The sequence below is a fragment of the Equus caballus genome, chromosome 6, assembly GCF_041296265.1.
Source record: "Equus caballus isolate H_3958 breed thoroughbred chromosome 6, TB-T2T, whole genome shotgun sequence".
In the NCBI taxonomy this organism is placed as follows: Eukaryota; Metazoa; Chordata; class Mammalia; order Perissodactyla; family Equidae; genus Equus; species Equus caballus.
Window position 1 is genome coordinate 84,517,088 of NC_091689.1, and position 110,994 is coordinate 84,628,081.

The 110,994-nt window shown below is 41.3% G+C and overlaps 1 protein-coding gene across 4 annotated transcripts; it reads left to right on the top strand.

Moving 5' to 3' along the window:
• The first annotated feature begins 9,482 nt into the window (after window positions 1-9,482).
• Window positions 9,483-65,507, top strand: MUCL1 (mucin like 1). 4 transcript variants are annotated; one of them, XM_070270277.1, is made up of 8 exons: window positions 9,483-9,607; window positions 14,422-14,552; window positions 14,641-14,837; window positions 61,010-61,134; window positions 61,530-61,707; window positions 62,147-62,182; window positions 63,843-63,938; window positions 65,288-65,507. In XM_070270277.1, the coding sequence occupies exons 5-8, from the start codon at window positions 61,650-61,652 to the stop codon at window positions 65,323-65,325; spliced, it is 228 nt and encodes a 75-aa protein (XP_070126378.1). In that variant the 5' UTR covers window positions 9,483-9,607; window positions 14,422-14,552; window positions 14,641-14,837; window positions 61,010-61,134; window positions 61,530-61,649; the 3' UTR covers window positions 65,326-65,507. The 4 variants fall into 4 exon arrangements, with proteins under 4 accessions (XP_070126378.1, XP_070126377.1, XP_070126379.1 ...); XM_070270276.1 differs by lacking the exons at window positions 9,483-9,607; window positions 14,641-14,837 and adding an exon at window positions 18,601-18,663 and having other exon boundaries at window positions 14,433-14,552; XM_070270278.1 differs by lacking the exons at window positions 9,483-9,607; window positions 14,422-14,552; window positions 14,641-14,837 and adding an exon at window positions 47,714-47,858.
• Window positions 65,508-110,994: the final 45,487 nt, after the last annotated feature.

Sequence of the window (110,994 nt, forward strand, 5' to 3'; positions counted from 1 at the left end):
TGTGGAGGCTGCCCTCTGTGTGGACAAGGCTTTATCTATCGAAGCGTGTTGTGGGAGGCATCTCCCAGGCTCTTCCCCCGGGTCCCGTGGAATCAGGAGCTTGGTCTTGGCAGCCACAGCAAATCCGGGACAGCAGAGGGCGCTGTGGGAGCAGCCTGATGGCTCCCAGGGCCCTGCTGTGCTTCCAGAAGTCATCTCGGGTCACCCTAGCCTTTAAACCAGATTCTCCCTCATGCAGCCCAGGGCAGCTCCCGCTCGTTTCATTTTTGCAATTCTACAATGCACTGTACATAGAAAGTACTTGAGGTGTGTTTGTCAAATGTATGAGTGATGGAAAAAAACAGAAATATCTTCTGGGTTCCTGCCTTCTATGGACAAAACAAAGATGCCCTGACCCCGGTAGGTCACCTGTGCCTCTCTAGCCTTGTTGGTGTACTGAGGCCTCACTCTAAGCCCCGTTGCTTCCAAGTGACTAGAGCCACGGCAGGGGGCAGTGTTGAGTCCCGAGCAGCAGTCTGAATCACCACTCCGGTTGTGTGCAGGTTCTATTCTTCACTTGACTGAATCCCGGGAAGTTCCATCCAATTTCAAGAATATCCCTGGGAGGGAGCCCAACAGACAGAGGGTCAATGAGCCTCAGACCAGGACTATCACTGGAGGGAAGGTGGGTGCTGCTTTCCGGCTATCTCTGACGGGAGAATAACCAAGAAACTGAGGTCCTGCAAGACATGGGGACCTGGGGCAGCATGTCCTCCTCCTCCAGGTGGTTCCGGGGCTCAGTGTTGGGGTGAGGCCTGACGTGAAGGAGGCTGGGGTTGTGGCCTGCAGTGTGAGCCTTTGGGCAAAGAGCTTTGGGGGTTTAGGTTGTGTGTTCTTTCCTTTGAGCACCATGGAGGCTTTTTCAGGAACTTGCAGTTAGTGGTGTGGAGAGAAGATGAAATGGAGGACACTTCAGAGGTGATCTGTGATCTATTTAATATAGACTCCAGGTGCGAGAAAGAAAGCTCAGCAGGAGGAGTGAGGAGGCCTCATGACCAGACAGAGGATTGGCTGACTTCAGGAGGAGGAGGCAGGGGACTCCTGTGTTGGGAGTTGAGAGTGGGGTTTAGTCGGGGTTGGCAATGGTGCCCATGGGGAGATATTACCTCAGTCTACAGAAAGGACGTACTGGAGGGCACAGTGGGACTCAGTGGGAGATGAGTCTGGATGGGTAATTGTGGCTGGATTACGCATAAAGGAGTACATTTTTCTTCAATTTAAAAAGTGCGTTTTTTTTTTTATTAGTAGAGGTACCTGAAAATAAAAGAGAATACATTCCCTAATAAGGAAAATGTCCAAGCCACATGCATGTCATGTTTTTAGGGGCACTGACACATCGATTCTCTGAATTCCATGCCTTCCTGTCTACCTTCATTGTCGCTTCCCAAGTCCAGGCTGCTATAACTCTTGTTTGTACTACGACAATAACCTCCTACTGGTATCCTTGCCTCAATCTTTCTGTCCCCCATGGTTTTGCCAGAATGGGCTTTTGAAAAAGCGTATCAAGTCATGCCAGCTTTCACTTTAAAAATCTTTGTCAGCCCATTACCTGCAGGATGAATTCTAAACTCCTTAGGATGGCACTAGTTTTAAAAAACTAGCCCCGTTTTAGAGAATTCTGAGAAAACGAGGCAGTTTTGGCATTGATTTAGAATTTTTCTGAACCCCCACTTAAAGACAGGTAGCTAGATAGCAAAACCCAAACTCATGAACAATATTTACAACAAACTAGGTGACAAGTATCCTCACAAACCCCAGAATACAGGGGGATGAGGGCAAGTCACCTACGACACAGGGGGTGTCATTCCTGTTTAAGGGAGAGAGCGGAGACAAGCCATGGGAAGCTTTGCAAACTCACGAGCAGGAAAGCCTCTAAATACACAACAGGTATTCGCTGGAGGGCACTGCAGACCAATCTGAGGACAGCAGCCAAAAACGAGCAGGTTTTTCTCACTCCATCAGTGGGTGGGTACCAGGCACCTGCGGTAAGTCTGAAGGGGCGGCTGGAGCAGTTGAGCCCCTGGAACTGTTGACATGAAACGGTCAGGGCTCCTGTCCAGGGAGGAGAAAGTGCTGGGAGTGGAATAAAAATTGAGCAGGACAGGGGATGGCAACTGGACTTCTGGTGGTGAACACGATGTAGTGTACATGGAAGTCAGTTTATAATGATGTACACCTGAAATCTATATAACGTTATAAACCAATGTTTTGTTGTTAGTGCCGACAGTCAATTCTGACTCCTGGCGACCCTACAACAGAGCAGAGACCTACCTGGTCTTTTTGCGCCATCCTCTCACCTTTTGGTGCTGTATCAACGCTCTGCTGTTATTCGTACGGTTCGCATGGCCAATTTTTTCAGAAGTGGGTGACCAGGTCCTCCTTCTTAGTCTGTCTTAGTCTAGAAGCTCCACTGAAACCCGTCCACTATGGATGACCCTGCTGATATTTGAAATACCAGTGGCAGAGCTTTCAGCATCACAGTAACACTCAGCCGCCACCGTTTGACAACTGACAGATGGGTGGTGTGGTTCCCTGACCAGGAATCGAACCCAGGCCACCGTGGTGGTGAGAGTGCCAAATCTTAAGCACTAGACCACCAGGGCTGGCTAAACCAATGTTACCTCAATTAAAAAAAAATCTTTAACTTTCAAAATAAGCATAATTTTATACTCGTGGCAGCTCTGTGTCTGTGTCAGTAAGAGAAAAAGTCTACATGATGCCTTTTTAACATGGAAGTACATCACGCTTCAAGAAAAAAAAAATAACATTTCTGAATTCCAGACACATCTGATCTAATTTTCTTTTCAAGTCACGTACTGTTTTTGCCTAGCTGATCAGTTGCTGGCCTACACTACAGTGACATCTACTGGCACAGCTGGGACTGCGCACCCACAGGTAAACTTCAAAAAGACAGAGCGGACTTTAGGCTTTCCTCTATGATGACTGGCCGACAACACGAGTTATAGCAGCCACAGGATTTCTTAAGAACAGATCAGGTGCTTTTGGCCTAAGATCGTGCTTGTCACATTAAAGATGCTCCAAAAATGTGTTGGATGATCATGAACATAACTGCCTACAGTCTAACCTTTTAAAAAGCATGGAATCTGAAAAATACTCTGAGAGTGATTTAAATTAAAAAAAAAAGCTCTAAAGCAGAAAAAAGACTACTGAGCAGGATAGGGACAAATAGACAAAAGATAGGGGAGAAAAAGTGACGGCAGGGGAGGGGACAGAATCAGGAAACCTCACAAAGTTAGCCACCGTATATATTTTTTAACACTATGAAAACAACAGAAGGGGGAGCTCTGTGAAGTTAGAAAAGCTACTCTGAGCCATGTTCCTTCTAAAAGTCGAGGAATACTAATTTCACGTAAAATTGAGCAACAGGAAAGTATTGAGGTCAAAGAAATGTTTTATAAAAAAGTGAAAAAAAAAAAAGAATAACATCCCTACAGACAAGGAAAATACACCAAGAAAACAGACCCACAGGACAGGTCAATCTTGTAATCTTTTATTTCAAAATGAGCTGAAAGGCATTAAGAAAATGATGCAAGACATAAAAGAACCACATAAATCAGAATTATGAACTCAGAAATGAGGTGACCAAACTCAGGAAAGGATGAGAAATGAAAGAAAAAGAAACCCACTTCAGAATGAACTTAACTAGAAGGAATAGGAGTGAATTAACAAAACAGACAATGCCTCAGGAAAATGGCAGCAAAAAGTATGAAAAATCTAAAAATAAAAAGGAAATCAAGAAAGAGATACGATTCAAGGAGAAGTGACAGATCTCGAAGAGGCAAAGGAGATCCACATACACATAACAGAAGTCCCTGAAGAAGAAACCAGAGGGAGTAGAGCAAACAGAAACCCATACTTCAAGAAAACTTCCCGAAATCAGAAAGATTTGAAGCTACTTGAGATTATCAACCCAGAGTGACTAACACCAAGACAACTCGTGGGAAAGTTGTTGGACTTCAAAGTGAGATAAAAAGCCTTTGGGTGTGTAGGCACAAACAGAAAGTGACTTAAAAGGCAAAGAGAATTAGATTATCATCGACTCTGACAGCAATGCTTTGTGCAAGAAAATGAAGTGGTTTGCCCAGGGCTCGCTCATTCCAGCGCTGAGCACTGAAGGAGGAGTGCTCATTTGTACATGAAAAAGAAACACGTCATGCTTTTTCATCTCCCCAGAAATCCACTCCGCCCCCATCCTGCCTGTTTCTATTGCTCCTGTAGTCCTTCTGACCTGTGAGGACAGAGTCCCCCAGCCATCTCTTTTCCAGACCAAATCCTCCTCATTCCTGATTCCTCATTTATTCATTCAACAAGTGATTTCTGAGCACCTGCTATGAGCCAGCCCTGTGCTGAGCTCTGGGGCCAAAAGGACAAAGAAGCCCCAGTCGTCCATCTCATGGAGTCCTCTGTGGGGAAGACCTGGATGAGATGCGCCATGTCCATTCTGGAGGCTGGTATCCCAGTGTTCAAGGGGCAGACTGCAGGCCAAAGGGGCAGGGTTGGAGTGACTCTGCAGCTCCCCAGGCCACTGTAAGCCTCTGCTTCCTTATCTGTGAAATGGGCCAACAACTGAGCCTTTCTCACGCGGACCAGGACCATGTGTCTACTCAGGCCTGCTCTTGGCCATCCAAGGGGCCTGCTGTTGGGGTGGGAGCCCACTGAGGAAAGAGACAGTCCCTCCCCGAACCCCCATGGCACTAAGGACCGTGCCTGGGGGGCATCTGGAAGGCACCATGGAGGAAGCCTCTGGGTTGTGTTGTTGGGGTTCCCCAGGATTCTACTGAGGACACAGGCATCAAAGAAGGCCCAAAGCAAAACCATAGAGATTTACAGAAATTCTCTGTGAGCAGGAGATGAGTAAAGAGCTCGTAGCCTCACGAAGAATGCAAACTGGGGAAGAAATGAAGTGTCGCGACATGTCTTCTGGGAAAAGAAGGTGGTCAGGATGGGCAGTGGGAGCCTCACCTGTTAGTAGGGGGTCAGAGGGCAACATCAGGGACAGTAGGGGAGGGAGTGAGTAAAGAGGTCGGGGCCTGAGGGGCCCCCTTAGGTGCCAGGTGCCTATGCACACGTCCCAACCCCAGAACCTCCAGCAGCCCTGTGGGCAGAGAACTCTCACCTCCACCATTTACAGCCGAGGAGTCTGAGGCCCAGAGGCACGGGGTGCCTGCGACACCCCGGCAGAGGCACCCAGACTGGCACCCTGGACTGTCTGAGTCACCCTCAAAGGAACTCTGTGCGAGAATGTTTTGTTTTCTGATCACACAAATAATACCTGTGCTGTTTATAAAGTTTTACAACAAGAATAAATGCAAAATAAATAACACACGTCTGTTGTAATAACTGAAAAATCAGAAGACCATGAAGGGGGGGGGGGCTCCCCGTGCTACCCGAGAGCCCACACTCGGTCTGTTTGCGAGTTATGCCCTGAGGCATCTCTTTGCCAAGGTCATTTCCAAGGCAGGACTTTCACATTTGGGGTTTGCTCCCTGGTGCCGCATCTGCCTGGGGAAGCCTGGCACTGTGGTCTGGGGGTGGGACATGGGGCGAGAGGCAGTTTACCTTTAACTTCACCGTCATTGACTGAGACAGGACCAGGTCCTCCCGAACCTCATACAGGTGGTGGAGCCACAGCAGGACACAGCAGAGGTCGGCCTTGGCCACTCCTGGATGGCCTTGGGGACAGAAGGAAGGTGGCAGCAGTGAAGACCCCCGTTAGCCTCAACGCCTCTAGTCTGTGCCGGGTACTTCACACACTCCATTTCATATCCTCTACTTCCTGGGAGGCAGCTGGCAGGTACCCCACTTGACGGACAAGGAAACTAAGACTAAGAGAGGAGCAGTCACTTGTCCAAAGCCACACAGCTGGTGTGCAATGGAGGGAAGATTCTAACCCAGGTCCAGCTGACTCGCACCAAACACACAGGGACAGAAACCAACATCTGGAAAGTCTCGGTCCTCATTCAGTGTTGTGGTCATCATTGGGCCCGTCCCTAAATCTTCCAGTTCTCTGGAATGCTCTCTCCTTCTCTGGCCCTGTGAAGTGTGGTGCGGCCACAATCTTGAGGCCAATGCAGAGTGAGCAGAAGTGATGCGTCACGTCCAGCAGGAGCGTTCTCCTGCTTGGTGACGGAGGAAGCCTGTGCTGCTCTACGGCTCCATCTGCCGGGTCCCTGGTGACCACAGTGAGAAGGGCCTTCCTGTTGATCCCCCTGGACCCCCGGCCTGGGGGAGAAGTGAACCTGTGCAGTGTCAGGACAGTGGGGGTTTGGGCTCTCTGCTACTGCAGCATAAGAGGTTTGTGAAATCTCTTCCACGTGTTCCTTGTGTGGCGGTTAAAGATCTCGGCTCTAGAGTCGGGCAAGGCCTCCCGCCTCCTGATGATGATGATGAGAGAGCCTTCTTCATAAGGTGGTTGTAGCATCTGGGGAAGTGGGGGGACCCTCACACCATCTCCTGATGCTCCCCTCGCTCTGCCCCTCACCCACTCCTCTCCAGGGAGGAGGGACTTTCTCATCAGCAGGTCTGGCTGCACGCTTGGCCCAGCCCCTTTCTCCTCCTACCTGGGACAAGCTGCCCGCAGGAGCCGCATTCTCAGTCATGCTTGGCCACACACGCGTGGTAAGGGAAGGCTCTGCCACTGCAGGGGAGGCCTCCCGCCCAGCTTCTTCTGTGACAGGCGGTGGGGGGTTTGTGATGCTGGGGTTCAGGGTTAGGAAGCCACTTGGCTGCAGAAATGAGCCACGGTCTCCAAGATCCACTTTATTAGGTACAAGGGTGTTATTTGGCCTGTTGCCTCTTCCTTTTCCTCCTTATTCTGCAGATTCTACTTTGGGGGGGGGGGTGGTGCCAGGCCCTGGGTGAAGCTCTGAGGACATGAGGGTGGCTGAGGTGCAATCAGCCCTGCCTTTGAGCTGCTCACAGTGCAAAGAGGCAGATGGTGCAGCTGGAGTTTTGGCAACAGGATGAGTCTGTTCCTGGCAGGTGTCACCTCCACCAGGAAGCCCACCCTGATGCCTTGCTGGGGGTTTCCTTCTGATCACTGTCATCACTGTCTGGTGACTTGCTTGCTTCCCCCTCTTGACTGAGAGCTCAGTGAGCCTAGGGACTGTGCCTACCATGGTCACTGCTCATTCCCCAGTGCCTGGACAAAAGACATTTGTTCAATGAATGAATAGATGCCTGCCTGGCCCAGAGGACATGTGGGAACTCAGGTGTTCGAGGGGTCCAGGAGGAGTCCCTGGAGGCAGCAGGACTGGAGTGTAGCCTGAGGGTCAGGCAGGATGTGGATAACGGATTGGGGTTGGGGGTTAGAAGGGATCCATCAGAGAATGGGTTTGGCAGGTACTGGGCTGGGGTCCAGGCCCACTTTGTCACTGGCCTGCTGAGTGGCCCCGGTCACTCACTATCTTCCTGGGGGCTTTAGTCTCCCTGTTTGGCAGATAAGGACCAGGAGACCTCGCAGAGCCATGACAACTCTGAGGAGAACCCCTTCTGTCTGGTGATGGACTGGGGGGCCTGACTGGCATGGAGAGGGACGAGTGTGTCTGGACCCCTTGGCCACCTGCCTCACCTTTCTGGAGATTCTGCAGGTGCTCTGTGAGCTTTGAGCTGCAGTTCCAGCTAGGGATGCTCAGGGTCTGCAGGTGAAGACTCGGATAGGGAGGGGAGGGCAGAAGCGTGACAGCCTCTTCCTGCCAGAAGCCTGGGCAATTCCAGGCCGTCTCTGCAAGGCAGATGGATGGAGCGACGAGAGGGTTAGGTCCGAAATTCCTCCTGCTGGCATCCGGAGCTCTCCGCACTATGTTTCCCATTCAAGCCAATCTCCCCGCTCTTCCCCAACGTAGTCAGCCTGAAGCATCTTCTGGTCCAAATGGCCCAGGCATCCCCTTCCTGCCTTTGCTCTCACAGGTCCTTCCACATGAATGCCCCTCCTCCCTCATGTCCAGCTGCTCAGATGAGCCTAAGAGCTAGAAGGATCCTGAATCTCTAGTCCAGTCATTCTAAACTACAGATGAGGAAACTGAGGCCCAGAGAAGTAGAGTCATCTGCCCAAGGTGACCCAGCTTCTGAGGCCTGGCTCCAAAGCTTTGAGTGCTTCGCATTGTGAGTGACCAGAGAATTCTCTGGCACCTGGAGGGTCAAGTCCAATCTCCTAGCCTGGCATTCGAGGCCCCTGCGTTGTGGACCTGGATTCTCCTTCTGTTCCATGCTCCACCCCATGTGCCATAGCTCTGGCCACATCTGATGACTCCTGGATCCCTGGAAACATCACACACTTTCCAGCCCCTTGTCTCTTCCCAGGCTGTTCCCCACGCCCAGGACGCCTTTTCTGGTCTCCTCCACTTATTCATTGCTTAGGGAGGCTGCCCTTGTAAGCTCATGGGAATGAACTGTCCCACCTGGCAATGAAGTCAGACCCCTGGTTCTAGCTCTTTTCAAGACTGTCTCTCCCACCCCACCCCAGTCCCTGTGGGCAAGGGCCCTGTGTGCTGCACCCCTGGTCCCCAGAGGCCTTCCAGAGTCTGAAGGTTGGATGGGATTGCACAGGGACACAGAGCCAGGGAAGAGCAGGTCAGGCGAGCAGTGAGGCCAGAGTGAGAGGTGCACGGTGACAGAGGGCAGACTGAGTGTGGGGTCTGGGGGAAGGGGTAGCAGGTCTGGGGCACAGTAAAACCTTGTGCACGTGTAGGGAGAGCAACCTGTCCTGGTTTTCCCAGGACTTTCTGGGTTTGAAAGCCCCTCAGTCCCAGGCAAACTGGTGTGACTGTTACTCTATACCTATGAAACCCTCATTAGTCAAAGAGGCTGGTCAAATGCTGCACTGAGGTGGTTGTACCCAAGCTGAGCTCATGGGGAGTACTGGCAGCCCGCCTGGGACCAGGTCCTGAGGACACTTGCATCCTCTCTTCAAAGCAGGGCAGCACAGGGTTCAATCCCTGCTCTGCTCCTTCCTACTTGTGTGACCCTGGGCAAGTCTGCAAACTCTCTGTTGGGTATGTCTTCAGCTATAAAGCAAGGACAATAACAGTTCCTAGCTTCTGGAGAATTTGCAAGGCATTACAGTAAATACTGCATGAAGAGTGTTTAGCAAATGCTCAAACCCTGTTAGCAGTTATTACCCAGCTCTAATTATAAAGTCAACTCTTCCGCCTCTCACAGGAGAGGAAATGGAGGCTCAGAGCTCAGGCCCAGGGTCAGGGCCACACAAAGGATGCAGACTCAGTCTGAAGCTCAAGTGGTCCAGGCCCCCTCCCCTGACTCCCAGGCTCTCTTCTCAGAAAGGGGCCAGAGCCCCCTGCCGGACCCGCAGGGACCCTCACAAGAGCCTTGCTTACCTGAGTGGGCTGGGGTCTTGTCCAGGACGATGGAGGACCCCAAGTCGACTGTAACCCCGCCCACATCAATGTGGCCCCTCCCCACTTGACCAGTAGCCGGCTGGCTACCAACGCGGTCAGAAGGGGAGTGTCCCGACAGCTATGTAGCTCAACCTTGTCACCACACATACGAGAGACCAAGGACCCAAGGGGCAAGATCAACCCTGTCATGAGTGAGTCAGGGCAGCGCTAAGCCGGGAACCAGCTCTGCATCTGGGATCCATCCTGGTGTCTCTTTGGGAGGGAAGAAAATGGGGAGAAGGGAAAGGGACGTTACGCAGCCTACATATGAGTGTCTCCCTAATCCTAGGGTGTCTACGGTGGGACAGGTAGGTGGGGGCAGGGCCCGTCTCTCCCCTAGTGCCCCTCATGAGCCCGAAGAGGTGGGCTGATCAGACACTGACGTGGGCGCCCTCCCTGGCACTAAGTCACCACCGCTCCCAGAGGCTCATACCCGAGGAATAGGGCAGGAAGTTGTGGTGGTCGTGGATGTGCCAGGTGACACTGTGAGCATGCGAGTACGGAAGTAGTCGCCCAGTGTGGCGACCTCCATTGCGACGCCGCGCTGGGATATGTGATTGTTGAAACAGTCCCGCAGAGGGTCCATGATGGCGACCTGCACCAGGAGTGGAAAAACTGCGCGTCACATTCCTGCGGGCTGGGGCGCAGGAGCAACGCCCTGTACTTTTGGGAGGAGAGCTTAGGCCAGGCGGGTGGGCTCGTCATCACCTCCCCGCCACCGCCCTCCACTGTCTATGGCGGCCAACCAAGTGCCTAAATCAGCTCAAATAGCTGAATCCTCTGGGTTTCTTTCTTTTTCTTTTTCCTGCCTCTTTCCCTTCCTTCCTTCCTTCCTGCCTCCCTTCCTCCCTTCCTGCCTCCCTCTCTCCCTTCTCTCTCTCTTCTTTTTAAAATCATGTTGTACTTTACATCTCAGCACTTGTTATCTTATAACTGAAAGTTTGTATATTTGACCACCTGCACCAAATTCCCCCAACCCCCCATCTCCCCACCTCTGACAACACAAATCTGATCTCTTTTTCCATCAGTTTGTTTTTTTTTGATTTCACATGTAAGTGAGATCATGCAATATTTGTCTTTCTCTGTCTGGCTTATTTCACTCCCTGGCCGTTTCTTAATGCCCATTGGTGTTACTATTTATCAATATCATTAATTATAATAATATGATAATTATTAATTACAATGATAATAGCCATGAGTCACATTTGCTGACCTTGAGCTCACCTTCAAAAAGGCAGTCAAAGTAAAAAAATTGATAAATTTCTAGAAACAATCTACCAAGATTGAATCATGAAGAAATAGAAAATCTGAACTGACTGACCACTAGTAAGGAGATTGAATCAGTGATCAACAGTCTCCCAAGAAACTAAAGTTCAGGACCAGACGGCTTCACTAGTGAATTCAAATGTTTAAAGAAGAATTAATACCGATCTTCAAACTCTGCCAAAAAGTAGGTCAGACAAAGAGACAGAGACAGAGACAAACATATAAAAACACAGAGAGAGAGAGAGACAGAGAGACACATACGGACAGAGAGAGAGAGACAGAGAGAGAGAGAGAGAGAGACAGAGACACAGAGAGACACACACACAGAGACACACACAGAGAAAGAGACAGAGACAGAGAGAAAGATAGAGACACAGAGAGACACAGACACACAGAGAGGTATATACATAGAGAAAGAAGTGGAAGGGAGGGAGAAACAGAGACAGAGAGACACACAGAGACACAGAGAGAAATAGAGGCAGAAAGACAGAGAGATGAAGAGGAAGGCTTTGCTTGAAGGAGACTGGGTGCTCATGGAACCCCAGGACCCTGGGGGCAAGAAACCAGGGCCCTCCGTCCAGGATTCCAGCATTAACATGCTCAGCATGATTCTCTCAGCACAATTCTGCAACACGAGCTGGGTGTCCTGCATTCAGTTCTGATACCATCTCCCAGAGTTATTGCACACCCCACAGGTTAAGGGCTGAGTCCCACAAGGCTACCCTCACATTAGTTGCCAGCCGCATAAGGGGTCCCCAGGCTACCCACACTTCTTCCTGGCCAACTACTAATTTGGGGTTCCCATGAACCCCTCTTTCTGTTTGATAATTCACTAGAACTATTCACAGATCTCAGGAAAAGAGTATTCACACTTACCTGATTATTATACTCAGGAACAGACAAATGGAAGAGATGCGTAGGGCAAGGTATGGGAGACAGGGCATGGAGCTTCCATGCCCTCTCTGGCATGACACCCTCCCAGCACCTCAATGTGTTCACCAACCTGATTGCTTTACGAATCTTGTTATTCAAGAGTTTTTATAACCCAATCTCCAGCCCCTGCCCCCTCCCCGCAGGTCAGAGGGTGGGGGCTGAAAGTTCCCACTCTTTGATCATTTGGTCTTTATGGTGACCAGCTCCCGTCCTGCAGCTATGTAGGGACACCTCATTGGCATAAGCTCAGATGTGATCAAAAGGGGCTCGTTAGGAGTAACAGAAGACACTCCTATCACTCAAGAAATTTCAAGGGTCTTAGGAGCTCTGTGCCAGGAACCAGGAACAAAGACCAAATATATTTTTATTATACCACAGCATCCAACAGCTGTCAGGTTCTCTTGATTCAAACCTCCAAAATCTTAGGATCCAAAGTCTGATTGGTCCAACTTGGGTCAGCTGTCAGTCTGCACTGATGGGCTATGCCAGGGAACGGGTTATGGGGCACATATGTGGTTTCTGAGATCCGCTTCTGTGGGTGGGTCACGAGGGTCCAGAGAAGAGGGGCCCGCATCTCTTGTACAGATCACTGGGAGGACATTACCTCTGTTCCAGCTCTGTGGATGAGGATGGGGGAGTGTCACAGGTTATGGGGCCTGTCCAGAGCTGGTGGGTGTCTTCTTTCATCTTAACTGCCCGCAGAACACCTGGTGCTTAAAATAACCCCACTAGGGCTTAGGGAGCTGGCTTTGCCTAGAGCTGCCGACATGGCCGCTTCCTCTTACCTGCCCAGATCAATGTTGTGAACTGGAACTGACCTAAGGTTAATTATTTTGATCTGCACATCTCGTAGGAGGTGGCTAGCACTGTCAAATTCTGTTTAGAAATTGATTCATGAATAAAATATGTACCCCATACTGGATGATGAGACTTTACACATAGTTGACTGGCTTATTGGTAAGGAAATAACATCGTTTGATTTTTCCCTGAAATTATTTGGTAATACAACCTAGAATTAGTTCCTATGATTAGCTGTAGAGATTGAATCCACCCAAGCCGCGTAATTGTTATTTCCACAACATCTGGTTATAAACCCTCCAAGGGAATGGGTTCCGGCTGCCATGAGGCTGGAGGCCAGGCTTGGGGCAGCTGGGCATCTGGGGGCCCTCGCTGGTTCTGAGTGGGGCTCAAACATCTGCTGGCTGGCCCTGCCAGGGCCCAACATTGTGGAACTTCTCTTAAAAAGGCGCAATAGCTCTAAAATAAAAAGGCTGTGGCCCAGGACAAAGTTAAGACAGACCTACCTGGTGTGGCCAGTGTTGCTAGCAGAAGTGCAGCCCTGCGGGGACTCAGGAGCCAAGGAAAGCCACAGTGAGATGTACTGGCCCTGCTGTGGTCCATGTGTTCCTGTAACGCTGACTAAACAAATCAGGTATTTGTATGTGCGCGCGCGTGTGTGTGTGTAAGCGTTCCTTTCCCCCAATTTGGAGCTCACCCGAAAGGATGCAATTGGTGTCATAGGAGAGATTTGTACGAAGACACTCCCATCCGACTGTGGTTTTACTTTGGAAATGGGTATTGGGAAAGAGAAAACTGTGACCAGGGTGGAGAATGAATCCTCTGTGGCATGAGGCTGTTGAGTCATTGTAAAAAGTTTTCTTCTTAGCTGGGGTCACACTAATGGAAATTAATTCACTTTTTCCCTAAGTCTCAACAATTGAGCCCAGCAGATAATTAAAAGGTGCTCACAAAAGAGTCACTAAAATTGTCCATACATTAGGTCACCATGAAAATGTCTGTAGATTGCAAAGAGCAGAAGCAGTACCGATGACATTCTTGAACACATTGTACCCAAACTAGAAGAAAACAAGGCATTTCCACCCAGAAATGGACAAGCTTGTCTCTAGAGTCAGAGGAGATAGAAAGAGAGATTGCAGAATTTCTAGAAAACAGTAATAACAAAACAGTACGTATATAAGAACTAATGGGATATTGCTTACAGCTGTGCTCACAGGAAAATTCATAGCTTTAAGGAGTTGCATTAATTACAAAAGGAAGAAAGAAATAATAATCCGTGCATTCTATTTGAAAAATTTACAGAGATAACAGCAGCACAGAAGGAAGCAGAAATAAGAAATAAAGATAAAATCAGAAATGAAAAGGTTGGAAAGTTTTACAATAGTAGAATCAATATATAAATGCAGAATGTGGTTGTTCAAAAACTAAAATAGATAATCCCAATAGCCGACCTAATTTTTTAAAAAAGCAAGATGTCACAAATATGGAAAAGAAGAAATGACAGAAGGGAAACCACCATAGAAATAAAAGGAATTACAGGAATTACAAGAGATCAGAAGCTACTAGAAATAAGCAAAACCCTGCCTTGCACCCTGGTCAGCATTCTGGGGCCTGGAAAAGCTGTACTGGTGGGTTCTGCATGACCACACCTCACCTCCACCACGTTTCTGAATTATTGGCTGAGTAAGTGAGAGCAGTCACTTCTCAGCAATCTGTAGCCAACCAGAAAGAATGCAACAATCTAATTTATTTCCTATTTTTAAACTCGTTGCTTAAAGCAGTTCAAATAATTATTTTGTTTTTAAATGGGAATATAATTTATATACAGCAAAATACCCAGAGCTTAATGTACTGTGTGATGAGTTTTGACAAGCATATACAATGTTGACATCACTACCATCAACATTTTGAACCCTCACCTCCAAAAGATGTGTGACTTTTCTTTTGTTGTTTTTTGTGGCTTCCTGAGTACCAGCAAGTCTCTGAAGGATCAGGACAGTCCCCATCGGCTCCTGAAATATAAAGGGACCAGAGGACCAGAGCATGGCTTCATTATCAACACTGGCCTTGGAAATGAGAGCACTCGTGTGTTTACATGAGGTTAGTGTACAATGTCCCCTGATGGCTCTGTCCTTCTCCCTGAGTGGATCAGATCACTCAGTTGTGTGTAAAATTGTCCTGACCTCAGTCCATTTGCAGGAAATTCTGATTCCAATGAAATACAGTGGAATGCGAAATTATTCTGATAACGAAAATGCAGCAAGTCCTTTTTCAGCTATTTCATCAGAATGTCCATCTAACAGGAACCCTCAGACATTCAGCAAGGCTGGTAGTTATGCCTTAAGCCTGCAAAACTCAGGCGGACAGCTTCTGCTCCTGAAAATTGTAAGATAAGTTTACATTAATTTTGATAATGTCACTTTAGTTTTGAACTTTAAGTAAAGAATGGCATATCTAGGAATATTTGCATAGTTTATTAGTTAAGTCTAGATTTCTGAAGATGATTGGTATTTAGATTAAATGTTACACTGAACATTTTATTACGCTATTCAAATGTAATTTAGAACCATTTGCCTAAGTGCATGGAAGGATATGTTTTAAGATCATTTTTCTTTTTATTTATTTATTTATTTATCGAGGTAACATTAGTTTATAACATTATATAGATTTCAAATTTCATTATAATTTGACTTCTGTATCCACTATATTATATTCACCATCCAAAGTCTCATTTCCATCCGTCAGTGTACAAATGACCCCTTCACCCTTTTCACCCTCCCCCTACGCCTCTTCCCCTCTGATAACCACCCATCTGTTCTCTGTATCTATATGTTTGTCTGTTTGTTTTTATCTTCCACATATGAGTGAAATTGTATGGTGTCTGTCTTTCTCTGCCTGATTTATTTCACTTAGCATAATACTCTCAAAGTCCATCCCTGTTGTCACAAATGGCAAGATTCCATCTCTTTTTTGGCTGAGTAGTATTGCATTATATATATATATATCTCACTTCTTCTTTATCTGTTCTTCCCTTGATGGGCAGTTAGGTTGTGTTCATGTCTTGGCTATTGTGAATAATGCTGCAGTGAACATAGGGTCCATATATCTTTTTGAATTAGTGTTTTCATATTCTTTGGATAAATACTCAGAGGCGCATGGCTGGATCATATGCTAGCTCTATTCCTAATGTTTTAAGGGATCTTCATACCGTTTTCCACAGAGGTTCCATCAATTTACATTCCCACCAGCAGTGTACAAGGATTCCCTTTTCTCCACGTCCTCCCCAACACTTGTTATTTCTTGTCTTTTTTGGTAAAAGCTATTCTGACAGGCTTGAGGTGACATCTCATTGTGATTTTGATTTGCATTTCCCTAATAATTAGTAATGTTGAATATCTTTTTATGTGCCTATTGGCCATCTATACATATTCTTTTGAATCTTGTCAAATGCTTTCTCTGCATCTGTTGAGATGATTATATGATTTTTATTCTTCATTTTGTTAATGTGGTATATCACACTGATTGATTTGCAGATATTGAACCAGCCTTACATCCCCGGAATAAGTCCTACTTGATCATGGTGTATGATTCTTTTAATGTATTGTTGTACTCGGTTTCTTAATATTTTGTTGAGGATTTTTGCATCTATGTTCATCAGTGATATTGGCCTTTTTCCTTTTTGTGTTGTCCTCATCTAGTTTTGGTATCAGGATAATGTTGGCCTCATAAGAGTTTGAGAAAGGTATTAAACCTTCTTTGAATGTTTGGTAGAATTCACTAGATAAGCTGTCTGGTCCTGGGCTTTTGTTTGGGATGTTTTTGATTACCCTTTCAATCTCCCTACTAGTGATTGTTCTGTTCAGATTCCCCATTTCTTCTTGATTCAATTTTGGAAAGTTGTATGATTCTAAGAATTTATCCATTTTTTCTAGGTTATCCAATTTGTTGGCATATAGTTTCTCATAGTAGTTTTTAAATAATCTTTTGTATTTCTGTGGTATCCATTGTAATTTCTCCTCATATATTTCTGATTTTATTTGTTTAAGCCTTCTCTCTTTTTTTCTTAGTGAGTCTCACCGAGGGGTTGTCAATTTTGTTTATCTTTTCAAAGAACCAGCTCTTAGTTTCATTGATTATTTTTGTTGTCTTTTTAGTCTCTATTTCATTTATTTCCACTTTGATTTTTATTATTTCCTTCCTTCTACTGACGTTGGGCTTCTTTTTTTCTTTTTCTAGTTCCTTTAGGTGTAAAGCTGGATTGAGGTTTTTCTTGTTTCTTGAAGTAGGCCTGTATTGCTATAAACTCCCCCTCAGTATCACTGTTGCTGTATCCCATAGATTTTGGTATGTTGTATTTTCATTTTCATTTGTCTCCAGGTATTTTTTTACTTCTCTTTTGATTTCTTCATTGATCCAATAGTTGTTCAGTAGCATATTGTTTAGTCTCCACATATTTGTGATTTTTTTCAACTTTCTTCTTGTAGTTGATTTCTAGTTTCCTACTATTGTGGTCAGAAAAGATGCTTGACATGATTTTGATCTTCTTAAATTTATTGAGACTTGTTTTGTTTCCCAATGGATGTTTTATCCTTGAGAATGAGAAAAATGTGTATTCTGCTGCTTTTGGATGGATTCTGAGCTCTGCCTCTCCTGTTCCCTTGTTTAGCTTCCTTTGTGTGCTCCATTCTACCCACCTTTGATATGCCAATGTGTGGATTTCTCTGGCGTCCTGGTGTGTTGGGTAATGTAGCCTTTGTTGGGTTATGGATGCTTTACTTGCTGTAAATTGAAGGGGAGAGACAAAGGTATCCTTTCATGATGCCACAATGATGACATCCCTGTCTTTGACTTGTGATAATTTGGTTATAATGTGTCTTGGTGAAGATCTCTTGATGTTCAGCCTATTTGGGATTCTTTTGGCTTCCTGGATCTGAATGTCCATTTCTTTCCCCAGATTTGGGAAGTTTTTGGCTATTATTTCTTTGAGTAAATGTACTGTTCCTTTCTCTCTTTCTCCTCCTTCTGGCACTCCTATAATACACATGTTATTCCACCTGATGGTGTCTCATAAGTCCATTAAGCTTTTTTCATTCTTTTCTTTCTTTTTTCTTTTTTCTCCTCTCTGTCTTTAAGTTCACTGAATCTTTCTTCTGCTTGATCTAGTTTGTTATCGAATCTCTCTATTAAATTTTTCAGTTCAGTTATTGTATTATTCAGCTACAAAGTTTCTGTTTGGTTCTTTGTATATTTTATATCTCTTCATTGAAATTCTCTCTTTTCCATGCATTTTTTTCCTGAGCGTGTTGATCATCTATATGATGGTTACTTTGAGTTCTCTCTCAGGTAATTCATATGACTCCATTTTATTAGGGTTGGTTTCTTGAGCTTTATCTTATTACTTTGTTTGGGTCATGTTTCCCTGTTTCTTCATTTTCCTTGACTCTATGTGTTGGTATCTGAGCATTAGAAAAAGCAGCCTTGGGGCTGGCCCGGTGGTGCAGCGGTTAAGTTCGCACATTCCACTTCAGTGGCCTGGAGTTCGCTGGTTCGGATCCCAGGTGTGGACATGGCACTGCTTGGCAAGCCATGCTGTGGCAGGCATCCCACATATAAAGTAGAGGAAGATGGGCATGGTTGTTAGCTCAAGGCCAGTGTTCCTCAGCAAAAAGAGGAGGATTGGCAGCAGATGTTAGCTCAGGGCTAATCTTCCTCAAAAAAAAAAAAAAAAAAGAAAAGAAAAAGGAAAAGAAAAAGCAGCCTTCTCTCCCACGAGGTCTGGCCTCGTATAGGAGAAGACCCTCATTAATCAGCCTAGTCAGAGATTCTTGGGGGCCTCTCAAATCTTTTCTGTATCTGCATGTTTTATGACGTGTGTGTAAATTCCCAATTAGAGGGATTTGCTAGTTTCTTTTTTTTTGAAGTTCATAATCTCTTGCTCCTTCTGGTGTTTGTCTGCTGTACAATGGGTCTTCTGGAGCACTGGCAGGCTCCATGCTCTTTTTTTGTTCTCAGCAGCACCCAGACATCTAATGTGTGCTGGATACTGTTTGCCCTCCAAGGCTGGAAAGATTGAAGACAGTCCTTTGGGCAGCCTCCTGAAAAGTGTGAACATTGAATGTATGTCCCATTCTTTTCTTTCTTGCCCCAGGAATAAGCCAGAGGCTGGGAGTCTTTCTGATCATACTGCATTGAGCAAGTGGGAGGAGTTCTGGTGAGTGACTGCATTTGTTTAACTGTGTGAATAGTACCAACTTTACCACCTCTCCATTCTTCTCACAATTTTTGAGTAACAAAAGGAATCTCAATTGTTTTAGAAGTTGATATATATAGCACTGGAAGGAAGGAGATACCATTACTTGTTCTAAGACACATGTTCTTAATCTTTGTTTTCTTTCCATCTAGAATTCCTCCCTGATATCATATATTCTTCATAGAATGTATTATATAAGGATTTTGGTGGACTAGGTTGCAGCTACTTTTGTTTGATGAAAAGCTTCAAAAGTCTCTTCCTGATATTTTCATTTAATTTCAGCAGTCTCTGTAAACGTCTCCATTGCTGCTGAAACTTCCACAATGGCACTTGCTAACATAGGCTGTCTGGGTGGATTTCTTTATGTGGCTTCTGGATCGTCTAGGTTTCTCCATTTCACAGTAGACTATGTCTGTTGAAGCAGGAGAAGGCATGAAAAATGCCCTGTGTTCTCCTTGCTTTCTACTTCCATTTGGTTTTCCATAGCAAGTAGACAGAAAGTAGAGGGACCAAATGGTGTGCGCTTCTTGGCTACCACCTTGACTGACTTTTTCCTTTAGTGTGCTATCTGTCCAACTTCTTCTTTAGTAGGAGTTATACTGCAAAGATTAAAAAAATGCAACCTTTGGCCATGCACCTATTTGGGGTAGCCATAGTCAGTGAATTTACCTCTCCTTTGGAGAATTTCCTAAGAAATGGAAAATGACCTTACAGTGAGTATTCTTTTGGGAATAAGTATAAACTGGATAATTTTGAGGGTGTTTCAGGGGATATTGGGAATATTTTATTGAGGGTCAAGATTCAGGCCTGCCTTGCAGGTTTACTTATCTCTTCCCTTCTTTCCTCCATATTGATTTATTACAAACATTTGTTAATCTAAGACTATCCCAGGCACAATGTTAAATATTGCACATGTTTTTAATCTCACACCAACTTTTTGAAGTAGTAAATTTTGAAGAAGAAATGGATGTACAGAGATAGTATGTATCTGTTTTGGATACATGGTGTATATGACCAAGACCTGTTTTGTATTCAAGCAATCTAAGTTCTGAGGAGGCTTTTTACCAACATTGCTTTATATCATTTCAGTGTCTAGTTGTGGTTTGGCACATGATCCAGTATTGAACTGCCTGTGGCTGAAAATTTGGCCGCCTTCTTTTTTCACAGGAAGACTGTCTTATCTGGTTGCGTGTTTTTGGAACACTATTTAATAAATCTTGGGATCCTTATCATTCTAAAACTTTTAGCTCATCATAGGTTCCCATTCTGCGTTGTATAGACCATGTTGTCTTGGAGTGGAGCTGATCTTCTCACAGGTACCAGGCTGTAGGAGTTCTAACCCCAGATCACTTTGACTCCTATGACTTCACGGGCATTTGGAACTCTTGTTCCCCTGGCAGATAGTAAATAGGGAAGCTATGTTCTGTAAACGTCTATGGAACTCTGTCAGCAATATCCTTCTTTTCTTGTGTGTATTGCAGGTTTATTTGCATGAATTGCTTTACTACTGGAGGATATTTGGTGAAGTTGCTGAGCTGGAATCAGTCATATGAACACATTGGCCTTTCTGCCTTTGGCTCTGCTGGGCTTGAATGTCCCTGCATTTTATCTCACCTGATTGCCTACCTTCTCTTCTTCTCTACGATTCCCAGGAAGTTTATCTGAATTCAAATAAAGCCGCATCAAAATTAGAGTTTGTTTCTTCTTATAAAACTACCCAGGTGGGAATGGAGAAATCTCAGGCAACAACCAGAGTTAGGATTACATTTTGGAAACTTAAAGTAACAAATATGGAGCCTATGCATTAAATAATATAACCTAAGATATAAAATGTGTGCTGAAAGTGCAAAAGACATTAGGAAGCTAGGCTACAGGTGGTTTCATTCTGGCAGAAATTACATTTTCCTTTCTGGCTGCTTAATTATTTAATCAATTCAACAAAACTAAGTTGGCCAATTACTCTTTTTCTTAAAGACAAATCATCAGGAAGTAAAAGAATGCTGGTGATCCAGTGGAATCACATTTTCAGCTTGATGTTGGGCAAGTAGAGTAATATTTATTACTGAGAGGCAGAGACCTCATGTACAGAATGGCTTTAGCTGGGTATCCAGATTTGGGATTAATTATATTAAATAAACCCAGAATCTATAGATTTATGAGCAAAGATTTCTGGTTTGTCAATTTTATTTATCTTCTCAAAAAACCAGCTCTTTGTCTCATTGATCCTTTCTACTGCCTTTTTCGTTTCAATAGTATTTATTTCTGCTCTGATTTTTATTATTTCTCTCCTTCTGCTGACTCTGGGCTTCATTTGTTCTTTTTTCTCTAGTTCAGTTAGGTGTGCTTTAAGGTTGCTTATTTGGGATTTTTCTTGTCTGTTAAGATGTGCCTGTATTGCGATGAATTTTCCTCTTAATACAGCTTTTGCTGTATCCCATATGAGTTGGTATGGCATGCTATCATTTTCATTTGTTTCCAGGTATTTTTTTATTTCTTCTTTAATTTCTTCAATGATCCATTGCTTGTTCAGTAGTGTGTTGTTTAGTCTCCACATCTTTGTGCCTTTCTCAGCTTTTTTCTTGTAATTAATTTCTAGCCTTATAGCACTATGATCTGAGAAGATGCTTGTTATTATTTCAATTTTTTTAAATTTGTAGAGGCTTGCCTTGTTTCCCAACATATGGTCTATCCTAGAGAATGTTCCATGTGCACTTGAGAAGAATGTGTATTCAGCTCCTTCAGGGTGGAGTGATCTATATATGTCTATTAAGTCCAATTGTTTTTCATTCAGCTCCACTATTTCCTTGTTGATTTTCTGTCTGGATGATCTGTCCATTGATGTGAGTGGGGTGTTGAGGTCCCCTACTATTATTGTGTTGTTTTTAACATCTTCCTTCAGGTCTGTTAATAGTTGCTTTATGAATCTTGGTGCTCCTGTGTTGGGTGCATAGATATTTATAAGCGTTATTTCTTCTTGATGAAGTGTCCCTTTGATCATTATATATTGTCCCTCTGTGTCTCTCTTTACCTGTCTTATTTTGAAATCCACTTGGTCTGATATGAGAATTGCAACACCTGCCTTTTTTTCCTTGCTATTTGCTTGAAGTATTGTCCTCCACCCCTTCACCCTGAGTCTGTGTTTGTCCTTGGGGCTGAGGTGTGTTTCCTGGAGGCAACAAATTGTTGGATCTTGTTCTTTAATCCATTTTGCCACTCTGTGTCTTTTTATTGGAGAGTTCAATCCGTTCACATTGAGAGTGATTATTGATGCATGTGGACTTAATGCTGTCAATCTGTCGCTCATTATCTTGTTTTCCTGTGTTTCTTTTCCTGTGAGCTTTAGACTACCCATTTAATACTGCAATTTCTTATGCTGGGTTTCTTAGATTTTTCCTTATCTATGATTTGTGACTCTGTTCTGTACTTTATTTTAGTGTCTACCTTGAAGTTTGTATTTAGAATCTCGTGTATAATATAATCTATTCTCTGGTGGTCTCTTACTTACTCGACCAATACTGATTTAGACCCTTTGCTCTTCCTCTTCTAAATAATTATTTTCATTTTTTATTCCAACTCGTCTTATTAATTTGTAGTTAGAGTGCTAAGATCGTCCTTGTTTTGGTAGTTTCCTTATTTTTACCCTAATGCTATAGTTGAATATTTGCTATCCTGTTCTGGTTCTATCCATAGGTCTCCCTAGTCTGTGGCTTGTGTCCCCTTTCTCCCTTTTTTCTTTTTTCAAGTATGAGAGCCTTCTTGAGGATTTCTTGTAATGGAGGGCTGTTAGTTACAAATTCCCTTAACTTTTGTTTGTCTGGAAAAGATTTAATTTCTCCCTCATATCTGAAGGAAATTCTTGCTGGATAGAGTATTCTTGGCTGAAGGTTTTTATCCTTTAAAGCTTTGAATATATCACTCCATTCTCTCCTAGCTTGTAGGGTTTCTGTAGAGAAATCCGCTGACAGTCTGATAGGGGCTCCTTTATAGGTTATTCTCTTTTTTTTTCTTACTTCCCTGAGTATTCTTTCCTTATCATTCCTATTTGCCAACTTTACTATTATGTGCTGTGCGGTGGGTCTTTTTACATTGACAAATCTAGGAGATCTAAAACCCTCCTCTACACACATTTCTCCGTTGATCCCTAGATTTGGGAAATTCTCTTCAATAATTTCATTAAGCACACTTTCTGCTCCATTTTCCTTTTCCATATTCTCAGGAATTCCTATGATCCTTATGTTCTTACTCCTCATTGAATCCATTATCTCTTGGAGATTTTCCTCATTTTTTTAAATTCTTAGTTCTCTTTCTTCCTCTGTCTGGCGCCATTCAGCCTGTCTGTCCTCGATTATGCTGATTTGCTCCTCTAGGTTGTCTACACGGGCATTCAGGGAATCCGTATTCTGTTTTATCTGGTCCATTGTGTTTTTCATCTCAAGTAATTCTGTTTGATTCTTCTTTATGATTTCAATCTCTTTTGTGAAGTAACTCCAGAACTCGGCTTGTTTCTCTATCTTTCTCTCTACCTCATTGAGTTTTTTGATTATAGCTGCTCTGAATTCATTATCACTTAGTTTACCTAATTCCAAGTCCCCAGGACTTAATTCTGTGTTTTTATTGTTTTCCTTCTGGTCTGGGGCTTTTATAAATTGCTGGATGGTAGAGGAGCGGTTTTTTCTCATGGTGGTAGAATTCAGTTGCAGTTACAGCCTGTCGCCACTAGATGGGGGTCGAGAGCGGCGTGTTAGCTCTCCGCCTTGGGGCAAGATGGCTGCGCCCACTGGCTTTGCTGCGGGGGAGGGGCTGTTACTCACACACGCCAGTCTGGGTTCAGATCAGTTCTGTTCTCTGGTCTCCCAAGGCCCTTGATTTATAGGGTCCCTGCGGACGGAAGCTTCCCCCCGTCAGCGGGTCTCCACTGAATCAGCGGCAGGAGTCCTGGATGATCCCCCCGTCGCGTGGCCCCTCCCCCGCTCCCTCCCGACCCGCGCCGCAGCGATCCAGACTCTAGGGGAGGGAGCGATGTCCTCTCCTACCGTTCCAGCGCCTCCGAAGGGGTAAAGCTAGGTTTATGATCTCCGCCTTCTTGGTATTGTAGGTCTCTAACAAGCTGGCATTATGTTTATTCTCTGAAATTCAGTTCTTCCAATCTTTTGTTGTATTTTGGAGGGGAGAGAATCCCGGGTCAGCTCACCCCGCCATTTTGCTCCGCCCCTCTTCAAAGATTTCTGGAAATGGCTACATAAGTTATACATTTTATTTAATCATTTCACACATAAAATTTCATTTTAATCTTATACCAAATTTAGGAAGTAGTAAATTTTTAAAATGAGAAAATGCAAGTATAAAGACAGTGACTAAATGCACATATGGGAGTAAAGGTGCTAAGGTCTAAATGTTTGTGTCCCCACCCCCCCGCAAATTCGTATGTTGAACATAAACCCCAAGGTGAGGGTTGATTTTAGGAGGTGGGGCTTTTGGAGGTGATTAGGCCATGAAGGCAGAGCCCTCATGAATGGAATCAGTGCTTTTATAAAAGAGACCCCAGAGAGATCCCTCACAGCTTCCGCCATATGAGGACACAGCAAGAAGTCAGAAGTCTGCAACCCAGAAGAGGGTCTGCCCCAGAACCTGATCATACCGACATCCTGGTCTTGGACTTCCAGGCTCCAGAACCATGAGAAATAAATGTTTGTTCATAAGCTACCCAGTCTGTGGCATTTTGTTATGGCAGCCTGAATGGACTAAGATAAAAGGCAAAAGACTGTATTTGAATTAAAGCGATCTATATCTATGAAGAAATTTGCCAGTGTTGTTTTATACAATTTTAGTGTTTGAATGTATCTTGACATCTTTATCAAGAATTTATATTGGACAGACTAAGGTTGAAAAATTGATTCTCTTCCTTTTTTCAGAGGAAGGCTGTCTTACCTTGTTGCATATTTCAGGAAAACTTAATATATCCCGGGATCCTTCCCATTTTAAGTTCCATCTTAGGCTTCCATCCAGAGTTGTGTAGACCAAATCCTTTGGACAGGAGTTGATCTGCAGATGGTACTTAACTCCAGGAACTTGACCCCCAGATCCTTTTGCCATCTCTGAGCTCAGCTGCGTTGGAAACTTGTTGCTCCCACCGCATATCAAATAGGGAAGCCACATTCTGCAATCTGGTATGGAACTCTGCAAACATTATCATTTTTTTTCTTATATATTTATTGGGATGGAGAGACCAAATACTCATTTATATTTGGACATGTAATTGACCTTGAATCATTCAGAGGCACAGACTGGCCCTCATGCCTTTGGTCCTGCTTGACTGCCACGGGCCCTACTTCAACCCATGGATTGCCTCCGTTTCCCCTTATGTTTCCTATTGCCAACAGTTTATCTGCTTTTACATAAAGAACAATAACTAGCAACATGAAAGTTGGAGTTTGTTTTTTTCCTTATAAAGCTCCACATATATAGGCCTGGAGAAAAACCAGATTTAAGGCTGCACTTTGGAAACTTACAATAATAAACATGGAATCTATGTTTATTCCATGTACATGTATATGAATCCCAAATGATCGAATTTTGGATATAAAATGATGAAATGAGTGCTAAGGATATAGAAGACCTGGTCCACAGGCTATAGATTTGATTCTCCGACAAATTTTTTTCTGACTGCTCTTGTATGTAATCCATCAACAGTACTAAATTGGTCTATTATAATACACCTTCTACTGTGGTAAATGCTGTTCAGTTACACGATACACAAATTCTGTGATGCTGTGTTCCAGATGTGGGATTTATCCTCCACACGTTCTAAATTAAACAGGATTACATTTCCTCTCTGTGTTGAGTGCTGAACTCATCCTTGGCTACTTTATACTCAGGTGTATTTTAGAAAATTATTGCCTTAGTATCTGCTGTCGAAATTGGCTGTAGTTGAGTGAGCACAAATGGAAACAAGAAGAATAATAGCCTTGGAGAAAATTTTTAAGGAAAAAGAATGCAAACTACTTCTAGGAGCAGATGATGGGAGAGAACGATTACCTGTTAGAAGTGAAGGTGGATTGTAAATGGTTAGGAAGGAGTTAAAGCAGCTGGCTTGCAGTTTATTTACTTTTTTCTTTTTCCCTGTGGAGACATCCATTGGGAAGGAGAAGGCATTGTACTTGGTATATTTCATTGTCTAGTGGACAAATCGACTAAGAATATTTCCTAGGAGGAAGAGCCTGTTGAATGACCTTGGCTGGCTGTTCCGGATTGAGGCTTATTCAGAGTAAATAAACCCAGAATCTACAGATTTGTGAGGAATGGATCCCTGGGAAATGCCACGCAAACTATACTTGTCTCTGGAGTATAAAACAGAGATATTTCAAAACTTCAATAACCCTCACTCTGTGGGGTAACACCACTAAACCCCTCTACGAGACTGATTCATTATTCTGGGCCAAAGACTATGCTTCCTTTGTGGGATTCCAAGATATTTTTCTACTCGTCTGGGTCTCTGTTGATTGCCTATATCTGCTAAAATATTACTGCAGTTTAATACTGGGCAATATCTCTGAATTAGGAGAGAGTCTGATTGGCTGTCTGAACACATGTGCTAGCTCCGGTTGGTGTAATTGGCAGGATTTACTTTCAGACCCATGAATCATATTTTATTGGCTAGCAGCTTTTTAGCAGTTTTTAAATTGGGAATTGGAAAGTATGTGATTAGTATATGATTCCAGAATGTTTACTTATCCACTTTTAGCACAAAGTGGTAAAAGCTTTGAGGAAAATTAATGATGCTAAAGCTTACCAGTGATATTTGAAGAAATGGTTTTAATTCTCAGAGAATTGGCTAAGTGAATTGACATGAATTGTTAGGCAGAAGGATAGAAAGTCCCAAATTCTGTCAATAGCCATGAGATTCGAAGTAGACACTGAACTCTAGGTGGAAACTGTAGCTCTGGCTGACATCTTGATTTCAGCCCAATCAGACCTTGAGTAGAGACTATTCATGCCAAGCCTAGACTTCTGACATATGGAAACTGTGAGATGATAAATTTATGGTGTTGTAACTAAGTTTGTTACCCAGCCATAGAAAACAAATGTATCCTCTGAAGACAGTAGTTCTCAACTGACGGCAATTTCTCTTCCCGTGCGACATTTGGCTGCATCGAAGTAGTTTTTGGCTGTCACAGCTGGGAAGGTGCTACTAGCATCTATCGATTAGAGGCCAGTGGTGAACTAAGCACCTTGCAATGCACAAGATAGCCTCACGTGACAAAGAATGATCTAAGTCAAAATTTCAACATGTCAAGGTTGAGAAACCCTGCTATAGGTTATCTGAATAAATGTCTTAAGTTTCCCCAAAAGTCACAAAATTAAGGCCATTGATTATGCAAAAGACTATACAGCTAGTTGGAGGGTGAGATCAGGTGATTACTGAGCCTGGAGGGTATACTTTTAAAGAATTTGATATTTTACAAAGAAAAGGCAGCAGAGAACTGGTGATTTGTTTTTGGCATGGATTTTAGAATTTACAGTCGTTTTGTTAATAGCTAATTTTAGATGCTGCTGAGCGGAAGAGATTATTGGATTGACGACTGATGACCAAGGGGCTGCTTACTTTTGACCCCTAACCTGATGTGGTGGGGGCAAACGGGAGCTCGGTAAATGTATCCTGAGAGGGTTACTTGCCTTCCCCGATCCTCCATCCAAAAATGAAATTTTCCTTCAGAAGCGATTGGTTTATTAGGTCCAAGAGTCTTTATTGTGGCTTGATGCGAATCATAGGGACACAGCTAATTTAATGTCATTAACACAGAACATAAAGATAAAGGCAGTGATTCAGGGGCTCCTCAACCTTGGGTACGTCATGCAATCTTGCAGTGTGGAATCTAATAGAATATCCAGGAAGCTGTGACAGACCCTATGGCTCAGTTAACATGCGTGAGATCCAATGATGAGAAAAAGAGCCATACTATTCAAAAGCATGGGGCTTTAAGGGGATATATTGAAAGATAGGGGGAACAAATAATAACTGACTCAACCAGCTATTTCTTCAAGATAGCTTCTGCAAAGCAGTGTAAAAAAGCAATCAATAGAATTTCTGCCAAAGAGTTAATAGAGTATTATCAATTTGGGGGATGGAGTGGCTGGAGCTGCTCTGGACCCACCCCACCTCTTAAAGCCATGGCAACTCTTTCTCTCTATCTCAGTCTGGAGGAATTCAAATCCTCAAATTGTCAAGTCAGAAGAGATGCTTAGCCTTTCTGATGTTAAATTTGTGTAGGTGAACTGTTCTAAATTTTTCAGAATGTTATAGGCTTTACAGGGACTCTGGAGATTTGTCAACGCTCTCACATATCATTATTTCCCATTAATTTGCTTTCACCTTCAGGGAAAACACTCAACAAAACTATTATGAAATAGTTATGTACTGTACCACAGTAGAGAATTTCCCTCTTCTCTATTCTGATTTTATTGGCTATAGTAATAAATTAACCATAGCCATAAGATATTTGTTTTTTTGAACTCTGATGTTTAACTACAGGTTCTGCTAGACACTGCAGACCAGAGTTGTGTCTCCAACAAAGGTGGACAGTCTCGGAGCCTCATGGAAAAGCACCCCAGCAGGCACTTCAAACTTTTGACATTTCCCGGAATAGACTTTGGTGAATAGATCTCCGAGCTGACTTCACTTAGGTGACTTGTAGGCCATACCATGGTACTGAGATAGATTTTCCAGGACTCATTTAATTATAGAAGAAGCTGGCTTCCTACAAGCAGGCTGCTAAGCCAGGATCCAGTGAAATAAGAACTAATGACTTAGGACTGAATGGACTAATGAATGAAGTGCTGTTTATATATCCTGAGATTTCTTATGAAAACATTCAAGGAAAGGCTAATTTTGTGCCCATAGATATTGTTTAGTACTGTATGGATTTAGTTGTACAAAACAAATTCAAGGAACCTTATGTGGTTAAATACCACATTTGGGACACCTATGAAAATGACCAGGTGAGCCTTTTTTTTTTTTTGTAAATAATCTTTGATTGCGAGATGGGGGATACTGTTAGAAGAAAATGTTAATGATGTAAAACTGGCCTGAAATAATTTTAATATTTTTTCTCCCAGCTTTATTGAGGTACAATTGACAAATAAAATTGCAAGATATTTAAAGTGTACTATGTCATGATTTGATATTTGTATACATTGTTAAAAGACCCTTGCCATCAAGTTAATTAACACATTTGTCTTATAATTGAAAGTTTGTACCCTTTTGCTAACCTCGCCCCACTTCTCTGACCATCCTAACCTCTGGCAATCACCACTCTACTCTTTGTTTCTATGAGTTTGACATTTTTTCCCCCCCTGATTCCCCATATGAGTGATACTGTGCAGTATTTGTCTTTGTCTGGCTTATTTCACTTAGCATAATGCCTCCAGGTTCATCCATGTTGTTGCAAATGGCAGGATTTTCTTCTTTTTTAAAGGCTGAATAATATTCCATTGTGTGCATTTACCACATTCTCTTTATCCATTTCTCAGTTGATGGGCACTCATGTTGTTTCCATATCTTGACCATTGTGAATAATGCTGCAATGAACACAGGAGTAAAGATATCTCTTGAGATAATGATTTTGTTTCCTTTGGATATACACCCGGAGCGAGATTGCTGAATCATATGGTAGTTCTATGTTTAATTTCTTGAGGAAACTCCATACTGTTTTCCATAGTGGATGTACCAATTTTCACTCCCACCAACAGTGCACAAGTGTTCCCTTTCTTCCACAGCCTCACTAGCATTCGTTATTGCTTGTCTTTTTGATAACAGTGTGAGGTGATATGCCGTGGTGGCTTTGATTTGCATATCCCTGATGATTGGTGACATTGAGCATCTTTTCACAGACCTATTGACCACTTGTTTGTCTTCTTTGGAAAAATGTCTGTTCAGGTATTTTGTACATTTTTAACATGATTACGTTATTTTAACATATAAAATTCAATCAACGTAGGTCACTACATCAACATATTGAGGAGGAAGAATCATATAATTATTTCAATGCATGCAGTGAATATGATTTACCAAAATACAACAAATATTTATGACAACCTTTCAGCAAACTAAGAATAGAAGGGAATTCTTGAAATAATAATGGGTATCTTTGAAAAACCTAAAGCCGAATATAAAACTCAATGGCAAAATATTGAATGTTTTCTACCTATGTTCAGAAGCAAGTTGAGGATATCTAAGCTCACCACTTCTAATCAATACTGGAATGGAGGTCCCAGCCACCGCAATGAGAGAAGTAAAATGAATAAAAGACATAGAGTCTCATTTATTTTTATTTGCAGATGACATGATTGTGTCTGTAGCAAATCCTGTGGAAACCACAGACAACTACTAAAAGTAATAAAGTGATTTAGCAAGGCCTCAGACAAAATTAGTATAAAAATTTTATTCCTATATCCCAGCAATGAATAAGTAGAGAGTAAAATAAAAAAATGCCATTCACAATAGGATCAAAACACATCAAATATTTGATATAAGTTTAACAAAAGTTATGCAAATTTATACTCTGAAAAGTATGAAACATTACTAACAGAAATTCAAGAAGATATAATTAAATGGAGATATCGTGTTCAGGGATTGTATGACTCATTGGTAAGATATCAATTTTACCCAAATTCATCTGTAAATTCAATGCAATACCAATAAAAATCCCTGGAATTTTTCTCCCCTAAAAACTGATAAGATGTTTTACAATGTATTTGGAATGCTAAAGGACTTAGAATAGGCAAAGAAATCTTGAAGAAGGTTAATAAAACTGGGACAGATACTGTATCTCATTCCTGACTTACTACAATGATACAGCAATCAGTGCAATGTGGTTTTGGCACAAAGATGGAAAGCTGAGTAATGGAAAAGAACAGAGTTCAGAAATAGAGCTACACACATGGGCTCAAAGAATTTTTGAAAAGTTAGCCAAACAATTCAATGAGGGAATAAAAAATTGCTTCAACAAATGGTGCTTGATAAATATCAATATTATGAAAGAGAAGCTCAACCACACATCCACTAGAGCGATTAAAATGAAAAAGTGTGACAACAAATGTTGGCAAGGATGTGGATCAGCCACAATTCTCATACATTGCTGGTGGGAGTGTAAAATGGAACAACCACTTTGGAAAAGTGCTTGGCAGTATTTTAAGAATATCTATATTTATCCTCTAACCTGGCAATTCTATTTCTGGGTGTTTATTAAAGGAAACTGAAAACATGTCCCAAATGTCTTCCTAAATGGTAGTTCACAGAGACTGTATTCACAATTGTCAATAGTTGGGGAATCTTTCTAATTTTTCTCAAATTTAATAGATGTATAGTGGTAACTCTTGTTGGACTTAATCAGCATTTGTTAGTACTTTCAAGCATCTTGTCATTTGCTGATTAGTTTTTTTGGTTCCTTTTTTTGTGAGTTGCCTGTTCGTATCCTTTGCCCATTTTTTTCTATTAAAAAAAAGGGTTTTATTTTACTTTTTTTTCATGAGGAATATTTGCCCTGAGCTAACATCTGTTGCCAAACTTCCTCTTTTTTATTTTTATTTTTTTTTGCTTGGGGAAAATTAGCCCTGAGCTAACATCTGTGCCAATCTTCCTCTATTTTGTACGTGGGATGCCTCCACAGCATGGCTGATGAGTAGAGTAGGTCCATGCCCGAGATTTGAACCCATGAACCTGGGCTGCAGAAGCAGAACATGTGGAACTTTACCACTCGGCCATGGGGCCAGCCCCTAAAAGTATTTATTTTGTTGATTTTATGCAATTCCTTGATTATTTTAAATATTGGACATTTGTTGGCCTTAGAAATTAAAAATATCTTCTCTTTTTTGTCAACTCTGTATTAACTTTGCCTGTCATAGACCAAGAAGAGTATTGAAGAAAGAAATAGGTAAAATTAGGAAAAACAAGGGAATATTCTGGCATTACCTGATAGTAGAGTTTTAGCAATTACAGATAGAAATCTTGACTAGGATAAGTGTATTATACTCTGGATCTTTTGTAGCAAATCCCTTTATTTATTTGTATTATTCTCTGAAAAATCCTTAACCAGTGTGGTCTGTCTTCGTGTATTCTGTTAAAATGAGGAAAGGGGAATGGTTTGGGAAATTAAGCCCCACTTTCCAGCTTACATTGTGCTGAAAAGAGCTCATGGTACAAGATATATTAGTTTTTCTTTTTGAGACAATTTTATTCACTGAAACAATCCCAACCTGGCACAAGAAAGAGTCTTAAAGCCCTGCTTATATGGTTTTTCTTTAAGTTCCTGTGTACCTCTCTCATCTAAACAACATTCCAGACTCAGGACTTGAAGCAGTGAAGACTATCTATGGATGAGGCATGATGTTGAGGCCCCATGTGATGACTTGGTAGAAATTATTATTTGCTCCAGAATCCACTCCCCTCAGCCACGGCTGTCCTCCTTTTGTTGCCAAGTGTGCTGAACAGTTCAACAACAATGCCAGAGGAAAAATGCCAGAATAGCCAACTGGTGCTTGAGCAGGTTCCTGAAGGGAAACTTGGCAGTGTGCAAAGTAAACCTCAGTAGTCTTCACGTGTGACAATCAAAGGTTGACATGGCAAGTACAAGGAGAGGAAAAGTTGAGAAGGAGGCAGGAGTCTCCCTTAAGTTTTTTAGTTTGAGCCTTGCCCTCTTTCCTGAAGCTTGTTTCTCCAAGGTGTTAGGAAGCAGACTCTTGAATTTTTCATGTGTCCTGAGAAAGTTGCGCTGAATGCAGAAAATATCTAAATAAACAAATGAAAATGAGTTAGTAAACCCTGGGATGGGGTAAGTGATGAGAGTTATATATGAAAGACAGAGCAATGTGTAGACAGAAACAGGAATAGTTTGACATTCCAAAAAAGAGAAATGGTACAGTGGAGAGAACTAGAGGAATATTCCAAGAGAGATAGAAGAAAAAGAGAAAACTGAGCAAGATTCCTAGTCTTAGAGTTTGACTTCATTGGAGATAATTTTGTTGTTTTGTTGAGTCTTTTGCAGCTTTGCTTGGCTGCTTAAACTTTTTGGGAACAGGGCCATCTCTGAACAATGAGAGAGAAAGGGTGGAAGACGGTTGGATGAGCTTGGCTAGGGAGAAAGATGTGTAACAGCAAAGAAGTATTAGAGGTCATCTTTGGCTCATCATATACACAGTTGCTTCTTCTAGACCAGCATTAGAGTGTCTACGAGCTCAAGGAAGATCTAAGACTTTTTTTAAACAACTTTGAGCTGAGTAAGTCATGTCCACCCAGGATATTCTCCTCTTTGACTAACACAAATTCAACTGATTTGGGACCTTAATTACACGTGTAAAAACCCTTCACCCTTGCCACACAGTGTAACCTTTCAAGGCTATGTTGTCCATTGTATTTGCCATATGACATAACCTAATCATAGGCATAACCCCATGTGGTGGAGATCATGGAGGCCATCTTAGAATTCTGCCTACCGCCATCATGTTTAATGATGGGGGTCTTTGTTCACTGAATGTTCTGGATTCTTGGTGGTTGTTTTTTATTTGGTCATTCATGTCTTCTTCTGGGGGATTGCCTTGTACTACACCTTTGATAAATTTTCTCCCTTCATTTTTCTCAGAAATATTTTATATTAGGATGTTGGATAACTTAAACTATTCTTCTAATTTTCTTCCATTTTCCATTTGTTTGTCTTTTTATTTAATCTGGGGTGGGACATTGCATCCCTTCCCTCGAGTCTTTTATTTCCGTCATCATTGTTGAAATTCTTGTGTTCTCTTTTAATCTTCTTTCAGAAGTTTAATATAGTCCTTTGTCTTCTGACTATAAGTTGGAACTTTATGGACATTTTATTCTGATATATACAATATCTATATCTTATAAGTTTTCCAAATTATATTTAGTTTTTTTGTGTCTGCCTTATATTATAGAGGATTTTGCCCTCCAAACATTAGACATGCCTTGAATGACTTGAAAGAAGTGTTAAAATATTTTTTGGAATTACTGTGTGTATGGGCAGGCTCTGTCTAATGGAGGGCTTTACAGTAGAATGAGTAATTGGGGGCCTGATTATGTTATTGGGTGTACCAACTGTCAGTATCTGTAAATCACTATACTGGGCATATATGTTTTTTCCCAGAGAGGAATTCTTCTCTTCTTGGCTTGGGGAATATACACAATATTGCTTTTGTTCTGTGAGTTGAGACACAAAAAAGATATAGGTGTCTCATTGTTCTACGTGTAGATGTTCAGTTACACTCACGTATGCAGGGATTCCTGCTCTCAGCAGTGACTAGTGGCTCTGAGCCTTTTGAGTTTTTTTGTGCTTTATAGGGTGACATGGAAATGGGACAATAGTGAGTGGGAGCTTTAATTGCTAAGGATTTTTCTCAAAGATGTATGATACTAAGACATGATCATAGGAGTAATATACTAGAGATGAATATTCTCATGGATCTCTATATGCCTGAAGAACTATTACGTGTAAGCTTTGTTCTATAGGCTTTCTTTCTTGAAGCCATTATCCTTACCTATCCTTACCTGTTCTTCCCTTTTATTTGTTAACCAGATGATTCACACTTAAAAACTCATGGACACTGATGTTCACTTTTTTTCTCTGTTCACTGATGTCTGCCCTTATACCTCATGGCTTTGCAGGTTAATGCTCAATGGTGATGGACTCTTCCTAATGTTAAAATAGCAGGTCCTTCCACTCAAGTCCCCTCAGCCATGCATTCCCAGAAAAATACACTAAACTACCAAATCATTTATTTCCTACATTATTCCACCTATGAATTCCACTTGCTAATTTTAAGACCTTTCCTTTCCATATTGGTTAATCTTTCTATGAGAGGAGCAGTGCAGACAGGAGTAAACCAGGAAGGCTGGTTCAGGCAGCATCTCCAGCTGATCAGATAGCAGGATATTACAGTTCACTCACTGTAAACAGGCAGAGAAACCCTGGAAGAGAAATTGAGAATGGAAAATATTTTAATTGGAATAATTTTGAATTGAAACCTGTCTCAGATTCTAGGCCGGGTTGATATCGAACCTGAAGTGAGTTCACTCACCCGTTTCACAGTAAGCCAATCTCTGACACTGGAGGTAGTGGAAGAAAGTAGAAATTTTATTATTGCACAGTGCTGAGCAAGAAGAGAGGGCAGCTGATGCTGAAGTCCCAAACTCTCCGAAAAGCTAAAAGGAAGGGTTTTTATTTGGGGTCTTAGGTAGGGGAGGGGGAGCATATGGCCTTGCTGGTCGGAGCTTTCCCACCAGCCTGTCTTTGGCCTTGAGACTACTTGCAGAGAGGAGGGAGCCCATGACATTGCTGGTCAGCAGCTTTCCCACCAGCCTGTATCTCCTTGGCAGGGAGGAGATAGTGAATGCAGGTGCTTGTCCTTGGCGGTGTCTGTCTCCATGGAGGATAGTGGATTCTGGAAGCCAGAGAGTAAGCAGGGACTGAGCGTTTTGCTTTTAACCCCATATATGCTGGGTTTAATGTATGGAAACTGATATCAGGGTTGGTATCATTGTGACTTTTGACTTTTCCAAATGGCCTCTGTCTGAGTTGAGGATTCTTCTGTGTTTATTTTGGGCACTAACAGTTCATGCCCTAACCAAGCTGGATTGCAATCTGGTACCTCCCAATTGGTGCGCTCTTTCTATATAGTGTCAGGATCTTGTCCTGAGTCAGCACTTGACCTCTTGCTGAGCACTGAAGCTCTGTTTTCCTTTGCCACATGTCCTCCTCCCTGTCCTGTCACTCACCATCATGAAGCTCTTGGTACTCCTGGTTCTGGTGGGTGTTACCGCCTTCCTGGTCTTTGCTCATAAGTAAAGGTTCTTTCCTGGTAAAAACATCTTTGGAGGAACAGAAGATAGAGATGTCCTTCTGGGTGGATAGGTCTTCAGAACACATGTAATTTTGGGGTTTAGCTTCATTATTTCTGGTCCAGTCTTTTTAGCTAACAATTCACTGGGGTTGACTAAATCCTTAGAGATTTTCTTGCTTTTCTGAAATCCTTGTTTTCCTCAAAGCTCTGTCTTATCCACTGCAACCCAGGGAAGCTGGCCAGAAACATTGTTTTCTGTCTCAATAAAATCCTGTTTAGGAATGTAATCAGTTTTATTTTCAGGATAAAATATATGATTAAGTATAAAGTATTTGCTGTAATTTGGGGGGGGGGGTTGAGGGTTTCTATTCTCTGTAATCTTGTTTTCCTTCAACTCCTGCACTGAATACCAAGAGTTCCCTGTTAAATCCTCAAATCCTTTCCTCCCTGCGTCTCTAAGTTGGCCTTTACTTCACCTTCTGCTTGTTGTCCTTACTTGTTTGGAGGATGCAAGCACAGCTGCCCCGTCTGACCCATCTACTACTGGTGAGTCTGAACACGCACTTCACACCCTTTCCGTAAGGAACCTTTGCCACCTCCACTTTCCTCTAGAACAGTCAGCTTCATATGGCTACAATTGGCTAGGGTTTGATTATGAATGGGGGTGATTCAGTATGTAGGGTATGTGGTGTTGCTCATTCCACATCATCTTCTCACCTGCAAAGATTTATGGAATCAAGCCTTTTTAATATTTCCTTTCTCTGTGGGACAAGTCCGTGATTTAATGAAACTCCAAGAAAAATTCACGGCAAGGGGTGTTCCTGATTCTAAAAAACATAACTGAACATTGATAACCTGTTTATGTAGTTATACATTATTATAGAATATGAAGCTGTTGAAATGAAGTTATATAAAAAGTGAGCTAATAACTAATTGTTATCAGCAGGAGGACTGGGGGATGCTGACCAATATTGTGGTTTGAAAGTTTTAGTGAAAGATATGTAAGACTTTTCTGTTTACCTTATTTGAAAGGCTGACCAAATAGCTGTTGAGTGAATTGACAGCAGTTGGTCCCAGAGTGAAGGACAGGATATAATTCTGAAGGTGATATAGGGAGGAAGGTCAGTTACATGAGCATTAGGACCACTTGGCAGGGTGGGATGGTAGACAGAGATCAGGTGTAACAAGGCTTCTATTTTTGTGTTTCTTATAATGATATACAACCCTGATTCTAAGGCTGATGTTTCTTTCCCACTCTGACATGGAGAGTTGCTTTGGGATTCATGACTGTTGGCAGAGGCCCCAATGAATCCTGAATTTCTCTCACTGCATTGTGAACTTTCCTTGGTGTGTGTGCTCTGCTGGGACAAATATTATGAGGATCTCTCTTCCTCCCTTTGCAACATGGACAATTTTGACGCAGATTTAAAAGACATTAGCTCTAGTCATAGACCTCAGGCACTGTGTCAAAATCTCACCTGGCAGATGGGCTCCAATTTTTAAAATCTTCTCTTTCCTGAGGAAGAACTTATGAGTGGGATGTGGAGTTATCTAGTAGTTGCGTCATATTTCTAGCAAGGGGTGTATTGAATCATTTTTGTCAGCAGCTCAGGTTTGAGACCCAGGGCTTTATAATTGTCATCAGTCTCTGATATTGTCCCAATGAACATGGAATGATTGTTGGGAGATTTTTTCTCATTTGTTTCACTCAAGGATGGTATCAATTTCTCCATCTTGTTTGAATGGGTTTCACAATTTCTGAGGAATCAGGGGACTCAGTTGTTTCACAAGTTGTGACAAACATGGCAGTAGAAGGCTTTATCTTGATCTGGGTCATATCATCTTAATCTTTTCTTCCTTTCTAGAATTTCTCTCTATACCACTCTCATACATGCTTGAATAGAACGTATTCATTCTATCTATGAAGGCAGAGATGAGAGAGATGAATATGTATTGAGGGATGTATGGTCTAGAATGGGTGGGACTAATTTCTGTTCCATGAGGAGTCAAATGTCTCATCTTGAGCTTCTCCTTTTATTTTTTTTCATTTTGGAATTTTGAATTTCTTTCTTTTTTTAATTTATTTTTTTTAAATTGAGGTTCATAATAGTTTACATTATTGTGAAATTTCAGTTGTACGTTATTTCTTGTCTGTCACCACATAAGTGCTCCCCTTCGCCCCCTGTGCCCACCCTCCACCCCCCTTCCCTTGGTAACCACTGAACTATTTTCTTTGTCCATGTGTTTTTCTGGCTTATTTCACTTAGCATAATACCCTCCAGGTCCATTCACGTTGTTACAAATGGGATGATTTTGTCTTTTTTGTGGCTGAGTAGTATTACATTGTATATACATACCACATTTTCTTTATCCAATGATTAGTCAATGGACACTTGGGTTGCTTCCATGTCTTGGCTACTGTGAATTTTGCTGCAATGAACATAGGGGTGCATAAGTCTCTTTGAACTGTTGATTTCAAGTTCTTTGGATAAATACCCAGTAGTGGGATAGCTGGGTCATATGGTACTTCTATTTTCAGTTTTTTGAGAAATCGCCATACCGCTTTCCATAGTGGCCACACCAGTTTGCATTCCCACCAGTAGTGTATGAGGGTTCCATATTGTTCTTGATGCCAATTGACATAATTTTGTTAAATTAACATTTGTTAAGTAGAGCCCCCCCTGGGTGTTGGATAGTGAGCTTTAGCTCAACAAGAGACCAGAAAGGAAATGGAATAGAGACATTTATTACTCATATATTCTAGGGGAGGTACACTGCACGCCACCTCAAGGGGCCACATGGGGGGCTCAAAACATGGTGCAGTCTGAGAGTGTGGATGGGACCTGGGACACATGCCATTATTAGAGTCCATGGGTGGAGTGCTTTGGGTTCACAAGCTAAGAGAGGGTGTTGGCAAACAGCACAGAGGTCTTATGTGAGGGGCACATGAGGGGGAGGCCCTGGGAGGCGATGGAGACTGTTTATCACAAAGTTCATATCAGGAACTTACATTTGCTGTGACTCTTTGACAAAGGCAGGCCCTTGCACGAGAGGGCTGGTGTCAGTTCAAGGTCCCTGCAGGCTGCTTGGCCACACAAAATGGATTCAGAGGCAGCAACATCATAGATTAACTTAGCTAAACTCTTAACAGCCTATATGTGAAATGTCAGTCACGTAGCCTGGAAATCAGTCCTCAATTCTTGGATCTCCAGATTCATGCTTTCGCAAGATGTAAAATAACACTGAATAAAGTTTTAGGGGGAAAGTAAGACAAGTGGTTGGATATTAATAGAATGGCAGTGAAGTCGAGGGAAATGATCTAAGATCTTTTATCTAAGATTGGAATCCCTTAGGCCACTATCACCCATTGAGCCTGGCAACTGTGTAGGAAGTAAAAATTCTGGTATAAACTATAGAAAATAATACACCTTATCTACACCAATAGATGTCAGTTAGGACTTAAGTTAGATGGAATAGCCTTATGAAGAAGGTGGTATTTAAATGATTAAGTCAGGGAGAGACTTCTTTTTTCTTTTTTTTTTTTATAAATGAATAAAATTTACCAAGACAAGCGACAGAGGAGTCCTAATTTTAGACTGATTCTTTCTTCCTCATTTGCCACATAGACCCATTTATACCAAAATTGCCTTCACCAATTCATAGTGAAATTGAAGGCGTCATCCTGGTTTTCTTGGCTGGCCCTGAAGGAGGCCTCAGCCAGGTAGCCAAATGTAAATGCTCTCCTTTGTTGTGGCCACTGCTCTTATTGTTGACAGTCTGGATAATAGCGTTGCTACTAGACCCCTGGGCCTAATCCTGTCCCAGGAGATGTGCTGGAACAAAATCAGCCTTGGGGCAAACTGCTCCACCGGACGGCTGGGCGCCAGGTGCAGGCAGGTCCTGTTAGAAGGGCCTTGGCTGGCATGCCATGAGGCATGGGTTCTGACCTGGAGCTCACCTCCCTCTACATTAAATGGGCCCATTGGAAGCAATGCTTAAAGGGGTCACTCCCTCCTTACACCATGCCTTAAATAATATCCCAGGCAGAATGGCCCTCCCAGAGTCAGCAAATCAGGCCCATCTGGCTGGCTGGTTGGTGCTCTGATGATCCTACTATACTCTTAATGGGGCCGTCTCTGGGTTGTAAAGCTGCCATCCACAAAATGTCCCTACGTTAGCCCATCAATGTGCCCTGAATCTATATGTGTTATGGATGGAGTACCCACACAGCTTAGTCACAGGCCTCACACGTTCCTTTGCGAGGTGCACCCCTGATGACGGAGCTCACTGAGATCTGCTCAACCAGCAGTGGAGCCCATGCTTGTGGCTCCATCCTGAGCCAGGCCTCTAGCGCACAGACTCAGAACTTAAGACCAGCCAGCTCCTCCTACCCTACGTGGATCTCCACCTGGGAAAGCCACCCTCCTCCAGGCTGGCCTCCCTCATTCCCAAGTATACCAATGCCTCAGAGGATGTCACCCCAGCCCAAGATCTTACTGATAGAGATGAGGTGCCTCACACAGTGATGCCACAACCCAAGAGAACAATGAGGGAGACAATGTGCCCCAGCCTCTCTGGGCACTGGGATTTCCCACCCTTCTTACCTCCCAGATCACCTCCCCCCCAGGAGGAAATGACCAGTGACTGTCAACCTAGAGGCTGAGTTGCAAAAATACCTCCAGTCAATCGATCCCGAGGATCCTATAGAATACTATTTTTCTGAAATAGCGAACTGCTTGCCTCATGAACTTTGATGCTTGAACTAAAACGCAGAAAATGTGGAAAAATGTAAGTCAAAAAGTGGATGAAAAATGGGGAAAAAGCTAAATAGGAATTTCTCCAAGAAGAGATCCCAATGGCTGATAAAGCACATGAGAAAAAGCTTCACCTCATTAGTCGTTTGGGACATGCAAATCAAAACCACAGTGAAACAGCACTGCAAAAACATGTTTTTCTTGCTCTTGGGTATACACCCAGGAATGAAGTTATGGGATATTATGGTACCTCCATGGTAATGGCAAAACCGTTGGTAGATCCCTGCCAACTGCCTGGCAGCACGAGGCATCATTTCGTCTTATGGCAAGCCAAACAGTATGTCCTAAACCACACTAGGCACAATAAGGCACTTCTTCGCAACACCCCTGGCTTGACCTGCTTAGACATCATGAGTAGGGACCTCTTCCTGCTGTGTTCACTGTTCATTGTATGAGACTACAGCTTTTGCCCCCACTGGACACATCGACGACAGACTCTACTCCCCTTGTTATTCCCACCACCACCTCTGGCACCTCCTCCATGCCCAAAATTGCCTCCTCCACTCCTCTCTACATCTTATCCATTAGCCCTTCTCTGTTGTACACCAAGACCCTGCCCCATACCACAACCAAGTGGGCCAGATGCCACATGACAAATATATGCATACAAGCCTCCAAGATGGTAACCCAGGCCTTGCAAATAAAACAATGTAGGATCTGTCACCACACAGAGACAGACCTATAGCCACATGTCACTGTCTACTTGAAGCTCTTCCTAGTGTCAGCCCCTTGTATTAATTCCCTCCAAAACACCTTGAGCCTCATCTGACTTAAACCAAACTCCTAATTTAGACTCCAAACAGGGCATCCTGTGAGTAGGCATCAAAATAATTAACCCTCCTCGGCAGCACTTTCTAAAGGCTACCAACTGTCCTCAGGCTAGTCCTCAGCTTGCATACTGACTGCCTCTGACGGTAAATACTGCATCGCTCAGATTCTACTGTGGAGCTGACTCAAGGGGCCAGGAGCAAGTCCTTTGATGCTGCCCCATCCACAAGCTATCTGGGGACATGACCCCTATTATTGCAACATTGTCACTTTTAATATTCCAAGTACGCTTTACTCTCCTGACAACTCTCCAAATGAGCCATTCTTATCCGTATCCTTCTGAGACTGGCTATCACCCCTGGTCTGGCAGGCATTGCAGCAGGTGCTAAAGCCCTGGCAAGATGAGATCAAATATTAAACGCCAGCCGGCAATTGACAGCCACCCTAGCCAACTGCATGCAGACACGACACCATACTCTAAATCTGATGCAACAGCAGCATGACTTGCTAGCACAAATAGTGACGGCTAATCAGCTGGTGCTAGATTTCCTCTTGGCTGAACTGGATGGAGTCTGTTCTTTATAGGCTGCATGTACGTTAACAATTCAGGACACATATAAGCCACCCTACAGAAGATGTCATAAAGGACACAGGTCATCCATAATATAACTAAAATATTTTTCAACAAATTCCCACAAAACCTGATGTCCTTGGTTTGTTCTTATGACTCTCTCCATCCACCTGGGGGCAAAGGCTAAGAACTGGATTACAAACAAGTAGTGTGTCTTCATCATAGGCTTTATTATTGCTTCGGCTAAATGTGTGTCACAATGGCTTCAGAAAACAATACGCGTGTCCTTTAACATATCCGCTGCACAAGTGATTGCTATACCTATTGCCAAGGCATTAGAGGATGACTGTTGAGAGTTTATCTACATGACTCCATGATGCTGCTTCCTCAGCATCCATTTTGTGTGGCCAAGAGGCCTGCAGGCACCTTAAACTGACACTAGCCCCTCCTCTAAATGCATGCCTTAGATAAAAGCCACAAGCAAACATAAATTCTTAATATGAACACCCCCACACCCACCCCCCTCAGCCCTTGTGAGCAACAGTCTCCTCTGCCTCCCAGAGTCTTTCCTTTGGCACCCCTTGGATAAGACCACTGTGGAGTTTAGCAAAACCCCGCTCTTTTTGGTTTGAATTGACCAATCTGGCAATGAACCCAGGAACTCCAAAGCACTCTACCCATGGACCCTAATCAAGGCTTTGTCCCAGGTCTTGTGCTCTCTCTGTGTCTGCACCCTGCCTTGAGCTCCTTATGTGGCCCCTCGAGGCATGCTGTATACTTCCTCCAAGACCTCTAAGTACTAAAGTTCTCTATTTCAATTTCTTTTTTGGTCTTTTGTTGAATCACAGCTCCCCATTCAACACCCTGGGGCTTTACTTAAGAAATGTTAATTTAACAAAGTCACGGTAGAGGCTGATTCGAGTTGTTGTGTAAGTTCTCCCATCTCTTTCTTGAATTCAAGAAAATCAATACAGCCTGGGGCTTAGAATAGTGAAAAGTCGGCCTTCAGGGTTCAGGTGACTACTGGGAACCGCTCTGTCCACACAACTCCTACCGACTTTCATACGATTTTTTCCTTTACCCTAGTTCATCACTGCCAAGACTGGATAACAGCGGCATCCAAGGAAACCTTAGCAGAGCAAACTCTGGACATTTTGCAGAGTACACGGATTGAAGGTGTGAAGTGAGGACCAATGGCTGTTGAGGCTTATAGTCAGTTTAGGGTCGAAAATTGCACGGAAGTCTTCTCTCAGGATATGCCTTAGTTTCTCTTCTAGCTTCCTAGAAGATTTTCCGTGTGTCTTCATTTTCTTTTCCAGCTTCTTAATGATATAATATGCTTTCACAGCATTTCCTTGGCCTAATTAATTAGGTTTTTGTTTTTGTTTTGTTTTGCTGGCAAGTTGGGAGCTCTGATTGCCCACTTTGTGAGAGACTCACATTGCCTTACATTCCTTCAAATGATGTAGCAGCCACAATATGTATTATTTAATTTACATATCAATTTGTAGCACAAATTCCTTTTTTATTTATTGGTATTATAAAAAAAAAAAGAAAGTAAATTATAAGATAGTGTCATAGAAATAGATAACATATGCTATTCCACCCATTATGCCATGTAATGTCTGGTGGGCTGTGTTGCTGATTTCCAGAGAGAATTTGTTTTGTTTTAATGACAAATGTAATTGGAGAATGAAGTTATTTCAACATTTTTCCTTCCTTTTCCTGCTGGGTCACCTTTAAATTCAAATGGAATCTGGTTTAGACAGTCTTCTGGCAGCTGCTTCTCCTCACTGCTCCTCCCTGCTCTATCCTGTTTCTGGTACCTTCTCAAAGTCCCATCTCAAGTAATGAATATATTCTTCTACTCTTATCTTCTAGAAGCTCTTCTGTTTTGCCATCACATTTAAATCTAAAATCTTCTTGAAATTTATTTTTTGTGAGCAACGATGTAAGAGTCAAACTTCATTTTATTCCATATGGATATCCAATTGCCCTAGCACCACTTATTCAAAACAATCAAACGTTATTTTCTGACTGCGTTGCATTGCCACCTTTATGGTAAATAAGAAAAAGCATAATTCGCCTATTTCTACTCTCGCATAGTACTGCATTGTCTTAATTATTGTAGCTTTGTATTGTCTTGATATCAAATGGAGCAGGTTCTCTTTATGATTTTCTTTAGAAATATCCTGGCTCTTCTTCCTTCTTTGCCTTTTTATATGAATTTCCAAAATAGTTTACTGTTTGCTACACACACACAAATCTTCAGAGATTTTTGACCAGTTTTGCTTGAATGTGTAGCTCAATTTGGGCAGAATTGGGGAGACTGATCTCTTATGAATACTGGATCTTCCAATTCATGAATATGGTGTTTCTGAATTTATTTTGGCCTCCTTTATTTACACTCTTTAAGTTTTATAGTTTTCTACGTAGATGAGTTCCACATATATTTCTGCTTTCCCCCTTCATTGACAATACTCAGTATTCTCAGTCTTTTAAGTTTTAGTCATTGTGACGAAGTTCAGTGCTATCTCATTGTTTTAACTTGCTTTTCTCTAGTATCTAACGTTTTGAACACTTTTTTACATACTTATAGATTGTTTGGGTTTCCTTTTCTGTGAGTCTTTTCCCCAGGCTTGTCGCACTTCCTCTATTGGACTGTCTTTTTCTTACTGATTTTTTTAGGAGTACTATTCTATAGCCTACATCCTAGTCCTTTGTTGGTTATGTTTATTGTAAATATTTTCTCATTCCGTGGATGATCTTTTCACTCCCTGAATGAAGCTTTGGATCAGGGGTGAGCAATTTGTTTCTTAAAAAGGCGCCGTCAGTAAACATTCTAGGCTTGCAGGCCGTAAGGGTTCCGTCGCCATCCTCAGTTCTGGTACCAAAGGCCAGAAGCTCCCTCGACAACGTGTGGATGAAGGAATGCATCTGTGTTTCAAGAAAATTTAATTTACCTAAAACAGGCGACTGACTTGAGAGCTGTAGTGTGCTGAACTCTACTTTGGACAAACAGTTTTCTCTTACTGATTATAGCCTAATGCATCCTTTACTCCCTCATTAGAGTTTATTGTTTTTCTATGCAACAAATATTTCCAAAGGTCGATCTGTGAAGCTATTTTATGTTATCTTCTAAAGACATTTCATTTTATTTGTTTAATTTTCACATTTAGACTAGCTGTGGAAAATAAATATACATTTCTTTCTGAATTGAGGTAGCATCACCCAGAGAAGCACCTAAAACGTTTTTCATGTTAATGATTTGCTTTTAAGTTGTGTTTGCTTATAGGAATCCAGACAGAACATTGCCAGACGGCCAAACCGCAGAACCAGTCCAAACCAGAAAGGTGCGAGGTGGCCATGAGGCGCCGTGGGCAAAAGGAAACGTGTGCAGAAGGTCCCGTGCGCCTGAAGGGACGATGTGCGCATGCCCCAAATGCCCCCACCCTGAGCGGTGACTGGAGACCCCTCACCCTTCGCATGCCCTAAGAGCCCTGCTCACCTTCCCTTCAGGGAGATGGTGTTTCAGAGCAGGTGCTCTGCCTCCTCCCTTCATCATCAATGAATAACGTTTCTGCTCTGCTGTTCCAAATGCGGTTTCATTCTATTGGCGGGAGTGGTTCTGGGCAAAAGGATCCACTTGCTGGTCACCGGTCCCTTACGGCCCAGTAACAGTAGGGGTCAGTATGCATTTTTGTTTATATGACTACCCAAATTTCCCTTCAATATTCGTTTAAAAGTTCATCATTTCCCTTGCTTTGTTGCAAATTAGATCATCTTATATCTGTGAATTTTGTTCTGAGCCCTCTAGTCTGTTCCATTTCTCTATCCTTGCCTTTGTTTAATTAGTATAGCTTTACAATAAATCTTTGTATGATCTAGTGTAATTCCTGTAACTTTGTTCTTCTCTGTGATTAGCTTCCCGATACTCATCCTATGAATTTCCCTGTTGCTGTGTGACAAATTACTACAAACCTCATGTCTTAAAACGACAAATTTTTTTATCCTCTAGTTCTGTAGGTCAGCAGTCAAGGATGGCAGTTCTGGGCTCTTTGTTCAGAGTCTCTCAACACTGGAGTCAAGGTGTCAGCTGGCCATGCTGTTCCCTGGAGCCTGAGGTCCTCTTTGAAGCTCATTTGTGTTCTTGGCAGAATTCAGTTGCTATTGGTTACAGACTGAGGTCCCCATTTGCTTGTTGGCTGTTGGCAAGAAGTTTTTCTTAGCTCCTTGTAGCCACTTTCTATTGCTTATGTGTTTCCCACTTCATCTTCATAGGTAGCAACCGTGTGCTGAATTTTCTTGTGTCAAATCTTTCTGACATTCTCTTCTGCTGCTAGAGGAAGAAAGTTCTCCTTTTTAAGCGATGAAGTGGTTAAAGCAGGCCTGCCCAGATTATCTCCCTATGTTAATGTCAACTGTACCATATAACATAATTTAATCCCAGGTGTCATACTTCATCATTTGTACAGACTTCAGAGACAAGTGCAGGTCATCTTTGGGGAATCATTTTAGAAATGCTGCCTACCTCAGTCTACCCTCTGGCTTCCAGAGATTCTGTTTCTCCCACATGCAAAATAACCTACGCCCTCCCATGGTTCCAAAAGGTCCCATTCCATTTCAGCATCAACTGAAAGTCCTAAATCTCATCTAAATGTGATCAGCTCAAAGGTTCCAAATCTCTTCCTCTAAGTCATCTGAATGAGGTGTGGCTGAAACCCCTGGGCACAATTCTCTTACATCTGTGGATTTGTGAAATAAAGAAATAATTTATATGCTCCCAACATACAATATTGGGACAGACATAGGATAATGGCTTAAGCGTTCTGTTTAAAAAACGAGAAACTGGAAGATAAAAAGGAGTCACTGGTCAGAAATGGTTTTGAACTCTCTAGGTTTCTAGGCATGGGGATAATCCTCCTTGCTGTGGCTCTGATTCTGCTCTCTGAGGCATCCTTCCCTTTTCATGACAGGCAGCGTGTGCTTGCAGCTAATCGGTTTGATCAGCCTGCTTCCTTGTCAGTAGAATTTTGGGCCGCCTTTCATTTTTACTCTCTTTCCCTTTCAGTCTAAGCTGGAAGTCTTTCCGCTGATATACATCTCTCATGCATCTTGTAGGCCTTGCATGGACATCAGGAGGACCCACTTCATCAGTAAGAAGACACATCCACAAATCTTTTCAAGAGAATCCCTTCTCTGTCTTTGACTTCTGCTGAGCTGTGTGCAGGTCAAGGCTCTTCCCTTGATGAGAAGTTGAGGGAGGCCCATGAAGAACACTTTTACTTTTTTAAGGAGTTTTATGTGACTGAATTCTCTGAACTTTTGATCTTTCTGAGGTTTCAGCAAAGAGTTGTATAGCCACACAATCAGCTTTTTCTCCATGCCCACTTTGGGAGCAATCTCTTAATGTTAGTTCTTTTGCTGTCTGGATAGGCAAGAGATTTCCCAATCATTAATTCCTAGTTCCTTCTATTTTAGTAGTTTTCCACTCAAGTTCTCTCTCCTCTTGCATTTTAGTATAAGCAGTCAGAAGAAACCAGGCTGTGCCTTTAACACTTTTCTTGGAAATCTCCTCAGCTTAGTATCCAAGTTCATTTACAAATTCTGCTTTCTGCGTGACTGAAGGAGACAATTTCACTAAGCTTTCTGCCACTACATAACAAGGTTCCTTCTTCCTCCAGTTGCCAAAAACATGTTCCTCACTTTCTTTTAAGCCCTTACCAGCTGCCTCTTTTGCATACCTATTTCTACCAACAATCTCTTTAGGCAATTCAGGCTTTTTCTCTCATTCTCCTCCAAATCCTCCCAGCCTCCACCCACTGCCCAATTCCAAAACTACTCTTAACAGTTTGAGACATTTGCTACAGCAACACCTTTCTTCCCACTGCCAAAATCTGTGTTCATTTTCTTTTGCTGTATAAGCAATCACCACAGACTTAGTGGCTTATGTAATACCTATTTATGATGTCATAGTTTTTAGGTCGAGGTCTGGGATGGCACTGAACTCCCTGAACTGAACTGAACTGAATTCTCTGTTCAGGGTCTCACAAAGCCAGGCTCCCGGTGTCTTACCTGGAAGCTCTTGTGAAGAATCCTCTTCCAAGCTCATTCGAGTTGTTGGAAGAACCCTGTTCCTTGTGGCTGTGACCGAAGAGGTCTGTGTTCCCTTGCTGGCTGTTAGCTGTGGGTCACTCAGTTCCCTGAGAGGCTCCTTGCATTCTTTGTTACAGGGTCCCTTTCATGTTCAAACCAGCATAGGCTTGTAGAATACTTCTTCTGCTTCCTATCTGTCTTCCTGTTCTGCCATCACCTGGAGAAAGCTCTCCTCTTTTAAAGGCTCATGTGATTAGATCAGGCCCACCTGTATAATTGCTCCACCACCTTAATATCAACTGTCATATAATCTCTAGCTTTTTGTTGTTATTATATATAAATACAACTGATTTTTGTATATTGTCCTTATATCTAGCAACTATAATACTTTACTTTTGATTCTGATAATTTGATGGCTGGTTTTTTGGCTTGTTTTATAAATTCACCGATGTGATCTATGAGGAATAACATGCCTCATGTTTATCTTTTCACTGCTTTCATTTCTATTTCTTGCTAAGAAGTTTTCTCATTTTGGTAGAATGCTTTAAATGTTTCATAATTTTGCAGAATTTTGCTATCGGTTGAGATAGTTCTTTTTAAATTTTTCTAAGTGTTTTTTAAATTAATGTTTGTTGAATTTTACCAAATTTTTCTGCACCTGTTGAGATAATCATACAGTTTTCATCCTTTACTCTGTTAATTAGATGATTGATATTGATGATTTTCCAGTATCTTGTATTCCTAAAACAAATTCAGTTTAGCTTCGTTGTGTTGCTAATTTTTAAAAAAATTTATAACTGGATTGAAATTGACAATGCATTATTTAGGACTTTTGCATTTATGGTCATGATAATGATCATCTTGTCATATATTGTAATGTCTCTTTCAGGCTGTGGCTTTTGGTATCAAGGATATCCTGTTTTCGTCTATTCTCAGCCTTGACTGAATTCCCAGTCCTACCCAGGGTAGAAGATTAATTCTTATGAGGCCAATTGATGTGGTTTTCCAATCAGGACATTTGTTCCCTAAACTTACTATGAAATTATTCTCTATTTGGAACTTGATGCACTGCAGACTTTCTGTTGCAGGGACCTGTTCTGAAGCTTCCCAGAGAGTTAGGAATTACTCTTGCCTCAAAAGTTGTTCTTCTTGGTGAAGTCTGCAATCCTTTCTATAGACTTTTGCTGAGGATGAACAGTGATGACAGAGAAAAATACCAGAACATCTGATGGCACCTGAGACACGTTATGGGAGAAATCTGGGAGGCCTCACAGTAAACAGTCTGGATCCTTCAGCAAATGAGATGATCAAACAGACAGGGAAAGTACGAGGACAGAAGGGATTCTAGGAGGAAGCAGGCTTTCTTAAGTATTCCAGGATGAGCCTGGCCCTGTATCAGATGGATGTCCACAAGGAGTCAGAGAGAGCTTCGGAGCGTAATTGTCTCTAGGCTCCCAAGAAAAACATTTAGAATTCTAAAAATACTGTGCTAACTGGAAAAATTGTATAAATAAAGCAATGTTAGCAAAGTTTGAAATGGGATAAGGTGTTATGAGATACCATCTTGAGCTGCTCAACAAAGGGATCTGTTCTGGGAAATGCATTGTTAGGTGATTTCACTCTTGTGTGAACATCAGAGAGTGTACTTATGCAAACCTAGGTGGCAGAGCGTCCTACACACCTAGGCTATATGATACTAATCCTGTGGCACCACTGTCGTGTGTGTAGTCTGTCCTTGACCGAAATGTCATTATGTGGCACGTGACTGTATGTGTATAAACTGAATACAAAAAAAATCCTCAGAGAGACATGTACAATAGAAATAGAAGGATTTTCAAACTGAGAAAAAGAGAAAGGAAAAGAATGATATAGGAGGGAGAAATGGTGTGTATTTGCAGAAAGAAAGTGCGAAGGGAAAAAAAGCGATAACAGAAATATCACTCCTTTAATTGGCTCCATGGAGGAACATCTGTTGATTTGTTCTGTGTTTCCAAACTTGGTATGGCTACTCAAAATTATTGCTTTACATCTATAAATTAATATGGAGAGAATGACATGTTTATAATATTCAGTTTTCGTATTCATTTACATGATTATCCTTCATAGTTTATGTCCTACAGCTCCTGCATAGATGTTTTGAACACCTTTTAGAAGATATATTAGTTATATCACTGTTATAAATGGTATCATTAAAAATTCGAATTGTGTTTTGAGGGTTTATATAAATACAATGGATATTCGTATATTCACCTTGTATCTTGGAAATGGCTAAGGTTGATTTTTAATTCTCACTGTTTTCCTGTAGATTCTACTAGATGTTCCATGAGCACAATTATGTCATTTATAAATAATTCATTAGAGTGTCGCCTTTCTTTCTACTCCTCTTCTGTTTATTCATTTCATGCCTGATTGTCCTGGTTGAATCTCTAGCACATGATGATATAAATGGTGTCCATCTTCATCTCTAGAGAATGCTTTTAATATCTCAACCTTTAGTATGACTTTTGCTGTTGACTAAGACAATTCTATTTATATTTTTCTAAAAATTTTTTATAAATAATGAGTATTGAATTTTATCAAGTGCTTTTTATGTATCAGTTGACATTATCATTTGATTTTCTTCCTTTATTCTGTTAATTGGATGACTAACTTTAGTGGACAGAATAAAGCGTCCCCAAAGATGTCCATTTCCTAGTCCTTTCCACCTGTGTGTATGTTAGATTACATGGAAAAGTGAGATTAAGGTTGCAGATGGAATTAACGTTGCTAATCAGATGAACATAAAATGAGGAGATTATCCTGGATTGTCTGGGTAGGCCCAGTGTAATCAACAAGGGTCCTTCAAATGTGGAAAAAGGAGGCAGAAAAGTCAGTGTCAGAGTGATGTGGAAAGAGAGAGACTCATCCAGCCATTGCTGGCATTGGGAATAGCAAGAGGCCATAAGCCAAGAAATATGAACAGCCTCCTAGAAAGTGGAAAAGAAAGGGAAGTTGATTCTCCACTAGAAGTCTGCGTTGACACGTTGATATTAGCCTAACGACACCCATTTTGAACTTCTGACCTCCCAAACTGCAGGATAGTAAATTTGTATGTGTTTTTTTAATTGAGATAACGTTAGTTTATAACATTATATAAGTTTCAGGCATTTATCATTATATTTTGACTTCTGTATGTACTACATCGTGTTCACCACCAAAAGTCTAGTTTCCATCTGTCACCGTGCACATGTGCCCTTTTACCCATTTTTTCCTCTCCCCACCCCCTATTCCCTCTAGTAACCACCAATCTGTTCTCATCGATGTGTGAATGGGTAAGGAAAATGTGGTATATGTATATTATGGAATAGTACTCAACTACAAAAAAGATGAAATCTTGCCATTGCAACAACACGGATGGACCTTGAGGGTATTATGCTAAGGGAAATAAATCAGATGGAGGAAGATAAATGTCGTATGATTCTACTCATATGTGGAAGATTAAAAACTAACAAACAAACACGTAAACACACAGATACATAGAATAAATTTGTGTTGCTTTAAGGCATTAAGTTTGTGGTAATTTGTTCTGAAGAAATTGGAAACGAATACACTGACATTGATGGATTTTCAAATATTAATCCTATCTTGCATTCCCAGAATAAACTAAATTTGGTCATGTTATCTAATATTTTTTATTTATTACTGGATTTACTTTGGTAATTTATTACTTATAACAGTTGCTTTTATGGTCATGAAAGTGGTGGTTTTTGGGGCTGGCCCCATGGCCGAGTGGTTAAGTTTGCACGCTCCGCTTCGGCGGCCCTGGGTGTGGTCTGTTGGGATCCTGGGAGCGGACATGGCACCGCTCGTCAGGCCACACCGAGGCGTCGTCTCACGTGCCACAACTAGAAGGACCCACAACTAAAATATACAACCGTGTACTGGGGGGATTCGGGGAGGAAAATCACACACACACACAAAAAGAAAATGGTGGCTTTGTAATTGTTCTTTCTTATAAAATCTTTTTCAGGCTTTGGCATCAAGGATATAGTGGTGTCACAAAATTAGATGAAAAATCTTTCATTGCTGTTTTCAACATTTGGGAAGAATTTGGATCACATTGATATTTTCTTCCCTAGATTTTAGGTAGAAGGTCTTGGTGGGGCCAGCTGTGGCTGCAGTTTTCTTATTGGGAAATGTTGCACTATGAATTCTACTTATTTATTAGATATATGACAATTCAAATTCATTGTTTCTTCTGGACAGACCCTTCCCTGACCCCTGAGCCGTGTTGAGGAACAGTGCTCTTATGATCCCTAGAGGCCTTCTGCTCTCACAGGCAGGGTCTGTGACACACAGCCATGACATCCTCAGAGAGCCTGAGGATCTAGCTGAAAGGTTCTATGAGATACTAGATCTCTGTGATCTTAGAAATCTTTTAAATCCTTTTAAATCTTCTCTGTCTCTGTTTGTAATATGCAGTTAAAAGAAAATACTGATGACATTTATGACATTTGGCCTGGAAATGTCCTTAGCCAGATTGAACAGTTCACTAGGTATATTTCTATATCCTACGTTACTTCAGGCAAGAGTTTTGCCAAACTTTATGTCACCATGTAATAAAGTTTCCCTCTGCTCCAGCTTTCAAGAACATTGTCCTCAATTTCCTTTCCCCCAGCAACAAGCTTCAGTCTTGTCAGGTGTTGGCTAATAAGCTCCTCAAATCGCTTATATCTTTTTTCCTGGACCTTTTCCAAAAGCCAATGCCAGCAGTTTTAGGTTTTTGTTACTACAGCCCCCCATTTGTGGTAGCCAAATCCATTTTGATCATTTATTTTTGCATAACAAGCCACTACAAAATATTAGGACGTGATGCAACAACTTTGTACATTCGCAGAATCTGTGGGGAAGGACTTTGGGTAAGGCACCACAGGAACGTCTTGTCTCTTCTTGACTGTGTCTGGGGCCACACTGCAGCTGTTGAATGGCTGGAGGCTGAAGTCATTTGGAGGCTCTTTCAAACATATTTCTGTGCTTAGTCTGGGATGACTTTCAGGTTGAGCTTAGCTGGGGCTGTTGACCAGAACGCCTGCACATGAAGTTTTCTTTCAGCTTGGACCTCCTCGGTATGGTGGCCTCAATGTGGCTAACACAGGGAAGATGGTTTATCTCCTTATTCAGATCCAACAGCTGATTACATATATTTCTTTACCTTGAAATACTTTAGTGTATCTTTTCTACCAACAATTTTCTCACATAACCAGAGTATAGTTTTCAATTTTAGTAAATTTAACATTGATGCAATCCTTTTATCACCTCTAAAAAATGTATCGGATATTATTATTAGATCTGAAGTTCCTTATAACATTGTATTCCTCCAGTATATGATCCAGCCTAAGATCACATATTTGATATAATTGCCTGGTGTCTTAGTCTCTTTTGTTTTGGAGCAATTTTTATTCCTTTAAAAAAATCTTTTACGACATTGATGAATTGAAGAACACATTCCTAACGACGTTTTTGAAAAAAATAAAATTTTCCTCATTTCCTCATTTTAAACCCTCATTTGGGGTTTAAAAAAAAATAATTCCTCATAATTAGATTCAGGTCATGCATCTGTCACCAGAGTACTCCATAAGGGATATTGTGTCCTATGCTGGGTTGTTGATGGGCTTTTCTGAGGCTCATTCACGTGAGTTTCCAAAGTCTGCCTGTTCTCCACACTCACGGTGAAATCATTCTAGTCTCAGAACTGGATGCAGTGCAGACGTTCTGTTGAAAAGAAGTGTTCTTGAGACTCCTGTATGAATTAAGATTACCCCAGAATCTGTTCTTCTCATCATAGTCTCTAACACTTATTTTGACAACAGTGCTAAAAAAATCAACAGTAATGCCAGATAGAAATTACCAGAATGTCCAAGAAACTTGAGCAGATTTTTAAAGAAATATTTGACAGTATGCATAATGAACATCCAGAAAGTTTGATGATCAAGGACTGATAAGGTCAACGTTAGGGTGGAGGGAAGTGAGCAGGAGGAAGGAGGAGTGCAGGTATTTCAAGGTCGGCTTGGCGCTATATTCAGAATAACACTGCCCTAAGGTGTCAGGGAGAAAACTGTCATAAAAATAAATGTTGTCAGATGTCCAGGAGCGTAATGTGACAATCAAAGACTGAGAGAGGAGTGTGGGGGCTAATGGAGGTGAGGAGGAGGGGAAAAGAGGCTCCTCTCAGCATTCCAGGGTGAACCAGACGCTGTCTTCAGAGAGATTTTCCCGAGGTGTCAGAGAGGACACTCTTGGAGCATAATTGTTTTCAGATTTCCAGGAAGGGAGTTTTGGAAGTCTGAGAATGTTGCACAGCCTGCAAAATTTATCCAAATAGAATGAAGGCAATTTATTAGCAGAGTTTTGGATGATGGTAAAGGATGATGGGAGCTATAGATGAACTGAGTATGACAAAGACATTTGGAGAGACAGGGAACAGTGTAGAAAGCAATAGGAAGAGCTACAGAAAAAGAAAAAGAATGCCAAAAATAATAAAGGAAGAAGGAACAGGAGAGTATCCCCAGAAAGATGGAGAAAAAATGTGATGACTCTAGGAAATCTCACTCTTCTGATTGCCTAGCCTCACGGGAGAGCATTCTGTGGTTTGTTCTGGGTGTTCCGGCATGGAGCAGCCAGTCAAAATGAGTGGGAACAAGGTGGGGCAATGGTTGGAAATTGACATAAGCAGAGAGAGGGATGAGCCTGACTGGGAAAGGAACAAGAATTAGGGGAAGAACTGGAAGTCCTTTTCCTTAACTACAAAATGCCAACGGTGGAGAGAATTTGTGTTTAGGAGAGATCTTTCCTGACAGTACAATAAGGAACGAGGACACACAGAAGCTCTGGGAAGAATTCCCTGGGTTTCCATCACAGGAAGTACCTGTGAGGTTTATTAGGTACAGCTGAGTAATACTAGGCTTTGCATGTGTGGTAGTCCTGGCTTCGCCTGTAAGTGCATGCTGTTTTTTGTGTAAAATGTGCATATCTAGATTTCTGTGACTATAAGAGAATTGAGACAATAAAGCGTCTCTGCACCCAAACATCACTGGACTTTTTCCCTAGTTAGTCCTGTCATGGGATTCCCACCGGCCTGACCCTCCTTGGTCTATTTTATCTCGTAACTCACAATCACAGCCTGAGGCTGTCATCCACATCCTGCTTAGTCCTTACTTTTCATAGTATACTCCCTTCCTAATGCTTTAAGAAAAGTCCTCCCTCTTGGTCTTCTGCTTATTACCTGAATTTGTCCTTCCTTCCTTCTTTCTTCTAGTAACTCACATTTGTCAAGAGCTTATTAAGCAGTTGCAGTCTTCTAAGTTATGCAGAATAGTGTTGAACAAAGTAGGGTTTTGGTTCTCTTAGAGCTTATTTACAGAGAGGAGAGGCAGAAAACCAGAGAAGCAAAGGGCAAAGAAACAGAGACAAGAAAATATCAGGTAATGGTAACTATTAGATGAAAATAGCATCAAGTACGTGACGGGAAGTTGAGCGTTACTTTAGTTTGGAGGCCGCTGGAGACTTCCCTAAAGGGGTAATGTTTAAGTTGACATTGAATGGCAATAATGTGTGACAGGAGTCACATGCGTTGAGAAAGAATAGGAAAATGCTGTGTCTGTATTCGTGCTTGGTGCGCATGTTCAGATTCCCAAAGCTGGCGAGTCCCTGTGCAGCCCTGTGTGTGTACCTCAGCTCGCCTGATGGAAGAACAGGACCAGATCTGATCTTTGTTCCTAACGCCAAATCCTACCAGGTCTCCCATCACCCTAAGGCTTCCCTTCACCTCGATTCTTTGTTATAAAGTCTGTCTCTGGTCCCCTTGTTACCTTGTCTAGTTATTCTTGTTTTGTTGAAACTCAGCCGTGTGTCCTTGCCCGTCCCCGCCCAGGACCGCTGCAGGGTCTTCCAGCTCCTGTGTGGTGTGTGCGGAGGGACGAAGGGTCAGGGTTTGGACTGAGTCCTAGATGCTCCTCTCTAAGACCTCCCTTCAGGCTGAGGCTCGTTTTCTGGTTTCTTCTCAGGGCCTGTCTCTTTCTAAGACGCTCCTAATCAGAGTGCACACTGGGTCTGGGCCAGGTTCGTGATCAGTGGGCAAATCCGGAGATTACAAAGCTCTTTGCAAGGAGGAATATTAAAGTGTCGCAAATTTAGGATGACCTGGTTATATGTTTTCATATTGCTTAATATAGAAATTATAATAAAAACAATAGCACTTCTTGAATTTAAAACATCTAAAAATATATTATGAATAAAATTAAAGCATGTGTTAGACTGGAAAACCTTATAATTTTTATAAAACATTCATATTTCTTTATGCTCTATAAGTCTTTAAAACGGTAAGAACAGAAGACACACAGATTAAAAGATTTGAACAGGCAAATCATGGAAGAGGAATTCAAGTGGTCAATAAGTAATTTTAATGTGCTCAAATTTACTGTAACCTGAGAGATGCAAATTAATGTAACAAATATTGCTTGTGAGCTATCAGATTGGCAAAAGTAACTTGAGATGACATTTACTGCTGGCAGACATGGTTGGAAACGTGCTCCTATATTTGTTTCTGTTAATATTAATTTTTAAAGTCTTGTGACCCTGTCAGTTTATTAAACCTATCAAATTAAAAATACCTATATGATACAGAGTTCTATAGCAATAGATGTAGAAACATTTGCACATAAGAGTACTTCATGGCTTCATGATAGGTCGCAGCAAAAAGTGAGAAGTGACCTGAATCCCCATTAACAGGTAATGCTGGAGTAAATGATGATATGACAAAGCCACTGAGAGAATGATACAGCTCTACAGTGGCTGACTTCGAGTTTTGAGAAGTAGTGTTGAGTGTACAGAGAAGAAAGAATGGTCGAGAGTATAATGCCACTTTGCATACCATTTTGTAAGACACAAACGCATATACATATACATTTGTATATATACCATTTGCATATGATAATAGGAATATGGAGAAATTTATTTAACATTTGCTTTTTGGTTGTGGTGACAGTCATAGTATGGAATGCTAGGCATGGAGGAGTGGAGATAAATGACTATACATGTATTCATATAGGCCTAAAAGTGTTTAGGAGATATGCAATTACCACTTAATAATGGCAGTTATCTCATTGTCTTGGAAGGTCTGGTGACTTTTCCTTTCTTATGTATACTTCTATTTTAACTTGTTTTTGGTAAGGAAAATTGAGCCTGAGCTAAAATCTGCTGCCAATCGTCCTCTTTTTGTTTGGGCAAGATTGTCCGGGAACTGACATCTGTGCCAATTTTCGTCTATTTTGTATATGGGATGCCACCATAGAATGGCTTGATGAACAGTGTGTAGGCCTGTGCCAGGCCCCGAATCCACAGACCTGGACCGCCGAAGCAGAGGATGCGAACTTAACCACTACACCACCGGGCTGGCTCCTTATTTTAATTTGTATAATGAAAATTATAAAAATTATTAAAGGATGGGGAAGAACAGTAATAAAATGTTTTGGAGATGTGTTATGGATTTAATTTGATTTTCTTAGGAGATATATACTTTTACTTCTTATTTTCTAAGTAAGAATAAATATCTTGAGGCATAAATAAATTGACAATAAATTGGATGATAGATGGATAGATAAAGGTTGGTTTTACATGAAATATATTACATAAAATTTGACAGATGCGACATAAAATGGAAGAATGTAAAGACGTGGGAATGATCTCTGTCTAAGTTTGATATCACATGACCAACCCATATATATGCTGTTTATCTTAGTGAAAAAATTTGGTGCTATGTCTGACTGTATTTTAAATATTTACGTATGTTATGTTATCAGTGAAGTTTTAGATCCCTCTTAAATTGATAATGCTAAAAAATATTACTTAAACCATTATAATGTCATCAAAATTCCCATAATTCAGAATTTCAAAGTCTCCAAACTCTTTGAATTCACTCTGAAAGCTGGTGTAGATGATAGACGAAAGTTGAGCTGTTCTGGTGGAAACCTTGGTGAGGGCTTGGAATTCTCTTACTCTGTGTTCTCACTCCACCCCCAGCATTTGAGGCTCTGAATTGTTTGTATTTTTATCTTACTTGTTGTGCCAGCAATCAATTTATTGCCTCTCAGTTCCAAATTCACCCCTCAGTATTTACTCTGCCGTAATGGAGAGAATTCACTTCACCGTTTCTCTTTTCCAGTGACCGTGATGCTAAGCTTTCTCAGTAGAGGCCGTTGGAGAGAAACCGCAGGAGGAAGGTGCTTGCTTTCCTGTGGTTTCTGGTGGCAGCACAGTGGGTCAGCAGTGTGGGCATATTTGGTTGAGTTCTGCCCCAGTCAAGTGCTCAGCATTTGCAGGCCCTGGGGGAACCTGTGGCTTTGGTCTGGACTGGCACTAATCTTTCCACAAGCCTCTTGACATGGGAATTGACAACCCAAAACCTCCTTTCTGCGCCCATCCCAATTCTCTCTACAGGGCCTTGCTATTAGTCTGGAGGATTCCCACTGAGCTGCAGCTCTGTCTGCAGGCCCCATGTGGCTCAGCTGGACTCTGAGCCACCCCGCTGCCCCCGTCGCCTCTGCACATCCAGGGCATTGGCTGCTGACTGTCTGCTCCCAGTTACACTGGGTGGGGGGTTTCCCTGCTTCCCTGGTCACTGCAGGTCAGCTTCTGTCAGGAAAACCAGCAAGCTTCTCTACTATCCCGTGGATTGACCTGCACCTTCACTTCTTGACTGAGGTCTGGACCACAATTTTAGGGAGGAGGCTGCTTTCCATGATTGTCTTGTCTTGGATAGTCTCCTCAGCTCTGTTGTTCCTTATAGAGCGTCCTTCTAGTTACTCATGTATCAGAATTCAGTAATTCTTTATATTTAACTTCTCCTGTTTGAGCCCTTGTGTTGTTTCTAAGTCCTGAGTGGACCCTAATGGATACACATTTAATCTCCTTTCCTCTGCAAACCAGTCATTATCTTAACCCCATCTGGTGGCTCTCAGTGCCTCTGCATTGTCAAGCACAGTGGCAGGCAGACAGTGGCCCTTGATGTGTAATCTGTCTTCTAGGCAACCCTGAAATTTGGTCCAGTTTTGTTGAAAGGCCTTGAGTATGTGGCTGGTAGAGTTCATTCCATACTGGGTATAACCAGAGAGCATCTTCAATATCTGTGTTACTTCCTTCTTCACCTCCTTTTAATCTTCCTCTCTTTCTTTTTCACTTCAGAATATGTTTTAAATTTTTATTTTATTTTTTGGCATTGTTTTATGGTAACTCTTCACCATGGTATGACAACTCTGTGTCTCATGGCAGAAACGAGGTTACCTATGACAAGGACATCTGCTTGCCTTTCAGAGAGTAAAGTCCCCTCTCTCAGGAATTTCTTCTGCCTTTCTGCATTTGCCTGATGGGGACCCATTGGCATGTGTTGGTAAGTAGAGTGACTGTTGTTGTTGATAGGCTCTCCTATAAAGGCAGGCACAGACCTCTAGGGCTTATTTACTACTTGATGCAAGTTTGTATCCTTAAACGACTTTTATCCTGTCCCCTGGTCCTCCATCTCTTGGGTTACCACCAATTGACTCACTGTTTTTATGAATTTGGCTTTAGAAAATGCCACATATAAGTGATGTCATACAGTACTTGTATTCTCTGTCCGACTTATTTCACTTATCATAATGCGCTGAAGTTTCATCCACGTCATCGCTAATGACAGAGTGTCCTTCTTTCTCATAACTGAAGAATATTCCATTGTCATTTTCTTTATCATTCATCCGTTGTTGGGCACGTAGGTTGTGTCCATATCTTGGCTATTGAGAATAATGCAGCAGTAAACATGGAAGTGCAGATATCTCTTTGATGTTCTGTTTTCATTTCCTTTAGGTATATACCCAGAAGTGGAATTGCTGAATCATATGTTAGCTCTATTTTTAACTTTTTGAGGAAACTTCATAGTGTTTTCCATAGTGGTTGTACCAATTCACCTTCCCAGCAACAGTGCAGAACGATTTCCTTGCCTCCACATCCTTGCCAACACTCATTATCTCTTGTCTTCTTGAGGATAGCCATTCTAACAGGTGTGAGGAGATATCTCCCTGTGGGATTGATTTGCATTTCCCTGATGATCAGTAAGCCCTGGAGATCTAATGCCCAGTAGAGTGAACATAGACAACAATATAGTATTATAATCATCAAACTTGCTAAGACACGAGAACTTAATTATTCCAACCACTAAAAATAAATTATAATTATGTTTCATGATAAAGGTGTTAATTATTGCTACAATGGCAATTACATTACAATATATAAATGTATCAATTTAACACATTGTACACCTTAAATTTATACGGTATTATATGTCAAATATATTTCAATTTAAAAATGAGGGAATAGATGTTCAGTGCTGTTCCAGACGACAAGCTCCTCCCAACGAGAGTATGTTACAAAAAGGCATCCTTTGTATGAACAAGAACAACTTTCAAAGTGTTAGAGCCACTTAACTTCAGAGAAACCTTTAGAATGTAGTGACTTGGTATTATTCTAGATATTCTAGGAGATGTTCGGTACCCCTGGTTGGAGTGCTGGATGGGCCCCACATTTGGTTGTGTTGTGAATGTGCATTCTGTGCTTCCTTGCTGTGTTTCCTTAGCAGCTGGGGTGTGTTAGAATACAGGGAAAGTAGTTTGAGATGTCTGGGCCCTACTCAACAACTGCAGAGTGACCTGGAACACCATTACGGATTTGTGTCATGTTTCCTTTCCTTGGATTACACTTTCCCAAGAGACGACATGGTTGATTTCTCAGCATCTTCAAGAGTTCGTTCAAATTACCTTTTCAGTATGGCTTTTTTGGCTACCTTATCTGAAATTATAATTGCTCTTTGCATCTCCAATGATATTCTCCTTTCCTTTTTCTTGTATTATTGTTTACTAGGGCTTATCACCTTGCATAGAGTATATTGTTTTCGTTTTTTTCCTTCCTTCCTTCCTTGCTTCCTGTTTACTTTTTAAAGGATGAAGTCCCACAGTAGGAGGTATGGCATGGAAGATTTGTGTGCTTTGTTCATTGCTGTTTCTCTAATGTCTAGCATTATTCCAGGCACTTAATGATGCTCAATAAATATCTGTTGAATGAACAGGATGGATTCAATGAACACCTTACATGACAAATGTTCATTTATCTTTCTATCTTCTTTCTCTTTGACTTGGAATTTTTACACCAGAATTGCTTCACTCCAGAGGGATCATATCAGTGTTGGGCTCACTCTGTGTGAATGTCAGACGACCTCACAGACATGTGCAAGAGGGAGACCATAGCTTGAAGAATGCACAGCCTGACTTCCAGAGGGTAGGTCTCATGTCAGGCTACTCTCCCCTGATTATTCCCCTTAGAGGGGACTGAGGGCTAAGCAAGCTGTAAGCTTACAACTTCTAATGTCTGTGAAGGGAGTCCGGCAGATCTGAGTAAGTCAGGGAGGCTGGGTGTGGGGCTTCTCCAGGTTGTCAGAAGAGCTGTTCCTCACGGTGCCGCTCTAGCCTACGAGGTAAGAAGAAGCCTGGAAAAAAAGCAGTTGCCTGGGAAATATTTACTAAAGGAGACTGTTGAATTGAAGCCTGTTTCAGAATTGAGGGACTGATGTGATGATCTTTCCAACGGCCTCTGGCTGTGCTGTTGATTCTCCAGTGTTTTCTCTGAGTAAGAACATTTCCTGGCATTAACTAACCCGGATTTTGATCTGGCAGCTCCTTATTGGTGCCCTCTGCCTATAAAATGTCAGGATGTGGAATGCTGGAGCCACAGTCTTACCTTCTCCTGGGGTCTGAAGATTTCCTCTCTGCCCTCCCTGCTCTTCAATTGCCATCATGAAGCTCCTGGCGTTCCTGGTCCTGGTGGCCGTTTCCACCTTCCTGGTCTCTGGCCGTAAGTAAAGATTCTGACCTGAAAATAAGGTTTGGAGGAACAGTTCACCAAGATATGAGCTCTATGTGGACGTGGGTTTTGGGGAGCCTAGAGTGCTGGTGCCTCCTGTCCTCTACTCCACTATTCTGTTCCATCACCATTTGGACTGCCCATTCAAGAAGCATTGAGTACCCTTAGGCTTTTTCTATTTCCGTCAGATGTTTGCTCATTTCTAACCTTGGAACCCAACTTCATTGTTCGTGTCAGTAAATATGTTTAAGAAGGTTTCTTTCAGGAGAGCAAAAATGACATCCTGTTATGTTTTCATGGGATTTATATTATCTGTGCATCTTTCCCTCCTCAGCGTGTAAAAGCCTGCATTATTGTCCATGTTCTCTCCTCCCTCCACACCGCAGACTGGCGTTGCACTTACCTCCTGTTTTTTCTTTTTCTCTTTCAGAGAATGCAACGGATGCTCCCTCTGACACCTCTTCTGGTGAGCCTGCGCTTGCACTTCATCTCCTTCCTGCAATGGCCATTTTCCCTCCCAGCCCCATGTCAAAGCTGCCGTGGGGCACAGGGTATAAGGAATCCTGAAGAGAAGCCTGGGAAAACCATACTCTTGATTCTAAAGTTCATGGTGAACATAGACAATCTGCTTATTTCTTATGCATTAATTAGAGAACATGAAGTCTCTGGCATAGATTTATAGAAATTGTGGATTAATCATTCATTGTTCTCTAGTAGAAAGGACGGGGGAATGTGGTTGTTGTTGTGGCCTGGGATTCTAGTGAGATGTGTGTAAAGTCTTTTTGGTTACCATTAATTGAAAGGCTTAATGTATGGCCAGTGTGAAAATAAGAGGCCAGTTGGGTCCAGAATGAAGGAAGAGAATGTAATTCCAAGGTGACGTAGGGATGAGGGCATTAGGACCACATGGGAGGGAGGGACGAGGGATGTGGAATGCAGGGCCAAGTAGAAGGGCGCTAAGATTTGCTCTTTGTAATGGTGTCTCTGCCTTCTTTGCAGACTGATAACCGCTTTCCTTCCCTGGCCTGAAACCCAAGGTTGTGAACCAAAGCCCCTGGTCATTCTTGGGCTTCTCCCACCGTGTCCCGCACATTCTATGCTGTGTGTGTGTGCTCATGTGGGCATTACGAAGAGCTCTCTTTTCATCCTCCATAGCTCGGGGATTTGTGTCCTTTGTTCGTGAGGACATTGACGCTAGTCAGAGCTCACACCGTATGCCATGCCCTACTGCCTTGTGGGGTCCAATATAAAAAATATCCGGTTTCCTGAATGTGGCCTGAGACAGCATGGCTAGAGTGTGGGAATGGAAATGGAGCTATCCAGTTGTTGAGGCGGATTTTACGCAGAAATATGGGCTCTGACTCTTGCTATTTGTAGTAGCTGTGGTGTAAGGTACAGAGAGTGATAATCTCATAAACTCCGACAAGTTCCCCCTGAACATGGAGTACTTGATGGCGCATTTGCTCATGTGTCTGCCAGAATAGTGCCAATGTCTCTCACTATGTCTAACGTGGCCCTCACAATTACTGCGGTAATCGATGGAGTCCCAGTTGATACAAAAGCTCTGGTAAATATGACCCCTTTTCAGGCCAGAACCTGAAGGGAGAGATTTTTACTGCAGTCAAAGAAGGGAGATACTATTGTCCTAATCTGAGGCACATCTCCTTACTCCTTCTTCTCTTCTCCTGTAGCGTTTACCCCTCTGCTCACACTCGTTCATTCTGCCATGGCAACTATTCTGTTCTAGGTGCTTCTGTGGGAAGACACCAGAACGTCAGTCCCTGGGGGATTTCCTTGTTGCCTCTGGGCAGTAGTCCCTGTGAACAGGAAGACATGTGGATTTGGTCTTTTGTGCTCATGCCTGGGCAAGGCATTTGTCTGTCTCTTCTATCAGCCTCAATGTCCTTGGAGGGAACCCCCAAATTCTTTCTGCTCCACCAAGGACAGTGCTAGGAAGAGTGGGGTAAGAGGAAAGTGGGTAGCCAGGCTTAAGGGATGACTGAATTGATGCCATTTGCTGAGATGAAATCAGAATGAGAAATGTATATCCAAGCTCGTGTGGGACAAATTTGGTTCCATGAGGAAGAGTCACGTTTCTCACCTGGAACTTTTCCTCCTAATTTCAGCTGCCTCCACTGCTGCCGTGACCACTGCCCCTGCTTCCACGACCTCTGCCGCCAGCACCACTGCTGCTACTACCAGGAAGAACTTTCTTTCAGGGAGTAAGACCACCCATCTAAGTGCTTTCATTATGGGGCTCCTGGGTTCCCTATTCTCACAGTAAAGTATATTTGAGGGGCAGTGAGGAGAAGTCATGAGAAAAGCCCAGTTTTCTTCTCATTATTCTCTAATTCCTTGTGATTTCACAAATCAAGTCAACAGATACACATCAGAGGAGCCAGGAGGGTACAGCTTCTCATTTACCAATTTTACCTGCACGGCTCTTGAACTATCAGCACTTAATAGGGAAAATTCATTTTTAGTAGCAATGACATTGGAAAGACTAAAGTAGGTGCCTCATGTGGCCAGGTTACTGTTTATGTTTGTTTTGTTTTTTTTTTTTGGTGAGGAAGATTGATCCTGAGCTAACATCTGTTGCCAATCTTCCTCTATTTTGTGTGTGGGATGCTGCCACAGCTTGGCTTGATGGACTGTGGGTAGGTCTATGCCTGGACTCCGAACCCACGAAACCCAAGCCACCAAGCAGATTGTGTGAACTTAACCGCTGTGCCACTGGTGCAGCCCCCATACTTGTTTTTTAATCAGAAAATTCTTTGTTTCCTTTCAAGAATTTTCCAAAAATAGAAAATGGCTTTATAATGAGGCTTCCTTGAGGCAGAATGTTTTGAGTGTTATTTAGGGTATTTCTGGGAATTTGGAACTGCAAAGAGGATTAGGTACCGTCTTCCTCTTCCTATGTCAGTTTTCCTGCTCCTTCTACTTTTATGTAACGTTGATTACCAAATTTGCTGACTCTGAATATATGCCAGGCCTCATGGTATACACCTCACATATATAATGCATTTAAATCTCATAGTAACTCTATGAAATAAACATTTTAAAGAAGAAGAAATGAAATAGTTACAGTGAGAAGTTTCCCCTTATCATATGTGCAATAAGAAACGAGCTTTGATTTGTACTTAACCCAAATCCTGAGGAAACTTTTTGAAATATTACTTTTTATTGTTTCAGTGTCTGGACCAATGCTTGGCACCTTGCTCAAGGATCTGTACTGGGTGGCTTATGGGTGAAAGAATGAGTATTTATGTCTTATCAGAAGAAGTCTGGATAGCTTTGTGTCAATGGGGAAAACTAATACATATTTGCCTTCTTCCTGTTCTCTGTAAGCTTCCGGCCTACCTAAGCTTCCATCCAGGGCTGCACATACAATTTCTCTTGTACAGGAGTAGTTGTTTATCTTCCTGGGATGAAAATCTAATGTTCCTTTTGACTCCACTGTATTCAGTGCCATTTGACCTTTGTTAGTCTCCTTGCTGATTTCCAAGAATGAAGCTACATTTTCCCTCCATTTTTGGAATCCTCATGACTATGTATTTTTTTTCTTTTGCAGGTATATTCGATCAGATAAGGAAAATCCTGGGAAAATGAAACTCAGAAACTTTTATGAGATAGAGTCAGACTGGGCCCTCTGCGTGTGATCCCGCTGGGCTGGGCCAGAATGTCCCTTCATCTGATTTAATGCAACTACTTACCATGCCTACCTTCTCTTTCTTACCTCTAATCAGTTTATCTGCTTTCAAATAAAGATTAATAATGAGCAACATCAAAAATAGTATTTATGTTTTATGAGTTGGTGATTGGTTTTCCAATTTGTAGTCAATCCAAGTGACAGATACTTGTAATTTTATCTAGTCCTCTGTGTTACTGTTAATGGTTTTTTTTGCACGTTTATCCAATTTTTTTTTTTTTTTTTTTTTTAAGATTTTATTTTTTCCTTTTTCTCCCCAAAACCCCCCGGTACATAGTTGTGTATTCTTCGTTGTGGGTTCTTCTAGTTGTGGCATGTGGGACGCTGCCTCAGCGTGGTCTGATGAGCAGTGCCATGTCCGCGCCCAGGATTCGAACTAACGAAACACTGGGCCGCCTGCAGCAGAGCGCGCGAACTTAACCACTCGGCCACGGGGCCAGCCCCACGTTTATCCAATTTTTTAAAATAAGAAACAATCCTTGGGTCTATCACTAGAGACTAGAGATTTCTCTGACATGAATTCTAATCAACACGTACCAGGCACTAATGTTTAGTTTTGAGTCTACGAAACTCTACTGCTAACTGACCCGTAAGTATTGTCTTATCTGCAATGACTTAGGAGGCGAGAAAGGGAAAAGCAGCTCCTGACATCTGGGAACTGGCCTGGCCCATCCAGGCTTTGGAGTTGTTGAGGGCTGACCTGGCATCACAGCTAGGAAATGGTGCTCTCTTGCTGGACACAAACAATCTCTCAAAACACCAACATCCACCAAGGGCACTCGGTGACTGTGACGGAGTGAGGCAAAAAAAGAAGATCACTTGATAATTTTGTCTCAGTACAGATGCAAAACAAAGTTAGTGCACAAACCATAAAAAAACCATAAAAATCCCCAGTGATTGCTGCTTCATAACCCATTACAGACTTAGCCTCACTCTCATCTGTTCTCCTCTAGATAAGATTTGTTAAGATACCCCATCCTAGCATCACTGATGCTCCCTGACAGCATCCAACCCAGAGCAAAGGTCTGCTTCCCTAAACCCTCCCCCACATCACCCAACATGAGCCCCAAACTGTAGCAAATCCTTTCTAACACCCTTGTAGTAAGACACCTCTCTGCGATTCCCCATGGCTTATGTTCTCCCCCATTGCAATGAGTAATAAACCCAACCTTTTCAACTACAGCTGTGCTCCTGGAGGGTTTTGGCTGGTTTTACGCATCTAAATGCATGATCTGGATGGATATTGTATATGAACAAGGCATGGTGCCTGTGTCCTTTTTACGGTGGATATCTGCTATGTTAACTTTTTGCCCAGTTTTGACATGCTGGTTAAATGGGAACCTTTGAAATTGCCTGAGCTCTCACTAACAGTAAAGTAAGCAGTCCAAAATTCAAGGAGCACAACATGTCCTTAATGCTCTTATTAGGGAAGTGATTGGAGCTGGAATTTGATTCCTACTAAATCTTTTTTTAAACAATTCTGGCATGCCAGTGAGTAACAGGTAAACGAGACTATCAAAGATCAAACAAGGTGTGTCCTCTGGTTGTTTCAGCTGGACCTGGTGTGACAGAGACTAGGAAGCGTGCCAGGCCGAGAGGATTCAGCAGACCCTCGCAGACTCAGCTAACGCCTTCTTTTCCATAACAGTCTCTGAGTCCACCCAGGCGCAATTGGAATTTTCACAGAGTGGAACTCGGTGCACATTTACTGTATTGCCACAGGGATATTTGAGTTTATTAGCATATTGCCCTAATCTAGTTAGAGAAGATTTGAAGTCAGTTACCATTAAGGGGAAATTAGCATATACCAAAATAATTGCTTCCTCAGAGGAATAAACTCAGAGAGTTAAGACCTGTAGCATCCACATGATAACTAGAAGGCAGGTGAAATTTTCAGCTAATATTCAAGGCCTAATCCTATCTGTGAAATTCCTGGGAATTATGTGGGTTCCAGCAACCTGAGACATTGCTCAAACTGTGCAACACATGAGTGTGTTTTTAAGAGCCTGCTAATAAGCAAGAAGGTCGGAGACTAGCAGGGCTATTCTGGTTTTGGCTAAATCATACTCCTATTCTAGAAATCCTGTTAGCCTCTTCTCACAAAGTCACCCGACAGAAATCTGAATTTCAGCAGGACCCTGAGCAGAAACTCTTAATAGATTTACTGAGAGCTGACCCCAGGCAATCCCTATGAGTCCATAGGATCTGACTGTTCATGTGGTAGAGGTCATCATACCTGTACAGACTAGAATCTTGGCAGAAATCAAGTAGGATTTCTTTGCAAAGTTGTCTTGGGTTTTGGACTTGAAAACTACTTGAGGCAGATTCTTCTCACAGACCACTTGATAAATAGTTGCTAGCTTCTCAGTGGTGTTTGACAAAACTCTCCCCAGCATTGAAGAGCATCAGGTTGTCCTGAGGCCACACACACCTGTGGTTTCCTGTTGTGTTCTGCATGATGCCAGGGCAGCACAGACATGCTCGTGCACAGAGTGGACATTTATTTTTAAGAGCGTGTTAAGAGAGGAAGTTCAGGGAAAGCCCCACACATTCACAAAGACGTTATATCACTATTTGTTGGGTGGACAACAGAGATCTCCCAGGACCTCCCTGGTCTCATTCCTGAGCACTCTGGGGCGAAGAAGTGGGATTGGATTACCCACGGCAGTTCCCGAATTGAGGACCGTGTTGCTGTTAGGAAGTCAGTTTCAAGCAGGCTCTGGAGATCCTAAAACATTGATGAAAGAAAGCAAGGGTAAGCTGCCACAGCGAGTAGAGTTGAAAGCTCTTTATTTAGCTGTGGACAAAGATTAGGCTCCTGCCCTTAGGGAAGCATTTAGATATTGGAGACTCCAGGGCTGCAGCCAAGAGTCGCCTGTATTGTCAGGCAAATGGGCTCTAGGTGCCGGACAAAAAAGTTACTTGTGTGATGCACTCAGAAAAGGAAATCTCTTTGAGAATTTAGTAGAGGGATTAACATCATAAGGATATGAAGAAAATAAATTGCTGCCTAGGAAAGGGATTGGAATGGTGATGATGCACCCTATACATACCTGGGTTCATGAAAAGAGCATGCATGGGGAAGCTCAGATCAGGCCCCCATGGGCTAGAGAGGACACATTCACCTTGAACACAATGGAAAGAAATCATGTAATAAAGAAAATGCATCTGCTATTTTTTGTTTTGAGGAAGATTAGCCCTGAGCTAACATCTGCCTCCAATCCTCCTCTTTTTTTGCTGAGGAAGACTGGCCATGAGCTAACATCTGTGCCCATCTTCCTCTACTTTATAAGTGGGACACCTGCCACAGCATGGCTTGACAGGCGGCATGTAAGTCTGTACCTGGGATCCAAACTGGCAAACCCTGGGCTGCCGAAGTGTATCGTGCAAAGTTAACTGCTCTGCTACTGGGCTGGCCATGTGCCTCTACTATTAATAGGAAAAGATTGGCTTGGTAATGGCTGTCAGTGAAATTACCTGATGGGGCACATGGATCACATGGGACTTCTTTGGGCAGCCCCAGGTTCTGTAACTGGGTGTAAGTACTGGGTGTTAGCTGGGCACTTAGTCTAGGATTTGCTTACCCTGTAAAGGAGCAACAGAGATACAATTAGAGTTTGGAACAACCAATTCTTTCTCAGTTTGGGCCACTTGAATATATGTCTTGTCAAGTTACAAACTTTACTGCTACTGTGAAATACTATTTAATGTACAGAAATCGTTAAGGAAGCATAATGTTTTTTGAAAAATCCTGTTTTTCAATTTTCTTTTTCATATTAGTGTTTTTAAAAATTTTCTGCTTAAGAAATGTTAACGCCCCCTAAGATTAGAAGGTATGCTTTTAGGTTTTCTTGTCAGTACTTTATGATTTTAGCTTTCATGATTAAGTCTTTGAATTTTGTGTCTGGTATGAGGTATGACTCATGGTTTATTTTTTTTTATCATATAGGTAGTTCTTTATTTTTTCAGCATAATTTGCTGAAAGACTTTCCTTTCCCCTATTGAATAGTCTTAGCATTTTTGTCAAAAACCAATTAACTGTATATTGTGGGGCTATTTTTAGATTCTATTCTGCTCCATTGACCTATTTCTCTCTCTCTCTGTCAGTATCTCAACGATTTGCTTAATGTAACTGTATAAGTTTGGAAATCAGATGGTGTGATTCCTCCAACTTTGTTCTTTTTCAAGATTGTTTTGGCTACTTGTCACTCTTTTCTTTGTCATACACATTTTGGAATCCTTTTGTCTATTTTAACAAAAAAGCCTGCTAAATTGTTGACTAGGATTGAATTGAAGATGCAGATAAATGGATATCTTCAAATTATTGTTTCTTCTAAGACAGGGACATAATATATCTACCTTTTTTTAGGGTTATTTGGTTTGCGTCATCAATGTTTTGTAGCTGTCAATGTAGACGTCTTGCATATTTTTTGATAAATTTATTCATAAATAAATATACATTTTTTTTTTTTTTTGCTGAGGAAGATTAACCCTGAGCTAACATCTGCCGCCAATCCTCCTCTTTTTGCTGAGGATGACTGGCCCTGAGCTAACATCCGAGCCCATCTTCCTCTACTTATATGTGGGATGCCAGCCACAGGATGGGTTGACAAGCGGTGCATACGTCTGCACCCAGATCCGAACTGGCAAACCCTGTGCCTCTGAAGCAGAACTTGTGAAGTTAACTGCTGTGCCACCGTACTGGTCCAATAAATATATATTTTTGATGCTGTTTTAAATGATTTTTTTTTTAAGATTGACACTTGAGCTAACTTCTGTTGCCAATCTTCTATTTTGTTTCTTTCTTCTCCTCAAAGCCCCCCAGTACATAGTTGCGTGTTCTGGTTGTAGGTCCTTCAGGCTGTGCTCTGTGGGAGCTGCCTCAGCATGGCCTGACAAGTGGTGTCATGTCTGCACCCAGGATCTGAACCGGCGAAACCCTGGGCCTTGGAAGCGGAGTGTGAAAACATAACCACTTGATCACATAAATGGTGCTTTTAAAATTTTTGTTTTTAAATGATCATTGCTAACGTGTGGAAATACAACTGTTTTTAATATATTGACTTTTTATCTTATGACCACACTTAATTTACTCATTGTTTCTAGCAGATTTTTGCGTGTGTGGTTACACACCCGCACAACCATGTCGTCTGCATGTAAAGTCAGTTTACTTCATTGTTTCTGAGGTTTTTCCATTTCTTTTTCTTTTTTCCTTGCCTATTGCACGGGTAGGACCTCCAGAAAGATATTAAATAGAAGTGGTAAGAGCAGAGATCTTTGCCAAATTCAAATTCCTGATTTTAGGGGAAAACATTCAATGTTTCTCCATCATATATGTTATTAGGTGTAGTATTTTGTAGAATTAGGAGATTGAAGAAATTTTCTCCTATTCCTAATTTGCTGAGGCTTTTTTCTTTTTTGGTATGATTGGGTTTTGAATTATTTAAGATAATTATTGTGCATCTATTGAGAAGGTTCTATGTGTTTTCTCTTTTATTTTGTGAAATTGTTGAATTACGTTGGTTGATATTCAGATGTTACTGTACCTGGCATTCCTTGGACAAACTCCACTTGCTGGATTCCCTTTAGGATAATATTTTGTTGAAACTAGTGATTTTGTGTGCTTTGTGTATGACTTCATTGTTCTGTGTTCATGAAGGATATTCGTATGTGGTTTGATTTGTTTGTAAAGTTTTTGTCGGGTTTGAGATCAAGGTTACGCTAGTTTCACAAAACAAAGTGGGAGGTTTCCCCTCCTTTTCTGTTTTCTAGGAGAGGTTTTGTTTATTGGTTGGTTTTTCCCTATGGAACAAGTACAAATTCTTCCCTAAGTGTTCGGGAAGCTCACTACTGACGGCTTCTGGGCCTGGAGGTTTTCTTTGTCTGATGGTTTCTAATTACAAATTAACTTTCTTGATGAGATAGAGGGCCATTCGGGTTATCTGCGTGTTCTTAAGTAGGTGTTTCTAGCGAGTTCTGCCTCAGCCAGCATTCCAGCAAGTCTCACTGTCACCACAGTGGTGGCTTCCTGGTGACTTCTAGCAGCTGCCTCCTTCCCCTCTCCCCACTGGTAGCTTCCCAGCAAGTTCCATCAACCCTGTTCCATCAGGGCTGTTTACTGCTGCAGTCCCAGCCTGTAGCTATTCAGAATCTCTCTCTGCTCTCCAGTGGGCCACATCCAGACTTTCTCCTACCAGAGCTGAGTCTCAGCCTTGGGAATTCTTCTTCCTAATTCGTTTCTTCCTTGGGTACTCAGCTCTAGCCCCAGCAGTAGTGGCTGCTCTCTATATGTGCTATTTCTAAATTTCCATTTGATTCTTTTTTATATATTCCAATTTTATATATCTTTACACATTCCAATTGCATGTGTTCTGCATACCGTAATAGTTAAACTTGCCCTATTCTATTTACTGTGTGATTTTTGTCTCCTGAATGGATCCTGACCGGTATAGGTATCTTAAAAATTTTCATGTAAGGAGCGAGGAGAATGCATTTGGCATAAATTGCTTATTGATGAAGGAGCTGTAATCACTCATGTTAGCCAGGAGAGGGGGATGTTTGATTATTCTTGTATTTGTGTAGTGTCATATGTCTGTGTGTTCAGATGTGATTTTGGAGTGGTCCTGTTTCTGTCTTGCTCCATGACAGTCACAGAGTAACTGTAGTTCCTTGCTAGTTATGAGTCATGAGTTGTCAATGTTGATTTTTAAAAATTTTCTTGTCTCAGAAATAAAATCCTGATGCCTCACTGACACTCTTTTTAGCTGACTCCATTCCTTCTTTCTGCTAGAGATTCTTGACTTTTATTGATATGTAGCCTGACTCTCATCTCCTACAAGGCCATCACTGTGTGGAGGCTTCGGTAACAGAGCTTTTTGGTGATCCTGAAGACTCTGGATTTTGCTGAAACATTATAAGCTGTAATTGGAAGCAGAGAGGAGACAAATGACATGACAGAATTACGTTTTTATCATGATAGTTATGCTAAATTCTTCAAGATAGATTACAGGGAGACAAGCGTGTCTGCAAAGAAGAACTGGAGAAAGCTATTTCAGGCAACACATGATGGTGACCTGGTCTAGGACAACACTGGAGGTGATGAGAAATTGTCTGTTTCTGGATGTATTTTAAAGGTAGAGCAAACAGGATTACTGACTGGTGGGATATGAGTTGTGAGGAAAAGAGAGGAGTCAGGCATGGTTTTGAAGTTTTTCACTTGAGCAACTGGAAGGATGGAGATATCATTAACGGAAGTTGAGTGTCTTCAGAGAATAATAGATACATCTTTTGATAGGAGGTGAGACAGGAAGAATTATGGCCTTCAAAGAAGTCCCAGGCCCTAATCCATAGGACTGTGAATATGATGAGATAACACCCTGATGAATATGTTGTTATAAGACAAAAGGGAATGAAGGTTACTACAGCAGACCTTAAAATAGGGAGATTATCTGGGATTATCCAGGTGAGCCAAATGTCATCACATGAGGCCCTAAAAGCAGAAGAGAAAGGCAGAAGTATTTTAAGCACATAAAGAATTCAACGTGCCTTGCTGATTTGATAGTGAAGGGGACCACTTGAGTAGGAACTGAATTCTTCAACAAGCTGAATATCTTGGAAGCAAATTCTTCCCAAGTCTCCAGAAAGGAAGAGAAGTCTTTCTGCCTTGATTTTGGCCTTGTAAGACTCAAGGCGCAAACTCCAGGTGAGCCATGTTCTGCCCTGACTTCTGACCCACAGAAACTGGGAGACAAATTGTTTCATGCTGCTAATTTTGTGGTAATTTGTTACAACAGCCTTGGAAAACTAATGCACTCAGAAGCGTCTATTCCAGCCATATCCTCAGCAGAGTCCCTCAGGTTTGTGCAGTGTCCCCAGGCATTTTAAGTCTTATTTTAGGCACTGTTTACTTCCCGCTGATTGCCTCCTGCCTTTCCACGTGTCTGGGGGAAATGACCTACTGACTGGAAAGATTAATCTATCTGATCACAGGTAAGTGGTTTCTAAACAGCTATGACCAAGCCTTTGGGGATTTGGTCCACTCGGTTTGCTGGCAGCCTGTCCATGAGCCTCTTCCCAGTGCTGATAATGTCACTGTGCATTTGCTGTGCTATTCAAGTCCTATCTTCACGGCAGGTTACAGTCAAGTTTCTGCTCTGTCTCAGAGGCTGGTCCTCAGTTTAGACCATTTAAGCCTTATGCTAGAATTCTGTTTATCCCTTTTGGAACATTCTTCCTCTTAACACCTACAATTCAGTCTTTCACCTTAATCCCTGCTCAGTACCAGGTGGCAGGGTTATACGGGTACATACTTCCTTGATCTCCTAAATGGAAGCTGTCTGACCAGGATTTTGATGATTGGCAGTCCTGCCTTGATGGGCGTCAGGTATATTGACTGGCAAATGTGAAAATGATCTCTGGTACCCGTATCTCTTGAGGATGGAATTCTTCCTGTGGAATCCCTGAGATGTAGCTATGCAGGCTCTCTTTGAAAAACAAAAGTGAAAGAGCACTTCACCTTTAGGAGACTTCGTTGAAGTGGTGGACACATTAAAGTGACCGCGAATGATCCACGTTCTTGTAGAATGCCCTCCCTTTGAATGTTTGGCAACAGTGGCTTGTTTCTAACTCAGAGAAGATGGCAAAGGTGATGGGACGTCACTCCCTTGATTATGTTTTGTTCCATAAGACTGTGTCTTAGCAGATTGGAGGAGAGATTCTCCTGCTGGCCTTGAAGAAGCAAACATTCGTGTTATCAACTGTTTATGGAGAGAACAAAGTGGCAAGGAACTGCTTGTGACCTTGAGAATGGGAGGGTGGCCTCAGTCAACAGTCGGCTCAAAACTGGAGCTCTCAGTCATACACCTTCAGGGAAATGACTCTGTCTACACCCACGTGATCTTGGAAGAAGATCCAGAGCTCTAGAAAGAAACAAGGTTTGGCTGACACTTTGATTGCAGCCTTGAGAGACCCTGTGAAAAGAGGACCTGGTTAGTAAGCCCCCAAACTTCTGACCCACGAAACTGTGAGATAATAAATGTGTGCTTTTTAAAGCCACGCTAAATTTGTAGTAATCTGTTATGCAGCAATACAAAACTAACAGGATTGATTTCAAAGTCTTAAATGTGTTCAGACTATCTGATTTTTAGAACTCTTTGATAATAGCTATGCTAATTTTGGAAAATTATTTTCCTCTGTTCCCCCGAATATTGAGTATGGTAAATGTGGCCCACTATCATCACTTTTTCAACCTTGTACTGAATGTCTTAGGCAGCTCAACAAAGCAGGAGAAAAGAAACGAATGTTTGGAAAGGAAGAAATAAAACTAGTATGAAGTCAATATACAAAACCAGTTTGCTTCGTTGTTTCCTTGTTTTACCAGAAATAAAGCAATGAAATTAATTTTAAAGTGAGTTTAAAATAGCTTCAAAAGAATCGGATACCTGGGAATAAATCTAATAAAACTTTGCAAGAACTCTTCACTAAACACAAAATATTGTTGAGATAAATTAAAGAAAAGTTCTGGGGGATATATCATGTTTATGGTTTCAGGACTCAATAATATAAAGAAGTCAATTATTTTCAAACTGATATATGCTTTCAAAGCAATTCCAGTAAAAAATTCTAGCAGGTATTGCTGTGGAAATGGATGAACTTATTCTATAGTTCATATGAAAATGCAAAGGGCTAAGTGTAGTTAAGAAATCTTGGAAAAAGAAGAAAGCTGTAAAACTTACCAGATATGTGACCAGATATGAAGACCTACTATAAAGATTACCTAAAAGACGAAAAATAAGTGTTAGTGAAGATGTGGGTAAAAGGGAATCCTTGTGCAATGTTGGTGGGAGTATAAATTGGTGCAGCCACTATGGAAACAGTACAGAGACTCCTCAAAATCCTACAAATAGAACTACCATATGATCCAACACGTTGAATTGGAAGCCATACATACTCTCGCTATGACCAAAGATGCAGGTTCCTTTTCTCCCAGAACTGCCATGGTAGGCAATGTTCTGGAGACCCTGCCACCAAGTCAAAGAACTCATTGCATCATCTGTATGAACTGACTGTATATTGTCAGGGTAACCCTTTATTTATTCTAACACCTAACATGTTCCCTGTAATCACTTACTCCTTCAAACCAGAGAGCTTTTTCTACCTTTCAAAGAGCCAAAGGCCAAGGCACTCATTAAGGTATGATCACTAACCTTGTTGGGTCAAGACCATTCTCAAGACTTCTTGCAAATGTCTAAATTCAATATCTTTTGTGGAAACAGCAGCCCATATTCTGATGATTTACCTTTCAGGTTGTGTTTTTAGAGAAGAATGATAGGGTAGTAATTTTAATTTTTTTCTTGTATAATTTAGCTACGGTATCCAAACATCTCAGTATTTCAATCACAACTTGATAGTGTCATGGATTGGCTGACTGTACGTAAAGAATATTGTCAAAATAAATCCTACTTCAGTGTTAGGACACAAAGTGAAAGTCCAGAAACATACCAGCTGTAGATATATTCTCAGAAGGAATGATTGCTACATTCCTAAAAAGTGCAAAGGAAAACTAAAGAAGTGCTGTATTGCCCAATTATGAATCACTTCCTTGAAGTCTTAGATCCCAAGCACTGAACCACTGATGGAGATAAAGAATATGTGTAATACAAGACCAATCCCAGAGATTAAAAAGACATGAAAACAGCCTTTGGATGTTAAGGTCAATTTTTTATTTTGCTAGAAAATTCTATCTTTAAATCGAAGTTTTACAGTTGTGGAAGCTGAAAAGTTGGGCTCTCTTTCCTGAATAGGTGTAGGAATTTACTGTAGATGAGACTTGAGTGGAAGTGCATAACTAATTAAATTTATTCTGACCCAGTGCAATAAGACTTCATTTCCTTATCATTCCTTTCTCTTACTCAACGAAGACGGGAAGATTGAACACTCAAAATTACCCCGTTTGCTTTGAATAGATACAGGGTAAAGGAAGACACACAAGTGAATCTCAAAAAACGGAAACTCTAATATTCATCTCTCCCACATTTGAAGGATGATGTGAGTCTAGATTCACGGTATAGGGGCTCTCTCCTGGCTCTAAGTAGATCCTCTTATACTTAGCCCCATATAGGCTTGTTTAGGAGAAGGAATTTGCATATAAGGCTGGATAAACCCACCAAGATTCAGAGAACCAAGAAGGTCATTCTGGTAAATAGAAGAAACTGAAAATGCAGATCAATTTCACTGCCCAGGGAATGATCTGACATTAGGCTTCAGTGCCAGGTGTCCTTTTATCATTGGACATGGGCTACTGGGCAGTTATTCCAGGGTCAGTTAGCGATCTGTAAAATTTTTCTGATTCTGATTAGAAATGTAACTCAGATATCGTTACAAGACTAAGACGAATCTCAGAGGATTCCTGGATGGTTGATGATCACAATAACTAAGAAAGAAACAGGAGGAAAGAAGAGGTATCTGGATGTGGTGGCTGAGAAAACACACATGACTGGAGTCATGAGATAGTTCTGGACTAGACATAACAATTTTGGAAACCAGCAGCTTATGAATGGCTATCAAATCATGGTTTTTGATAATCTGTTTAGGTCATAATCTGAGAGAAAGACCTGAGAGCTAAATTCTAGACAGTGCCAACATTTTAAGATGTCAGTCTTTAAAAGGAGTCCTTGAAATATGTTTAAGAGCAATTATTATAGAGTTGAGTGGAAAATCCGTCTAATAAGATCATTGATACAAAAGCACAGCTATAGACTGATTTGTGTGGTTAAAATCTATTACTAACCCTACTTCATCTACTGATACATAAGGCTCTCATCAATTTGACCTGACGTTTAAAATTCTAAGATTTATTTAAAATGCTATAAGTTAAAGATTGTTGCATTACATAATGCCACTGTAGTTTCATTGTTGCTTTTTAAAATTATTTTTCATTATGTTAATGTTTAAACAGACAAATTTTGTCCAAAGTAATCTTTCAGATGTATTAATCCAAAAATACCTGCTCACCAGTGAAATGTTTAGAGACTGCTATTTAAATCACACAGAATTTTCCTAGTACCTTTGTTATGATACCATAGGTGGAGATAAATCATAGCTTACCCACAGTTTGGATGGTGTAATGATTTTACACTTTTCTCATCCTCTCTTTAAGTAACATGAAAAGGTGGTTTTGTCTATGACTTTCCCCTCTCTATTCCCCATAGATATGAGAGCCTGGGTTATCCTGATTGGGGTTATTGAATGAATTGAGATTAGCCTATTATTGGTGGAACGGTTTCAGGTGAAGGAGGAAGTGTCAGAAACATAAGCATACCCACAACTGCTCTGGAAATGTGGTCCAAGTTCTGCCACAAATTCCTGCTCACAGAAAAGGTTTTAGCTTAGTGATAGGAGTTTGCTTATATGTTCTAAAGATGAGTTGGCAAAAACCTATTGCAAATCAATCAGAAGAGCTGTGAGGCATCCAGATTTTAAAAAGCACATGAGTCTCTTATTCTACATATTGCACCACAGAACAAGCATGGAACTCATGGCTCACTCATAAGCTTTTTAAAGATCAGATGCCAACAAGACATCTATGATTAAGGATCTGGGTCTGTCTGGAGTTGTCTACTCAAAATTGGAGTTGGAGCCAATGAGTTGATGTCCAGAAGAAACAAAATTGAGTCAACAACTAAAAGTAAAAATTCTTCCCAGAGACTTTGGCCTCAGGGCCTTGGGAAAGGTAACACATTCGGCTCAGATTAATGTATACAAAGGAATTTTCTTTATCATTTCTTTCACAGTCCTCTATCTTTGGGAGATGGGTAACATTCAGTCAATTGATTTAAATTTATTTGGTACTCTTTATGCTGGTTGTGATTATCCTGTTACATTTCCTGAATCTTGAGAAAAAGTCATACATATTTGTGCAAGTTAAAAGGAGTCTCCCTATAGCTACATGTGGGGCCCCAGATGCCTTAGAGCAGTCAGATAAGTGTATCCCCTCAAAGATATTTCATTTTAAACTGTGATACCTGGAGCATTCAGTTCAATATAAAACCAACATCAATCTCTACTATATTTTAAAGGTGAGACTTGTATCCTACACTGAAATCCACTTTTCTTGTCCAACTTAGATTTGAATATATATATATATTTTTTCTGAGGAAGATTCACCCTGAGCTAACATCTGTTGCCAATCTTCCTCTTTTTGTATGTGGGCCACCGCTACAACATGGCCCTTGATGACTGGTGTAGGTCCACGCCTGGGAACTGAACCTGGGCAGCTGAAGTGGAGCGTGACAAACTTAGCCACTAGGCCACTGGAACTGGCCCTTGAATATTTTTATTTTGCTGTTCAAAACGATCTTCTCCACACAGACCCTTGATTTCCTCTGATATCTCATTAAGTCACTTTTCTTTTTCTTCTCTGATATGTCCAAAATTATATTGCCTATTGACTCTTTTCCAGAATTATGAATTCTTAAGAATTAAAGAATTAGAATTATGAATTATTAAGAATTGAAGAATTAGAAGGGGTCGGCCTCATGGCTGAGTGGGTAAGTTCATGTGCTCTGCTTTGGGGGCCCAGGGTTTTGCCAGTTCGGACCCTGGATGCAGACCTAGCTCTGCTCATCAAGCCACACCGAGGTGGCATCCCATATAGAAGAACTAGAAGGACCTACAACTAGAATATACAGCTATGTACTGGGGGGCTTCGGGGAGAAGAAGAAATAAAAAAAAGAAGATTGGCAACAGATGTTAGCTCAGGGCCAATCTTTACCAAAACAAATAAATAAACAAATAAAATACAGTAAGTTAAAAAAGAAACAGGTCTTAACATTCAAAAATTATTTTTGATCTATATATTTTTCCTTTTTTTCATAATGTTTCCATCAAATCTTAGTCAATAATTATCAACTTCATCAAAGCCAATGTCCTTTTTTTATTGAGATATAATTGACACAATATGTAAATTTACGGTGTACAACGTGTTGCTTTGATACATTTATATATGGCAATAAGATTACCACCATAGTGTTAGCTAACACTTCTATCAGGTCTCATAGTTTCTTTTTTGTGGTCAGAACAATTAAGGTCTAGTCTCTTAGCAATTCTGAAGAATATAATATAGTATTGTTGAATATCATCACTATACCATGCATTAGACTGCCAGAACTTATATATCTACTAGTTGCAAGTTTGTATCCTTTAACAACATCTCCCCAATTCCCCCGCTATCAGCTCCTGATAACCATTTTACTCTCTGTTTCTATGCATTTTGACTTTTTTAGATTCCATATATAAGAGATATAATACAACACTTGTCTTTATTGGTCTGCCTCTTCTCACTAAGAAACTTGTCCTCAAGTTTCATCCATGTTGATGCAAATGGCAGGATTTCCTTCTTTTTCATGGCCGAATAATATTCCATTGTATACATATACACCACATCTTCTTTATCCATTCATCCGTTGATGAAGAATTAGGTTGTTTCCATATCTTGGCTATTGTATTTAATGCCACAATGAAAATAGGTGTGCAGATATCTTTTCAATATCCCGTTTTCATTTCCTTTGGCTTTACCAAATGTCAAGACTTACTATAAAGCCACCATAATTAAGATAAAATCGTACTGATGCAAAGTTAAATAGACCATTGAAATGGAATACAGAGCCTGGTAGGAGACTCACACCTATATGGGTAATATGATTTATGACATAGCTGGTACTGCTGAGCAAAGAGGATGATGTCCATAGAAGATGCTGGGACAGTCTGACACACATATGCAAAAAATGACCCCTGTTTCACATATTAGACACAGAAAAAATTTTTAAGGTTGATTGAGAACATAATAAAAGCCCTGAAAAATAATATAGAATGACTTCTTTGCTTTGGGTTAAGAAATTTCTTCCTTAAACAGAACATTAAAAGTGCTAACCATGAAACATTGGTAAATTGGGTTACATAAATTTAAGAATTTCTGCTTATTAGTAGACATCATTCCTTTATGAAATCAATCCACAGAGTGGGAGAAGATATTTTTAACATATCTCCTCCATAACCAACAAAGAACTCTATATACAAGTGCACATAGCACCCACTCTGTGAATTGCTTTTTCACTTTCTTAATGGTATCTAATGAATATAAATTTACAAAACAATCACTAAAGGATAGATAATACAGTTTTTAAAAAATGAGGAGGAATATTTCACAAAGAGGAATTCAAATTGGCTAATAAATATGAAATAAAAATATGAAATGTTATCATATAAAACCACAAAATTCTAATTAAAACCACATGAGATACCACTGCCACCTAGAAAAATGGTATATAAGAAGACTGGCAATCCAAATATTGGTGAGCATATTTAGCAATTTCATACACTACTCATAGGAGAGTAGATTGGTAGAAATGCTTTGAAAAATTGACATTATCTACAAAAATTGAAAATATGCATAACTTATAACCCAGTAATTATTCTTCCTATTTGTCTATCATAGAAATATAAATACTTATGTGCCACAGGAAACATTTATCAGAATATTCATGGTGGCATTATTCATGATTGTCAAAATCTGGGACCAACCAGGGGCCAGCCTGGTAGCATAGTGGTTAAGTTCACACACTCTGCTTTGGCATCCTGGGGTTCATAGGTTTGGATCCTGAGCATGGACCTACACCCTGTTCATTAAGCCATGCTGTGGCAGTGTCCCACATACAAAAATAGAGGAAGATTGGCACCGATGTTAACTCAGGGACAATGTTTGCCAAGCAAAAAGACAAAGATTGGCAACAAATGTTAATCTTCCGCACCAAAAAAAAAAAAAAGAGACTAATCCAAATATCATCAATAGTAGTGTGAATAAAGAAATGGTGGTATGTTCATCCATTGAATACTATGCAACATTCAAAAATGAGCAAACTACATTTACACGGAACTGAATGAATTAATGAATTAATGTTACATTAAGTTAGCATTAATCAAGACAGAAAAAATACTATACATACACATAAGATAGAATACAGTATTATATTCTACAATGGTACAGTAATATTGTATAGTATTTGTATACTGATAATAATTTACCATAAAAATCAAGAAAGTGGTCACTTTTAAGGGTTTTGACTGTGGATTGCCCAGGAAGCAGACTCCAAGATGGAGATATCTTAGGTTTATTTGGGAATGCTTTTGGGCTCAACACCTGTAGAAAGAGAAGGAAGAAAGTAGGATTGGGCAAAGAAAGAGGCTGCCTATTTTGCAGTCTCAACAGAGATCTCAGTCAGTGCAGTCAGAGGCTATGAAGCTGTGATGCCCTGTCAGAGTTAGCCCAAGTCGGGATGAGGGACTGGAGTCTTTAAACCTCCATCTTGATAAATTATTGGATGTGAGTCATCTCTGGAGAGGGGCATTACATTGGGCACAACAGCTATCTTCATCCCAGGCAATCAGTTGAGGGCTGTGGAAAAGTCTTCGTTTCTGACGGAGGATCTGAGTGGCGCTTCTCAGTGTCTACTGCAGGCCTTCCGTCGCATCATTGCGATAGACCGTTTTTTTTTATGAGTTCATAATAGTTTCCCATCATTGGGAAATTTCAGTTGTGCAGTGTTTCTTGTCAATCACCATATAAGTGCTCCCCTTCACCCCCTGTGCCCGTCCCCTACTTTCCCTCCCCTGGTCACCACTGAACTGTTGTCTTTGTCCATGTGTTTGTTTTCATTTCACATATGAGTGAAATCATACAGCGTTTGTCTTTCTTACTCTGGCTTATTTTGCTTAGCATAATACCCTCCAGGTCCATCCACGTTGTTGCAAATGGGATGATTTTTGTCTTTTTTATGGCTGAGTAGTATTCCATTGTATATATATACCACATCTTCTTTACCCAGTCATCACTTGATGGGCACTTGGATTGTTTCCATGTCTTGGCTATTATGAATAGTATTGCAATGTAGGGGAACATATGTTACTTTGGATTGTTGGTTTCATGTTGTTTGGGTAGATACCCAGTAGTGGGATAGCTGGATCATATGATATTTCTATTTGTAGTTTTTTGAGGACTCTCCATACTGTTTTCCATAGTGGCTGCACCAGTTTACATTCCCACCAGCAGCGTATGAGAGTTCCCTTCTCTCCACACCCTCTCCAACATTTGTTACTTTTAGTCTTAGTGATTTTAGCCATGTTAGGTGTAAGGTGGTATCTTATTGTAGTTTTGATTTGCATTTCCCTGATGATCAGCGATGATGAGCATCTTTTCATGTGCCTATTGGCCATCTTTATATCTTCTTTGGAGAAATGTCTGTTCATGTCTCCAGCCCACTTTTTGATCGGGTTGTTTGATTTTTTGTTGTTGAGTTGTGTGAGTTCTTTATATATTATGGATATTAAGCCTTTGTCAGATATATGACTTGCAAATATTTTTTCCCAGTTAGTGGGTTTTTTTTGTTTCAATCTTGTTTCATTTGCCTTGAAGAAGCTCTTTAGTCTGATGAAGTCCCATTTGTTAATTCTTTCTATTGTTTCCCTTCTCTGAGAAGACGTGGTGTCTGAAAAGATCCTTTTAATACTGATGTCAAAGAGTGTACTGCCTACGTTTTCTTCTAGAAGTCTTATGGTTTCAGGTCTCACGTTTAGGTCTTTGATCCATTTTGAGTTTATTTTGGTGAATGGTGAAAAAGAATGGTCAATTTTCATTCTTTTACATGTGGCTTTCCAGTTTCCCCAGCACCATTTGTTGAAAAGACTTTCTTTTCTCCATTGTATGCCCTCAGCTCCTTTGTCGAAGATTAGCTGTCCATAGATGTGTGGTTTTATTTCTGGGCTTTCAATTCTGTTCCATTGATCTGTGGACCTATTTTTGTACCAGTACCACGCTGTTTTGATTACTGTAGCTTTGTAGTATGTTTTGAAGTCAGGGATTGTGATGCGTCCCGTTTTGTTCTCCTTTCTCAGGATTGCTTTAGCAATTCAGGGTCTTTTGTTGACCCATATGAATTTTCGGATTCTTTGTTCTAATTCTGTAAAGAATGTCATTGGGATTCTGATTGGGATGGCGTTGAATCTGTAGATTGCTTTAGGTAGAATGGACATTTTAACTATGTTTATTCTTCCAATCCATGTACATGGAATGTCTTTCCATCACCTTATGTCGTCATCCAATTCTCTCAGAAAGGCCTGTAATTTTCATTGTATAGGTCCTTCACTTCCTTAGTTAAATTTATCCCGAGGTATTTTATTCTTTTTGTTGCGATTGTGAATGGTATTGTGTTCTTGAGTTCTTTTTCTGTTAGCTCGTTATTAGAATACAGAAATGCTACTGATTTATGCAAATTGATTTTATATCCTGCAACTTTGCTGTAGTTGTTGATTACTTCTAAGAGTTTTCCAATGGATTCTTTGGGGTTTTCTATATATAAGATCATGTTGTCTGCACACAGCAAGAGTTTCACTTCTTCCCTCCGTATTTGGATTCCTTTTATTCCTTTTTCTTGCCAGATTGCTCTGGCCAGGACTTCCAGTACTATGTTAAATAAGAGTGGTGATAGAGGGCATCCTTGTCTCGTTCCTGTTTTCAGCGGGATGGCACTCAGTTTTTGCCCATTGAGTATGATGTTGGCTATGGGTTTGTCATATATGGCCTTTATTATGTTGAGGTAGTTCCCTTCTATGCCCATTTTGTTCAGAGTGTTTAATATAAATGGCTGTTGGATCTTGTCAAATGCTTTCTCTGCATCTATTGAGATGATCATGTGGTTTTTATTCCTCAGTTTGTTGATGTGGTGTATCACGTTGATTGATTTCCGGATGTTGAACCATCCCTGTGTCCCTGGTATGAATCCCACTTGATCATGATGTATGATCCTTTTGATGAGTTGCTGAATTCTGGTTGCCAAAATTTTGTTTAGAATTTTTACATCTATGTTCATCAGTGATATTGGCCTGTAGTTCTCTTTTTTCATGGTGTCCTTGTCAGGCTTTGGTATCAGCATGATGTTGGCCTCGTAGAATGTGTTAGGAAGTGTTCCATCCTCCCTAATTTTTTGGAGTAGCTTGAGAAGGATAGGTATTAAATCCTCTCTGAAAGTTTGGTAGAATTCCCCAGGGAAGCCATCTGGTCCTGGGGTTTTATTCTTTGGGATGTTTTTGATTGCGGTTTCAATCTCTTTCCTTGTGATTGGTCTGTTCAAATTGTCTGAGTCTTCTTGAGTGAGCTTTGGGAGATTGTAGGAGTCCAAGAATTTATCCATTTCCTCTAGGTTATCCATTCTGTTATCATAGAGTTTTTCGTAGTATTCTCTTATAATCCGTTGTATTTCTGCAGAGTCTGTTGTTATTTCTCCTCTTTCATTTCTGATTTTGTTTATTTGAGCTTTCTCCCTTTTTTTCTTTGTGAGTCTGTCTAGGGGTTTGTCAATTTTATTTATCTTCTCAAAAAACCAGCTCTTTGTTTCATTGATCGTTTCAACTGCCTTTTTCATTTCAATAGCATTTATTTCTGCTCTGATTTTTATTATTTCTCTCCTGCTGACTTTGGGCTTTGTTTGTTCTTCTTTCTCTAATTCAGTTAGGTGTAGTTTAAGATTGCTTATTTGGGATTTTTCTTGTTTGTTAAGATGTGTCTGTATTGCAATGAATTTTCCTCTTAATACAGCTTTTGCTGTATCCCATATGAGTTGGTATGGCATGTTATCATTTTCATTTGTTTCCAGGTATTTTTTGATTTCTTCTTTAATTTCCTCAATGATCCATTGCTTGTTCAGTAGCGTATTGTTTAGTCTCCACATCCTTGTGCCTTTCTCAGCTTTTTTCTTGTAATTAATTTCTAGCCTTATTGCATTATGATCAGAGAAGATGCTTGTTATTATTTCAATTTTTTTAAATTTGTAGAGGCTTGCCTTGTTTCCCAACATATGGTCTATCCTTGAGAATGTTCCATGCACACTTGAGAAGAATGTGTATTCTGCTGTTTTAGGATGAAGCATTCTATAAATGTCTATTAAGTCTAATTGTTTTAGTTTTTCATTTAGCTCCACTATTTCCTTGTTGATTTTCTATCTGCATGATCTGTCCATTGATGTGAGTGGGGTGTTGAGGTCCCCTACTATTATTGTGTTCTTTTTAACATCTTCCTTTAGGTTTGTTAATGGTTGCTTTATGAACTTTGGTGCTCCTGTGTTGGGTGCATAGATATTTATAAGCGTTATTTCTTCTTGATGAAGTGTCCCTTTGATCATTATATATTGTCCCTCTGTGTCTCTCTTTACCTGCCTTATTTTGAAATCCATTTTGTCTGATATAATTATTGCAACACCTGCTTTCTTTTGCTTGCTATTAGCTTGAAGTATTGTCTTCCACCCCTTCACTCTGAGCCTGTGTGTGTTTCTTGGAGGCAACAAATTGTTGGATCTTGTTCTTTAATACATTTTGCTACTCTGTGTCTTTTTATTGGAGAGTTCAATCCGTTTACATTGAGGGTGATTATTGATGCATGTGGACTTAATGTTGTCAATCTGTCCCTCGTTATCTGGTTTTCCTGTATTACCTTTGTTTCTCGTCCTCTGTGTTTTAGCCTATCCATTGACTACTGCAATTTCTTATGCTGGGTTTCTTAGATTTTTCCTTATTTATGTTTTGTGGCTCTGTTCTTTTTTCTAGTTTAGTGGCTACCCTGAAGTTTGTATTTAGAATCTCGTGTATAATATAGTCTATTCTCTGGTGGTCTCTTACTTACTTGGCCTAGACTAATTTAGTCCTTTCCTCTTCCCCTCCTAAATTATTATTTTCATTTCTTATTCCAACTCATGTTATGAGTTTGTAGTTAGGGTGATAAGATCGTCTTTGCTTACCTTTATCCTAATGCTATAGTTGAATATTTGCTATCCTATTCTGGTTCTATATATCTGTCTCCCTACTCTGTGGTTTGTGACCCCTTTCTCCCTTTCGTTCTTTTTTCAGGTATGAGAGCCTTCTTGAGGATTTCTTGTAGTGGAGGACTTTTGGTTACAAATTCCCTTAACTTTTGTTTGTCTGGAAAAGATTTAATTTCTCCCTCATATCTGAAGGATATTTTTGCTGTATAGAGTATTCTTGGCTGAAGATTTTTATCTTTTAAAGTTTTGAATATGTCACTCCATTCTCTCCTAGCTTGTAAGGTTTCTGTAGAGAAATCCACTGAAAGTCTGATAGGAGTTCCTTTGTAGGTTATTTTCTTTTGCCTTGCTGCCCCGAGTGTTCTTTATTTGTCTTTCATTTTTGCCATTTTTACTACTATATGCCTTGCAGTAGGTATTTTTACATTGACAAATCTAGGAGATGCGAAGGCTTCCTCCACACACATTTTTCCCTCAATCCCTAGATTTGGGAAGTTCTCTTCTATAATTTCATTAAGCACACTTTCTGCTCCATTTTTCTTTTCCACGTTCTCAGGAATTCCTATGATTCTTAAATTCTTTCTCCTCATTGAATCCTCTATCTCTCTGATATTTTCCTCATTTTTTTTAATCCTTAGTTCTGTTTCTTCCTCTGTCAGGAGCCATTCAGCCTGTCTATCTTTGATTATGCTAATTTGCTCCTCTATGGTGTCTACATGGGCATTCAGGGAACCTGTATTCTGTTTTATCTGATCCATCATATTTTTCATCTCTAGTAGTTCTGTTTGATTCTTCTTTATAGTTTCCATCTCTTTTGTGAACTCCAGAACTTGTTGACTTGTTTCTCTTTCTCTCTACCTCATTGAGTTTTTTGATGATACCTATGCTGAACTCATTTTCACTTAGTTTACCTATTTCCAAGTCCTCAGGACTTAATTCTGTGTTTTTATTATTTTCCTTCTCTTCTGGAGCTTTTATAAATTGCTGGATGGTAGTGGAGTGGTTTTTGCACATGATGGTAGAATTCGGTTGCAGTTACAGCCTTTCGCCACTAGATGGGGGTTGAGAGCCACGCCTTCTGAGCTCTCTGCCTTCAGGCAAGATGGTGGCGCCCCGTGCGGTTTGCAGGGAGGAGGGGAGTTTTATCTCCCGTGCGGATCTGGATTCGGATCAGCTCTCCTTCTCTGGTCTCCCGGGGCCCTGGCTTGATGGGGTCCCAACACATGGAAGCTTTCCCCCATCAGCGGGTTTCCACTGCACCGGCAGTGGGAGTCTGGGATGATCCCTCTGTCACGTGGCCCCTCCCCCACGCCTTCCCTCCCCCACAGCAGCGATCCCAGTCTCTAGGGGAGGGAGCAAAGTTCTCTTCTACCCTGTTTCAGCTCCTCTGAGGCTGGCCCAGCCTCTCTGTCCTCCTTCGTCTTGGTGCTGTAGGTCTCTGATGGTCTGGCGTTAGGTTTATTGGCTGAAATTCAGTTTTTCCAATCCTTTGTTGTAGTTTGGAGGGGAGAGAGTCCCGGGTCAGCTCACCCTGCCATATTGCTCTGCCTCTTCCATCGGAATCTCCATTTCTTTATGTCATTATCTATTTCTTTCAATAATGTCTTATAGTTTTCATTGTATAAGTCCTTCACCTCCTTGGTTAAATTTATTCCTAGATATTTTATTCTTTTTGTTGTGATTGTAAATGGAATTGTAATCTTGAGTTCTCTTTCTGTGATTTCATTATTAGAGTACAGAAATGCAAACAATTTTTGTAGGTTAATTTTGTAGGCTTCAACTTTACTGTAGTTGTTAATTATTTCTTATCTTTTCCAATGGATTCTTTACAGTTTTCTATATATAAGATCATGTCATCTGCAAACAGTGAGAGTTTCACTTCTTCACTCCCTGTTTGGATTTCTTTCATTCCTTTCTCTTGCCTAATTCCTCTGGCCAAAACCTCCAGTACTATGTTGAATAAAAGTGGTGATAGTGGGCATCCTTGTCTTGTTCCTGTTCTCAGTGGGATGGTGTTCAGTCTTTCCCCATTGAGCATGATGTTGGTTGTGGGTTTGTCATATATGGCCATTATTATGTTGAGGTAATTTCTTTCTATCCTCATTTTGTTAAGAGTTTTTTTTTTTTTATCATAAATGACTGTTGGATATTGTCAAATGCTTCCTCTGCATCTATTGAGATGATCATGTCGTTTTTATTCCTTATTTTGTTAATGTAGTGTATCACGTTGATTGATTGGCAGATGCTGAACCATCCCTATGTCCTTGGTATGAATCCCACTTGATCATGATGTATGATCTTTTTGATGTATTGCTGAATTTGGGTTGCCAATATTTTGTTGAGGATTTTTGCATCTATGTTCATCAGCGATATTGGCCTGTAGTTTTCTTTTTTTGTGTTGTCCTTGTCAGGTTTTGGTATCAGAGTGATGTTGGCCACGTAGAATGTGTTAGGAAGTGTTCCATCTTCCCTAGTTTTTTGAATAGCTTGAGAAAGATAGGTATTAAATTGTGCATGAAAGTTTGGTAGAATTCCCTAGGGAAGCGGTCTGGTCTTGGTCTTTCATTTTTTGGGATGCTTTTGATTACTGTTTCAATCTCTTTACTTGTGATTAATCTATGCAGAATGTCTGTTTCTTCTTGATTCAGCTTTGGGAGGTTGTAAGAGTCTAAGAATTTATCCATTTCTTCTAGGTTGTCCATTTTGTTGGCATAAGGCTTTTCATAGTGTTCTCCTATGATCCTTGGTATTCTGCAGTATCCATTGTTTTTTTCCTCTTTCATTTGTAATTTTATTTATCTGAGATTTCTCTCTCTTTTTTTCTTTGTAAGTCTGGCTAAAGGTTTGTCTTTTTTTTTTTTTGTCTTCTCAAAGAACCAGCTCTTTGTTTTATTGATCCTTTCTACCACCTTTTGTTTCAATTGCATTTATTTCTGCTCTGATTTTTATTATTTCTCTCCTTTTGCTGACTTTGATCTTTGTTTGTTCTTCTTTTTCTAATTAAGTTAAGTGTAGTTTGAGATTGCTTATTTGGGATTTTCTTGTTTGTTAAGGTGAGCCTGTATTGCAATGAATTTCCCTTTTAGTACTGCTTTTGCTGCATCTCATATGAGTTGGTATGTTTTCATTTTCATTTGTCTCCAGACATCTTTTGATTTCTCCTTTAATTTCTTCAACGATCCATTGGTTGTTCAATAGCATGTTGTTTAGTCTCCACATCTTTGTCCTTTTCTCAGCTTTTTTCTTATAATTAAATTCTAGCTTTGTAGCATTGCGATCCAGAAAAGATGTTTTTTATTATTTCAATCTTCTTATATTTATTGAAGCTTGCCTTGTTTCCCAACATATGGTCTATCCTTGAGAGCATTTCATGTGTGCTTGAGTAGAATGTGTATTCTGCTGTTTTTGGGTGGAGTGTTCTATGTATGTCTATTATGTCCAACTGATCTAGTTTTCATTTAATTCCTCTGTTTCCTTGTTGATTTTATGTCTGGATGATCTATCCATTGATGTGAGTGGAGTGTTGAGATCCTCCACTATTATTGTGTTATTATTAATAGCTCCTTTTTTTTATTTTTATTTTTTTATTTATTTATTTTTTTTTATTAATGTTATGATAGATTACAAGCTTGTGAGATTTCAGTTGTACATTTTTGTTAGTCATGTTGTGGGTACACCACTTCCCCCTCCGTACCCTCCCCCCACCCCCCCTTTTCCCTGGTAACCACCGATCAGATCTCCTTCTCAATATACTAATTTCCACCTATGAGTGGAGTCATATAGAGCTCGTCTTTCTCTGACTGACTTATTTCGCTTAACATAATGCCCTCGAGGTCCATCCACGTTGTTGTGAATGGGCCAATTTCGTCTTTTTTTATGGCTGAGTAGTATTCCATTGTGTATATATACCACATCTTCTTTATCCAATCATCAGTTTCTGGGCATGTAGGCTGGTTCCACGTCTTGGCTATTGTAAATAATGCTGCGATGAACATAGGGGTGCAACGGACTCTTGAGATATCTGTTATCAGGTTCTTAGGATAGATACCCAGTAATGGGATGGCTGGGTCATAGGGTATTTCTATTTTTAACTTTTTGAGAAATCTCCATACCGTTTTCCATAGTGGCTGTACCAGTTTGCATTCCCACCAACAGTGTATGAGGGTTCCTCTTTCTCCACAACCTCTCCAACATTTGTCGTTCTTGGTTTTGGATGTTTTTGCCAATCTAACGGGGGTAAGGTGATATCTTAGTGTAGTTTTGATTTGCATTTCCCTGATGATTAGCGATGATGAACATCTTTTCATGTGTCTATTGGCCATATTCATATCTTCTTTTGAGAAATGTCTGTTCATGTCCTCTGCCCATTTTTTGATCGGGTTGTTTGTTTTTTTGTTGTTAAGCAGTGTGAGTTCTTTGTATATTATGGAGATTAACCCTTTGTCGGATAAGTGGCTTGTAAATATTTTTTCCCAATTAGTGAGCTGTTTTTTTGTTTCAATTCTGTTTTCCCTTGCCTTGAAGAAGCTCTTTAGTCTGATGAAGTCCCATTTGTTTATTCTTTCTATTGTTTCCCTCAACTGAGGAGTTACAGTGTCTGAAAAGATTCTTTTGAAACTGATGTCAAAGAATGTACTGCCTATATTCTCTTCCAAAAGACTTATTGTCTCAGGCCTAATCTTTAGGTCTTTGATCCATTTTGAGTTTATTTTGGTGTGTGGTGAAAAAGAATGGTCAATTTTCAATCTTTTGCATGTGGCTGTCCAGTTTTCCCAGCACCATTTGTTGAAGAGACTTTCTTTTCTCCATTGTAGGCCCTCTGCTCCTTTGTCGAAGATTAGCTGTCCATAGATGTGTGGTTTTATCTCTGGGCTTTCAATTCTGTTCCATTGATCTGTGGACCTGTTTTTGTACCAGTACCATGCTGTTTTGATCACTGTAGCTTTGTAGTATGTTTTGAAATCGGGGATTGTGATTCCGCCGGCTTTGTTTTTCTTGCTCAGGATTGCTTTAGCAATTCGCGGTCTTTTGTTCCCCCATATGAATTTTAGGATTGTTTGTTCAATTTCTGTGAAGAATGTTCTTGGGATTCTGATTGGGATAGCATTGAATCTGTATATTGCTTTAGGTAGTATGGACATTTTAATTATGTTTATTCTTCCAATCCATGTGCAAGGAATGTTTTTCCATCTCTTTATGTCATCGCCTATTTCTTTCAAGAAAGTCTTGTAGTTTTCATTGTATAGATCCTTCACTTCCTTGGTTAAGTTTATCCCAAGGTATTTTATTCTTTTCATTGCGATTGTGAATGGGATAGAGTTCTTGAGTTCTTTTTCTGTTAGTTTATTGTTAGTGTATAGAAATGCTACTGATTTATGCACGTTAATTTTATACCCTGCTACTTTGCTGTAGTTGTTGATTATTTCTAATAGTTTTTCTGTGGATTCTTTGGGGTTTTCTATGTATAAGATCATGTCGTCTGCAAACAACGAGAGTTTTACTTCTTCGTTACCTATTTGGATTCCTTTTATTTCTTTTTCCTGCCGAATTGCTCTGGCCAGCACCTCCAGAACTATGTTGAATAGGAGTGGTGAAAGTGGGCACCCTTGTCTTGTTCCTGTCCTCAGAGGGATGGCTTTCAGCTTTTGTCCATTGAGTATGATGTTGGCTGTGGGTCTATCATATATGGCCTTTATTATGTTGAGGTACTTTCCTTCTATACCCATTTTACTGAGGGTTTTTATCATAAATGGGTGTTGGATCTTGTCGAATGCTTTCTCTGCATCTATTGAGATGATCATGTGGTTTTTGTTTTTCATTTTGTTGATGTAGTGTATCACGTTGATTGACTTGCGGATGTTGAACCATCCCTGTGTCCCTGGTATAAATCCCACTTGATCATGGTGTATAATCTTTTTGATGTATTGCTGTAATCGGTTTGCCAAAATTTTTTTGAGGATTTTTGCATCTATGTTCATCAGTGATATCGGCCTGTAGTTCTCCTTCTTTGTGTTGTCCTTGTCAGGTTTGGGGATCAGAGTGATGTTGGCTTCATAGAATGTGTTAGGGAGTTCTCCATCTTTCTCAATTTTCTGGAACAGTTTGAGGAGAATAGGTATTAAGTCTTCTTTGAATGTTTGGTAGAATTCTCCAGAGAAGCCGTCTGGTCCTGGACTCTTGTTTTTGGGGAGGTTTTTGATTACCGTTTCTATTTCCTTACTTGTGATTCGTCTATTCAGATTCTCCATTTCTTCCTGATTCAGTTTGGGGAGATTGTAGGAGTCTAGGAATTTGTCCATTTCTTCCAGCTTGTTCAATTTGTTGGCATATAGTTTTTCATAGTATTCTCTTATGATCTCTTGTATTTCATTGGTATCTGTTGTGATTTCTCCTCTGTCATTCATGATTTTATTAATTTGCGATTTCTCTCTTCTTTTCTTGGTGAGTCTGGCTAGGGGTTTGTCAATTTTGTTAATTCTTTCGAAGAACCAACTCTTTGTTTCATTGATCCTTTCTATTGTCTTTTTTGTTTCAATATCGTTTATTTCTGCTCTTATTTTTATTATTTCCCTCCTTCTACTGACTCTGGGCTTTGTTTGTTCTTCTTTTTCTAGTTCTGTTAGGTGTCATTTGAGGTTGCTTACGTGAGCTTTTTCTTGTTTAGTGAGGTGAGCCTGTATTGCGATGAATTTCCCTCTTAGGACTGCTTTTGCTGCATCCCAAATGATTTGGTATGTCGTGTTCTCATTTTCATTTGTCTCCAGATAATATTTGATTTCTTCTTTAATTTCTTCAATGATCCATTGTTTGTTGAGAAGCGTGTTGTTTAGTCTCTGCATTTTTGCACCTTTCTCTGCTTTTTTCTTGTAGTTGATTTCTAGTTTAATAGCGTTATGATCAGAAAAGATGCTTGATATTATTTCAACTCTCTTGTATTTATTGATGTTTGCTTTGGTTCCCAAAATATGGTCAATCCTTGAGAATGTTCCATGTGCACTTGAGAAGAATGTGTAACCTGCTGTTTTTGGATGAAGTGTTCTATATATATCTATTAAGTCCATCTAGTCTAATTTTTCATTTAATTCTATTATTTCCTTGTTGATTTTCTGTCTGGATGTTCTGTCCATTGGTGTTAATGGTGTGTTGAGGTCCCCTACTATTATTGTATTGTTGTTGATGTCTTCTTTTAGTTCTATTAAGAGTTGCTTTACAAATTTTGGTGCTCCTGTGTTGGGTGCGTATATATTTATAAGTGTTATGTCTTCTTGGTGGAGAGTCCCTTTTATCATTATATATTGTCCCTCTTTATCTTTCTTTATCTGTTTTGCTTTGAAATCTACCTTGTCTGATATTAGTATAGCGACACCTGCTTTCTTTTGTTCATTATTAGCTTGGAGTATTGTTCTCCATCCCTTCACTCTGAGTCTGTGTTTGTCTTTGGGGCTGAGGTGTGTTTCCTGGAGGCAGCATATTGTTGGATCTTGTTCTTTGATCCATCCTGCCACTCTGTGTCTTTTGATTGGGGAGTTCAATCCATTTACATTTAGAGTGATTATTGAGACGTGGGGGCCTACCACTACCATTTTGTGTCTTGTTTTCCGGTTTTCTTCAGTTTCCTTTGTTTCTCGTCCCATGGTTTAATCTGTTCTGATGTAGAGCTGCTACTCTCTGTTGTTGTCCTTCTACTTATCTCCTCTGCTCTTGGTTTTGTAGCCCCTTTCCTTTTTTGGATTTTTCAGGAATGAGGGTTTTCCTGAGGATTTCCTGAAGAGGAGGTTTTGTGGCAATGAACTCCCTTAATTTTTGTTTATCTGGGAAAGTTTTTATTTCTCCATCGTATTTGAAGGATATTTTCGCTGGGTAGAGAATTCTCGGCTGTAGATTTTTGTCCTTCAGATTTTTGAATATATCATTCCACTCTCTTCTAGCCTGTAAAGTTTCTGCTGAGAAATCTGCTGATAGCCTGATGGGGGTTCCTTTGTAGGCTAGTTTCTTTTGCCTGGCTGTCCTTAATATTTTCTCCTTGTCGTTGACTTTTGCTAGCTTCACTACTATATGCCGTGGAGTTGGTCTTCTTGCATTGATAAAGTTTGGAGATCTATTGGCTTCTGTCACCTGAAGATCCATCTCCCTCACCAGATTTGGGAAGTTCTCAGCCATTATTTCTTTAAATAGGTTTTCTGCCCCTTTCTCCTTCTCTTCTCCCTCTGGTATACCTATAATCCTTATGTTGCATCTCCTAATTGTGTCTGATAATTCTCGGAGAGTTTCTTCATTTCTTTTAAGTCTTGCTTCTCTCTCCTCCTCTGCCTGCAACAATTCTATATTGCCATCTTCCAAATTGCTAATTCTTTCCTCCATATTATCGGCCCTACTGTTCAGAGCATCTAGATTTTTCTTAATCTCCTCTATTGTGTTCTTCATTTCCAATATTTCTGTTTGGTTCTTCTTTATCGTATCAAACTCTTTTGTGACATAGCTCCTGAACTTGTTGAGTTGTCGGTCAGAATTCTCTCTTAACTCATTGAGAATCTTACTGATGGCTGTTTTGAAGTCATCATCATTTAGGTTATATATCTCATTTTCTTTGGGATTGTTTTCTGTGTATTTGTTACTTTCTTTCTGTTCTGGAGATTTAATGTATTTTTTCATATTGCTTGATGTTGTTGATTTGTGCCTCCGCATGGAGATAGAGTTTAGTTGCTCCTTTCACTTGTTTCAGCTGCTGCGGTGGGGGGAGCAGCTGTTTATACTTCACCAACCAGGAACCCTGTCTGTAGTTGCTAACTGGGCCTGGGCCCCTCTTCGTAGCCACAGTGGCCCTTTGGATTCCCTCCTCTGCCGTGGGGGCCGTCACAGGGGGGCTTCAGGCTGCAGGTGCCTACTGTTGTTGCCCACCTAGATGCGCTCTCTCCTTGGGGTCTGCAACGGTGTTATGGGCTTTTCCAGCGGCCAGGGGTGGGATCACTTATATTTGTCGCTCCGTTGCTGTCGGCACCCACCAAATCTCACTTGTCCTCTATGGGTCGCAGGAGAGCTATTGGCATCTTCTACAGTCTGTGGTTAGTACACCTAGCTATGCTGCTTTTGCCCTGGGGTCTTCCAGCCTTGTGGCTGGTGGCTGGGTGCCTTCTACTGGTGCTGTGCAGAGGCTTTCCCTAAGGCTGCTGTGAGCCTGTAGGGTTTCCCCCTAGGCTACTAAGCTGGGTCTCTGGAACTCTCTCCAGCCCCAGTCCTCTCCAAGATCTCCGGCAATCCCTAGCCTCACGGGGTGGGCAACGGCAGCTGGGGGTCGCCCCGCCCTCTGGGATTCTCTCTGGGCCTCTCCCAGAGCCGTGAATGCTCAGCGTGGCCCCTCTGCTAATGGCACACAGAGAGTTTTGTCTGCTGCCCGGGCGGAGCTCCGGCGCTTCCCCTCCGGGTCGCAGAACCAGCCTTTGAAAGTTCCCCCAGCCCCGGTCCTCTCCTCTCCGAGATCTCCGGCAATCCCTAGTCCCACGGGGCGGGCAACGGCAGCTGGGGGTTGCCCCGCCCTCTGGGCTTCTCTCCGGGCCTCTGCCGGGAGCCCTGAATGCTGGGCGTGGCCCCTCTGCTAATGGCAGACAGAGAGTTTTGTCTGCTGCCTGGCGGAACTCTGGCGCTTCCCCTCCGGGTCGCAGGACCGGCCTTCGAAAGTTCCCCCCACCCCGGTCCTCTCCGAGATCTCTGGCAATCTCTAGCCCCACGGGGCGGGCAACGGCAGCTGGGGGTCACCCTGCCCTCTGGGGTTCTCTCCGGGCCTCTCCTGGAGCCGTGAATGCTCAGCGTGGCCCCTCTGCTAATGGCAGACAGAGAGTTTTGTCTGCTGCCTGGCGGAGCTCCGGCGCTTCCCCTCAGGGTCGCAGAACCGGCCTTTGAAAGTTCCCCCGCCCCGGTCCTCTCCGAGATCTCTGGCAATCCCTAGTCCCACGGGGTATTAATAGCTCCTTTTAGGTTTGTTAATAGTTGCTTTATGAACTTTGGTGCTCCTGTGTTGGGTGCATAGATATTTATAAGTGTTATGCCTTCTTGGTGGAGTGTCCCTTTTCTCATTATATACTGCCTCCTTTGTCTCTCTTTACCTGTCTCCTCTTGAAGTCTCCTATGTCTGATATAACTATTGAGAGACCTGCTTTCTTTTGTTTGCCATTAGCTTGGAGTACTGTCTTCCATCCCTTCACTCTGAGCCTGTGTTTGTTGTTGGAGCTGAGATGTGCTTCCTGGAGGCAGCATATTGTTGGGTCTTGTTCTTTAATCCATTTTGCCCCTCTTTTTATTGGAGAATTCAATCCATTTACGTTTAGGGTGATTATCAATATATGAGGGCTTAATGTTGCCATTTTATCACTCATTTTCTGGTTCTCCTGCATTTCCTTTGTTTCTCATCCCATGTTTTTCGGTCTACTAATTGAGTTATGTAGTTTTTATGTTGGGTTTCTTTGTTTTCTCCTTATTTATTATTTGTGTCTCTGTTCTACTTATTTGTTTAGTGGTTACTACGAGGTTTGTATTCAAAATCTTGTAGATAAGATAGTCCATTTTCTGATGGCCTCATTTCCTCAGACTCAACTGATTCAGTCCCCTTCTTCTTCCCCTCCTACATTGTTTTTGTCGCATCTTATTCCAACTTGTGTTGTGAGTTTCTGGCTAAAATGACAAGATTATTTTTTTTGTGTTTCCCCTCCCTTTATCTTTAATGTTATACTTGAGTATTTGCTAACCTGTTCTGCTTTATAGCTACAATTTTCTGATTTTGTCTATGTGTTTATCTCATTACTCTGTGCTTTTTAACCCCTTTCTCCACCCTGCTTTTTTTTTTTTAGGTATGAAGGCCTTCTTGAGAATTTCTTGTAGTGGGGGGTCTTGTGGGTACAAATTCCCTTAGCTTTTGTTTATCTGAGAAAGTTTTTATTTTTCTGTCATATCCAAAGGATATTTTTGCTGGATAGAGAATTCTTGGCTGAAAGTTTTTGTCTTTCCAAGATTTAAATATGTCATTCCTGTCTCTCCTAGCCTGTAATGCTTCTGCAGAGAAATCCACTGAAAGCCTGACAGAGGTTCCTCTTGTTTTCTTCTGCCTTGCTGCCCTTAGTATTTTTTTTTTGTTATTCACTTTTGCCAGTTTCACTACAATATGCCTTGCAGTAGGTCTTTTTACATTGATATATTTAGGAGATCTAGTGGCTTCCTTCACGTGAATTTCCATCTCCTTCCCTAGGTTTTGGAAGTTCTCTGCTATTATTTCTTTGAACAAGCTTTCTGTCCCATTCTCCTTCTCTTCTCCCTCTGGAATACCTATAATTCTTATGTTGCATTTCCTCATTCAGTTGGATATTTCTCAGAGTCTTTCTTCATTTCTTTTTCGTCTTAGTTCTCTCTCCTCCTCTATCTGGAGCATGGCAATATGTCTATCCTCAATTATGCTGATTTGCTCCTCTATGATGTCTGCTTGAGCATTCAGGGAATCTATATTTTGTTTTATCTCATCCATTGTGTGTTTCATCTCTAATATTTCTGATTGGTTCTTCTTTATGGTTTCAATCTATTTTGTGAAGTAGCTCCTGAACTCGTTGAATTGTTTCTCTACAATCTCTTTTAACTTGTTGAGTTTTTTGATGATAGCTATTTTGAATTCTCTATCATTTAGATTACATATTTCCTTGCCTTCAGGACTGATTTCTGGGTACTTGTCATTTTCTCTCTGGTCTGGAGAGTTAATATAATTTTTGATGCTGCTAGAGGGAGTGGCTTTGTTCTTTCACATGGTGGTATTATTTGGTCATAGTTACCATCTATTGCCACTGGGTGGGGGTCAAAAGCCACTTATTCTGAGCCCTCTGCATTCTGCTGGATCCCAGGTGCTGGAACTGGTACAGGGCGGGTAGGTGGAGGGGCGCTTTCTTCTGTGTGCTCTCAGGATTACTTGCTTGCCCCTGCTATCTGCTCTCCTGGGGTGTTGGCTTGATGACATCCCCACAATAGCTTTCACTTCATTCGGGGACTTTCCTTTAGGCTGTGAGGGACCTCAGGGATCTTTGATGTTCCTGAGAATGGGTGCATCCTCCCCCATTCCCTCCCTCTCAGAGGCTGCATGCAGTCCCAGATAGCAGTCTTTTGCAGAGGGAGTGAAATTTTCTCTTACCCTGTTCCACCTCCTCTGAAGGGTGTTTAAGCCTTTCCACCCTCCAACATATGGCTGTGTGGGTCTCTCAGACATCTTTTGCATTGTGTTGTCCTCTGTTGGAGTATGAACATCTTTTTTGTTGTATCCTGGAGAGGAGAGATCACTGGGAGAGGTCACTCCACCAGGATGCTGACATCCTCTTCCACACCAAGGTGTGATAGCCTTTTTTGTAAAAGTTTTTATAGCACCAATGACAGGATTTTATGGACATTTCTTCCTGGGGAGTAAATTGAATTAGGGCAGTTACTATTCCCTGCTCATCATGTTCAATCAGCATGATATCATCCTAATGAACTAGCATGATGTCATTGAAATGGAGAGAAAATTAAGGTTTTCTGTAGACTGGATTAAGATATAAGCCAGAGGAGCTGATAATGCCCTGAGGTAGGATATGGAAGGTATATTGCTAGTCCTGCCAGTTAAAAGCAAACTGTTTCCAATGGTCTTACTTAACATGTAGAGAGAAAGAGAAAATTATTTTTCCAGATTAATTCCTGCATACTAGGTATTCATTTCTGCTGCAGAAATGAAAACGTATCTGGTAAGGCAGCTGCAATTGAGTTTATACTAATTAAGTTTATAAGAATCCACTATCATTCTTCAATATCTATCTTCTGCACAGGCCAAAGAGACAAATTGAATGAGAATGTGTTAAAACTCACCAGGTTTTTTAAGTTCTTGGTGGCATTAATCTCTACAATCTCTTGAAGGATGTGGTATTTCTTTAATTAACTATTTTGATAGATTCAATAAACATACACACACAATTACATTTTCTTCTATTGCTGATAACCTCTATTTTAACAAGTTGGTGAGAGTTTAGATGAGGGAGTGATGGAGAGAGGAGTAGGCAAAGAGGGGAGGAGGCAATAAACCAATTATCATCTTCTATTTTTCCAGAAAATATACTTTGTTTTGCTAAATTTCTTATATAATGAATAATAAACTTAATAAGAAAAAATATGTATTAGTAAACAGATCCCTGAATAAATTGTAGTATACTCTGAAAGAAGTACTTGAAATTGAGAAGAAGTGTGAAGTTAGGTCCTTCAAATGAAGTGGATTACAATCTGATTCTGCTCCCAAGGTAGCAAAAATCTATGTTATATTTACTCACCCCTGAACACCCAGGTAGGAAGCCCAGGTATGAATCAAGATTTATTTGACTGTAATATTCAAACCTGGTTATGAAAAAGAACTTACATCTTCATTCAACTAATATTTATTGAGTGCCTGCTACATGTAGGCCCTGGAGACTAGAATCAGAAATTCATTGTTAAATTGTCAACTCTGGTCTTCAAGTGGAAATTGTGGGGAAAGAAGTGGACTTGATATATAGATCAGAGAGACCTCATTCTTTTCTAAATAGGCAGAGAAGAACTCATCTGTGCTCCTACCAGGTTTGAAGACATTAAATGAAGCACAGAGATAAAACGAACATCAAAATACAGTTTGAACATATCACAACACATATAGCTCTCCAGGAAAAAGGATTGGGAATCTTTGTAAAAACTTGAGGTCATAGTGATGTTTTCTCACAAGACTGAAGTGTCTTCCTCTTATTTAAACTACAGGCAGACACTATAGATAATTCCCTATGGTCAAGATAGAACAAGGTGTTAGTTTAAAATTGGAAAAAGTAAATGTAAAAGCAATGAAGCTGGAGAGATAGGAAAAGCTGAATCATGAGAAAGGCTTTTGTGCCTCATAAAGGACTTTTTGGCTTTATCATGAGGACAATGGAGGCCTATTGAAGAATTGAAAAATACGTTTAAATATTTGGTTTGTGGAGTTTAGATTGCAGGGAGTGCACATGAAACACCCTTCAGGCCTCTGCTATGTTAATTTAAGAATTGAAGGAGAGAAATGGATGGATTTGAATAAAATTAAAAATGAGATTACTTAAGGAATGTGCAAATAAGTGTAAATGTAAACATGATGCTCTATGAGTCTGTTTCCTTTCTATTAAAAACTCTTGGCTACACTAGAGCACAGTCCTGAGACCCACAAAAAGCTTCATATTTCTGTAAGTAAGTAGAATCTGTATCACCTCACTTCCCATCAAATGCAGGGAATCCTTGGGCAGAAGGCAGAGAGAACTGTCTTTTGTTCTGAAAGTCAGGTATGGTCTGTGCCAGAGCCTTCTTTTGCAGTTGACTGTAGGAACCTGTCAAGGAAATAAGACCCTCTCCTTGCATCTGGGCATGCATGGAATAGAAGAGTGTGATATTTAGAGATTTCCTTCTACACAGGTTAGGCAGAAGGCTTAGAAGTTTATATAGATCCATGTGAATTTTGCAGAGAATGTGAGATGAAACAAGATAATCAACATTTTCCTCTATGAATAGGTACACTTTCTCTACCTGATGTGAAGACCATAACTAAGTTACCTCGGAAAGAGAGAAACCAATTCTTGGTGAATTTACTCTTTGTCAATTCAAAGCAAACCATGTACATTCAGGTGAAGTGGGTGTTGACAATCTGCATCACAAGGACTTATAGATTACTGTCAACAAAAAAGACTCCGGTCAGGGAAAACCTCTGCCCCCAAAAGAGGGGAAATTCTGAAAAGATGTTGGAAAGAAGTGATTATGTTAAAGAGATTGCATAATTTTAGGTTATTCTGATGAATGAATAAGGGCTGGTCCAAATATCCCTAAGAACCCCACTAGACAATAAAGAATTTACCACAAATTCTAATTTGGACTAAAAACCTCTTAATGTTCAGTTTCCTTTTATACAGCAGTATTTACCATTCCTCCACAACCCCAAAAGCTGCCTAAGAGAGGTCATACTGGAATCCTGCCCCTTTCTTTAGATGAGCAAAGATTTTCTTTGTGGATTAGAAGGTACCTTACTTTTTTCTTGTTATTCTCCATTTTTAACTCACATTGAACTTGAAACATCTTTTCATTTTCTGTACTCCCCCAGTATAGTTCCTCCTCATAGCTGTAGGTTCTGGGTCTTAATTTTCCTTTCTCACACATCCAGATTCTTGGCAATTTATACTTGACACTTTCAATTTCATTAAAAGCAGTAAATAAGGCACTCGGTATGATCCTGTCTGTATCCCTAACTCCATAGTTTATGTCCATATATCTCACTCCTCTGCATCTGTGATTGGAATCAACATCATGTGTTTCATCTACTATCCTTTGGGAGTTGTTGAAAAGTGCGGATAGGCAGGGTGGTAAAGCCAGCTTTTGTGGTCTCAGAAGAATGGCATTTGGTATCCTCTTCCGCTCACTGTCCCCCAAGGAGATTTTGTTGTCTCCTTCCCCGTATTCAGTCAATCTACTCTTGGTACCTCTAAGATACAGACTGAACAGGTGGAGTGTCAGGTATACTGCACAAATATCATAAGTAACATATGTTGCTTCCCATGGATTCTTCCATTGGTTAAAGAAAAGAATGAAATTTGATATTGGATTAAGGAAACAGATAGTGAAAGTAACTACAATAGAAATAGGGAAAAAAAAAGATAGCAATAGTGCCAGTATTAGCTACTATAAATAACGGTAGCTGTTGTAACAGATGAACTCTTAAATTTCAGTAGCTTAACATAATAAAAGTTTCATATGCTTATACCACAGATAAGTATAGGTCAGCAATGAGGCTCTTCTACAGGCATCCATTAGGACACAGTCTCCTTCTGTGTAGTTACCCCAAGATTATCTGGGGATTTAGAGTTGTGTACTGGATACAGTGCCTCTGGTGAAAAGACGAGAGAAGCGAGACAGTATAGAGAAGGTGCATTTAATCACCTGGGACCAGAGGTGACACATATAATTTTTACTCACATTATACTGATGAAAACTAGTCAGATGGCACATAGAGATGGTCACTTTTGTGAACTACTCATAGATATGGCCAGTTGAAGATAAGAGCCCTTGACCTCTCTTAACTGTGAGGTCTTAGACATGTCACGTAAGACTTCTAATTTCATCCTCCTTTTTTGAAAAATGTGAAACTAATAAGACCTATCTCAGAGTGTTGTTGGGAGAATCTTACTACATAAATGTTAGGAAAGGACTCTGAGATAGTGAAATGTTTTCAGCAAATATTTGCTTAGAAATGCCGCCAATTTGTGTGAAAAAAAGAAGATATTGGAAAACAAGCACTCTGTGGCAGGAAAGATGGTTCGGAAAGGCACCCAGATTGCTGGCCTAATAAGTCTACATAATGGTCAGAGACATTGTACAGGATTGCACCTATATCTCCCGCAGCAAAAGTTTGTTGAAGCCTACTCACCTGGGCACAGTCTGTGGGCTGAGGACTGTAATATGCAAGAACGCACAGGAGGGAGAAGAAGTGCTTCTTTGTCTTTCTGCAGATGCTTGGCTCTTGAGTCAGCTTCTAGACAACATGTCTTTAAACTCTTGGCATCTATGTCCCTTTCTTCACTCCCGAAGCCACAGATTTTATTAAACCAGCACATTTCTCATAACTCTGTAACTTTCATAATGACACCCCCCTCCCCAACTTCATTACAAGATACCACATCTGAATATCTTTGGGCAAACTAACTTATCTATGTAAACACTAGTCTTTTTTTGTAACACATTTACACTAATTTTCCTGTTTCTGATCAGTTATGATATTCTTTGAAGTATAATACTTGTGAATGCAAGAAATCATATTGGTGAAGAAGATTTAAATTAGAGACAAAAGTTAATATTGGTATTATGCTTCATTAAAAAATTTAGCAATCTCAAAGCTGTTCCTTTCCTCCCAAGAAAGTGTCTAAAATTCACAATTGATGATATTTTCGTCCCCTACCTCCACCCATTAAAATAGGGCTGAACTCATAGAAACAGAACAGATTGGTGGTTGCCAGAGGTCAGGATGGCGGCTGGGGGAAAAAGGTAAAGGAGATCAAAAGGTACAAACTTCTAGTTATAAATTAAATAAGTTCTGAGGATGTAATGCGCACCCTGGTAACTATAGTTAACAATATCGTATTGTATGTTTGAAAGTTGCTGAGAGAGTAGATCTTAAAAGTTCTCATCCCTGATTTACACTTGAATATCCATCTGTTTCTCAAATAGCTCCTTGTGCTTCTGAGGAAGCTGAATCTATCCAGGACTCCCTGGGTGGAGCAAGCAGCTGAAACCTAAACAAATCAGTGAATCTCAAATCTTCAGTAGCAGTTGATTGTTTAGGAACGGGGGGATGGAATGAGCGGCAAGTGACCTGGGCTGAGCCAATCACACTGAAGTCCAAATCTTTTGCATTGAAATAGGAGAAAGATTCAGTGTTTGTGTTGTATGTACCAGAGGAAGCATTTATGAACCAGGATTGAGTGGCAGTCATTTTTAGATTATGAAAGGCAAAGCTCATTGAAAATAGAACCATCATCAAAGAAGCGGAAGCAAGAAATGGAAAGAATAAACTGCTTTGGTCCCATTTGAGCTGTAAACTCAAGCCTCATCTGAAGACAGTGCTACCTCTAAACTTCCCAAGCACAAGAGCCAATACATTTCCATTATTATTTTAGACAGTTTGAGATTTTTTTTCTGCATACAGGATAAGAACCATGTTGTACAAACATAAGGTATTTAAAAAATTACTAACCAGCTTGTAGACTGGTGACTGGAACATGATAGCATTTATCTTAAAAATATTTTTGTATTAGTAATAATAGTTAATCAGTGTTATGTGTAACAATAGTAAAAATTAGCTATAAAAATAATGGTCATTTACGTCTTCAGGTTCTGGGTGAATGTGGCCAAGACTATCAGGACCTGAGCATGGGTTCAAACGGGAGCTAGTTGAACTTTATCTTTCCCACCTGCTACCGTTTTCCTTCCTAATCTCCAACACCTACAAATACACAGTTCCTGTCTCAGTAGAAGACCCCTGGCTCTTGAACTTGTCCCTTTTGACATTTAAACAACCCGTGCTTGTCTCATTCACCATTTAAAACCCTCTCTCATATTTCAGCTCCTTTACAGGCATTCTAAAGGGGTACTGCCACCTTGAGGGAGGAAAAGGGTTCAACCAATTTTCTTTCTTGGGTAAGACCTGGGAAATTGGTCATCTGGCATTATTAACTACCCCATTCCACTCCCAATACTTCTCCTGCCTACAGGTATATGTGATCTTTAAGGGCATTTCTCAGATGCCATGAATTCTTGAAGTTTTTCTGAGCTAAGGAGAATTTTTGTTTGTTTTTGTTTGCAAGGAGTTCCAAACAAGAAATTTACTGTAGTGTCTTGCTCAGTCACATTGCCATGTTGCTTTATGGTGATTACTGACAATTAGTCCCCCCTTGGGTTTAGTCTTCATTCTGCTGAATCTTGGCTCATTTCTCTCCTCCCATTCTTCAGAAGGGAAGAACAACTGTTTCTCATTCTTCACAGGTGACAACGTGGCTTAGATACATAAGCAATAACTCAGTTCTCACTCAGTCTTCAGCTGAGTCTTTCTTTAGCTCTTTCTTCAGCTGGATCATCCTAGTGCCCACTAGACAGATTGAAACAGTCTAATTTATTTTTAAGGCACCTTTGGCAACAGAGAACTTAGAAAATTCATCTCACCTGTCTCTGCATATGGGCAGGATCACTTCCTGCCATGCAGAACAATACTCTTTCTTCATTTTTTTTTTTTAAGGAAGATTAGCCCTGAGCTAACTACTGCCAATCCTCCTCTTTCTGCTGAGGAAGACTGGCCCTGAGCTAACATCCGTGCCCATCCTCCTCTACTTTATATGTGGGACGCCTACCACAGCATGGCTTTTGCCAAGCGGTGCCATGTCCGCATCCGGGATCCGAACCAGCAAACCCCGGGCTGCCGAGAAGCAGAATGTACGAACTTAACTGCTGTGCCTCCGGGCTGGCCCCTATTTCTTCTTTTGAAGCACTAGGATCCTCAAGGAGAGGGACTGAATCCTAGGTTTCCCTCATACTGTTTCTTCAGATAGCCACTGAAGCCCTACTCAAATTGCTTGCCTTCTTCCTTTGGGTGTACAGATAAAGGGAAAGTCCCATTGCCTGTCTTCTAGTAGTTTTAATATACAATGGGAGATAAATTTTATTTAAATGGAACAAATTGGGAGCTACTTCTGGTGTAAGAGCTAACATAGAGTTTATTTTAATGTATGAGAAAGGCTTTACTTTTAACCTGAATCTTTGTTGCTCTTGTTAAGCTCATGAGATGGAAGTATTCTTTACAGTTCATTTAGGGGAGGATGGCACAAGTGGAATGAAATAAAATGGTGAAATACCTCATGACTAAATCAAAGATTCTGAAATTTCACAAGATTGTAACCTATCATTAACTCAATAAAAAAAATAAATCAATCAAAGATTCAAACAGTTAAGATTTGAGATCATCTAACCTGACATCCTCATTCCTCCTTTATTCATTTATTTAACAAATAGACTCTAATTCATCAGGTGCTTTTCTAGCCTTAAAGATACAACAGTGACCAACCCAGACAAAATGCTTTCCCTCATGGAGCCTATATTCTAGGAAGGAGAAAGAGACAATCAACAAATGAGTAAATATAGAATGTTAACGGGGCCGGCCCGGTGGCGCAGCGGTTAAGTTCGCACGTTCCGCTTCTCGGCTGCCCGGGGTTCGCTGGTTCGGATCCCGGGTGCGGACATGGCACTGCTTGGCAGCCATGCTGTGGTAGGCGTCCCACGTATAAACTAGAGGAAGATGGGCACGGATGTTAGCTCAGAGCCAGGCTTCCTCAGCAAAAAGAGGAGGACTGGCAGTAGTTAGCTGAGGGCTAATCTTCCTCGAAAAACAAAAACAAAAACAAAAACAAAAACAAAAAATATAGAATGTTAACTAGTATAAGTTCTGTAGAGAAAAATTATAACAGGAAAGGGGTATACGGATTATGGGGGCTGCTACAGGTGTAACAGGTAGTGGATGCGGACTCTGAGGCCGAGAGACGGAAAGAGACTAGTCCAGGGTCAGGCAGCAGGTGAGAGTCATGACGAGGCAGAACCCAGGTTCCTTACTCTCAGTTCTGTGCTCATTCCTCCATTCTTCCTGTGTATGCCAAGATCAGGAGGCATCCTTATGAAGGTTACTGTGTCCCGACTCATGCTTATGAAAGTCAACAGAAAGAAATGCTGCACAATGCATTTTTCTTAAAAACGTAGATACAGTAACCCTGATTTTGATTAGAGTATAAAATTTGAACTTACAGGTAAATTTGGAGAGGAGTAGGATATTGAAAGAGAATAGTTGTGCCTTAAATGGTAACTTATAAAAAGAAATAATATAATGCCTTATTATATATATGATTTACAGTTTGCAAAGCACTCTTTTATTCTTTTATCCAATCCTAACAACAATACCCTGAGATGAAAGCAGCCTTCACATTATTATTCCCATTTTTATCAGATGAAGAAACTGAATCCCATAGAGAGTAAGTGATAAAGTTCGCTTGATAAAGTTCACACAATAGGAGGTGACCCCCCATGGCTGTGGCTAAGTCACTCTCCCCTAACCAGTCTGACGTGTGAGGAGGTAATGTGCGTAAGGGTGTTAACACACGCAGTCATGCTCTTTATTTGCTTTCCTGCACAGAAATCATCTGCTTGCATATGACTGTTTATTGGTGACCAAGCTGAGTCACAGCGACGTGTATGGAAGGAGAAGCCTGTATTAAGTAATGGTAACTTTATCATGCACTAAACATCTGAGAAAGAAATGTTCTTAGGATAGAAGATTGCTACAAAACAGTTTCACTGGAATTGGAGTCATTTGCCATCCAAGCTCAGGTCTCCTGTCATAGTCCCGTATGGAAATGTGTCCTGATGGGGACAGGACTGAGGAAAGATGGATCAAGCAGAGATGTCTTCTCTGGCCACCCCCATACTATTAATTCCGATTCTCACACCAACAAAGAGGTGGGTATAGCAGAAATGGTCATGCCAATCAGCAGATAACACAATAGTCATTTTGGATTAGGTCTTAACAAGAACCGAATGCCAGCCTTCTCCACCCCCAGAAGATTCATGTCATTAAGTTCGTTTGGTTTACAAAGACTGTGAAGTTAGTTTATGTTTCCTGAGACCTGCGGAGCTGTGCACGTGTTAGAACAGGCAGCAGAGTGTGCGCGGAGCAAGAGCAGGAAACTGGCTGCAGATTGAAAGCTCACCTTGGAAACCTGCCTAAGAATACCAACTGATGCCCAGGTAATTGAGACTTCCAGTTGTTTCATGAGAAAATACTGGTTTCTTGTATTAAAGGCAGCATGACCTCAAGAATCAATGAATCTCAGAAATGGAAGAAATCTGAGACATCATTTTTAGCATTAATAATTTCAAATCCTCCCTTAGTGCTTAATAACTGAAGGGCACTCTGCTCTGCTCTTTAGATAGAATATCTCATTTAATGCTTATGCAGTGAACATTATTATTATTATTATTGAACAGGATGGCTTTAACATTCCCTTCAAATTAACTAAACCTTAGGCAAACCGAAGTTAACTAAACTTTCTTCCTGACTCTAGGCCCCTTCCTCCATTTTCTTATAGCATTTACTTTAGAAAACTTGCCACTGTAAATTCTTCCTCTGCCCTTTTGAGATGCAAATCTCCTTCCAGTCTCTTGCCAGTTTTACCACTCAGGGACGTCTTTCTCAAGGACAGGGGGCCATCTCTTTGAAATGTAATCAACAGAGAAGACTACCACTGTTATCTCCCAATTTCTAAGGGAGGCTAGGACCCTAACATCAGAGGACGCCTAGCTCCAAGTTGCAAAACTCTCTCCAGTTATAAAGATATGAGAGCAATTTTCCCTTTGGATAAAGCCAATCAGCAAATACAGACGGCCCTGACCACGTCCTCAGGTCCTCCAGTTCTTTTCCATTAGCTCATTCCAGCCCTTAAAAATTCTGTCATCCCTGCTTCAGCAGCATTGAGTTCAGACTTTCCCCCATTGCAACAGCCGTAAATAAAGTCTTTTTTTGCCTCTTTAACTTTGTCTGGTGTAATTTTTGCTTTGACATTATACACAGTTTACTGATTAAGAATCTGGGCACAGGAAAACTGAGTAACTTGCCTAAGGTCACACAGTTAGTGAGTGACTAGATTCTAGTCTTATCTCCTCACTTTACTAACATGCTGATGCTGTAAGTCAGGGCTTTCTATCTCATTTGAATCCTGCCTAGAATAAACATTGCTGTGTTAAAAGCACTTTTATACCATTAGTTCATTTGCTCCAACTCAGCAGACTAAACAGGACAGGTATTTTATCTTTATAGTTGAGACCTTAGGGAGGGTAAACACCGGGCCTAAAGCACACAGCTGGCTAGCGTAAGATCCCAGTAAACATGTTTGTTCCCATGAGTCTGGGGCCCCAAGGTTCAGGGTTCAGTCCTCACTGCACTCTGGAGCTGTGAAGCTACCTACTTCCAGATACCGGGGCTGGGCTGACTCGGAATAACCACCCAATCCTTGGATTTTAGCAACTCTGGAAGCTTACACCTTCTCATATCAGCTCCGCACCTCTGGTCCCTCTCCGTTCCAACAGTCCCTTCTCCCCTCTGCCACCCAACAGCCTCCAGGGGCCTTTCTGCAGTGCGGAAAAGCCATTTCCTAAGCCTTCCCCACCCACATTACTTTCCTTGGAACCAGCTCCCTGTACGGACCCTGTCTTTCCTTAGTCTCCTCTTAGAGTTCAGTTAGGAAAGCCAATTTGTATATGGACACTTGTCACTTTGCCTGTGGGACCACAAGTATGAGCTCCAGCCTGTTTCCTGCGGGTGCCCTATCTCACTTTGGCGTCTCTTCTCTACACAGGGCTTTCTAGGTGATCCAGGATGGCACTGGGGGCGATGGGAGTGGGTGGGAGTAGTTGTGGCAGACAGCAGTCAGCACTGAAAGGCGCTCGAGAGGATTGTGCGGGAATGCCTGGAAAGCACAGAGAAAGAATCTAATGGAAAAACGTCCCCCACTCACGGCCAGGGTTCCCCAGCTGTCGTCATGGCTGCCAGCGTGTGATCTTAATCAAGTTCATTTCCTTCCTCTAGGCCTTTTTTCTTACAGTCAGAGAACTGGGCTAGTCATTTCAAGCTGTGAGATTCTATGATTCTCCGGCCTCGGTTTTCCTAGTGGGAATGAAAATATTAACCTGTTTTCTTTTGGGCTCACAGGGGTTTAGCAACTCGGCTGTCCTGGTGGGCGGGACGCTTCCAAAGCAGAGCATAGCCGGGATCCGGGAGCACTGCGGGGACTACAGGGCTGCGCTCTACTGAACAGCCCCTGGATTGCCAAGCGTTGAATCCTTTTCTCCTAAACGCAGCGCCCGACCTGCCCTCCACTCCGCCGCTCTCACCCACATCGGGGACAGGCGGGGACTGTGGATCGGCCTGGGGGCCTGGGGGCTATAAGCGGCTGTCCTGCTGCGCCCAGCCCGGGAGCTCTGTCTCCCCCGCACCACCCCCACCTCCCCTTCATGCTGGGGACCGTCGGTGGCCAGGGCGTCTGGCAGAGAAGCCTGGTTTTCCTCAGGAGGAGGTGGAGCCGAGGTAGATGCTGGAGATAGCTTAGGCGAGAGAGGGGCTGGGGAAGCTTTTGTTCCCGGGGGTAAAAATAGAACCTTCCGCAAGGGATGCTGATTCACCGTCTGAGTTCTTCCGGAACTGCCCCGGAGGGGAAGGGGAGGCAGAATGCATTCTTTTCCTCCCTCCCTGGTATGGCCTGTGCGGTCCACCGGGTACTTCCCGCGGTCTGTGTGAGAGAACAGAGCCTGAGGAAGCAGCTAGGGAACAGAGGAGGTTATCCGGTCCACATCTTACCTCCAGCATGCTATCCCCGTCCCCCGCCAGACGCGCTCCTCGGCAGCCCTCAGTTGTTCATTCCTGTATCTCATAGTAGCTTCTGGCGAAGCTGAATGTGGGGATTGCCTCGTTCTGCAGCCCCAACCCGTTTCCTCAATGTGCTGTTAGTCTCTTAGGCTCATTAGATGAAGTAATCCCAGATCCTTTTGTGCTCTCTCATGACCAAGGTGGCCTGACGTTCCCCTCAGCTTGACTAAAGTTTGGACAGGTTTCTTTCTGACACTAGGCTCTGACCTCCGTTTTCTTAGAGGATTTATTTTAGAAAGCTTGTTATTGTCAATCTTTTCTCTGTCCCTTTGAGATATAAATCTTCTCCCAGACTCATTCCAGTTTTACAACCCAGGAAAGTCTTTCTCTACACCTGAGAACCATCTCTCTGAAACGTAAACATCAAGGAAAACAGCAGCCCTATCTTCTTGCTTTTGTGGAAGGAAGGCTAGGAGCCTAACTTCAGCAGGGCCCCTGGCTCCAGTTGTAAAACTACCTCCTGTCATGAAGGTACCAGAGAGCTTACTTTTCCTTTGGGGAGGGCCAATTAGCAAACACAGATGGTCTAAGCTTCCCACTACTCCAGCTCTTAAAAACTCCTTGTCTTTTTTTTTCTTTTGTAAAGATTTTATTTTTTTCACCTTTTTTCTCCCCAAAGCCCCCCAGTACATAGTTGTATATTCTTCATCGTGGGTCCTTCTAGTTGT

What these genes read in the sequence shown, in the direction of transcription:
- MUCL1 (XM_070270277.1), top strand. Translation starts at nt 61,650, where the DNA reads ATGAAGCTCCTGGCGTTCCTGGTCCTGGTGGCCGTTTCCACCTTCCTG. An exon ending in TCCCTCTGACACCTCTTCTG is followed by an intron (nt 62,183 to 63,842) that starts GTGAGCCTGCGC and finishes TCCTAATTTCAG; the next exon opens with CTGCCTCCACTGCTGCCGTG. An exon ending in GAAGAACTTTCTTTCAGGGA is followed by an intron (nt 63,939 to 65,287) that starts GTAAGACCACCC and finishes TTTCTTTTGCAG; the next exon opens with GTATATTCGATCAGATAAGG.